At 44.6% G+C, this 144,179-nt stretch overlaps 2 protein-coding genes across 3 annotated transcripts; one reads left to right on the top strand and one right to left on the bottom strand.

Moving 5' to 3' along the window:
- Positions 1 to 72,859: 72,859 nt before the first annotated feature.
- LOC145359783 (transmembrane protease serine 5-like) lies at positions 72,860 to 109,977 on the top strand. Its single transcript, XM_080214561.1, has 12 exons — positions 72,860 to 73,310; positions 79,283 to 79,381; positions 88,214 to 88,330; positions 89,092 to 89,227; positions 92,726 to 92,839; positions 95,213 to 95,256; positions 97,410 to 97,572; positions 98,920 to 99,098; positions 103,083 to 103,181; positions 103,274 to 103,416; positions 106,089 to 106,241; positions 107,606 to 109,977. The coding sequence occupies exons 1-12, from the start codon at positions 72,860 to 72,862 to the stop codon at positions 107,627 to 107,629; spliced, it is 1,722 nt and encodes a 573-aa protein (XP_080070687.1). The 3' UTR covers positions 107,630 to 109,977.
- A 2,684-nt stretch (positions 109,978 to 112,661) lies between these two features.
- Positions 112,662 to 132,264, bottom strand: ankk1 (ankyrin repeat and kinase domain containing 1). 2 transcript variants are annotated; one of them, XM_080214606.1, is made up of 8 exons: positions 132,024 to 132,264; positions 130,672 to 130,963; positions 129,519 to 129,661; positions 127,143 to 127,192; positions 123,749 to 123,904; positions 120,852 to 120,967; positions 116,722 to 116,797; positions 112,662 to 115,561 (listed from the first exon to the last, which is right to left on the bottom strand). In XM_080214606.1, exons 1-8 carry the CDS (start codon positions 132,224 to 132,226, stop codon positions 114,267 to 114,269), a joined length of 2,331 nt encoding a protein of 776 aa, XP_080070732.1. In that variant the 5' UTR covers positions 132,227 to 132,264; the 3' UTR covers positions 112,662 to 114,266. The 2 variants fall into 2 exon arrangements, with proteins under 2 accessions (XP_080070732.1, XP_080070733.1); XM_080214607.1 differs by lacking the exon at positions 123,749 to 123,904.
- Positions 132,265 to 144,179: the final 11,915 nt, after the last annotated feature.

Below are 144,179 nucleotides of genomic sequence, written 5' to 3'. Positions count from 1 at the left end.
CTTAGTGTGCACCGGGGAGAGGGTGCCGATTACAGTATTGCAGTTACCGATAGGGTGAAGAGAAAGACCTGCTTAATGTGCAAAAGGACCATTTAAAAGGAACCATTCAAAAGGGAGACTATTAGAGAAACTTCTGAAGGAGAGCATCCATCTCCACTTAGCGAGGCAAAGCTTGACTAGGGATAGTCAGCATGGCTTCATCAGAGGGAGGTCATGCCTAACAAATGTGATTGAATTTTTTGAGTAGTTGAGCAGATGTGTCGAGGAGGGTAGTGCAGTTGGTGTAGTTTATATGGATTTCAGCAAAGCCTTTGACAAGATCCCACATGGGTGACTTGTAAAGAAAATAAACGCACATGGGATACAGGATAATTTGATGAAGTGGATTCGCTCAGTTGTAGGAGACAGAGGGTGATGACAGAATGCTGTTTTAGTGACTGGATGCTGGGGTCCAGTGGCGTACTGCAGAGATCTGTGTGGGGCTCCCTGTTATTTGTCGTTCATATGAATGATATTGCTGACTATGTGGGGGTTAGGATTAGTAAGTTTGTGGATGATACAAAGATTGGCTGGGTGGTTAACAATGGGACGGAGTTTATTGGGCTATAAGAAAATATAGGCAGAATGGTCAAATGGGCGGATAAGCGGCAGATGGAAAATAACCCTAAAAAGTGTAAGCAGATACACTTTGAAAGGAATAATTTGACAAGAAAGTATTCAATGAATGGTAGAACTCTGGGAAATTCTGTGGAACAAAGAAACCTTGGCATGTTTGCCCACAGATCTCTGAAGCTGGTGGGACATGTTAGTAGGGTGGTGAAAAAGACATGTGGCACACTTGCCTTTATCAGTCGAGGTATTGATTCCAAAAGCAGGGAAGTCATATTGGAGCTGTATTGAACTTTGGTGAGGCCACAGCTGGAGTACTGTGTGCAGTTCCACCACTTTATTATTGGAAGGATGTGGTGTTCTGGAGGAGATTGACCAGGGTGCTGCCTGGGATGGACCATTTAAGTTATAAAGAGAGGTTGCGTAGGCTTGGGTTATTTTCACTGGAGCAGAGAAGACTGAGGGGTGACCTGATCGAGATGTACAAGATTATGAGAGACATGGAGAGAGTGGAGAAGGAGCAGCTGTTCCCTTTAGTTGAAGGGTCAGTTATGAGGGATATAGATTCAAGGTGAGGGGCAGGATGTTTGGGGGGGATGTGAGGAAAAACCTTTTCACCCAGAGGGTGGTGAGGGTCTGGAATGCGCTGCTTGGGAGAGTGGTAGACACCGGTTGCCTCACATCCTTTAAAAAGTAGCTGGATGAGCACTTGGCACATCATAACATTCAGGGCTATGGGCCAAGTGCTGGCAGATGGGATTAGGTGAGAGGTCAGATGTTTCTAATGTGCAGACTTAATGGGCCAAATGGCGCCTTCTGCACTGTATAGTTCTATAATTTGATGAAGAATCTGATGGCAGCAGGGAGGAAGCTGTCCTTGAGTCAGCTGGTGCATGACCTCAGACTTTTGTATCTTTTTCCTGACCAAAGAAGATGGTAAAAAGTCTGACAACACCAGGTTTTAGTCCAACCTATTTATTTGATAATATACTCGCAAGCTTTCGAGGGGTTACCCTCTTCGTCAGGTGAATGGAGAGTTCTGGCCTCAGACAGAGCATATAAAGCACAGACAGTTTAGAGATTACTGATTAAAATGCGAATCCTTACACCTAACCTGCTGTTCAAGACCTGAAGTGGCTGATAATGTGAGTGGTAGGAGCACTGATCACAGTTTAAAGAGATGTGTATTGTCTCCAGACAGTACAGTAAGTGAGGTTTTGCAAACCCAGGCAAGTCACGGGGGTTACAGATAGTGCGACATGAACCCAAGATCCCTGTTGAGACCGTCCTCATGTGTGCGGAACTTGGCTATCAGTCTCTGCTCAGCGACTCTGCGCTGTCGTGTGTTGTGAAGGCCGCCTTGGAGAATGCTTACCCGAAGGTCAGAGGCTGAATGCCCGTGACCACTGAAGTGTTCGCCAACAGGAAGGGAACAGTCTTGCCTGGTGACTGTCGAGCGATGTTCATTCATCCGTTGTCGTAGCGGATGAATGAACATCGCTCGACAGTCACCAGGCAAGACTGTTCCCTTCCTGTTGGCGAACACTTCAGTGGTCACGGGCATTCAGCCTCTGACCTTCGGGTAAGCATTCTCCAAGGCGGCCTTCACAACACACGACAGCGCAGAGTCGCTGAGCAGAGACTGATAGCCAAGTTCCGCACACATGAGGACGGTCTCAACAGGGATCTTGGGTTCATGTCGCACTATCTGTAACCCCCGTGACTTGCCTGGGTTTGCAAAACCTCACTTACTGTACTGTCTGGAGACAATACACATCTCTTTAAACTGTGATCAGTGCTCCTACCACTCACATTATCAGCCACTTCAGGTCTTGAACAGCAGGTTAGGTGTAAGGATTCGCATTTTAATCAGTAATCTCTAAACTGTCTGTGCTTTATATGCTCTGTCTGAGGCCAGAACTCTCCATTCACCTGACGAAGAGGGTAACCCCTCGAAAGCTTGCGAGTATATTATCAAATAAATAGGTTGGACTAAAACCTGGTGTTGTCAGACTTTTTACTGTGTTTACGCCAGTCCAACGCCGGCATACCCACATCAAAGAAGATGGAACAGAGAATGTCCGGGATGCATGGAGTCCTTGATTCTGCTTTCCGAGGCAGCGGAAAGTGTAGATGGAGTCATGGGTGGGAGGCTGGTTTACATGATGGATTGGGCTACATTTACAGCTCTGTAGTTTCTTGTGGTCTTGGTCAGGAGAATCCAGGGTGGGATGAACTGCCAGGGATGAAATAAAATGAAAAGGTTTCTTGAAACTGTAGCTTGTGCCTGAATGTGCTGCCGAGAGACACATTGGGGCGTTCCACCATTGCAAATTATTTTATGCTGGCCTGCAGCTCCCTGGGACAGTTCCTCAGTGGTTATCCCCTGGGGGAGTACAAGTCTGACCACATCTTCCTTTTTCTCAGCGCTCACACTCTTCCCATACTCGCTGGCTGTGTTGAGTCTTGATTCCCACTGGCCAACGGGCAATTGGCTAGTGGTACGAAATCGTTTTCTGGGCTAATGGCAGCTGGAAGTGTGTTTCACCTTCCCTGCTGGTCCCGCTGGTGTATGCACCTGGCGGGCAAAAAATCCAGGCTGAAAAGTAGCCGCACCATGCAATTTTGAGACGACGGCAGGATTTTCCAGCCCTTCCTGCTGGCAGGATCTTCTAGTAATACTTAAAGTAGTATTGATTGGCCTTTATTTCTGCTGCTTCCTTTGTGACACAGGTTAGTGGGTAATTGATCCAACCTGTCAATCAAAGGAAGAGTGTTTATAAACATTGCGGTTCGGAACAAAGGCAATAGAGTCATAGAGGTTTACAAATGGAAATAGGCCCACTGGTCCAACTTGTCCATGCCACCCTTTTTTTATTAAACCCCTAAGCTAGTCTCAATTGCCCACATTTGGTCCATATCCCTCTATACTCATCTTACCAATGTAACTATCTAAATGCTTTTTAAAAAACAAAATTGTAACTGTCTCTACTACTGTCTCTGGCAGCTTGTTCCAGAAACTCACCACCCTCTATGTGAAAAGTTTGCCCCTCTGGACCCTTTTGTATCTCTTCCCTCTCACCTTAAACCCATTGAGATGCATTCAACCATGAAGGGAAAGAAAAACAAACAAAGCTCCTCACCAGTGAGTAAGTGATCCAACCTGTCAATCAAATCATTTCAAAGGAGCAGACACCAGATGGGACTATTTCAATGTTAAAAGGGGAACTCCCCCATGAAGTCCACTCCCTGCTGACCATCAAAACATTTGAAAGAGGTTTCCGAGCAGTTGAGCCTTATGAGAGAAAGCAAGAGGGTCTCCCCTTGACAGATCCTTTCTATTGGAGCATTTTAAAGTTCTCACTCTGAAACTTATGCCATGAATCAGGGCCAATCCCTATGGAATGGAGTGCTGCAGTGATTTGGCGGGTTTCCAGGTGAACATGGGGCATGGATATCGAAGTGAGCAGGGCACTTCAAAGCTTTTAAAAGCAGCAGTGAATATCTTTATTAGAATGGAGTCTGAAATCCTGAAAGTGAACACAACTTTTACCAGGGCAATAAGGACAAGTGCAGCCACCAGACTCCCATTCTGGGGGAGACCCCCAAGGTCAACACTTTCCCCCTAGGCTGAGCTCCCCAAACCCCATGACCCTGCAGGGACATCGTCCCCCCGTCCCCCTCCTGGCAGTGGCAGAGAGAGACAGTGGCACATTTAGAGGCTGCAGTTCATTCCTTGCCCTGCCTTGCAATCTACGGCACCAGGTCCACGCTCCTGTGGACCAAATATAGTCGGCCTCCAGCAGACCTTCTGACCTGCCGTGGGAGAGAAACACAGGAGCCTGTTGAATAAGTTTCAAACCCTCGAATCTCAATGAAATATATTGAAATGATCCGTGATCAGGTGATCAAGTTCTCGCCTGTTATGGGTGGAAACCTGATTCTCATAGCAACAGCCAGGTTGGTGAGAGGGGGAGGTGGACAGGATTGATGCCCAGCAGGAACCCCGTTTTGGCCCTCTCACCCGATTCAATGGGGCATTGGGATTTCCTATCCGGGAAAATGGGCCTGGCAAACCCAGCCATTGTGGTTCCCAGGGTTGATTCTACAATGTTTGTGCTTCAAGACAATAATTGGATTTTGAGATTGGGGAGGGGTCTGCTGAGGAGAGAAGCCTGGCCCATTTCCTCCTGGGCTATCAGTCTGCAGCGAGCAAGAGGGTGTTGGCTTGATTCATGTCCCTGCATCACTGGTCTTCACTAAGTTTCATACAAAACCTGGAGGAATAGCAGTGCGCCACCTGACTCCATCCTGCTTTCCCTGAAGCGCCCCCTCATTTGTCTCTCCCTTACCCAAGGACCATTGCTACCGTCCAGTCTTGCTCTGGATCTGTTTCATGATAGGCCAGTTTCAGATGACCCTCAGACTGACCTCTTCAGCTAATTACTGAAAAGAAAATGCTGGAAAATCTCAGCAGTTCTGGCAGCATCTGTAAGGAGAGTAAAGAGCTGACTTTTCGAGTCCTGATGACCCTTTGTCAAGGCTGATATGTACTCTTAAGGGAAAAAAAGAGACCTGCATTAATTTGGCACCTTTCATTACCACTGAACATCCCAAAACAGCCAATTACATGTTTTTGAAGTGTAATCACTGTTCCAATGTAGCAAGTGCGGTGACCAATTTGCGCACAGCAAGATCCCATAAAGAGCAATGTGATAAATGATGAGTGATGCTGTTTGAGGGATTAGTATCGACCAGAAAACTGAAGATAACTTTTCTTCTATTAGCGCCATAGGACCTTTTATGTCTGTCTAAGAGGGAAGACAGCGATGTTTTAACACCTCCTCCAAAAGATAGCACCCCTGAGAGTGCAGCACTCCCACACTACTACACTAGGAGTGCACTAGCATTCAGGTTTCTGGAGTAAGGTTTGAAATAAAGTCGAGAGTGCAATGAACTAGTGCCTTAACTATTAACATCAGGCACCAACAAATAACTTCTTCAAACATTCCATAGAATTATAGAATCCTTACAGTACAGAAGGAGGCCATTCAGCCCTTCCAGCCTGCAACGACAACAAATCCACCCTATCCCCATAACCCTGTTAATCTCCCCGAAACTAGGGACAATTTAGCATGGCCAATCAACTTAACCCACACATCTTTGGACTGTGGGAGAAAACTGGAGCACCTGGAGGAAACCCACGTAGACACTGGGAGAACATGCAAACTCCACACAGACAGTGTCCCAAGCCAGGAATCAATCCCTGGTGCTGTGATGCAGCATTGCTAACCATTGTGCCACATGTCATCCCAGCTTTCTGTTAGACATCTATCACTTGGGGAATTTTAAAAAATGTTTTAGAATGCACCATTTAATAAAGATGTCGATTTTCTAGGACAATAGATTCATAGAGGTTTACAGCATGGAAACAGGCCCTTCGGCCCAACTTGTCCATGCCACCCATTTTTTTAAAACCCTTAAGCTAATCCCAATTGCCTGCATTTGGCCCATATCCCTCTATACCCATTGCACCCATGTAACTATCTGAATGCTTTTTAAAAGATAAAATTGTACCCGCCTCTACTACTATCTCTGGCAGCTTGTTCCAGATACTCACCACCCTCTGTGTGAAAAAATTGCCCCTCTGGACGTTTTTGTATCTCTCTGCTCTCACATAAAACCTATCCCCTCTAATTTTAGATTCCCCTACTTTAGGGAAAAGATATTGACTATCTACCTTGCCTATGCCCCTTGTTATTTTGTAAGGTCACCCCTCAGCCTCCTACGCTCCAGACAAAAAAGTCACAGTCTATTCAGCCTCTCCTTATAACTCAATCCATCAATCAAATAGGGCATGGCTCACTGGGTTTACATGTGAAGGGGAATGGAGTTGTGTGTACAATTTTAAAATTGCACTCTATATTCCTGGGAGTAATTATTGTCAATGATTCATTATGATATAAATGAGAAAGGTGTTACTGCAGCTGAAGTAGTTGGGAGAAGATCAAGCAACAGAAGCTAAGAAGTGTTGCCATGTTTGGTGTTTCTGTTACTCAGATTGGAGCTAGCTGGCAAAATCCGCATGTCACCCTTTGACATTCAATGATATCTCTGGATTGACACCCTGAGGTTTACCATTGACCAGAAGCTGGACCAGCCATATAAATGCAAGGGCAGGCATGAGATTGGCAATCCTGTGGCGAGCATCTCACCTCTTGACTCCCATAAACCTGTCCACTCAAGGAGCATCTCATTGTTAGGGATATTCAGCTGAGGGAACTGATGTATCGTTGATTATCTGCTTCTGTGGGAAATAAAGTCTGTAATGAAAAAGTTGGCATTGAGATCAAAGGAGTTGAAGAGACTTGTTCATTTACTTCCAATTATCATTCTAAGTTGAGTGTCCTTGTGATGGAGAGAAATGACATTAATGTGGCTCTATCCAAACATTCAAGCTACTAATTTGTCTTTGTACTTTATTACAAATCATTACTGGCAGAGAAGAGCAGAGGAGAAATGTATTTTTGATGCGTTGAGTTGTTACGATCTGAAGAGCACAATTTGAAAGGATGGTGCAAGCAGATGGAGTGGTAAGTTTCACCAAAGTGGAATTAGATACATGCTTGTGAAGGAGAAATAAAAATCGCAGGTAACTGGGGGGCACTGGGAGGAGTGGGACTGATTGGAGTTTATGAGCCAGCACAGGCACGATGGATTGAATGGACTCTTTGACCAGAATTTCCCCCTCCCGCCCATCATGGGAATTGTAGTGGGCAGGGGGTGGACCATGCAAAGGCCTACTGATCCCGGGTGGGATTGGGTTGAGCAAGACTGGAAAATCCCTCCCTTTACGAGCTGCACAATTTTGTGACTGACTCTCAACTAACTGAGGAACACCTCAGGATAAAGGGACATTTTATAAATCACTCGTGGGACATGGGCATCATTGGCTGGCCAGCATTTATTGCCCATCCCTAGTTGTCCGAGGGCAGCTGAGAGTTAATCACATTGCTGTGGCTCTGGAGTCATCTATAGGCCAAACTGGGTAAGGACAGCAGATTTCAAAGAACAAAGAACAACACAGAACAGGAATAGGACCTTCCATTTACCTATCTAAATCCCTCTATTCCCCGTTTGTTCATAAGCCTATCAAGATAAGTCTTAAATCTGACTAACGTAGCTGCCTCAACCACCTCAACTGGCTTTTTCTTTCACAGATTAGAATCATAGCATCCCTACAGTGCAGAAAGAGGCCATTCAGCCCATTAAGCCTGCACTGACAACAATCCCACCCAGGCCGTATCTCTCTAATTCCATATATTTACCCTGCTAGTTCCCCTGACACTAAGGGACAATTTAGCATGGCCAATCCACCGAACCTGCAAGTCTTTGGGCTATGAGAGGAAACCAGGAGGAAACTCATGCAGGCACGGGGAGAACACGCAAACTCCACACAGGCAGTAACCCCGAGGCTGGAATTGAACCCAGGTCCCTGGCGCTGTGAGGCAACTGTGCTAACCACTATGCCGCCATGCTGCCGCGTTTCTCAAAGGACATCAGTGAACCAGGTGGGTTTTTCTGACAGTTGTCAATGACTTCATGGTCATCAGTGGATTCTAATTCCAGATTTTTTTTATAGATTTCAAATTCTACCTTCTGCCATGGCAGGATTCAAACCCAGGTCCCCAAAACATTAGCTAAGTTTCTGAATTAATAATTTATCAATAATACCAGTAGACCATTGCCCTGCTCTGTTAAATCACAATTGCAGCATGCACAGGAAAGTTTGAAGATAGCAGACTATCTTGTTTGCAAGCACATGACATAGAATCATAGAATCCCTACAGTTCAGAAGGAGACCATTCGGCCCATCGAATCTGCTCCAACAATAGCCCAGATCCTATCCCCGTAATTCCATATATTTACCCTGCTAAGCCTCCTGACACTAAGGGTCAATTTAGCTTGGCCAATCCACCTGTCCTGCACATCTTTGGATTGTGGGAGAAAACCGGAACACCAGGAGGAAACCCATGGGAAAACGTACAGACTCCACACAGACAGCCAACTGAGGCCGGGATGGAACCCGGGTCCTTGGCGCTGTGAAGCAGTGACAACCACTTTGCCACCATGCCCATTTACAGTTGCTTGGGCCTTTAAAGGTTATGGCGTAGAATCATAGAACCCTACAGTGCAGAAAGAGGCCCTTCAGCCCATCGAGACTACACCAAACACAATCCCACCCAGGCCCTACTCCCATATCCCAACATATTATACCCACTAATCCCTTTAACCTACGCATCCTTGGACACTAAGGACCAATTTCTTAGCATGGCCAATCAACATAACCCGCACATCTTTGGACTGTGGAAGGAAACCAGAGTACCTGGAGGAAACCCATGCAGACACAAGGAGAATGTGCAAACTCCACACAGACAGTGACCCGAGCCGAGAATCAAACCCAGGACCCTAGAACTAAGAAGCAGCAGTGCTAACCACTGTGCTACCGTGCCGCCCTCACTAAATGGCATAATTTCCATTTAGTGAGGCCTAAAGACCTGCAAAGTTTAACATTCCTGGAGTGATGATTTCAGATTCAAGCTTTGTACTGGGCATCCCTGGAGGTTTGTAATCCATTTCACTGTTTCGAAGTAACAAGTCATCCACGTTTAAAATGTGCTAAGATGATGACATATTATTCTGGTAGCTGCCGTTTAAATGATTTGCGTGCTCCAAACACAATTTAAGCATGACAAATGGATTACCTCTCCACCAACATAAAACACAATTAATGTGTTTTACATGGTGAACACTGAACCATATTCAGCTTCTAATTACAGCTGCTGTAAAATCCAGGATTACAATTGTGAGAAGCCAATAATTAGTGCAATGAAAACAAATATAGCAAGATAAACGATTGCTACCTTCGCAAAGGCTCCTGCTTTAGGAGATGGGAATCCATTAGTCCAAAGATGTGTGGGTTAGGTGAATTGAATCATAGAATCCCTACAGTGGAGAAAAGGGCCATTTGGCCCATTGAATCTGCACCGACCACAATCCCACCCAAGCCCTATTCCCGTAAACCCCACACATTTACCCTGCTAATCCCCCTGACACTAGGGTCAATTTAGCATGGCCAATCAATCTAACCCACTCATCTTTGCATTGTGGGAGAGAACCAGAGCAGCCAGAGGAAACCCACACAGACGTGGGGAGAACATGCAAACTCCACACAGTGACCCAAGGCCAGAATTGAACCAGAGTCCATGACACTGTGAGGCAGCATTGCTAACCACTCTGCCACCATGCCACCCCAGCACGTGCTGTGCTAACTTGCCCCTTAGTGTCAGAGGGACAAGCTAGGTTAAGTGCATGGGGTTATGGGGATAAAACCTGGGTGGGATTGTGGTCGGTTCAGAGTTGATGGGCCAGATGGCCTCCTTTTGCACTGTAGGGATTCTATGCACCAGGTTGACAACCAGATGCTGGTGAATGACCTTTGAAATGAGGAGCATTTCTTCTGATAGGACCTTGCAATTAACATTTCCTCCGTCTGCAATTCAACACGTTGCTATTGTTGAAAGTTTAATATTGGCCAGAACACCAGAGAGAACTTCATTTCTTCAAAGCAGTGCCAAGACGTGTTTTGTGTTCACCTGAGAAGGCAGAAGGGGGCCTTGGCTTAACATTATTCAAAATACGTCACCATGAATAGCTCTTTCACAGAGCAGGCACACACCATGAGTCAGCGTGGTAGCGTGGTCCCTTTCAGAGGGCGATCACCGAGTTCCACATGATTGGGCTGGACCCTTTGAAGTGTCGAGGTGAGAAGCCGAGCCAATCAGGGGCTGAGGGGTGTGTCCCGGGCTGGGGACGACTCTCAGTTGGAGCCGGAGAATAGACACATAATTAGTTCCATCATTGGCAATAAACCCTTTATTACTTTGAGCCACATCAAATCACCTTGAATTTATTACAGCCGTATAGTGTCATCCTGTGCAGTATGAATCTAAGTACAGGACCATATCAAGTATCAGAGACATGGCCAATTAGTGAACTCTCTTTTGAGCTCTGGACTTGAATCCAGCAAACACTGCCAGGCTTCTCCTCGTATACCGTGTCCTTCTCACGTTCAGGCACTCTCAACTTAGTTCATGATGGATGTGGATCCACAGCTTGGCATTGCTCTGGATTATTAATATGTCATCTTCTTAGCACATTTTAAATGTGTATTACTTGTTACTTCAAAACAGTGGAATGGATTACAAACCTCCAGGTATGCCCTGGACATCACTTAAATCTGAAAGCATCACTCCCGGAATGCTAAACTTTGCAGGTCGTTAGGCATCATTAAATGGAAATTATGCCATAACTTCTAAAGACCCAAACAACTGCAAGTGAGGTGGCATGGTGGCACAATGGTTCACACTGCTGCCCCACCACACTAAGGACCCAAGTTCTATTCTGGCTGTGGGTCACTGTCTGTGGGAAGTCTGCATGTTCTCCCTGTTGCTGCGTGGGTGTCCTCCGTGAGCTCCGATTTCCTCCCACAGTCCAAAGGTGTGCAATAATTACCACGAAATGCGCATGTTCACTTAGATCAACTGGGGTTTGAAAAGAAGTCATGAATTCGGGTGTCTCCTTGTGAGATATGGGTTGAAGCACATTATCGAAACAAGCCATAGAAATCTTTATATAATACGTACGAGACTTAACCCTAAATGACTTGAAGCTGATACAAAATACTTAAACTAAGTGGTGTTCTATCTCATAGTTAAAACAAACTTCAGAGGTTTACTGTTACAACCAGGTGAGTAGGAGAGAATGTGACTCCCCTTTATTCAGTCCCCTTGGTTGTTGGCGACAAAAGTTTTTCACATTTATTTTCCCCGTTAAAGCCTTTTCCAATCCAAATGCATTCATTTTTTTGATAAATCAAATCAGCTCTTGCTGAGTCAAAGAAAAAGTAAATTTATTAATTGCTAAATCCGAGAAAAATTCAGAAAAGCCATGGCAACGCAGACAGGTAGGTACCAGAAATAAGAAAAGTTAGAGTCCAAATAAAGATTGAAAGACTATCTGATTAAGTCTGGCTTGTCCTCGAAGCATAGATTGTTGCATGTTGCATCTATTTGAAGTTAGCTAGTGTCTGTATATTCAAGAAGGAATTTGATTACCATGTCTTGGGGACATTGTTGACAAAACAAGTAATCACATTTTTATGCTGGATCTCAAAAAGTTATGACACATTTCAAGATAGCAGAAACCAAATAGGAAATGAGGTTATTTCATCCTCCAAAGGTTTGTAAGTGTTTGTTGGGTCTCTGGCTGCTTCACAGTTCCCATTGTCTTGACAGCATTACAGTTAATTAAAATCTAGCACTATCTATTTTTAATGCCTTCTTTTTTAAGAGCCCCTGTTTGTAATAGACTTTGATACTTTTAGGTGTGGAATTCCATTACCAACATGTCAGCAGTGCAATCCATACCGTAACTTTCCAGAGAAGATTGACTTACAATCCCAGGCACCAGGTGACTTGTGGCAGCCATTTTTGGCAAATGCTTTTCCTTGTATTTTTTTCTTTTAAAACAAGTCCTTTTTAAACAGCTAAATAAGTTTTTGGTTAGCTGGTGAAGTTATAGGCAGATCTGACTCAGTCACAACTTCTGATCATTGTGACATTACATCCTTGACTTTCCAGTTGATGTGGTAATACAATTGTTACTTGATTCAATCCATTAGTTCTAGACTGAGGCCGAGATTGCATCCTACAGAAGGTTAGTACATTAATGGAAAATGAACAAAGCGTTCATTGAAATTCATGCCTGCTTTTAGCTGCCCAGGGCTGCCTCATATAATGATATGATAATACCTTTGCTTATTTGCTGTACAAGTCACAATGCTCCAATTGTTCATAATGGTTTGGGGAAACATGGTGTGAGTTTATTTATGAAGACTAGGCACATTAGAACATCTATGTACAAGTATAAAGCTGGAAAATACCAGAGCTGTCTTTTTTGGGTAACCAAATGAACTAAATCAACAAATTGAGGGATAAATTCAAATGCAGCCCTTTAAAGGGATATTGTACCAAAGTGCATAGAAACTCAAACTTAAAACATCAAAGCAAAATGTAATTGAAGGTGTTGCTAAAACATTCAAGTTTCCATTGGGCACAGGAATCCTCGATCATGCAGGTGAATACCTCTTTACAGAGACATCTGACAGCAAATACAGTCATGGCAGAGGAGCGGACAGTCAGGATTGTGGAATCCTTTGACTTCCTGCTGCCTGGACCTATTAATGGTCAAGTCCAGGCCCACAAGGAGGGTCTCTTCCCTCCTTTCCTCCTTCTGCACCAGTTGCCTGAAAATCAGGAGCATGCAGCTGAAGCAAAACCAAAAAGAGAGTCATTAATTGTTTAGAAAACTAAAAATGGGGTGCAGCCGGGGACAACTGACAGATGCATGGTTCACAGTCTCCATAAGGCTGCAAAATACATTAGAACATAAGAACATAAGAAATAGGAGCAGGAGTAGGCCAACTAGCCCTTCGAGCCTGCCCCGCCATTCAATAAGATCATGGCTGATCTGTCGTGGCTCAGTTCCACTTTCCCGCCCTCTCCCCGTAACCCTTAATCCCCTCTCTTACCAAAAACCCATCAACCCGCGTCTTAAAAGTATTTAGCGAGGTAGCCTCCACCACTTCAATGGGCAGAGAATTCCAGAGATTCACCACCCTTTGAGTGAAGAAGTTCCTCCTCAACTCCGTTCTAAACCGCCCCCCCTTTATCTTGAGGCTGTGCCCCCTAGTCCTACTGTCCTTTCTGAGCGGGAAGAGTCTCTCCACCTCTATCCTATCCATCCCATTCATCATCTTATACGTCTCAATGAGATCTCCCCTCATTCTTCTAAACTCTAACGAGTACAAGCTTAGTTTATTCAGCCTCTCCTCATAGCTCAACCCCCTCAACTCCGGCATCAGCCTAGTAAACCTCCTCTGCACTCCCTCCAAGGCCAAAATATCCTTGCGTAAGTACGGCGCCCAAAACTGCACACAGTACTCCAGCTGCGGCCTCACCAATGCCCTATACAGCCGCAGCAAGACCTCCCTACTTTTGTATTCAATCCCCCTCACGATGAAGGCCAGCATCCCATTTGCCTTCCTGACCACCTGCTGCACCTGCAAGCTGGGTTTTTGCGACTCATGCACAAGGACCCCGAGGTCCCTCTGCGCTGTCGCCTGCTGCAGTTTTTCTCCACGTAAGTAATAATCCTTCCCACCATTATTCCTACCAAAGTGGACCACCTCACACTTGCCAACATTAAATTCCATCTGCCATTTCCTGGCCCATTCGCCCAGCCTATCTAGATCCTTCTGCAGACTCTCCACACCCTCCGCACAATTTGCCTTTCCACCAATTTTGGTGTCATCAGCAAATTTCGACACCCTACACTCGGTTCCCTCCTCCAGATCATCTATATAAATGGTAAATAGCTGAGGCCCCAGCACCGACCTCTGGGGCACTCCACTAGTCACCATCCGCCAATCCAAATAGCACCCATTGACCCCCACTCTCTGCCTCAAGATTAGCACCTTGACAGTCCACAAACAGAGTACATGTGTGTGTGTGTGTGTGTGTTATGCGTGTGCATGAGTGTGTGTGTGTGCATGTGTGTGTGTGTGCATGTGTGCGTGTGTGTGAATGTGTGTGTGTGTGTGTGTGTGTGTGTGTGTGTGTGCGCGTGTGTTTGTGTGTGTGCATGTTTACATTAATTTAGGGAATTAATAACTTTTTATTTTATGAAAGCTTGTTGCTGAATTCCTAAATTGGAATACACCCTCCAAGGATGAGTGTAGGCAAGGCAAAACCTACTGACACTGGACGTTAAGAGGACATTCTGTTTGTGCCACTGGATGGGTTTCTCTGGCCTCCCCGCAATGTCTTTCATGTGACACGAGGTGGCACACCATCGACCAATGGCAGGATTTTCTGGTCCGGCGCGTGTGTTCTGCTCAAAGCAAAACTAAGACTTGATTAGATGACACATTCCCCTTTGAGTGATGTCACGGTAATATCCCTTCATGATATTTTACAGCAGAGGGGAACAGAGGGAAATTCTCCAGGGTCCGTTTTCTCTCATTGGCTTTAGTGTTTACCTAGGCCACCAGAGACTATATGCCTGAAAGGGTGTGGATGAAAGTATCTAAGTCAGGATGCTCCAATCATTGAGTTTGTATCAGACAGCTTTGATAGCCTAGAATGTTTTTGGTTTACCCATCAGCTGAGGGGAGGGGGTCACTCTTGCCTCTGAGTCAGAAGGTTGTGGATTCAAATCCCACTCCATAGACTCAAGGACTTAAGTCAAGGTTGAGACGCCAGTTCTGTGCTGCATCCCCTAATATTAAGACAGTCACTGTATTTCATTGGCTGTAAAGTGCTTTGGCACATCCTGAGGTTGAGCTGTATACACCCAAACCTTTCTTTTTTGCAACAGTGGGGTGGAGGGGTGACTAGCTGGAATTTTCTTGCCAGCCATTTTTATATGTTCATATTCTGAAATATTCTCTGAAGATCATAGAATCATAGAATCTGGCAGTGCAGAAGAAGGCCAGTCGACCCTTTGAGTCTGCACCGACCTCAATCCCAACCAGTCCCCATCTCCATAACCCCATGCATTTACCTTAGCTAGTTCCCCCTGAATCACTAAGGGCCAATTTAGCATGGCCAATCCACCTAACCCGCACATCTTTGGACTGTGGGATGAAACCGGAGCACCCGGAGAAAACCCGCAGAATGTGCAAACTCCACACAGACAGTGATCCAAGCCGGAAATCGAATCTGGGTCTCTGGCAGAGTGAGGCAGCAGTGCTAACCACTGTGCCTCCATGCTGCCCACTGTATACAGATGAATGTATATAGATGAATTTAGTTTTAGGCAGAACTGTAAAATGGAGTATCGTACAATCGATCTCCATTTAGAAAATGTTTTAAAATGATCAGAGTGTAAAATAAGCTGTGAATCAGTATCACCAAAGATGAATTTAAGCCCCATTAACCAATATCAGGAGGGAACCTTAAAATTCTTTAACACAATCACATGTGCTTACTCGAATGCTCCCCAGTGTTCCATTAGTAATATTCAAGTACAATGCTGATTAATTATGTTGATGGATTCGAAAAATTCAACCAGATTATGTAGCATTCTGCAGCCAAGATAGGAGATAATGGAAGCTAAGAATCAGTGCACTATTATTAGGGAAACAATCTAGTTATTGCCTTGGAACAGACTTCCATCAAAAGCAGTGGAATTATTCTCCTGCCATTTCTCAGCAAACCCATGAGGACAGCCAGCAAGCTGCCGAATTCAGATCCCGCAATTATAACGTGACATGAAGAAAATCACACCCTGGGCACCGAACTGGAAACTTCAATCATTCTCTCACCTCCGTAAGTGTGACAGCGAGCCGCGATATTAACACTCCTTCTGCATCGCAGTTTCGGTTTTTGATTTACTCTGCTTTGTGTCAGCAAAGGCCAACAGCTTAGCTCCTTCATTCCCCCACTGCTCAGACCAGGCGAACCAGTCACAACAATAAGGAGCACAGGCCATTCAGCCCACCATTGTTCCACAGTGCAGCTAGTTCACAGTTGATCTTCCATCTGAACACCACCCTGACCTGGTGGCACAGTGGTCAGCGTTTCTGCCTCACAATGCTAGGGACCGGAGTTCAGTTCCCAGCTTGGGTCATTGTCCCTGTGGAGGTTGCACGTTCTCCCCATGTCCGTGTGGGTTTCCTCCGGGTGCCCCGGTTTCCTCCCGCAGTCCAGAAGATGTGCTGGTTAGATGCATTGGCCATGTTAACTTCCCCCTTGGTGTACTCGAACAGGTGCCAGAGTGTGGCGACTCAGGGATTTTTGCAATAACTTCATTGCAGTGTTAATAAAAGCATACTTGTGACACTAATAAAGAAACTTATCCCTAATCCCTTTATTTCATTGGAATCAAGAAATCTCTCGACCTCCACTTTGAACATACTCAATGATTGAGTCTCTGAGTAAATAACCTGAAGTAATAAATGTTGGAGAGAGTTTCACCTCAATTTTAACTCTGGGGACAAATAGAAATGGGCAATAAATGCTGATCATGTCAGCAAAGCCTACGTCCTATGAATCAATAAAAAATTCCTGTTGTGTACATACATTTGTCAGCTAGAAGTATCTGTCCATCCTGAAGAAGGTACTCTTCAGTTATAGGCCATAAAATGAAACAAAAATTACTCAAATGCCTAAATCAAATAAAAAGGAAACTTCAATACTCCAACACTTGCAGCCTCACCCTGCACCATTCCAAGCTCCCCCAACAATTCCCAACAGGTTCTTATTTATACTGAGTCAGCTGATCATCACATCATTCTGTCATTGGTTACATAGTTTACTGGGTCAGCTGCCCCAGTAAACTTGTTACCATTGGTCACACTACAACAAATCCGATGTTCCCATTGGTTACATTCTAACTCTCACATCTCATTAGGGGTGCTTTATGTGCAAAAAATGGATGATTTGTTTCCTATGTTGCAACAGTGAAGCAACCATTCACCTTGGGTTGTGAAAAATATGACAGAAATGCAGGAGTTACAAGTATGAAATCCTCACATACACATTTCTTTGTTACTTAATCACTTGCTGATCATTTGGCTAATATTTTGTGAGGGATTATGTCATGTATATGTTTTATACAATATATAGACATCCTCATGGCTATTTCTAAAAGTTTAAAAACAGAACTAAGATCCTTAAAATAGCTGACTCTATGGGGGAGGGGGGGGTGGATTTGTCAGCCCTTCCCACCAGCGGGATCTTCCATTCCCACTAAAGGTGACCATCCCCCCCAACCCCACACACAGCGGGCTTCCTGATGGTGGGATGGCCAAGCTACACAAAATGCTGTGGAGTTTGGCGTGACCAGAAAATCTGGGCGATAACCAATGGTGATCAGGCTCCATTGCCAGAAAACATGCCACAAGGGGGCAATAGAAAATCCCATCCTACGCCTACCTCTGACCCCTGAACAAAAGGAGGTGCTGGCATTATCGGGGAAACTTGCAAATTGTTATATCTGGGGAACTACTAATGACGCCTGTGAGCTGCACAGGCCAAATTCAAAGGGAACTATACAAAGGCTATCTGCATTTTGTATCTGCATTTTTGAGTTTGCTCATCTGCTGAGACAAAGGGCCCAGCAACATTCCTTTCAAGTCTTAATGGTTGTGACATTTAACATCTCAAGGACCTGGATGTTGGAGTCCCATGCTTTGTCAAATACAGTGCAGAAACATGGGGGAAATTGTATACCGTCACCTATGAGATAAATTCACCTCTGCATGCCTATCCCATCACGTGAAATCAACACCACTGGAAAAGTGAATATCCTGCTTCAGTTTTCAACCCACCAACATCTGTGAAGGAATATCTCATTGGACGTTGATTCTGGATTCCGGAACCCATGTGAAAAGTATTTATTTTTTTCTGTGATTTCTGCACAGGGCAGCACGGTAGCACAGTGGTTAGCACTGCTGTTTCACAGCTCCAGGGTCCTGGGTTCAATTCCCAACTCAGGTCACTGTCTGTGTAGAGTTTGCACATTCTCCTCGTGTCTGCGTGGGATTCCTCTGGGTGCTCCGGTTTCCTCCCACAGTCCATAGATGTGCAGGTTAGGTTGATTGGCCATGCTAAGAAATTACCCCTTAGTATCTAGGGATGTGTAGGTTAGAGGGATTAGTGGGTATAATATGTAGGGATATGGGGGTAGGGCCTGGGTGAGATTCTGTTCGGTGCAGACTCGATGGGCTGAAGGGCCTCTTTCTGCACTGTAGTGTTCTATGATAAATCTTTTCCCTATCCTTCTCTTAACTGTCTGATCATAGAGGCAACATTCTGATCTCCTCTTCCCACATTTTGAGTGTGTGCAACTAAACTAACCCTATGAGCTTAGCCTATCTCAACTTTGCTCTTAGCAATAGTAAATTGAACTGTACCAAAGTTGAGGAGTTGAGGAGTATGCCACCACTTATAAACATAACATAAGAACATAAGAAATAGGAGCAGGAGTAGGCCATCCAGCCCTTCGAGCCTGCCCCGCCATTCTATAAGATCATGGCTGATCTGTCGTGGCTCAGTTCCACATTCCCGCCCTCCCCCCATAACCCTTAATCCCCTCTCTTATCAAAAACCCATCAACCCGCGTCTTAAAAATATTTAGCAAGGCACCCTCCACCACTTTAATGGGCAGAGAATTCCAGAGATTCACCGCCCTTTGAGTGAAGAAGTTCTTCCTTAACTCCGTTCTAAACCACCCCCCCTTTATCTTGAAGCTGTGCCCCCTAGTCCTACTATCCTTTCTGAGCGGGAAGAGTCTCTCCATCTCTATCCTATCCATCCCATTCATCATCTTATATGTCTCAATGAGATCTCCCCTCATTCTTCTAAACTCTAACGAGTACAAGCTTAGTTTATTCAGCCTCTCCTCATAGCTCAACCCCCTCAACTCCGGCATCAGCCTAGTAAACCTCCTCTGCACTCCCTCCAAGGCCAAAATATCCTTGCGTAAGTACGGCGCCCAAAACTGCACACAGTACTCCAGCTACGGCCTCACCAATGCCCTATATAGCTGCAGCAAGACCTCCCTACTTTTATATTCAATCCCCCTCGCTATGAAGGCCAGCATCCTATTAGCCTTCCTGACCACCTGCTGCACCTGCAAGCTGGGTTTTTGCGACTCATGCACAAGGACCCCGAGGTCCCTCTGCACCGTCGCCTGCTGCAGTTTTTCGCCACGTAAGTAATAGTCCTTCCTACCATTCTTCCTACCAAAGTGGACCACCTCACACTTGCCAACATTAAATTCCATTTGCCAGTTCCTGGCCCATTCGCCCAGCCTATCTAGATCCTTCTGCAGACTCTCCACACCCTCCGCGCAATTTGCCGTTCCACCAATCTTGGTGTCATCAGCAAATTTCGACACCATACACTCAGTTCCCTCCTCCAGATCATCTATATAAATGGTAAATAGCTGAGGCCCCAGCACCGACCCCTGGGGCACTCCACTAGTCACCAACCACCAATCCGAATAGCACCCATTGACCCCCACTCTCTGTCTCCTATTTGACAACCAATCCTCTATCCACGCTAACACCCTACCCCCAACTCCATGTCCCCTAACCTTCTGCAATAAGAGGAAAAAAAATCAAAACACCTTTCTGTTTTGTTAAGACCTAGGGCAGAGACTCAGAAATGTTTTGTGAAATTAGCCTGAACTCTAAGTTTTACATTTAATTTTGGCATAAGGTGTTCCAGGTATGATTCAAGTGACCCACTAGGAAGCTTTTACCAGAATGTTCAGATTAAAATCAACATGACATCAATTATATTGCTTCAGTAACAATAAAAGACATCAGATACAGACAACACGATGCTGACAAAATATCCTGCAGAGAAACATGAATAAAGTACATTTCTTAAAAGCACAGTATCGTCACAGTTTATGGAAGATGGTGAGAGGAGAAATTAGTGCTGTTTACATTAACTCCCTCCCTCTTATCCATATCAATTTTAGGAGCATGTGGAAATCATAGGTGATATTTTCTTTTTTATCAAGCACTAGAGAAAGACCCTTTAAGATATAAGAATAAGTCCTATTGCTTAAAAGAAATTGACAGGCTAAGATTTTCTATTGATTGTCCTTGGTGTATCACTGAATGTTTTACATGGACAGTAATAGTAGTGATGCTTAAGTGCCTAGATCACCAATAACTTGTCCTGGCCTCCCCGTGCTGACACTATAGTCAAGAAAGCCCACCAATGCCCCTACTTTCTCAGAAGACTAAGAAAATTTGGCATGTCAGTTACAACTCTAACCAACTTTTACAGATGCGCCATAGAAAACATTCTTTCTTTTTGTACCACAGCTTGGACTGACAACTGGCAAATGGAATTTAATGTTGGCAAGTGCGAGGTGGTCCACTTTGGTAGGAATAATGGTAGGAAGGATTATTACTTACGTGGCGAAAAACTGCAGCAGGCGACGGTGCAGAGGGACCTCGGGGTCCTTGTGCATGAGTCGCAAAAACCCAGCTTGCAGGTGCAGCAGGTGGTCAGGGAGGCGAATGGGATGCTGGCCTTCATCGCGAGGGGGATTGAATATAAAAGTAGGGAGGTCTTGCTGCGGCTGTATAGGGCATTGGTGAGGCCGCAGCTGGAGTACTGTGTGCAGTTTTGGGCGCCGTACTTACGCAAGGATATTTTGGCCTTGGAGGGAGTGCAGAGGAGGTTTACTAGGCTGATGCCGGAGTTGAGGGGGTTGAGCTATGAGGAGAGGCTGAATAAATTAGGCTTGTACTCGTTAGAGTTTAGAAGAATGAGGGGAGATCTCATTGAGACATATAAGATGATAAATGGGATGGATAGGATAGAGGTGGAGAGACTCTTCCCGCTCAGAAAGGATAGTAGGACTAGGGGGCACAGCTTCAAGATAAGGGGGGGGGCGCGGTTTAGAACGGAGTTGAGGAGGAACTTCTTCACTCAAAGGGTGGTGAATCTCTGGAATTCTCTGCCCGTTGAAGTGGTGGAGGCTGCCTCGCTAAATATTTTTAAGACGCGGGTTGATGGGTTTTTGATAAGAGAGGGGATTAAGGGTTATGGGGAGAGGGCGGGAATGTGGAACTGAGCCACGACAGATCAGCCATGATCTTATTGAATGGCGGGGCAGGCTCGAAGGGCTAGTTGGCCTACTCCTGCTCCTATTTCTTATGTTCTTATGTTCTTATGCTCTGCCCAGGATTGCAAGAACTACAAAAAAGTTATGAATGTAACCTAATCCAACACGCAAACCAGCTTCCCATCCATCCATTTCCCGCTGCCTTAGCAAAGTGGCCAGCATAATTAAGGACCTCATACACTCTGAACATTCTCTCTTCTACCTTCTTCCATCGGGAAAAAGATAAAAAAGTCTGAAGTCACATACCAACCAACTCAAGAACAGCTTCTTTCCTGCTGCCATCAGACTTTTGAATGAACCTACCTCACATTAAGTTGATCTTTCTCTGCACTCTAGCTATGATTGTAACACGACATTCTGCACACTCTTGTTTCCTTCTCTATGAACGGTATGTTGGGTCCGTAGAGCACCCAAGAAACCATACTTTTTTATGTGACAATAATAAATCAAATCAAATCAGAATCAGTAAAATGGGGAATCACATAGGACGTTGATCTCATGTAAGAAATCTGGGAAATCCTACATAGTAAAGGGCCCAAACTCAATGCAGGAATTCAGCTTTATATGTAGAATTCACTGCATTTCAGTTCAAAGATCTGCAGGTTAGGTTGATTGACCATGCTAAAATTGTCCCTTAGTGTCCTGAGATGTGTAGGTTAGAGGGATTAGCGGGTATGTATGTAGGGATAAGAGGGTGGGGCCTAGGCGGGATTGTGGTCGGTGCAAACTCGATGGGCCGAATGGCCTTTTTCTACACTGTAGGATTTCTATGATTCTATGATCTCTCCCAGCTAGTGCTAACTTCCATCTCATTATATACTTGCAACACTGTTAAATCCAGACTTTAAGAACATATATCACGTAATCTTCCTAGCCTCTTCAACACATTAATTTTCTTGCCCGTGTGTACAATGTGTTTTTGATTTGTCACCACAGTGCCTGAACACAGAGTATTTAATTTAGCATATGTTAACTTTTGGTCTATTTCCATTGAAAAGTTATCAGTGTTGGGTGTGATAAATAGGAGACTCATTGCTCTGCCTAAGTGATTTAATAGCTTATCTAAGCTCTAGTCTCATGGAAGTACTTCAGCAAATTAGAATTGATGGTGACCTATGCTTCTGGTTACTGGCAGTTAAAAAGTCCAAACTTACTTCCTAGTATTAAAGGGGAAGCAAGATAACCACAGGGGGCAAAGGAATATGCTGATAGGGTGAGATGAAGGCAGGTGGGAGGAGCCTTGTGTGCATATAAGCTAGTATTGGCTTGTTTGGCTGAATGGCCTCTTTCTGCACTGTAAAAGGTTATCCCAAAAAAAAATTGGACTGCTGAATCTCAAAGGCTAATATATTCTTTGCACTGTGGTGTAACTCCACAGTAAAGCTCCAGTCTAACTCTGGGGGAAATTGGCTTGTGCTGGTTTAGAACCAGAAGACCCAATCCTGGCCACCTGTCTAACAAGGCAGACTGCATAATCAAATCATATCTGGTCTGAAATGTTTCGTACCAGTGGAGCTGTGGTCACCAACCATGGATTTAGAGTTAGCTCACTGTTGCTGGTATGGAGTATGGGTTTGGGGGCAGTGGGGAAGGGGGGTAGTTGATGAACCCAAAGGTGGCCGGCTCGGAATGTCCGAGGTACAGTTGTGGTGGTGGGGAGAAGGAATCAGAAATGAGGGGAAGAGTTGTTGAGGGCTTTGATGTCAGCATTTTACTTGATCACAGCTTCATCCTCCAAGTAACCAGGCCAAGTCACAGAGATCTCTTAAACAGCTCTTTTAATTCAGCTCCCTCTCAGAGGTCACAGTCTGTAACTAGCCAGAGTTCAGAATTCACAAATAGACAGTCAATTATAATTTCAAATTTAAATACAATACCAATCATGTTTTAGGAGTTATCTCTATCCACTCAGAGTTGTTGATTGAGATTACATCATTCAGATATTAAAACCAATCACAATCACCTAATGCTTCCTTAATTATATTATCCAATCGGCATGAAGACTTAATCCATCATTGTTATGACTTATCATTATCCCAACTTGTGCCTGTGTTTGTTTCCAGTATTAGATGTCTGATTTCCTCAGACTAATTGCCTAGGTGCTTATCTGTGAAGACTTTTGTTAGAAGACCTTTTTTTTCATAGCAGCTTATGTGATTTTTAAACTTATCTGATTATTAACCCTTTCAGGAATCAGCAGCTTGCAGATTTAGTGTGGATTTCTATAGAACATTCTGCTATTTCTGATCCCACAACAGGAAAAATAAAAACAGGCTATATCTCACCTTCTGTGGCTCCTTTACGAATTGGCTGCCAAATATCTGAGCAAGATCAAGAGCAATTTGTATTGATACTGTGCCTTTAACTCGGTGATACATTTAATCATTTGGTCGTACAGATTTGAGTATTGCTGAAAAAAGAGTCAGGAAATCGGCATACCCCTAAGACAGAATGCCAAAGAGAGATTGAGTTTCTCTTGTCTCCTGTAGATGTTGGACAGGCTTCAAGATGAGTACTCAATATTTTGAGAGAGGGTGATGGTAAGGGAGGGTGGGGGGAGAAGGAGGAGGGTGAAGGTGAAGAGAGGATGGTGTAAGGATAATGTTACTGGTCCTGTAATCCAGCGGCCCAGGCTAACGCTCTAGGGATAGATTCAAATCCTACCAGGATAGCTGGTGGAATTTAAATTCAATTTAAAAAAGGAACAAGATTTGAAATGAAAGCTGGTGGTAATGATGGTGACCATAATAGAATCAACGATTATCCTAAAGACCCATCTGGTTCATTTGGTGTCCTCCAGGGAAGGAAACCTGCTGCCATTATCCAGTCTGGCCTACATGTGGCTCCAGAACCTCAGCACAACTGCCCTCTAAAATGTCCAGGAAGCCAGAGGCAATTAGGGATGGGCAACAAATACTGGCCTTGTCAGTGATGCCCACATCTCATGAAAAGGAAAAATCAGAAAAGAATTGACTTTTGATTTGGTCACATTGACTCTGTCTACACTTCCTGCTGCCTTGGAAAAGCAGTCAGCAATTATGAAGGACTCCACACATTCTGAACATTCTCACTTCCACCTTCCTCCATCAAGAAAAAGATACAGAAGTCTGCAGTTACATACCAACCGACTCAAGAACAGCTTCTTCCCTGCTGCCATCAGACTTTTGAATGGACCTATCTCACATGAAGTTGATCTTTCTCTACACCCTAGCTATGACTGTAACACTACATTCTGCACTCCCTCCTTTTTCTTCTCTATGAACGGTATGCTTTGTCTGTATAGCGCGTAAGAAACAATACTTTTCATTGTATGCTAATACATGTGACAATAGTAAATCAAATCATATCAGTGGTGAAGGGTTTCAACTCAAGAGGTACCTGTTGAAAATTGTGAGGGAGAACTTTCTGCAGCGCTGCTCAGATCGATAGCATAATAACAAATAACTCACCAGGAAGGCCAACTGAGCTGCTTCTATACTCTGCATTTAATACCTCTGCACTGTGAGGAGTCAAAGTTCATCAGGATCAGCCATCAGAAAGACTCGAGGTATTTTTTAAAAATCTTTGGTTTGCAGCTGGCCCTTCAAGGTCCATACATTGAGAATCAACAGTGCGAGGAGAGGTCTCGCATACCGTTAAACACCACATTAATATGTTTGTGGAGGAAGTCGGGATTCGACTCTGCATTATCAGGACTAAGTGCCTTTTTTTCCCTGTGTTTTGACATATTTGAATGTGTTGAGATAGGTTCAGGAGCAGTGTTGTGCTGTCCTCTGCTGGCTTAACAATGGATCAGGTATGGCTAGATGTGTTTCTGTGAGAAAACATGCATGTGCATGTGAAAGGAAAAGAATGAAGGGACTACAGCGATAGAGAAAAGTATGACTAATCAGGTCACATTTTCAGTGAGTTGGAAGAGGTATGATGGATAGAAAGTTCTCCTTTGGTGTTGAATGATTCAACTTTTGTTGAAGTCACTGTTTACGGCTTGGTCGCACGATCTTCTTCATCTTCAAGTATACACTAACAAGCGTGATTGTCCATCTTAGAAATCCACTAGTGATGGATTCTTTGGGTCTTTGTATGACCGATGAGCTCAATCCTAGAACTGCATCTTCGACCACACACTTGGCAGGTTCTTCCAGCAGGTGGAATTAGTCCTTGGACTCAATACACTGGTATTCCTTTCTCAAGTTCCTAATCAGGGCCTCCTCTTGCAATCAGGTGCCCTCAAAGAATTGGGTTCCATCAGTCAGGTAGGTTTCTTCTGAGCAAGGGTCTCCCAGGAGTTGAGGCGTATGTTGTATTTCTTGAGGTGAGCCTTCAGGGTGTCTTTGAAGTCCTTGCTTTGTCCTCCTCTTGTTCAGGAGCTTTCCTTGAGCTTGGCGAAGATTTGCTTTAGCAGTCGGGATTCTGATATCCTGAGCACATGGCCAGCCCAGCACAGTTGGTTTTGGATGATTGAGACCTTGATGCTGGTGCTCTTGGCTCCTTCAGGGATGTTGGTGTGAGTACGCCTGTCCTCCCAGCTGATGCAGAGAATCCGTCTCAGACAGCATTGGTGGCACTATCCAGAGGATTGAGGTGACGGTCATAATTTGGTGTTCAAGTATAGAAATAGGGATGTTTTATTTCAATTAACACTTTATACTGCATTGACACTTTCTACACTTCCTGCTGCCTCGGAAAAACAGCCAGTATAAATAAGGACCTCATTTTTTCTGGTTATATCACAGCTTGGTATGGTTTCTGCTCTGTCTAAGATCACAAGATACTACAAAGGATCATGTACGAAGCCCAGTCCATATCACAAACCAGCCTCCCATCCATTGGTTCTGTCTACAGTTCCCTCACAAGCATAATTAAGGACCCAGGATATTCTCTCTTCCACCTTCTTCCATTGGGAAAAAAATACAAAAGCCTGAGATCACGTACCAACCAACTCAAGAACAGCTTCTTCCCTGCTACCATCAGACTTTTAAATGGACTTATCTTGCATTAAGTTGATCTTTCTCCACACTCTAGCTATGATTGTAAGATTACATTCTGCACCTCCTCCTTTTCTTCTCTATGAATAATATGCTTTGTCTGTATAATGCGCAAGAAACAATACTTTTCACTGTATGTTAATACATATGACAATAATAAATCAAATCAAAAAAATTATGGACGGCACAGTGGCACAATGGTTAGCACTGCTGCCTCACACCTCCAGCGAGCTGGATTGAACTCCCGGCTTATATCACTGTCTGTGTGAAATTTGCACTTTCTCCCCGTGTCTGTGTGGATTTTCTCCGGGTATTCCGGTTTCCTCCCACAGTCCAAAGATGTGCAGGTTAGGTGGATTGGCCATTTTAAATTAGTTTCGGGGGACTAGCTAGAGTAAGTACACGGGATTATTGGGTAGGGCCTGGGTGGGATTATGGTCAGTGCCGACTCGATGAGTTGAATGGCTTCCTTCTTCGCTGTAGGATTCTATAAGAGTACTTGTGAGGCCACACCTGGAGTATTATGTACAGTTTTGGTGTCCTTATCTGAGGAAGGATGTTTTCGCTATAGCGGGAGTACAGCGAAGGTATATCAGGCTGTTTTCTGGGATAGCAGGCCAGTCACATGAGGAGAAACTAAATTAGTTAAGATTACATTCACTGGAGTTCAGAAGATGAGAGGGGATCTCTTGAAAACTTATAGAATTCTAACAGGATTAGACAGGGTAGATTCAGAAAGAATGTTCCCGATGGGTGGGAGAGTCCAAAACTAGGGTTCATAGTTTGAGGGTAAGGGGTAAACCTTTTAGGATTCAGGTGAGGAGAAATTTCTTTACCCAGAGATGACGAAAGGGTGGAATTTACTACCACAGAAAGTAGTTGAGTTGTGTCATTTCAAGAAGAAATTAGATATGGGTCTTGGGGCTAAAGCGATCAAGGGATATGAGGAGTAGACAGGATAAGGGTATTGAATTTGATGGTCAGCCATGATCAAAATGAATGGCAGTGCAGGTTCGAAGGGCTGAATGGCCTACCCCTATGTCTATTTTGCGTTTCTACGTTGCATAGAACTAACAGGCTAGCAAACTCAGTACAAGGTTGCTGGCGATTATAAACACAGTGGGACAAACAGGTTGCCTGGGAAATCAGAATAGACCAATAATGTCCCTTTAATAGTTGTTAATAGCTGTAGAAAGAGATGTTTTCTGGCCCAATTCTGTGAGAGCAGAGGGGATTTAATACTTTCAGATAATTTCAGTTAGCTGCCTGAAGCTTGGAGTTTTGAACTAGTTTCTATTCTCTGCACAGAAAAGGCCAAAAAAATCAGTCAATTTAAGTTGTACCCAATTTGATAGGAAATGAAAGTTCAGGCCATTCTTTCAAATCAGCGGCAGACTGCAGGGTATTCCAGCTGCTTTAGAATCCCTACAATTCACAATTTCAATTTCCATTCTGAAACACTTTTCGTTCAATTTTCTTTATTTCTCTTTCTCCTTAACTGGAGGGCTTACAGAGAGAGGAAAAAGCAGCCCAGTCATGTGATGTTTGTCTTCCAAATGAGTAATGGTCTAATTCCCATCTACCCACTGTCTTTCTAACATCCTTTAATTCCCTTTGCTAAAACCTCAGTCTGTTAAAATGTTGACCAGCTGTTCCTTTCAACTCCAGTCATGAATTCCACATTCCATGGCACAGTGGTTAGCACTGCTGCCTCATAACACCAGGGACCCAGGTTCAATTCCCAGCTTGGGTTACTATCTGTGCAGAGTTTGCACATTCTCCCTATGTCTGCATGGGTTTCCTCCGGGTGCTCCGGTTTCCTCCCACAGATATGCTGGTTAGGTGCATTGGCCATGTTAAGTTCTTCCCTCAGTGTACCAGAGCAGTCACTGAAGTGTGGTGACTAGGGAATTTTCACAGTAACTTCATTGCAGTGTTACTGTAAACCTACTTATGACACTAACAAATAAACTAATAGATAAACTTAAAACTTAACATTCTTCCAATCCTTATCTTAACAAAGATATTTATCTCATTTTCTGTCCTTTATCATAGAACGGAATCATTGATTTGATTTATTATTCTCACACATATTAACATACAGTGAAAAGTATTGTTTCTTGTTAGCTATTTGTTTCTTGTTACCCAATTGCTATACAGACAAAACATATCATTCATAGAAAAGGAAATGAGACAGTGCAGAACGTAATGTTACAGTCATAGCTAGCAGAGAAAGATCAACTTAATGCAAGGTAAGTCCATTCAAAAGTCTGTTAGCAACAGGAAAGAAGCTGGTCTTGAGTCGGTTGGTATGTGACCTAAGACTTCTGTTTCTTTTTTCCAATGGAAGATGGTGGAAGAGAGAATGTGCAGGGTGCGTGAGGTCCTTAATTATGCTGGCTGCTTTACCGAGGCAGAGGGAAGTGTAGACAGAGTCAATGGATGGGAGGCTGGTTTGCGTGATGGATTCAGCTACATTCACGATCCATTGTAGTTCCTTGCGGTTGTGCAGAAGGAGGCCATTCAACCCATCGAGCCTGCAGCAACAACAATCTCACCCTGATGCCATAACTACACGTATTTACCCTACTAATCCCACTGACACTAATTGGCAAATTAGCATGGCCAATCAATCTAAGTAAGAAGTCTCACAACACCAGGTTAAAGTCCAATAGGTTTATTTGGTAGCACAAGTTACTAGCTTTCGGAGCACTGCTCCTTCTTCAGGTAAGTGGGACTCCCACTTACTGTGATTACCCCAGTCCAATGCCAGCATCTCCACATCAACCAATCTAACCTAGACATCTTTGGAGTTTGGGAGGAAACTGGAGTATCCAGAGGAAACCCACAAAGATGCGCGGTGAATGTGCAGTCTCCGCACAAACAGCCCAGAATCAAACTCTGGCGATGTAGGGTAGCAGTGTTAACCATTGTGCCATCATTTATTTCTTGTATTGTATGCCTGTGTCCCTTTGTTCCAGATTCTTGACAATTGGAAACAGAAGATTCCAGCTACAGCAGGCAAAATGTTGGCATGAACTACAAACAATCAACAAAAATAAAACTATCTCAGGAGCACAGGCAACAAATTGTGCTCCTGCGATCGCCTCAAGTGCAGTCAACATTTCCAGAACTGTGCTCCTTCCTCAGAATCTGGCCCTCGGGGGCACATCAGAAAACTGCGGTCAGCCAGATGAAGGACATTGTGACACGAGAGGTTATTGAGAATTCATGCCTGGGGGGACATCAGAGAATCAATGGTGAATGTATGATTTTTGATGGTTTGGGGCATTTGTTCTATCTAGGGAATTGTTCCTGTCATCAACCTTAGTGCAGACTTGGACATGGTGAATTCATGAGGTTTTTCAAGGTGTTAATAAAGTTTCCACATTTCAGTCCCTCTGGGGCAGGGAACTCAATGATTCGAGAAATTAGCTTGGCTCTTTTTATTGCACTTGTTGACTCAACATTACTTTGTATCTGAGGTGTAAGATATTTAAAAACCATTCTCTGAAACAGTAACACTGCTTTCCTCCGGATAGCTGCTGCTGAACTTAGGATCTTTGATCAGGGGAACCCAGGAGTGAGTCAGTATCTGCAGGGAGATCCCTCCAGGAGTGTGCCAACACTTACAAGAAGTGAAGCGAGTCATCAGTCAAAGCTTAAATAATTTGGGGATATTGTACTGGGTAAAGAGAAGACTTCAGCTGACGTCACCGAAGATTTCCCTGATTATAAACACATTTGCCTTCATCGGTCAGCGCAGTGAGTACAGGAAGTTGGGGTGTTACGTTACAACAGTACAAGACATTGGTGAGGCCACATTTGGAGTACTGTGTACAATCCTGGTCATCCTACTGTGGGAAAGATGTTATTAAACTGTTGCAAAGAAACAATTTACAAGGAATATACAAGGACTGGAAGGTTTGAATTACAAGGAGAAACTGGATAGGTTGGGACTTCTTTCCCAAGACTGACCTTATGGAGGATTATAAAATCATGAGGGGCATAGATAAAGTGAATAGCCAAGTTCTTTTCCCCAGGGTAAGGGAGTCCAAAACAAGGGGGCATAGGTTTAAGATGGGAGGGGAAAGATTTAGAAGAGACCTGAGGGGCAACTTTTTCACACAGAGGGTGATGCATGTATGGAATGAGCTGGCAGAGGTGGGGACAATTACAACATTTATGAGACATTTGGACAGGTACATGGATGGGAAATGTTTAGAGGGATATGAATCAAATGCAAGCAGATGGGACTAGTTCAGGTTAGGAAGCCTGGCTGGCACAGTGGGCAGAAGGACTTGTTTCCATACTGTGTATCTCTATGACTCTATGGGTGGATTTTACAGCCTCCCTCAAGTGAGACCAGAAATTGCCACCCAAGGTCAATGGACATTTCCCCATTGCCCGCCCCTCACCTGCTCTGATTCCGTGGTGGACAGGATAATAGAATCCTGGCGTGTGACTCTATGGGCGGGATTCTCCAGCCATGCTTGCCCCAAAACCGGAAAATCCCACCCGAGGTCAATGGGCCACCCCTGCTCACTGTGATTCCCATGGCAAGCGGGATGGGAAAATTCCCCCCCCTCCGTGACTCTAAAGGGGAGACAGCGGAAAGGTATCCACTGTGGTGAGAGATATAAAAGCCAGGAGGCAGAAATCCAAGATAAATATTTGAAATATGAGAAGAAATCAGATGTAGTAAGTTATAAAGAAGACCATGGGAATGCACCACTTGGGGAATCCAGTACAGTGTCTCAGAGAAAACATAACAGAAAATAGTGCATATGTCAAATCTGATTTCTTGCCATGACCTCAATTTGTTGGAACCTTGTAACATTTATCTTTAGAATTATAATCCAGAAATCCGTCATTTCTCAGACATTGTCCTTCAGCCCAAGGAGGAGGGAACCACACTCTTCTGAAAGGGTTGTGAAAGGAGATTTATTTTGTGTATTTCTTGTCATTAGTCTTTCCTGGAAAGCTCTGTATTACGGGTGGCATGGGACATGAGTGATTTATGGGGGTGCATTAGATAAACTTACATTGAAATTCAATAAACCTGGTTCACGTCCTTAAAAGCCATAAAGAATTGATGCTTACTTGGGAACCACGCTGGAGACCAGTTTACTGTTTGATATTCTATTTTTGGTTCATTCAAGGCTCTGCAAGAATTCAGCCCAGGTTAATGAGGACAATTATTCTTCGCTGCTACTTAGCTCTCATCATACACGTGTCTGTACTTGATAAATCCGTCTTCTTAGTGAGCGCGAGTTAGTCAATCCCATTCAGAGGGATGACAAGGATGCCTGGTGTGTAAAGTGCGGAATTAGAATCTGAGGAAAATTGCAAAACAGAATGTAAACACACTGGAGGGGATGCAGAGAAGATTCACCAGGTTGCTGCTTGGGATGGTACATTTAGTCATGAAAAATGTTTGGGTGGACCTGGGTTGTTTTCATTGGAGCAGAGCAGACTGAGGGGCAACCTGATTGAGGTGTTCAAGATTATGAGAGGCACAGACAGTGGATAAGGAGCAGCTGTTCCCAGTAGTTGAAGGGTCAGTTACGAGGGAACACAACTTAAAAATGAGGAGTGGGAGATTTAGAAAGGATTTGAGGAAAATCCTTTTTACTCAGAGGGTGGTGACGGTCCGGAATGCATTGCCTGGGAGGGTCAGGCAGGCGGGATGCCTCACAACCTTTAAAAAGTACCTAGATGAGTACTTGGCATGCATTTCACTCATCGGTGAAGACTCGATGGGCCGAAGGACCTCTTCTGTACTGAAGTAATCTGTGATTCTGTGATCTGTGACCAATTGATCCACCAATCCTCTTTTATTCCCTCCCACGGTCTTTGCTGAAGACTTCCTTCACCCTCTCAGATCTGGGTATCACTCCCCACACTCCCTTCTGCTCACAGATTACCCCCCTAAATGCCATCTTATCCACCCCTCTCAACCTCCCCATATTCAATCCCCAAAACAGCTCCTTGCTCATTCCCCCAGCACACTCAGCATTCCCCCTCCCACAGTCTCTGCTGCTGTTTCGGAGCTAAACGTGTACCGGAGCAACACATGGAGCATGGTAACAACCAGAGGTTTTGCTCCCTGGGTGGTCACTGTCCACCAGATAGATGAGAATAATGGACTAATTTGCTGGAATTTCTAAGAACCAACGGGGAAGAATTGAGCACTGAATATAGTGAATTCAATAGTGTTCATTCAGAAGGATGTGGAGGCTATGGAGAGGGTACAGAAAAGATTTACCAGGATGTTGTCTAGTCTGGAGGGCATTAGCTATGGGGAGAGTTTGGAGAAACTCGGTTTGTTCTCACTGGAACAACAAAGGTTGAGGGGCGACCTGATAGAAGTCTACAAGATTATGAGGGGCACGGACAGAGTGGATAGTCAGAAGCTTTTTCCCAGGTGGGAGAGGGAATTACTAGGAGGCATTAGTTCAAGGGTCAAGGGGCAAGATTTAAAGGAAATGTATGATGCAAGTTTTTTTACACAGAGGGTGGTGGGTGCCTGGAGATAGTGGAAGCGGATATGATAGTGACTTTTAAGGGACGTCTTGACAAATATATGAATAGGATGGAAATGGAGAGATACGATCCCCAGACAGGTAGAGGGTTTTAGTTCAATCAGGCAGCATGGTCGGTGCAGGCTTGGAGGGCCGAAGGGCCTGTTCCTGTGCTATAATTTTCTTGGTTCTTTGTTCTTGAGTGTCCGTGCGCTGGTAAGACATCTCAGGACTTACAGAAATGATGGCAATGGGAGTTATTTTCTCCCAAACTATTAGCTCTAATTATTTTCTCAGGTCTAACCTATTGTACTCAACAACAAAAGCAGGAAATTTTGGAAATTCTCCTCAGGTTTGACAACATCTGTCGAGACAGAACAGAGCCAACATTTTGAGCCTGGATGATCATTGGTCAGAACTATTGTGCTGTTGACCTCTAAACTTTCAGAAATTTCAAAACAATATTGATTAAACCAATTTTAGTATAATCAAAATGGACCCTCTTACCCAGGGCGATTTTCCAACCTCGCCGTGATTGATGCAGGTGCTGCTGATCCTGGGACTAGAGCGTGGGCCTAAAAATTGGTTCTGCATCCATCGCCAAACAGTTTGCAATCGTCCCGGCCTTTTTTTTACTGGCGTAAACCGGATCCAATCCAGAGAGGGTATGACGCTGATAAATAGGAAACTGACTGGATCGCAATCTTATCAGTGAGCTCAGCCCGCAATTGTTTCCCTCCCGGAATGTTCCTACTGCTCCAGTGCAGCATCACATTGGCACAACTTACTCCCGATCTTCGCTAGTGGAGACCAGGCTCGATGGCCACACCCACACTGGGGAGGCTCAGAGACCATTGAAGCCTCCAGGTGGACGAAACCATGGCCAGGCCGTGCCCATCGGGCAGTGTACCACCTGGTAATGCCCACCTGGCACTCTGCCAGTGCCGATTGGACACACTGACAGTGCCAGAGGCAGTGCCAAGGGGGTGGGGCCTGAGTGGGAGCTACAATGGAGTGCCTATAATAGGGGGCCTATTTTTGGGGAGCCATTTTGAGGGAGCTATGCAGGGGGACTATGCAATCCGTCGTGCAGATGGATCATGCAGGAGGATGCAAGGGAATATGATGGGGCATTTCGGGGATCCTGATGTCGGGGGTCAGGCAGGTGGACTTAATGGGATGCCAGCATCTGGGAGTGGGTGGGGGAACATGCCGTTGATGATGTGGGGTGGGGTTCCCGATGTCTATGGAGGTAAGGAAGGATGTCTCCCAGTGCACTGTGAGATCGGGGCACCTGTGCAAAATGGCACCCTAGCATTGTGAAACCGGCACGCTTAGGTCCCCCAGCACTGGCACTCAACCCACCACACTCCCAAAAAGTGACTGAATGTAGGATGATTGCGGCATGGGGAGACCCGTGCAGATCACTCCGCTTGTCTCACCTTTGTGACAATTCCACCCATCAATAAGAAAGTCCATCACCTTCTGACTTATGTGTCTTGAATTTATGTTTTGCTCTGAAGGTGTCACTCGTTGCCATTCATTTCCTGATTTTGCATCCATCTTCATTTCCGAAGCAGCGTTTTTTGAACAATTCATTGATAATCCTGGGGCACTTTACATAATACAGTGCGTGCTTCAAGTGTTCAGGATTGTACAGCCACAGAGAGAGAAAGATAGTCTTTTGGAAGACTGAATTGTAGCAATTTCTGAGTATTGACCATTTCAGACATTCTGAGCATCATTTTCCCTGAGCAGGCAATAGAATCATAAATTGGTAAAGGCTGAAGTGTTGCTCATTGCCTGGAACAAGCTAATTAATTGCATGCTCTGTGCAAGAGTTAGTTCGCTCAAAAAATTATCCAGTAGAACTGAAAGCAAAGTGGAAAGAAATCTATTCATTCATAAGGGTGAGAGAGCAGGTGCTAAGAGAATGGAGACTAAAGGAGTGATCACAGATACTCTTGAAATGAATAGTCTATGGCAACATTTATCATTGAAATTCCCAAGCGTTGATGTGATGGCAGCATGGTGGCACAGTGGTTAGCACTGCTGCCTCATCGTGCTAAGGACCTGGGTCTGATTCCTAGCTTGGGTTACTGTCTGGGCAGAATTTGCATGTTCTTCTTGTGTCTGCCTGTGTTCCCTCCGGGTGCTCCGGTTTCTTCCCACAGTTTGAAAGATGTGCTGGTTAGGTGCATTGGCCGTGCTAAATTTCTCCTCAGTGTACCTGAACAGGCACCAGAGTGTGGACGATTTGAGGGATTTTCACAGTAACTTTCACGGTAACTTCACAGTGTTAATGTAAGTTTATTTGTGACACTAATAACTAAACTTTAAAAAAAATCACATCATTTTTAATATTCTCTACATAATATTCTGCAGGAGTCACTGGCCAGGCTAGCATTTGTTGTCTATCCCTAATTGCCCTTCTGAATGTGGTTGCGAGCTGCCTCCTTGAACTGCTGCAGTCCCTGCGGTGTAGAGGAGGTAGTGGCATAATGGCATTTTCACTGGCATAGTAATCCAGAGATCCAGGGCAAGCTATGGGGACCCGGGTTCAAATCCTGCCATGAAATTTAAATTCCATAGAAGTCTGGAATTAAAAGTTTAATGATGACCGTGAGACGATTGTCATAAAAAAGAAAGGGAAGGAAACCTGCTATCCTTACCTGGTCTTCCTACATGTGATTCCAAATCCTCAGAATTGTTAGGAATGGACAGTAAATGCTCGCCCAGCCAATGACACTCACATCCCATCATAATAAAATAACCCCACAGTGCTGTTAGGGAGAGAGTTCCAGGATTTTGACCGAGCGATAGGAAGTGATGGTGATAGCTGATCCTTGTACAGATCACGTGTGGTAACACTTTCATCTATGAATCACACGTATCTGATGCAAATCCCATGTGGAGCTCACAAATTCATCTCCAATTGAGCCCTCAAGCCTATTCCAGCATTCCATTAGGTTGTGGTTGTTCTACATTTTACCTACCTGCCTTGGTCCCAAAACTCTTAATACCTTTGATAAATGCAAAATACTGAAACCTGGAACAAAAACAGAAAAACCCTGGAAAATTTCAGCAGGTCTGACAGCATCTGTTGGGGAGAGAATAGAGTCAACCTTTCGAGTCTGGATGACTCTTTGTCATCCAGAAACATTGGCGTTACTTTCTTCGAACACCAGGTTAAAGTCCAACAGTTTTATTTGGTAGCAAAAGCCACTAGCTTTCAGAGCGCTGCTCCTTCATCAGGTGAGTGGGAGTTCTGTTCATAAACAGGGCATATAAAGACACAAACTCAATTTACAAAATAATGGTTGGAATGCAAGTTTTTACAGGTAATAATAGACAGGTAATAATAGGTAATACGAGCTAGTGGCTTGTACTACCAAATAAACCTGTTGGACTTTAGCCTGGTGTTGTGAGATTTCTTACAGTGTTTACCCCAGTCCAACGCTGGCATTTCCTCATCATGCCTACTTTCTTCCACAAATGCTGCCAGACCTGCTGAGATTTTCTAGCGTTTTTCTATTTTTGTCTCCTAATACCTTTGTCCAATATGATTTATCAATCTCAGTTCTGAATCTTTCATCCAACCCAACATCTCAACAGTTTATCCAATCATCCTTGTGTGACTAAATGCTTTCTGAAAGGCCAACCCAAATTTTATGGTTCTGCCTCTTCTTCCCATCTCCCCACACCAAAGGAGCTTCTCTGCATCTTATCCCCCCAAATCATTTAATCATTTGACAGCGCAACTACCTCATGCTGCCACACTGAAGAGAGTACAATGTGAGCAAATAAAATTCAACTTTGGAACTGCAAAACCTTAGGCCTGATTTTTAAGCCAGAGTTAAAACTGAGGAATGCACAATTTTACTGGAATTCAAGGTTTTTAAAGTTTATTTATTAGTGTCACAAATAGGCTTACATTAACAATGCAATGAAATTACTGTGAAAATCCACTAGTCGCCACACTCCGGTGCCTGTTCGGCTACACTGAGGGAGGATTTAGCATGGCCAATGCATCTAACCAGGATATCTTTCAGCCTGTGGGAGGAAACCAGAGCATCTGGAGGAAACCCATGCAGACATGGGGAGAACATGCAGACTCCATGTAGGAGGGAAATAAAACGAGTCGAGCCTTGGAGACCATGTTGAATTTCAAGAAAAGTTTTTATTCCTTGCGCATGAGGGAGAGCTAGACTTTGGCCTGAATTCTCAGGTTGTCTGTGAGTTCTCTGTGACCATCATAGATTCATACAGGTTACTATACTTTTTTGAGTCACGTTAGCATATTAATTCCATGAGTTGGATACAAGATGGTTCTTTTAATCTCATGAGGCAGACTGCATTGTTCAGTACAACTCCTTTAATCAGCTGGACAGTTCCGTTTATCCGATTATAATTTCAAAGTGTTGTGTTTGCCCAATCGATTTGCAACAACGTGTTAATCATTCACCCCCCCCACCCCCCGTCTGCTAGGTAATCATGTTTTACAGAACACCATGCCCTCCCCAGACTATATGGAGCTTGGCTGTCTTAATGCCGATTCTCCCATTCTCATGATAATTCGGACTGATCTCCTGCACATTAGAAGTTGGTAGCACGTGTTAATGGTTATCTGTCAGCAGGGCAAACCTCTAGCTGTCTGCATTAACCCTTTCCTTCCCTGTGGTGAGGCCTGGCTCTCTAGTCTACTCCATGTAGCCCTGCATGAATTTAAATAAAATATGAATGGACATATAAATTAAAATATAAAAGACACGATTGCTGATATTGCCCTGCAACACTCCACGCAGACAGTCACCCAAACCAGGAGTCGAACCCAGGTCCCTGGCTCTGTGAGGCGGCAGTCCTAACCACTGTGTCATTTTTGCCTTTATTCGTCACTGGCAAGGTAGACATGAGTTGCCCATTCCTAATTGCCCTTGAACTGAATGGCTAAGTCATTTCAGAGGGCAGTTAATGCTCAACCACAGCTGGAGTAACAGGTAAACCATACCAAATAAGGACAGTGATTCCTTCCCTAACGGGGAATCCATTTGAACCAAATGGGTTTCTATCACCACTGATGACAGTTTAATGGTCACCGTTACTGAGACTAGGGGGTGGGATTTTCCAGCCACGGAAACCCCACCCGAGGTCAGTGGGCCTTTCCATGGTCCGTCCCCCGCCTACTACGATTCCCGTGGAGGCCGGGATGGGAAAATTCCCCCCAGCTTCTCCATTCCAGAATTATTAACAGATTTTAAACTCCACCATCTACTGCAGGATGGGAATCTGATGGGATTTGAACCCATGTCCCCAGGGACATTAGCCTGGGTGTCTGGATTACTGGTCCAGTCATATTACCACTGTCTCAAAAAGAAGAGGCAATGTCATAAAATTCAACTGATCCAAAGTTTAAATTCATCTGGAAATTCATTAAGTTTCAGGTGATGTTGAACAGTTGACACAAAGAACGAGTTTTGCATTAGAATTTAATTAAAAACCATCTTTATGAGAAAAAGAAAGCTATCTTACTTGCTGTGTGTAATTAATATTAATAAATGCCCAGTCTCCAGAGAATGGCTTTTGCTGATCCAAACAGAGTACACTCAGATCATTAAAAACAATGGGGAAATTAAGCAAAAATATCACCTCCCCTGTGAACTAGCCACCTTCTGTTTTCATAACATGCAGACATTTAATAACTTGTATTCTATCACCTTCCAGGATTTGTAATTCATTCAACATATTCCTGGAAGATTTCTTTTCTTCTCTCTGAAAACCAAAGCTGACTTTGGTAATCTGTAAATTGGAAGGGGAGAACGTGAAATTGGAAGATGTTCATAGAATCATAGAATCCCTATAGTACAGAAGGAGACCACTCAGCCCATCAAGTCTGTCCTGACCACAATCCCACCCAGGTCCCATTCTCAGAATCCTCATTTATCCTAGTAATACTTCTGAGGCTAAGGGGCAATTTAGCATGGTCAATCCACCTAACCCGCACATCTTTGAACATAAGAACATAAGAACATAAGAAATAGGAGCAGGAGTAGGCCATCTAGCCCTTCGAGCCTGCCCCGCCATTCAATAAGATCATGGCTGATCTGTCGTGGCTCAGTTCCACTTTCCCGCCCTCTCCCCATAACCCTTAATCCCCTCTCTTATCAAGAACCCATCAACCCGCTTCTTAAAAATATTTAGCGAGGCAGCCTCCACCACTTCAACGGGCAGAGAATTCCAGAGATTCACCACCCTTTGAGTGAAGAAGTTCCTCCTCAACTCCGTTCTAAACCGCCTCCCCTTTATCTTGAGGCTGTGCCCCCTAGTCCTACTGTCTTTTTTGAGCGGGAAGAGTCTCTCCACCTCTATCCTATCCATCCCATTCATCATCTTATACGTCTCAATGAGATCTCCCCTCATTCTTCTAAACTCTAACGAGTACAAGCCTAGTTTATTCAGCCTCTCCTCATAGCTCAATCCCCTCAACTCCGGTATCAGCCTAGTAAACCTCCTCTGCACTCCCTCCAGGGCCAAAATATCCTTGCGCAGGTGCGGCGCCCAAAACTGCACACAGTACTCCACCTGCGGCCTCACCAATGCCCTATACAGCTGAGGGAGGAAACCGGGACACCTGGAGGGAACCCACACAGACACAGGGAGAACATGCAAACTCCACATAGACAACGACCCAAGGCTGGAATTGAACCTGGGACCCTGGCGCTGTGAGGCAGCAGTGCTAAGCACTGTGCCACCGTGCTGCCCAATCTAACTGACATTTTTACAATTTGGGGATTTTGATGAGACTTGATAGGATAGATAGGGAGAGTAGTCAGAATTTTACAACCTCACTCACTCAAGGCTCGTAAGATCTCACCCGAGGCCAACAGGGAATGCCATTCTGCGAGTCTCGCCTGCCCCGATTCTGGGGCGAGTGAGGCGGTAAAGTCCCAGCCAGAATGTTCCTGCTGGTGGTGGATACCAGGAGGAGATGGTCAGAACCCTTTAGAAAAGAGAGATTAGAAAATACATCTTCACACATAGGAAGGAGCAAATTTATAACTCTCACCCCTAATAGATTCAAGCTCAATCTTAAATCTGAGGTCAGTAGATTTTTTGTTGTAACTAAGAGCGTGGACACAAGGCAGGTAACTGGAATTAAGATATGGATTATCCATCTTCTCATTGAATGATGGAACAAAGTCAATGGGCAGAATGGACACCTGTTCCTGTGTTCTTTTGTTCTAAAATTGGGGCTTGAGGAGTTTGCACATTCTTCCCATGTCTGCATGGGTTTCCTTCAGGCGGTTTCCTGTAAAATACGTTCAGGGCAATTTTCTGGCCACGTTGCAGATCACATTGGGGTAGCACAGGCTCAGACAACTGTGGGGAAAGGGCCTGGCACATTCAGCGCTGGCACAACCCCCTCTGTTGGGATTCTCCCAGCCACCATACCCAGACATCATCCGGTTCCCACCCAAAGGACCACCTAAATGTGCTTGGTCAATTTCAAACCAAATTCTCCCTACTCCTAGGATTCTCCAACATGCAGATGCAGCAAGAATCCTGCAAGAAGCACTATTGGTTTCCAAAAATGGAGACTTGGTGCGATGGTCTTGCCTGAGGGATCAGAGGCCATTGAAGACCTTGGGTCGTTGAGGCAGTGCTCCTCTGGCATTGTCAACCGGACAACACCAGCCAGGGTGGCACTGCCAGGGTGCTGGGGGCAGTGCTAAGGGGGTGTGGCCTGATGGGGGTGGGGCCTGAGTGGGGCGGAGCATGAAGGGGGATCCATTGGGAGCGCCCTGATGCCCAGACACCAGCGATCTATTAAAAGGGCAGGAGGGAGGGTGGTATGTTTGGGGAAACATGCCTTCAATGAGGGGAGTGGGGTCCTCAATTTCACTTTATGATCAGGGCGCCCTTTGGAAATGGTGCCCGCTCTCTGTGAAGCCAAGCTTGCTGATGTATTTAGGCCTTGCTGCTCTCAGAACCTATGCAAAACCCACCCCTCCCCCAAAAAATGACTAAGTGCAGGGAGACCACGATCTGATTGATGCCTGACACCCTGGTGCAAATCACATCAGTTTTCTCATCCAAAATGAGATGTAGGGTGGAGGTTCTCCAGTCCCGCTGCAGTGAATGGAGATTTGGCTGAGTGCCAAATTCTCCATCCTTGCTCGCAGCAGTGACAGGGCGTGAACGGTCAAAGAATTCCAGCCTTGCTTGGGAAAATTCCACCCATCGTCATACAAGGAAAGGTAATCGGGCAGTGTTAAAGAACTGGAAAGCTCTTGAAGCTGGTGGACTGTTTATAGGAAGGAGTCACAATGTGAACAAAGAAAAGTACCGTACAAGAACAGGCCCCTTTGGCCTTTCAAATCTGAGCCGATCTTCTGCCCTTACTCAATCCATATCCCTCTATTCCCTCCCTATTCATGTACCCATCCCGATGTTCCTTAAATGTTGCTAATGTGCCTGCTTCCACCACCTCCTCTGGCAGCCCTATTCCAGGCACCCATCACTCTCTGCATGAAAAACTTCCCCCGCACATCTCCCTTAAACATTCCCCCTCATCTTGAACCTGTGTCTCCTTGTAACTGACACTTCCATCCTGAGAAAAAGCCTCTGACTATCCACCCTGTCTATGCCTCTCATCATTCTGTAGCCCTCTATCAGATTTCCCCTCAGCCTCCATCTTTCCAGTGAAAACAATCCTAGCTTATTCAACCTCTCCTCATAGCCTCGAGACAAGGCAACATCCTGGTGAACCTTCTTTGCGCTCTCTCCAAAGCTTCCAGATCCTTCTGGTAGGGTGGTGACCAGAACTGCACGCAGAACTGGTGGTTTATGGAAAAAGCCATGCCCGGAAAACTGTCTCAAAGCTTTGGTTTTGGTTTTGCTTTGAAGGAGCAAAGAAAGGACAAACTGCTGGTGTAGAGGCAACGACAGCTTCTCTCAGACCAGAGCCAGTCTGTAGCTGGAGGTGACTAGAAGCTACTCCTAAATTGCTCTGTGTTGGAACTGAGTTTCTGCAAGTGTTCCTCAGGTCTGACTGCAAATCAGTGCCAACTGCCTTGCAGGCCATGCATTCCTCCCATCTCCGTCGTAACACTGAGTGAATTCTGTGGAATTTAAACCCAGCATCCGCTTTCCTGTGAGGGGAGTAGGGGGCTCACTGCTGGGGGCCACAGCAATGGCCGGTTGTCACCAGTTGAAAAGGGGGTCTCTCCGACAAATCTTTCACTACCATAGAAAGTGATTTCAGGAAGAAGTTAGATATAGCTCTTGGGGCTAAAGGGATCAAGGGATATGGAGGGTGCGGAGGGGGAAGGCAAAATCAGGTTATTGAATTTGATTGTAAGAAGCCTCACAACATCAGGTTAAAATCCAACAGGTTTATTTGGGATCAGGAGATTTCGGAGCGCTGCTCCTTCATCAGGTGAATGGAGAGGTAGGGTCACAAACACGGCATGTATAGACAAAGACACAATTGCAAGATAATTACAGAATGGAATGTGAAGAATGGTTGGAACGTGAATCTTTTCAGGTAATCAAGTCTTTACAGGTACAGACAGTGTGTGTGGAGAGAGGGATGATCACAGATTAAAGAGATGTGAATTGTCTCAAGCCAGGACAGTTAGTAGGATTTTGCAAGCCCAGGCCAAATGGTGAGGGTTATTTGTAGTGTGACATGAACCCAAGACCCCGGTTGAGGCTGTCCTCATGCGTCCTCATCTCCACATCATTGACTTTGACAATCAGCTATAATAAAAATGAATGGCAGAGCAGGCTCAAAGGGCGGAATGGCCTACTCCTGCTTCTATTCTCTATGTTTCTCCCAACATTTATTGCCCAGGTTTGCCTGTGAAAGATGGAGTACACAGGACAGTCGATGTGATTATGCCCATTTTGTGCTGCCAACCATTCAGAAATTACATACATAATGGACGGGATTTTATGATCTCGCTCATCCTGACACCATTAAATCCAACCCAAAGTCAACGGACTTCCTATGGTCCATCCCTCGCCTGTTCCAATTCCCATGGTGAGCGGGCCGGTAAAATTCCGGCCATAATCTGGCACTGATCAGTACTTTCAAAAGAAGAAGGGAAAACAAGAACTTAAGCGATGAACCAAAGTGTTGAACCTTTATCTGGACTCACGGAGCTTCCTAGGACTCTCAGTTTACCAACACTGCGATTGCTGTCCAATGTCTACTATGTGGAGATGCCAGCGTTGGACTAGGGTAAACACAGTAAGAAGTCTGACAACACCTTAAACCTGGTGTTGTCAGACTTCTTACAATGTCTGCTAAGCAGTGCTGTCAGCCTGACTCTGACACTGCACTCAATAGCTGTGCTTTCTGAGCAATCCTAATTGCTTAATTAAACATTTGTCAATATTAAAATGCATTCCGCAGCCGAAAGAATTCGAGAGCCTGTGGTACTGAGTGGAGATGAGCCAAGGCAATCTGTGTGGGTAAAACCTGATAGAATCATCTGTACAAGGAGTGAAACAGCACAAGAAATTGTCTCTTCAATTACTGGCTCCACATGCTCCAGTCATCAAAAGACATTAAGCAACTGGCAATGACAGGAAGCGTAATTGTCAATGGAGGAGTAGTAAAATAAATGTTCCCGGCTGTTCTTTTCAAGATACCAAGAAAGGTGCAGGTTGGCACAGAAGACATCTGCTGTTTTTTTTCAACCTGATATCCTAGATTTTAATGGATTGAAATCAAGCTGTGGCTTTCTAACCATTGCCCGTTATTTAATGAGGGTGTTCATGTGGGTTAATTCTATTATTACAATCTCAATTGATGAATTTGATAAAAATTTCTCAATCAAAGAAAGACTAGTTTGTCTCGTTTGCCTCTCCATTGAAAGGCGGGGGAGCTGAAATGTTAACTCTGTCTCTCTCTCTGCCATCAGACTGTTTTCCTTTTGCCTTTTTAGCATCCTGCCAGTTGCACGATAATGGGGATGTTTGCTAATCACACCAATCAGTCTCAGTGACGCAATAGACCCAGGCATGAGGTGAGGAAAACCCCTCTGAGGGAGAGCCTTCCTTCTTCCCAGACATTGCCACACTCGGCACACGTCACGTCTCAAAGTTGCGGAACGCAAAATATGCAACATGTTAAACTGGTCTATTGTTAACATCACAACCCATGGTTTCACCACCAAAGAGGGTACCAAAGTGAGAATATTATGAATTCACATTCCCAGCTGGACAGCAGATCATTGAATCATAGGATCTACAGTGCAGAAGGAAGCCATTTGGCCCATCGAGCCTGCACCGAAAACAATCCTATCTCCGTAACCCCACCTAGCTATCCTTCTCGTGCCCTCAACAGTAAGGGGTAATTTATCATGGCCAATCAACCTAAGCCGCACATCTTTGGAGTGTGGGAGGAAACCCACGCAGGCACAGAGAGAACATGTAAACTCCACACAGACAGTGACCCAAGGCCAGAATTGAACCAGGGTCCCTGGCGCGGTGAGGCAGCATGGCTAACCATTCTACCACAATACCAGCCTAAATGAGGAGATCGTTCCTGACCCATGACACTGACATCTTTTGAATATTGTTTGACTTACCGTGCAATTTCAGCATAACTGGCACAAGGATATGGCACAGTTGCACAATGATTAGCACTGCTGCCTCACAGCACCAGAGACACGGGTTAAATTACGGCCTTGGGTGACTGTCTGTGTGGAATTTGCACATTCTTCCCATGTCTGAGCGGGTGTTTTCCTGGTGCTCCAGTTTCCTCCTACGCTCCAAACATGTGCAGGTTAGGTGATGCTAAGTTGTACCCTTAGTTTCCCAAGGTCTGTAGGTTAGGGAGATAAGTGAGGTAAATAAGTGGGGTTATGGAGAGGGCCTGGATGGGATGATCTGTCGGAGTCAGTGCAGGCTTGATGAACCAAGTAGGACTCCAGGAGCCATTCAGTCCATTTTGCTTGTACCGGCTCCATACCCCGACTCTCTTCCCATGGCCTTACATTCTTTCCTTTACAAGTATTTAACTAATTCTCTGCTTGAAAGTTCCAATTGAATCTGTTTCCACCGTTCATTCAGGCAGCGCCTTCCTGATCACATCTTGCTGCATAAAAAGAATCCTCCTTGTCTGGATCTCTTGTCAATTATTTAATTCTGTGTCCTTTCCTTCCTGTAAGTAGTCCCACGGCACCAGGTTAAAGTCCAACAGGTTTATCTGATAGCACGAGCTTTTGGAGTCAAGTCATGGGGGTTTCAGATAGTGTGACATGAACCCAAGATCCTAGTTGAGGCCATCCTCATGTGTGCGGAACTTGGCTACCAGTCTGTGCTCAGCGATTCTGCATTGTGTGTCTTGAAGGCTGCCTTGGAGAACACTTACTTGGAGGTTGAATGCCCGTGACCACTGAAGTGTTCCCCAACAGGAAGAGAGCACTCCTGCCTGGTGATTGTCGAGCGGTGTTCATTCATCTGTTGTCGTAGCATCTGCATGGTCTCCCCAATGTACCATGCCTCAGGACATCCTTTCCTGCAGTGTATCAGATAGATGACAATGGCTGAGTTGCAAGAGTATGTACCGTGTACCTGGTGGGTGGTGTCCTCACGTGAGATGATGGCATCTGTGTCGATGATATAGCACGTCTTGCAGAGGTTGCTGTGGCAGGGTTGTGTGGAGTCGTGGTCACTGTTCCCCGGAAGGCTGGGTAGTTTGCTACATACAATGGTCTGCTTGAGGTCGCCTGGTTGTTTGAAGGCAAGTAGTGGGGGTGTGGGGATTACTTTCGCGAGATATTCGTCTTCATCGAATTGTCTGGGTTTGCAATATCTTACTAATTGGCTAGAGACAATTCACACATCTTTAACCTGTGCTTAACCCTCTGTCCACTCACATTGTCTATACCTGTAAAGATATGATTTTCTGTTAAGACTCACATTCCAACCATTATCTTGTAATTGAGTTTGTGTCTACATATGCCCTGTTTGTGAACCCAACTCCCACTCACCTAATGAAAGAACAGCACTCAGAAAACTCGTGATTGCAATTAAACCTATTGGACTTTAACCTGGTGTTGTGAGACGTTTTACTGTGCCCACCCCAGTCCAACGCTGATATCTCCACATCATTCTTTCCTTACTGCCTCACCTGTTGGTGCAAACAGTTCCTCTTTATTTACCCTTCTGTAACAGTGAATGACTTTATTATATCAGTTCTGTACCTTCTGTACTCTGTGGAAAACAAGCCCAGCTTCTTTGGTATTTACTCGAAAGAGAGACGAAGGAACACACGGACAGGGGATACCTAAGTAGGCATTGCACACACCGGCTGATCTTTTGTTGGAGAGTGATGATTAGGGGAGGGGAAGAGGGAGAGAAAATTCCTGAAATCCTCTCAACTCACAACTAAGACAACTTGCCCCAGGGGTCAGTGTTGGGGCCTCAGCTATTTACCATTTATATAGATGATCTGGAGGAAGGAACCGAGTGTATGGTGTCGAAATTTGCTGATGACACCAAGATTGGTGGAACGGCAAATTGCGTGGAGGGTGTGGAGAGTCTGCAGAAGGATCTAGATAGGCTGGGCGAATGGGCCAGGAACTGGCAAATGGAATTTAATGTTGGCAAGTGTGAGGTGGTCCACTTTGGTAGGAATAATGGTAGGAAGGACTATTACTTACGTGGAGAAAAACTGCAGCAGGCGACGGTGCAGAGGGACCTCGGGGTCCTTGTGCATGAGTCGCAAAAACCCAGCCTGCAGGTGCAGCAGGTGGTCAGGAAGGCGAATGGGATGCTGGCCTTCATAGCGAGGGGGATTGAATATAAAAGTAGGGAGGTCTTGCTGCAGCTGTATAGGGCACTGGTGAGACCGCAGCTGGAGTGCTGTGTGCAGTTTTGGTCGCCGCACTTACGCAAGGATATTTTGGCCTTGGAGGGAGTGCAGAAGAAGTTTACTAGGCTGATGCCGGAGTTGAGGGGGTTGAGCTATGAGGAGAGGCTGAATAAACTAGGCTTGTACTCGTTAGAGTTTAGAAGAATGAGGGGAGATCTCATTGAGACATATAAGATGATGAATGGGATGGATAGGATAGAGGTGGCGAGACTCTTCCCGCTCAGAAAGGACAGTAGGACTAGGGGGCACAGCCTCAAGATAAAGGGGGGGGCGGTTTAGAATGGAGTTGAGGAGGAACTTCTTCACTCAAAGGGTGGTGAATCTCTGGAATTCTCTGCCCGTTGAAGTGGTGGAGGCTGCCTCGCTAAATATTTTTAAGACGTGGGTTGATGGGTTTTTGATAAGCGAGGGGATTAAGGGTTATGGGGAGAGGGCGGGAAAGTGGAACTGAGCCACGACAGATCAGCCATGATCTTATTGAATGGCAGGGCAGGCTCGAAGGGCTAGATGGCCTACTCCCGCTCCTATTTCTTATGTTCTTATGCTTTTTTATAGCATCTTTAATGTACTCTGATTACAATATCTTTAATGTTCTATGCTTCTGTGATACTAATGGGTTGTAGGTGCTCCTTCAGAGCAACTTTGGCACTGAGTTACATAAAAAAAATTAGGGCAGATGACTAAAAATTTGGTCAAAGTGATAGGTTTTGGTCAAAGTGATAGTGAGGCAGAGAGATTTAGGAAGGGAATTCCAGAACTTAAGGCCTCAGCCGTTGAAGGTACAGCCACCAATGGTGAGGTGATAAAAATCAGGAAGATGGGTGGCACAATGGTTAGCACTGCTGTCTCACAGTGCCAAGGACCCGGGTTTGATTCTTGGCTTGGGCCACTGTCTGAGAGGCGTTTGCATGTTCTCCCTGTGTTTGTGTGGATTTCCTCCAGGTGCTCTGATTTTCTCCCACGCTCCAAAGATGTACAGGATAGGTGGGCTGGCCATGCTAAATTGCCCCTTGGTGTCCAAAGATGTGTAGGTTAGGGGGATTAGCAGGGTAAAGAAGTGGGGTTATGGGGATAGGACAGTGTTGGGCCTGGGTGAGATGCTCTGTCAGGAAGTCAGTGCAGACTGGATGGGCTGAATGGCCTTCTTCTATGCTGTAGGAATTCTATGGATTTTAAGAGGACAAAATTGGAGGAGCACGGAGAACCCAGATGGCACAGTGGCTAGCACTGCTGCCTCACAACACCAAGGACCCGGGTTCAATTCTCAGCTTGGGTCACTGTCTGTGCGGAGTCTGCATGTTCTCTCCATGTCTGTGTGGGTTTCCTCCACGTGCTCCAGTTTCCTCCCACAGTCCAAAAGATGTGCTGGTTGGGTTAGCCGTGCTAAATTCTCCTTCAGTGTACCAGAATGTGGCGACTAGGGGATTTTCACAGTAACCTCATTCCAGTGTTAAAGTAAACCTACTTCTGACACTAATAATAAAAAAACCCAGAATGTTATGGAGTTGCAGGAGTTTACAGAAGGGATTAAGTCTGGGCTTAAGTCATCATGTTCTGAACTATAAAAGACATCACTATTAAACCTCTGCTGTGTATTTTGAAATTAAAATCATAAACGCTTTGTTTGCGAACACATTAATTTTAAATTTGATGTCGGGCCAGTTAAGAGGACAAGACAAATTCTCCTGAGCAAGAATTTTGATGCGATGCCTGTAAATGTGAATGTAATACTAATGAAGGCAGCAAAAAGACCAATTTGAAATTAAACCTGATCACAAGCACAGCTGCTAACTGTCCAAAGAATCTTAATTGTATCACATTAATCCAATATGGAACAAATGAGTGAAGTGGAAGGATGACTGTGTCACTACAGCTCTGATTAACTGCTGTCGAATTCAAATCAAATCACGTTCATTCCCATGAGACTCTGGGGTAGTATTAAAGTGTCAGTCAAGCAGGATTCCACAGTCCATGGACTATAAAAACTAGTTCATCTCTGTTCACAGCACAACTGCATTCACCTTGCAGGCAGACTTATAGAAGACTTACAGCAAAAGGAGTCACGTTACAAGTGGTTTAACCCAATGAACTTCTCAAGTACCACTTGCTATTATACTCCTCTCCCCCTCCCCCCTCTCCTCCCCCAATATACAGGCTTGAGCAGATCGATGTTAAGGAGTCAAATAGGGGGACAATGACTGTAACACCTCCAGCACACACCGTTAAAAGGCAGCGGATATGAGGTTGTCAGAGGGTCTCATTCTGGAGGACTGTGTTTGGAAGTCCATTTTTTAAAAACATTACCCCAGTTGCATGTTAATGGCTTTATAGCATTTCTAGGTGTTCAGATCACCAACAACCAGTCCTGGTCCCTCCATGCTGACACTATAGTTAAGAAACTCCACTAATGCCTTACTTGCACAGAAGGCTAAGGAAATTTGACATTTTCATTGTGACTCGCACCAATTTTTACAGATGCACCATAGGAAACATCCTTTCCAGATGTATCACAGCTTGGGATAGCTCTTGCTCTAACCAAGACCGCAAGAAACCACAAAGGATTTTGAACATAGCCCAGTCCATCACACAAACCAGCCCCATCCAAAATCAGCCAGCATTATCAAGGACCCCACACACCCGGACATAATCTCTTCCACCTTCTTCCATTGGGAAAAAGAAACAGAAGTCTGAGGTCATGTACCAACCAGCGATCAGCTTCTTCCCTACTGCCATCAGGCTTTTGAATGGACCTACCATATATTAAGCTGACTTTTCACTACACCCTAGCCATGACTGTAAAACTATATTCTGAACCCTTACCTTTCCTTCTCCCATCTGCACTCTATGAACAGTATGCTTTGTCTGTATACAAGTAATAATACTTCTCACAGGATTCCAATACGTGTAATAATAATAAATCAAATCAAATCGAGAAACACTTGTTTGAGAAGCAGTGGGGACTTAAAGTGTAAATTTGCAACACAGTATTTACTATTGACCTGCTCAAAGTCCAAAATGTGCAGTTACTATGGGATCTGTGACACACAAACCGCAGAATAAAGTTATCCTGCCCAAGTTCTACATGTTTTAGTGATAAGTGCATCAATTCAAAATACTAATCTTGATTAGCTACGTGGAGGCTGAAATGAAATATCCCCAGGTTAAATATTAAAGGGCTTAACAAAACCGATAATATCTTCAGGAAACAACTTGCAGCATTTGGAAGCAAGCTACAGGTTCTTCGCCTGAGCCAATCACAGGGATGCAATTCCCACATCTCGATAGAAATGAACCCCTCTCTCTCTCACACCCATTGCCATGAAAAGAGCGATAGCTGTAACTGTGCCTTACAGGTTACAGTACAGTGTGTGGCTGCTTGCTCAACTGTAACACTTCAAGTCAGCCCTCTGTGCCACTGCGAGTTTGTAACCATAGAACATAGAACATAGAACATTACAGCGCAGAACAGGCCCTTCGGCCCACGATGTTGCGCCGACCAGCTTTTTAAAAAAAAAACAACACTAACCCACTAATCTAAACCAATCCCATTTCGTCCATAAACCTATCCACAGATCTCTTAAACGCCCCCAAACTAGGCGCATTTACAACTGCAGCTGGCAGGGCATTCCAGTCCCTCACCACCCTCTGGGTAAAGAACCTACCCCTGACATCAGTCCTATAACTACCCCCCCTTAATTTAAAGCCGTGCCCCCTCGTGCTAGCTTTCTCCATCCTAGGAAAAAGGCTATCACTATCCACCCTGTCTAAACCTCTAATCATCTTATATGTTTCAATAAGGTCCCCTCTTAGCCGCCTTCTTTCCAGCGAAAACAACCCCAAATTTCTCAGTCTCTCCTCATAGGATCTCCCCTCCATACCAGGCAACATCCTGGTAAACCTCCTCTGCACCCTCTCCAAAGCCTCTACATCCTTCCTGTAATGTGGGGACCAGAACTGCACACAGTACTCCAAGTGCGGCCGCACCAGAGTTGTGTACAGTTGCATCATGACGCTGCGACTCCTAAATTCAATCCCCCTACCAATAAACGCCAAGACACCATATGCCTTCTTAACAACCTTATCTACCTGATTCCCAACTTTCAGGGATCTATGTACACATACACCTAGATCCCTCTGCTCCTCCACACTATTCAAAGTCCTCCCGTAACCAGGTACCACATCGTACAGAAGGGCTTTCAGAAGGGAGACAGCACAGGTCAGATTGACAGAGCAAATCATCTTTTTCTTACCTGCTGCATATTAATCGTATTTGCAAAGGAGAAATTTGCCCTTTGTTTCATGTTGTTGCAAGAACGAAGGAGCCAGGTTTGAGGCCTTTGAGTCTAATTAGCAGCAGGTTTCCATTCTCTCTTTTTAGACTTGTTCTCACATCTGCGAAGATGATCCTAGGTGAGTGCAACCAACCTGGGAGCTCCACCACAACTACTGCAACTAACGTAAAACTTTCTCTGCAGCCATTACACCTCACTCAACCTGCAATGTGGTCCTCCAAGGGCAACTAGGGAAGGGCAATAAATACTGGCCAGCCCATGTCCCACGGGTGGCATAGTGGCACAGTGGTTAGCATTGCTACCTCACAGCAGCAGGGATCTTGGATCGATTCCTGGCTTGGGTCACTGCCTGTGCAGTGTCTGCACATTCTCCCCATGTCTGCGTGGGTTTCCTCCAGGTGCTCCGGTTTCTTCCCACAGCCTGAAAGACATGCTGGGTTAGCCATGCTAAATTCTCCCTCAGTGTACCCGAACAGGTGTCAGAGTGTGATGACTAGGGGATTTTCACAGTAACTTCATTGCAGTGGTAATGTAAGCCTACTTGTGACACTAATAAATAAACTTTAAATTTTAACTGAATGAGTTAAAAAAAAACACATGTTGCTGTGCAGGTAAATGCAATTTATGTGTAGGTTAGTTGCCAGTTACCGCAGGTTACTTAGTCGACAGTGGGTTGCTTTACAATGACAATTGATAATGTTGCTTGTAAACCATGGGGATGATTTACAATCTGGCTAATAATCCCACAATATTTCACAATGGGACTTTGTCTTGTCTGGGTAGACAATATGTCTAGTGTTAATGTTGAATTTGTGTTGCAACAAAATGCAAGCTTTAAATTGTTAATTAAGCACAAATGGGAAACATTGAGAGAAATACAAGTATCCGAGTGTCCAGGGGGTGGGGGAGAGCTTCGGAGAGACTGTGTTTTTGTTTTGCTATCTCGGCAATAAATCTGTTTTAAAATACAGGCTAGATTCAGACTCATTCTACCTCAGCGTAAAATTATTGGGATTAATATTGTGCGGCAGACCATAGTTAGGCTTGGAAAAACTTAAGCGAGAACCACAGGTATAACCGTTTCCAAGGATTAGAAGGTATGAGAACTGCCCTTTCCTCCACAATGACAGGAATTGAATCCCCAGGTGTGGAATCCCATAATCAATATATTTTTGGCTTCAATACAGAATCAGAATTGAGTTCAAGACTTTGGAAAATGCATCATAACATGGCCATATTTTATAATTATCTGGGAGGGCACTGCTGCCATGTCCAGCAGTAAGTTGTCTTTCACAGTGTTGTGAGACTCCTTACTGTGACTTGCACAGCTGTAGAGAGTCATATTCTCACTGGGTATAGGAGCGAGAGGGGCAGGTGAGTCAGCAATTTCATAACTGCTTGCTGGAGTGTTGCACGATCCCACCCTGCCCAGTCATTTTCACTGGAGGCTGGATTGGGATCAGAATGGCTACCTAAGCATTGGCTAGCCGATTAAACTAGAAAACAGCCCATTTATAGCCATTGATTAGATATTGACTGGCGTTTTCCAGCCAGTCTATGGTTCCCTCGGGCATTGGTGGCACAGTCTGGAGGCAGATCAGAACACCTTGCTTCAGGTCAGATCCTCATTCTACCTCCACTCCAGCAAACGTAACACCCCCCCCCCCCCCACCCCCCCACTCCTAGCTGGGCACAACTGTGATCATGGGCTGCCAGGAGATGACTCGCTCATCCACAATGGTGGCGCTGAAGTTGTGGCCATCTTTCTTTCATATTTTTCAATGTTTCTGTCGGGGAACTTCAAGATAGCGATGCCTTATCTCAGCCTTACCTGCAAAAGAAGGATTTTATTCATGCATGGGACATAGGCATCATTGGCTGGCCAGTATTCATTACCCATCCCTTGTTGCCCGAGGATAGTTGAGAGTCAACCACATTGCTATGCCTCTGGAGTCACATGTAGGCCAGACCGGGTAAGGGCAGCAGATTTCCTTCCCTAAAACACATTAGTGAACTAGGTAGGTTTTTACAACAACTGACAATAGTTTCATGGTCACCAGTAGAATCAGGTTTTTACAATAATTGACAATGGTTTCATCGTCATCAGTCGAATCTTACTTCCAGAATTTTTTTATTGAATTCAAATTCCACCATCTGCTTTGGCGGGATTCGAACCCGGGTTCCCAGAACATCAGCTGATTTTCTGAATTAATAGCCTGGAGATAATCCATCACCTCCTCTGCTGTGACTTCCATGATGGAAGGCTTCCAATTAGCCCTCTAGCCTTGAACAACCGCATGCTATCTTTAATTATATGAAGAATGTACCATCTGGTCACTAATTAAATCAAGATCACTTTTGGGTAGTTATTCCCCACACAGTGGTGGGGTGGGGCAGGAGGTCTTGTTCCCCATTTAACCCCAGTGAATGTATCCCAACCCAAAGAAAATGAAATCTTTCCCTGAGCGTGATCCTTTTCTTAAATTTAAACCCACTATGAACATACAAGTTTTGTGCATTTTTCAGTTTTATTTTCTCTAATGAACCAATGGATAAAGCTAAAAGCAAAATACTGCAAATGCTGGAAGCTAAAACAAAAACAGAAAATGCTGGAACAGCTCTGCAGGTCTGACAGCAACTGTGGGAAGAGAACAGAGACAACATTTTGAGTTTGAGTGACCATTTGTCACTCGAAACATTGCATCTGTAAAATAATGAGGGGCATAGACAGACAATATCTTTTCCCAAAGGTAGGGGAGTCTAAAACTAGAGGGCATAGGTTTAAGGTGAGGGAGAGAGATACAAAAGTGACCAGAGGGGCAATTTTTTCATACAGAGGGTGGTGAATATTTGGAACAAGCTGCCAGAGATAGTAGTAGAGGCAGGTACAATTTTATCTATTAATAAGCATTTAGATAGTTACATAAGTGCGACGGGTATAGAGGGATTTGGGCCTAATGTGGGCAATTGGTATTAGCTTAGGGGTTTTAAAAAAAAGGGCAGCATGGACAAGTTGGGCTGAAGGGCCTGTTTCCATGCTGTAAACCTCTATGACTCTAATTGTGAAATGTTATCTCAAAGCAGTTGCAAAAGTCCAAGTAATCCTTTATCATATAGAGAACTTCAATATATTTAGCCAGTCTAAAACACCGTGAATGGTTTTAGATTCAGAGATGTGAAATGGGAACTCTCAGCCTTTTCCTTGAAATTCTCAGCACTTGTGAAATTGTATGACATATTTAATGTCCCCTTATATCTGAATAATAGTTTAATTATCGCAATATACTTTAAAATGGCAATGCCAATTGCTTTCGTAGCTCTGGGCAGAAGAGGTGAAAAGGTCAGCCACCGTGACCCCTTGTCTTTAATTAAATGCAAAATGCTGCGGATGCTGGACATCTGAAATAAAAACAGAAAACGCTGGGAAAACTCAGCAGGTCTGGCAGCAACTGTGGAGAGAGGAACAGAGCAAATGTTTCAATCCGCCTCATTCTTCTTCAGCAAGAGTTGTGAGATCTTGAGAGGTTGATTCTGTTTCTCTCCCCACTGTTGCTGACAGACCTGCTGAGTTTCCCCAGTATTTTCTGTTTTTATTACACCATGTCCTTGTCCCTCACTCCGCCCACCTCCTTTTCTCTTACCAATGCACACCCTCTTCCCAAACACTTCCCTCCCACTACTCTCACACACTTATCCCCCTCTCCCATGCACACATCTCCTTTTATTTCCTTCACATATATACCTGTCACATCTCCCTCATATCCCCTACCCTCGGCTTCACTATCCTAACTCCCCCTGCACTCTCCTCAGTCCATGCTAAGAAAGGTTATCAGGTTTAGCTGAGGGGATTTGATTTGATTGTCACATGTATTGGGATACAGTGCAAAATATTGCTTCTTACACACTATACAGGCAAAGCATACTGTTCATGAAATACATAGGGGAAAAGGAAAAGGAGAGGGTGCAGAATATAGTGTTGCAGCTACAGGTATGGTGAAGAGAAAGATCAGCTTAATATAAGGGTGGCGTGGTGGCACATTGATTTGCACTGCTGCCTCACAGCGTCAAGGACCCAGGTTCGATTCCAGCCTTGAGTGACTGTGTGGAGTTGCATGTTCTCCTTGTATCTATGTTGCTTTCTTCTGGGTGCTTCGGTTTCCTCCAGAGATGAGGAGGTTGGATGGATTGGCCATACCAACTTGCCCTTTAGCATCAGGAGGACTAGCAGGCTTAGGGTTACAGAAATAGGGCCAGAATGGGATTATTCTTGGTGCAGGCTCGATGGATCAAATGGCCTCCTTCTGCACTGTAGTGGTTCTATGATTTGATATAAACATTCAAAGGAATGGGATGAGGCTTGTGTGGAGCCAACACAAACCAACTGGGCTGAAAGACCTGAATCTGCACCATGGGTTCGATGCATCCTTAGCAATGATGAAATTGTTATCTTTGGCTGAGGTTTTGTACGTTCCTTCCCCAAAGACGTTTTGAGAAATGAGATGATGGATTCTTTTAATGGATTACCATCCGCATTGGAACACTACAGTAACTAATTAACTCTTACTTCAGAGAGAGGGCAACAGGGACTGCCTGCCGGAGGACAAGTTGTGCCAAAATAACTAATTCTGTCATGTGCCTCTGCAATTGAATGTGTCTGACAGGTGAGGCGCAATCAATTGGCCTCTACTGACTTACCGCATGTCGTTGAGTTAATCTGTCTATGTGTATCATTTCCCATATCCCCTGTGTATTTCATGGACAATATGCTTTGCCTGTATATCATGCAAGGAACAATATTTTTCACTGTATCCCAATACATGTGACAATCAAATCAAATCCTCTCATCTAACCTTTAAATACCTTTCTTGGCATGGACTGAGGAGGGGGGTTAGGGTAGTGGAGGAGGGGGAGGGAGGGTATGAGGGAGATATGTCGGGGTACAAAGCGTGTGTATCTGAGTGAGTGAGAGTAGCGGGGATGCAAGTGTTTGGGAAAAGAATGCGCTCCGGGAAAAGGAAAAAATGGAACAAAGAAACAAACTTTGGTCTTGGGGAGTGTTCGTAGGGATTTTTTGAGAGCTGCTTTACAGTTTATAATTGAGGCTGTCCCTTGAACGTGTAGCTGGACATCTTGAGAGGAATACTGATTTGTGCAAATGAGATGCAGAAAAAGTTACCAATGCACACTGGAGAACAGGCCACAAGAATAACTGGGGGCTGCAGACCGAAGATGCAAATTGATGTGGATTGAATTTAAGTACATAAACTTATTCTATAAAGTAAAAAAAAGAACAATTACAGCACTGCCCATTCAGAATATCCTTCGGGGCTTCAAAACAGTCTGGTTTATTGAATGGTCTTCCCAGATGTTTCTAAAATCTAAACTGCGCATTTAAAATTTAGTTTTAAATAAAAACCAATTTTCCCATTTGCTTCTAAGTATGATCGAGAGCTTTTGGGAATTAATACTTAAATGCAAAAGGTTTTCACAAATGCGCTAATCTCTAATCGCCTGTCTGATGATTTGGGCGCAGGGTATCCTTTCTGAGGTCTCAAACCCCAAAACTCCTTCTTTATCCCCTTTCACCTACGATTGTGTCCCTTATTCACGGGGAAAAGAAATTGTGGTTGCCCTGCAGTTTAGAAATAAACCTTGTGTACCGTGGAGTCAGCTCAGCATTGTGTCTATCACCATGGGACAAAAATCCATCACAATTAAGTATGGGCCCTAGTTAGACAGTTCAATCATCATTGCAGCTGAATGCCAACCTCTCCCATTAGGATTCAGAGGGCTTGGGATTTTGAATCTGTTTTGACGATTTGTGCTGAATCAGCAGTCAACCCTGATCGTGAAATGAAGGACTTCCAGACACAAGGAGAAACTGCCATGGTCAATGTCAGGAAGAGATGATTGTTGATTTGTTTTATTGTTGTCACATGTATTGGGATGCAGTGAAAAATATTGTTGCTTGTGTGCTATACAGATAAAGCATACCATTCATAGACAAGGAAAGGAGACAGTGCAGAATGTAGTGTTACACTCACAGCTAGGCTGGAGAGAAAGATCAACTTAATGCAAGGTAAGTCCATTCAAAAGCCTGATGGCAGCAGGGAAGAAGTTGTTCTTGAGATGGTTGGTATGTGACCTCAGACTTTTATATCTTTTTCTGACAGGAGAAGGTGGAAGAGAGAATGTCCAGGATGCGTGGGGTCCTTAATTACGCTGGCTGCTTTGCCAAGGCAGCAGGAAGTGTAGACAGAGTCAATGGATGGGAGGCTGGTTTGTGAGATGGATCAGGCTACATTCACAACCTTCTGTAGTTCCTTATGGTCTTGGGCAGAGCAGGAGCCATATCAAGCTGTGATACAACCAGAAAGAATGTTTTCTATAGTGCACCTGTGAAAGTTGGTGAGAGTCATAGCTGACATGCCAAATTTTCCTAGCCTTCTGAGAAAGGAGAGGCATTGGTGGGCTTTCTTAACTATAATGTCAGAATGGGGGGAACAAGGACAAGTTGTTGGTGACTTGAACACCTAAAAATTTGAAGCTTTTGATCATTTCTACTTCATCCCCATTGATGTAGACAGGGACATGTTCTCCACTATTCTTCCTGAAGTCGATGACTATCTCTTTCATTTTGTTGAATTGAGGGAGAGATTATTCTTGTCACACCAGTTCACCAGATTTCCTATCTCATTCCTGTACTCTGTCTTGTCATTGTTTGAGATCTGACCCAGTACGGTGGTGTCGTCAGCAAACTTGAAAATCAAGTTGGAGGGGAATTTGTTACTGGGCTAGTAATCCAGGGTAATGCTCTGGGGGCCTGGATCCAAATCCCAACACAAATGGTAAAATCCTCTCGTATATGGCCCCTCTCAAGACTCCCCTGCCTCCAATCATTGAGTGACATGACCCTCTTTCTCTCCTGCACCCAATCACAGAGGCACATTCCTTCCCCCCCCCACCCCACCCCACCCCCCATACCACCACCAGTCCCACACACCCCACATTAGCATACCTGCAAGCTTTGACTTGGCTTCCCCTCCATGACAACAAGGCAAACTGCATTAATCTCGCTGAATTGCTCTAGCGGGCATGTGGCTGACCTGCCCTGACAAGGGAGAGCTCCATAAAATCTCAAGGATGGACAGAGAGGCAGACAGTGCAGGAAGATGGCCGCAAGAGAAATGGTCCCCTAGTTCTCCGATATAGAGCTATGCTGAGTGCTGGAGGTGGCGGAGAAGAGGAGGGACTTCCTATTCTCCTCAGAGGGATGTTGCTCCAGGGGAAGGACGGCAATGCAGCCTGGGTGGCAGTGTCAATGTGAGGGCACTGGCGAGGAGAAATGGAAGTGAGTGCCTCAATAGTGTAGGAGTGAGTCAGGGTACACAAGAGGGGTGGGGGCAGTTTGGAACTTGGAACCGAGTGACACTGGTCCTCAGCTTGCCAAACTGTGTGTTGATTAGGGCCCCCCTAAGTGCCCTCACATGCCATATCTTTGCTGGGAGATATTGGTCATCATCATCGTCCTGCCCCTTCTCCTCCTCCTCAACATCCTCCTGGGTGGTCTCTCCACAGCGATGCCCAGTTGGTCACCCTCCACCTACTCCTTCTTTGGGAGGTCACCCCTGCTGCTGGTCCAGGTTGTGTAGGGCACAGCAGACCACCACAATGCGGGACACTATCAGGGGGCTATACTGGAGGGTCCCGCCAGAGCAGTCCAGGCATCTGAACCGTATTTCAAAGAGCCCAATGCACCTCTCCACGATTGATCGTGTGGCAGAGAGGGCCTCATTGTATCAGATCTCTGCCTCAGTCACAGGCCTCCACACAGACATTGCCAGCCAGGTCCAAAGTGGATACCCCATGTCTCTCACGAGCCATCCCTGCACCCGGGGTCCTCCTCAAAGACCCCTGGATCATCAGATCTCCACAAAATGAAACTGTTATGCATGCTGCTGGTGTGTCCACTGCAGACGTGCAAGATGTGCAGCTGATGGTCGCACACCAAATACACATTGATGGAATGGAACTTCTTCCTGTTCATGAAGAGGTGCAAACGAAACGCTGCTTAATCTGGAATGAGTGTTTTGGACCTTGGATGGCAAGCATGGAAGAGGTAAAAGGGCAGGTGTTGGATCTTCTGTGATTGTATGGGAAGGTGCCATGGGTAATGGGAGAGGTGTTGGGTATAGTGGAGGAGTGGACTAGGTTATCCTGGAGGGAATGGTCTCTGTGGAATGCTGACAGAGGGAATGAAGGGAGGATGTATTTGGTGGTGGCATCACGCTGGAAGTTGGCGGAAATGGCCGAGGATTATGTTTTGCATGCGGAGGCTGCTAGGGAGAAATGTGAGAGCGTGGGGGAATCTATCCTTGATCTGAGAGGGAAGGGAGAGGGCGAGAGTCATGGTGAGGGAGATGGACTGCACGCTGTTAAGGGCCCTGTTGAAAACTGTAGGTGGGAAACCATGAATGAGGGAGAAAGCGCACATATCAGAAACACCACTTTGGAAAGTGGCATCATCGGAACTAATGCAATGGAGGCAAAGTATCTGAGAAAGGGTTGGAGTCCTTACCAGATGAAGGGAGTGAAAGGTTGCAGCACAGATAGCTGTGGGAATCAGCGAGCTTGTAATGGATATTGGTAGATAGTCTATTGCCGGAAATGGAGACAGAAAAGTCAAGGCAGTCTTTGGCCTCCTGCACATTCAGCATTCCAGCAATGGCTGCAAATATTGCAGCCCGGGCTTCCTGCTGGGTCACCCACATCAGATTTAATATTCTGGACTGCCCGGGCATATTGACCATCCGTGGCTTCCCTCAGGCACTTACGTACAGAGAACAGCAAGATGCCACAAAGTTCCCTGCTGTGCAGCCGTAGTCTTCAAAGCCACTGGGACAGGGAACTCCCCCTGTGCCACCGAGGTACCAAGTCTTGTAGCACATGGCACTGGTGCCGTCATGTTTCCTTCTGTAGACGGACCTGTTGGCGGCACACCATGTCCGATAGCTGTTTGGAGGACACTTGCATTCAGAACTTTCCTTATTCTCCTGCCCCCAACCCCACTGCCCCCCCCACCAACCCCACCCGCCACCTTTTATACAGGAAGTGTTTTACTCGTTGATTGCAGCTGCCATGAGCAAGGTTGTTGAGGTAGATGAAATGGGGCGATTGCGAGTGAAACTGGTTAATGAGATTGGGGTAATGCAAAAAAAGCTAACAGATGTCCCATCCACTTTGGGTGAGTTCTCAATCCATTCATTTTTTTGCTGGTACGATGGGAATGGGCGCAAAATCGGGCACCACTCCCGCCAGTCGGCTCACTCCCTATTTTATGACCTTAACTGACCAAAAAGCGGGCACAATGAGGCCATAAAATCGTGGCCAATGTATCAATTATCTCCCTAGCCACTTCTTTTAAGACAATGAAAAGCTCACCTGCAGCTAGGTTCTTGTTGAAGTAACTTTTAAAATTATTATTTTAATGCATAATTTTTTTCCCTCCAGTTGAGATATTTAGAACTTATTGTATCCCTGATGCAACTCAAACACATAATCACTGGCTTGAAATGCCAATGCCTTATCCATTTGGCCACAGAGGTACATTAGGCTGTTTATTTATACTTCCTGGTGTGGCAAAACTATGCTTTTAAGAAATGCATTCATATCATCTTTCTCGAAGGGTATGTTTAAAATTCAGCCCTAGATTACCCTGTGCCAATCTGTCTGCTCCACACAACCCACAGGCTGAGAATGGCAAAGAATAATCGATCCTAGATATTGGGGTGATTGTTTTAATCTGAACTAATGCATTTTAGTTTATTTTGGGGTTTTCCCTTGGAGTTTCAGAGTACAATTCATCGATAACAGGCAATCATGTGGCTGGAAGGAGTTAAGCTTAGAGGGGAAAACCAGTTTAGTTTCTGCTTGAGACCACAAGGAGCAGGAGTTCACTTTCTCGCTTTCTGGAATTGGCTGTTTGGGACTTGCTAGAAAATAATTCTTTCTCTCCAGAGGTGCTCTGGAGGCTGAGGCCTAGCAGCCCTATTTTTTTTGCTTACTGATTCTGAAAAGGAGTTTAAGTCTATAAGAGAAATATTGCTTAAATCGGAACTTTAATCTCTATCTATCTAGAGATAGATCAGCAGTTAAGAATTGAATCTTGTCATGTTTAAGTATTTCAACTGGTAAAAGTTCATTTTGTCATAGTTAGATTGTATTGTTAAATAAAGTTTATTTTGCTGAAAGCTTCCTGGCCAATACTTTAAAGTTTATTAATTTATTAACCACAAGTAAGGCTTATATTAACGCTGCAATGAAGTTACTGTGAAATTCCCTAGACGCCACACTCCAGCCTGTTTGGGTACACTGAGGGAGAATTTAGCACCTAACCAGCACGTCTTTCAGAATGTAGGAGGAAACCCAGGCAGACACGGGGAGAATGTGCAAACTCCACACATACAATGACCCAAGCTGGGAATTGATAGAATCACATCTGGAGTGAAACACCTTATACTCATGCTAATGCCAAAATAAAACAAATAGTTGGGGTCTAACATAACTTCATAAGATACCTCGGGGCTTCTTATCTGGTCTTTAACGTTGGAGACTACAAGGAAGTTCTGGAGGGTTCAGATCTCCTCAGCTCCATTCTAAGAATGAATGAACAGGAAAAGAAACCACAGAATGCCATTGTCTGATACATCCTGGCAATGTGCAAGAATTCAGTTTATTTAACTCAAAGTGTATATGATGGGTTCAATGTGGAGCCGGGTCATCTCTTCTGTTGAAAGAAGGACTTGTATTGATGTAGTACCTTTCATGACCTCTGTGTTTCTCAAAGCCCTTAATAGCTAACCTAGTACTTTATTGTGAAGTATAGGCACCGTTGTAATGTAGGAAACACAGCAGCCAATTTGCACGCAGCAAACAACAAGGCAATGATACCCAGACTATCTGCTGTTGCGGCGTTGATTGAGGGATAAAATACTACTAAGACTTCAATTACGAGAATTTATTTTACCTTCACTTTTAGCAGCAGATACAGATGAATGCCACATTGATTTCCTGTGGATTTAATGTGTGGAAAATAAACTAGTACACATATTAAAGATTTAATTCAATTCATGTCTAAGTGGATTGACCCAACGGATAACCTTCCCACTCGACAACTCCACCATAGATCATGATGATTCCGGTTGGATGAGGTTGCTCTGCACTTGAGGGGACAGAATCAGCCTTTGGATTGATTGATGAAGACAACAAGCTTCAAGTTTTGTACTTCTACTGATTTCACAAGATAAACAGAAGATCACTGAACAGGCAAGAAACCAGAGGTGCAATTCTCCCGAAAAACCACGATGGGTCCAATTTTACCATTTTGATTCTAAGTGCTGAATCTGGGCACAATTCAGATCTGACTTGGAAAGCTGTTCTCAGGTGTCCCCCTATGCACTCAGCCTGAAAAAAAAATCGCGAGTCTGATTTGCGCTGCGTGCGGATCTTATCACGCCCGAAACGCTGCAGCTTCGATTGGAGCCTATAACCGCAAATGCGCAGTGAAAAAAAATTGAAAAACGTGCCCCTGTCACATTGTTCCTGGGCCACAAAAAGCAGATAAAGCAGCCCGGGAGCGATGGCTCCCACCCCATAACATAACTGTCCCCCTTACTCACCCACCTCCCACCACCCAGACCGATCGTGACCCCCTGTTACAGGAGTCTGTTACGGCAAGGGGCACCTCGATCTCAGAGTGCACTGGGAGACCCACTCCCTCCCCCCATGGACATCGGGAACCTCCTCCCCCCTCATAGGTGGCATGTTCCCTCAGCTCCTCCCTAACACCTTGCTGGCATCAGGGCATCGGAGCCCTCTCGATGGGCCCCCCTCCCATCATGCACCCCCATCATGACCCCCAACGTGTCCCATCATCGTAGGCATCATGCATAGATACCACTTGATTTGATTTGATTTGATTTATTATTGTCACGTGTATTGGTATATAGTGAAAAGTATTGTTTCTTGTGTACTATATAGACAAAATATACCGTTCATAGAGAAAGAAAGGAGAGAGTGCACAATGTAGTGTTACAGTCATAGCTAGGGTGTAGTGAAAGATCAACTTAGTGCCAGATAGGTCCGTTCAAAAGTCTGATGGCAGCAGGGAAGAACTGGTTTTGAGTCGGTTGGTACGTGACCTCAAACTTCTGTATCTTTTTCCTGACAGAAGAGGGTGGAAGAGAGAATGGCCGGGATGATTGGGTTCCTTAATTATGCTGGCTGGTTTTCCGAGACAGCGAGAAGTGTTGACAGAGTTCATGGATGGGAGGTTGCTTTGCGTGATGGACTGGGCTTCGTTCACAACACTTTGTAGTTCCTTGCGGTCCTAGGCAGAGCATACCAAGCTGTGTACAACTGGAAAGAATGTTTTCTATGGTGCATCTGCGGAAATTGGTGGGAGTTGTAACTGGCATGCCAAATTTCCTTAGTCTTCTGAGGAAGTAGAGGCATTGGTGAACTTTCTTAAATATAACGTCGGCATGCGGGGAACCAGGATATGTTGTTGGTGATCTGGCATCTAAAAACCTGAAACTCTTGGCCATTTCTACTTCATCCCCATAGATGTGGACAGGGGCATGACTTCCACTACACTTGCTGAATTTGATGACTATCTCCTTTGTTTTGTTGACATTGAGGAATAGATTATTTTGGCAGAGTCCGTGGGCTATGTCTAAGATTAGATGTTATAGACTACGCGCCCTTTTTAGTTATCTGAAAAACTTTTTATTGATGTTTTATTTGCACTTCAGCCCCACACTTCTGATCTGCAGGCAGCTGGGATGGAGGGGGACAATGAGGATTAGGACTTCCTCGTGAACCTGCTCCTGGGCCTGACTAAACTTACCATAAACAGGTCCAGTCACTGAGTGACTGAGGGGCAAGTCCGACCCGACTGTCTGCCCCTTTAATTCACGAGTGTCCCTGGAAAGGGAGTACATGGAGTCCATAGATATCAGTGAGGCATGCCTGTTGGGCACCGCAGGGGCTGGGCTATATTGTTGATCTCTTTAATCACATTTTGGTTTGATATTTTAGGTTTCCTTTCTGCTTTGCTGTTTGTTTTAGGGGATTTCCTTTTTTTGGGGGGGGGGAGCTGCCCCTTTTTGTTCTGTCCCTGGGTTTGTTTGATTTAGTTTATTAGGTTGGCATAAAAGAAGATGCTTGGCAAGCATTTTGTTAACTGTACTAGGATAAAGACATGTTAATAAACTGTTCCAGGAAAATGGGGATGAGGAGCATATCAGCCATGATCGAATGCGGAGCAGACTCGATGGGCCAAATGGCCTAATTCTGCTCCTATATCTTATGAACTTCCACTGACCTCGTGGTTCATTATTTATCTTGATGTTAGACCTCAAACATAATACATAATAAGGGCCAGCATTTCCCATCAAAAGCAGGACAGAGGTGGGATGGCTGTGCGAACATCCGCGAGGATGGATAGGGAAGCAAGGAGAAGGTTAGGGTGGTGGCGAGCAGGAAGTGAGGCTGCCTGTCTCTAAACTGGACACGGTGAGCCCATTAGCTCAGCTTCTGACAATCAAAACATTTCCTGGCGAATATCAGGAGCTTTGTAAACTGACCAGCAGTGGAGGAGAGGGGTGGCAGTTTTATTCATTGCAAAAAAGTGAAAGTTTGAGGAAGATACCACTGAACATCAATGACATTTTAATAACCAGTCTTTCCCTGTCCCATCCTGGGTTCCAGCTCTCCATTTTCCATGCTCACTTTGGAAAAAATCCTCACTTTTTAAAGACCGTACACAGATGGCAGCCACAGCGATGGCTGCCCGTTTGATCCAGAACATTACTCACTCACTTACAGTTTCGCCTCCATTCCCACCCCCAAGTAACCGAGTGACAAACCCATCTCACGGGTTGTCAAGACTCCCAGTCCCATGGAAATTGCACCTGCCAGCTGGTTGGAATCATAGAATCCCTACAATGCAGAAGGAGGCCATTCGGCCCACTTAATCTGCACTGACTACAATCCCACCCAGGCCCTATTCCCGTAACCGTAACCGATTTACCCTGCAAATACTCTGACACTAGGGTGAATTTAGCATGGCCAATCAATCTAACCCACATATCTTTGGACTGTGGGAGGAAATCAGAGCATCCAGAGGAAACCCACGCAGACATGGGGAGAATGTGCAAGCTCCACACAGACAGTGACCCGAGGCCGGATTTGAACTTGGGTCCCTGGTGCTGTGAGGCAGCAGTGCTAACAGAGGCAGGAAACAAGGTGTATGATTAGTTCTACCTTCTGATTCCCCAGTGAGGAAAACCCAGCCCCCAAGACCACCTGGCCATCACCTCCAACTCGTTGGGTGGAATTTACCAGCCGTTCACGCCAGTGGGATTTTCTGGTCCCACCGCAGTGAGGGGCAATGCTGAGGAGAGTGTGTCAAATCCAACTGTATTCATGCACGAGTACCCATTGGACACTGCAGACTGCAATCCATCACCATCTTCTCCCCTTGTGTGCACTGAAGTCAACTTACATCGTAACAGCTCCATTAATCAGTTGTAAAGAGCTTTAGGATGTAAGGAAGAGGTTAAGGAAGGATCTCTTTAACTGAAAGCCTTTTTTTCTCTCTAGTCACTGCAGGTAAGAGCAGCTGACTGAGCAAAGCCTGGGATGCAATCAGAAATACTTTGGTCTTCATATCTCAGTCTCAGTCCATTTGAACCTTGCCATTACTGCCCTTCCTAAAATAACTTTCTGAGTTGCATTTGGTTACAATCAGCAAAAATTAAGTAGTTGCCTGGCAACAGCTCAGCTTATATATGTGTAGAATTTGTCTGCTTGTGACACTGGGCGACTGGTTATACCGGCTGAATAAGTTTTGTGATTGCTCTATTAAAACAGAACTCATCCAGATTACAGCATCTGTCAGTGCGTCACAGCACTAAGTGTAAAACCACTGCCACTGCTACTGCCACTGAGCTGTGTGTGCTGAAAGCTTTCCATGATGGTAAGACTCAAAAATGAGAAATTTAAATCTGTGTTTCTGAAGTAATCATTATTATATACTTTTTAAAACTTTTCTTTATAGTAGTTTAAATAGAAAATGTTGGGTGTACTCAGTAAGACATTCTGCTTTTGAAATGGCACAAGTAAGCTCAGGTGGACACTGTCCACTCATTCTGCATCCACTGGTTTAGATAGCTGGCCTGTAACTGAAGTGTACAGTTGTTCTTTTCTCTTAAGTATTTTAATATAACTTTTCAGCACTTTCTGCAAACTGAGCACTCTCTTGCAAAGTTCTGTCTCAGATTCTTTTTGTATAATTAGGTTATTCATCTATCTCTTAACATTTGGGGCAGCACGGTGGCTCAGTGGTCAGCATTGCTGCCTCACAGCACCAGGGACCCAGGTTCAATTCTGGTCTTGGGTGTCTGTCTCTGTAGAGTTTTGGCATGAAGATGCCAGCATTGGATTGGGGTGGGCACAGTTAGAAGTCTCACAACACCAGGTTAAAGTTAAACAGGTTTATTTGGGATCACAAGCTTTCAGAGCGCTGCTCCTTAAAGTTTACTTATTAGTCACAAGTAGGGTTTACATTGACACTGCAATGAAATTCCTGTGAAATTCCCCTAGTCGCCACACTCCTGTGCCTGTTCAGGTCAATGCACCTAATCAACATGTCTTTCAGACTGTGGGAGGAAACCAGAGCACCTGGAGGAAACCCACTCAGACACGGGGAAAACATGCAAACTACACGCAGACAGTGACCCAAATCGGGAATCGAACCCAGGTCCCTGGCACTGTGAGGCAGCAGAGCTAACCATTGTGTCCGTGTGCCGCTCGCCACTCTCCTTCATCAGGTGATGAAGGAGTAGCATTCCAAAAGCTCATGATTCCAGATGAACCTGTTGGACTTTAATCTGGTGTTGTGAGACTTCTTACTGTGTGGAGTTTGTATGTTCTCCCCATATCTGTGTGTGTTTCCTCTGGGTGCTCCTCCAACAGTCCAAAGATGTGTAGGTAACGTGGATTAGCAATGGTAAATGTGGGAGGGTGGTCCGGGGTTAGGTCGGTGCAGACTCGATGGGCTGAATGGCCTCTTTCTGCACTGTAGGGGTTTTATGATTTCTGAGCAATGTGTTGCATATTTACAGAATTATATTGAAATCATGCTGAATGATAAAGCTATCTGATGTAGCTCAGCGGCTCCTGAGCACAGAATTGAAGCTGACACTTCCGTGCGGTACTGAGGGAGTGCCATGCTGTCTTTCTGTTGACATATCAAGGCTCTTCCCACCCTTTATCTGGATGTAAATTATCCCATGGACCTACTCCAAAGAGGGGAGGTTTCCAGGCTAACAATGACAGATGTACTTCAAGTGCCTTGTGAAGCCCTGAAAATTGTGAAAGGTGTAATGTAATTGGAATTTTTTTTATAGAACTTACTAAGCACAGGTTTCCGACACAATGTTCAGCATATTTATTTTACAGCTTAGTGTGTTAATGACCGGGATTCCTTGCAGATTGCCCAAGGGACTGGATCTGGTAAATCTTGTTGATACTTTCAATGCACTCCCAAAGCATCATCATCTCTTATTTTTATTTTTGGACACATTCCTTGGCTTTAGAAGTTTTTACCAAGCAATGGGTGTCTCTCTGCCACATGGCGCACTGACTAACATATCTCAGCCCAAGTTTTTACCTTGTTAGCTAATGGCTGGTGAGCAATCAATGTTAACCTGTTATTGCTCAAATTTATCATGCAATTTGTAATTGAAATGTGAAACTCGCCAGCACAAGGGTGTGGTTGAAGTGATTAGCGTAGATATATTCAGAAGGAAAAGAATAGAAAAGAGTGAGATAAAGTCAGATGGGTGGAGGCTTATGTCAAGCACAGAAAAATTGGGCTGAATGATGTGTCCCTGATATGTAGCTTTTGCAACGTGAATGTCTTAGGTAGCAAAACAAACACATATCTCTCACTGTGTTAATGGGGAGTCAGTTAGCTCAGTTTTTTTTTCATTTGTGGGATATGGGCGTTGCTGGCCAGCATTTATTGCCCATCCCTAGTTGCCTGAGGGCAGTTGAGAGTCAACTACATTGCTGTGGGACTGGAGTCACAGTAGGCCAGACCAGGTAATAACAGCAAATTTTCTTCCCTAAAGGACATTAGTGAACCAGATGGGTTTTTCCAGCAATCGACAATGGTTTTGTGGTCATCGGTAGATTCTTAATTCCAGATTTTTTTAAATTGAATTCAAATTCCACCATCTGCCGTGGCGGGATTCGAACCTGAGTCCCCAGAACATTAGCTGAGTTCCTGGAATAATAGTCTCACGATAATATCCCGAGACCATTGCCTCCCCCTCAGTTGGCCAGACGGTGAGTTTGTGATGCAGAGCGATGCCAACAGCACGGGTACAATTCCTGTATCGGCTGAAGTTATTTAGGAATGCCCCACCTTCCCAGCCTTGCTCCTCTCCTGAGGTGTGGTGATCCTCAGGTTAAATCACCACCAGTCACCTCTCCCTCTCAAAGGGCATAACAACCTTTGGTCTTCTGGGACGATGGCAACGACTTTTTAATCTTTTCTATGTTAATGGTTTAGAAATGAAGGTGACAGAAGAGGTCATTCAGACTGGGAGTGCAGGTCCACACACCCTTAAAAGTGGCAGCACAGGTGGAAAAGGTGGTGAAGAAAGCATGTAAAGTTTAATGATAAAATTTATTTATTAGTCACAAGTAAGGCTTATATTAACACTGCAATGAAGTTACTGTGAAATTCCCCTAGAAGCCACAGTCTGGCGCCTGTTTGGGTCAATGCACCTAACAAGGATGTCTTTCAGAATGTGGGAAGAAACCGGAGCACTTGGAGGAAACCCACGCAGACACGGGGAGAATGTGCAAACTCCACACAGACAGTGATCTAAGCCAGGAATTGAACCCAGGTCCCTGGCACAGTGAAGCAGCAGTGCTAACCACTATGCCACCATGCTGCCCAAGCATTTGGCATGTTTGCCTTCTTTGGACAGGGCATCGAATATGAAAATGGCAAATTGTGTTACAATTATATAAAACATTGGTTAGGCCACATTTGGAATACTGTGTCCAATTCTGCTCACCACACTACCAGAAGGATGTGGAGGCTTTGGAGAGAATACAGAAAAGGGTTACCAGGATGTTACCTGATATGGAGGGGATTAGCTATGAGAAGAGATTGAATAAGCTGGGATTGTTCTCCCTGGAAAGACGAAGGCTGAGGGGGGTGACCTGATAGAAGTTTATAAAATTATGAGGGGTATAGATAGGGTGAAGAGTTGGAAGCTTTTTCCCAGGACAGAAATGACAATTACCAGGGGGCACAAGTTCAAAATAAGGGGGGAAGAGTTCAGTGGAGATGTGTGGGGAAGAGGATGGTGGGGGCCTGGAATGCATCGGCAAGTGAGGTGGTTGAGGCAGTTACGTTAGCCACATTTAAGACTTATTGTGAGAGGCATATGAACAAACGGGGAATAGAGGGATACAAGCAATTGGTTTAGATGGGACAATGTGCAGGCTTGGAGGGCCGAAGGGCCTGTGCCTATGCTGTACTGCTCTTTGTTCTTTGTCAGACAGAATATACTTGCCATAGAGAGTGTGCAACGAAGATGCATCAGATTGCATCACCCTGAGAGGGCAGGGTTGTTGTATGAGGAGAAATTGAGGAGTCTGGGTTTGTATTGTCTTTGATGAATGAGAAGTGATTTCATTGAAACTTACAAAACTCTTACGAGGCTCCAAAGAGTAGGGGCCCAAATCTCCCAAAAAAATTCCAAGTGCTGAATTGGCAGGGAAGATGGTGTAAATTCACGATTGTTTTTGCAGTGGGAGTTCAGGCTTGAATCTCTCAAACTCTATTCACTGCAGAGGTCACAATCGTGAATCTCATTAAAAGCTTGTGGTGGGGTGGGGAGGGGGGGCAGAGCCTATTCGTGCCGGAATCTGACAGTTCTGTAACTCTGCACATGCGCAGTGGCCCTGCACTGTCAGCCTCCTGTTTGCCAGCTCGATCACTGGCCAGCCCGGGACCCCCACACATGCTGCCCCTCCCACAGCCCAACCACAGCCCCTACAACCATTTCCGGGCCAATCCCGACACAATCCCCTCCCCCGCCGTCCCAGAGCACCCCAATCTCCAGTGCTCCCCTCCCCCCACTGGCAGTGATTACCCCCCAACCGAGGAGGCAGACCCCCTCCACCAGACAAATCCCCGACCCCCCAACCAGCCCCACTATCTAGCCTCCCTCCAATCCCAATGCAGACTGAGACACCCCACCTCCCACCAATCGCCCCTAGGCTCCACCCACAATAGGCCCCACCCCCTTGACACTGTCCCATGCCTGTTGGGCAATGCCAATGTGCCCCCTGGGCATTGGCATTTTGCCCCTTGGGCAGTGCCAAGGGCACAGGCTGGCACTGCCAGGGTGCCCATGCCCAGGGTGCACCATCCCCAGCTTCCTGTCCCCCTGGGGGGCCCCAATTGCCCCCCCAACTTCACTTCAGTGAGGTCTCCCACTAGTTCCCCGAACATGGGGAGCTAATACAAACCCTACTGGAGTGAAATACTCTTGGTGGGGTAGGCGATGTTATCAGGCCTGGAGAATTCAGTCCCGGGCCCAATAATCACATTTAAATTACACGAAAAACAAATTAAAATGACTTACCTGGTCTTACCGCCGGTTTCCAGCTTGGTCTCGACCACACATGCTCTGAGGCTGTGGGTGATGTATATACTCTGGGAACGCATGCGCGAATTCCATGAAACGGCCAACATGTGCATCTCCCAACCCAACGTACAAAGAAAATGAACGCATTGCAATGGGCGAATGTTAGAAGGATGGGGAGCGGGTGGAGAGGGGGGCTCTAGAATCAGGGGACGTAGCCTCAAGATGAAGGGTAAGCCATTTAGGGCTGAGATGAGAAATTTCTTCACTCCGATGGTGATGGTTCTTTGGAAATCTCCAGCCCCGATGACCGGAGAGGCTCAGTTATTGAGCATATTCAAGATGGAAATTGATAGATTTATGGATAGTAACAATATCAAGGAATATGGGGATAGTGCAGAGAAGTAGCTTTTAGGTAAAAGATCAGCCATGATTGAGTTGAATGATAGAGCTGGCTCGTGGGGCCGAATGGTCTTCTCCTACTCCTATTTCTAATGTTACTATGTTCCTATGAGAGTGAACATGCTGAAACATTTGAATGTAAAGTTTGAGATGACAACAGGAAGATGTAAATAATAAGGAAAATATCTTGCAGGTATTCAGCATCGTTACAAAAAAATTACTCCATTCTGGAAGGGAGTTCAATGCTTGCCCTTGCTCCCCCTTCCTCCACCTCTCCCATTTTCCCCTTTCTCCTCCACCATCATTCTCTGTGACCTGTCCCTCTCTTTCTGCCTTGTCTCTCACTCCCCTGATCTCTCCCCTCCTCTTCTCACCACCCTGCTCTCACCTCTCCCTCCCTATTTTTCACCCACTCTCCCATCTCTCCAACCCTGCCTTCATCTACCAAGCCTCCTCTTTCTCCACCTCTCTCCCATCATCATCCCCTCTCCCTTTCCTTCCTCTGCTTTTCTCCATCCTCTCACATCCTCTCTGGGGTTGCACTTTGAAGCTCAGGCAGTTACATGTTTTGTGTATCTATATTTGACTGGCCTGTCCAGTTTGAGCTTTGCCTGCTAGTGGACTTGGGATGGACATTGGTGGATAAATCCAGACAAGAGTTATATCAGCAACAAAAAAAGAAAACAAATGCAGGAAAGTTTCAGCAGGTCTGACAGCGTCTGGGAGAGAATAGAGCCAAGATTTCAATTCTGGATTACCCTCCGACGAATCTCGAAATATTGGCTCTATTCTCTCTCCACAGATGCTGTCAGACCTGCTGAGATCTTCCAGCATTCTCTGTTTTTGTTTCAGATTCCAGAATCTGCAATATTTTGCCTTTATCTTAGAAGTTATATCACCAACCTGAGATATCTGATATCATTTTTGAATAACTGCACCTACTGTTCCAAAGTTGCTGGCAGAGTTTGGTCCAAAGTAAAAGAATCATTGTAATTTATATAGCACCATTCACAGCCTTAGGAGATTCCAAGTGCTTAACAGCTAAATAAGGGCTTTTAAAATGTAGTCACTGCTGTAATCTGGGAACTTCCACAACCAAATTATATACAGAAAGCTCCCACAAACAGCAATGTCTTAATGACCATGTGGAGCTGGTTAAAGATTAACTGTGGCCTGGCAAATTCCACTCTAATCATAGAAACCCTACAGTGCAAAAGGTGGCCATTTGGCCCATCGAGCCTGCACCAACAACAATCCCGTTACTCCACATATTTACCCTGGTGACCCCTCTTACCTATGCATCCCAGGACACTAAGGGGAAATTTAGCATGGCCAATGCACTTAACCTACACATCTTTGGAGTGTGGGAGGAAACCGGAGCACCTGGAGGAAACCCACACAGACACGGGAAGAATGAGCAAACTCCACCCAAGCCGGGAATCAAACCCGGGTCCTTGGTGCTGTGAGACAGTATTGCTAATCACCGTGCCATCCTACTTTTGGTTAACTGCCTTAATATGTGCATTATGACTCAATATCTGTACTTAGCCTGATAATGTAGCCCCATGTAGTGCCTTGAGATCTGCATTTGGTTACGTTGTAGATGCTTTTCAAATCCAAGCCATCATTGTCAGGTTTTAAAATGTGCACATACACTTCTACTATATTTGATATTAAGTTTCAAAATTCTGAATCAATGTTACAGAACTTGAACATTGAACTGTCTGGAACTGTGAGACCAACTGAACATCAGGGAGAGATGATACCCTGGTTAGAACCGGCAGTATCTGGAGCATCACCAACACAGTTCTCAGAGGATGCCACTCTGAGCTCCGAAGGTGCTGAGTCTCAAGAATTCAGAGTGCCCTTCTTACCGGTGACAAGATTGGAAGGTTCACCTCAGCTTTGCTCAGAAAGCCCCACCCTAGGATCTGAATTAATAGCTGTGGATTCAAAGGATGACTCTTCACAGGCTGAGCCCCAGGGGCAGGGCGCACCCTTGTTAGAAGCGCCAACGTCAGACAAGCCACCAGCTCGACCACCATTGGGCCCCTCGGAATCAGTCCGTCGCAGACGCTGGTGTAAACGATTGAGTAAGTTCGGAAAAGCATTTGATCACCTTTAAAATATCTCCTTTCAACGGCTCAATTATTGCAATGCAGAAGGAGGCCATTTGACCCAGTGAGCGAGATTTTACAGGCCCGCTTAACCCGAGACCGGAAAATCCAGCCTGAGGTCAACAGACTTTCCCATTGTCCGCCCCTCGCCCACTCGGATTCCTGTAGTGAGCAGGGCAGAAGAATTCCGGCAATCATATCTGCACCGGCTCTCCAAATGAACTTTATTAGTGTCATTCCCCTGCCTTTTCCCCATAATTCTGTGCATTGCTTCTATTCAAATAATCATCTAATACCCTCTTGAATGCCTCGATTGAACCTGTCTCCACCACACTTCCAGGCAGTGCGCTCCAGGCCCCACCCACTCGATGGGAGATAACATTTTTTTCTCACGTCACATTTGCTTCTTTTGCAAATCTCTTTAAATCTGTGTCCTCTCGTTCTTAATTCTTTTACCAGCAGGAAGTTTCTCACTATCTATTCTGTCCAGCCCCCTCATAGAACCACAGAATCTTTACGGTGCAGAAGGAGGCCATTTGGTTAAGTATGAACTGACTTTCCAATAGAGATCTTACCCACCCAATCCCAATAACCCCTCATATTTACCAAGGCCAATCCACCTAATCCACACAGCTTTGGATCATGATTTTGAACATCACTATCAAATATCCTCTTAGCCTTCTCTCCAAGGGGAACAGTTCCAACCTCTACAATCTATTCCTATACCTGAAGTTTGTCATCACTGGGACCATTCTTGTCAACCTCTTCTGCATTCTCTCCAATGTGTTCACATCCTTCCTATAGTGTGGTGTCCAGAACCATATACAATATTCCAGCTGAGGTCTAACTAGTGTCTTGTATAAGATCAGCATAGCTTCCTTGCAGATGGAGGAGGAGAAAGTGGGTTCCCGGACACGCGTCCTTTGTTTGAACAGAGGGGAGTACGGTAGGATGAGAGAAGAATTGGCGAATGTGGACTGGGGGAGCGCGTTGGAAGGTAGGTCTGCTGAGGAGCAGTGGAGGATCTTTAAGGAGATCTTTCTTGGTGCTCAGCGGAAATTTATTCCGATGGTCAAAAAGGACTGTAGGAGGAGAGGTAATAAGCCGTGGATAACGAAGGAGGTGAAGGAAAGTGTTGAATTAAAAGCGGAGGCATTTAGAGTAGCTAAGAGTAGTGGGCGAGAAGAGGATTGGGAGAGGTTTAAATGTCAACAAAGATTGACAAAGAAGTTGATAAAGGAGGGTAGGAGAAACTATGAAGCTGGGCTAGCGCTTAATATAAAAAAAGGATAGCAAGAGTTTTTATAAATATATAAAAAGGAAGAGGCTGGCTAGGGTGAACGTTGGTCCCTTAGAGGATGAGAAGGGGGACCTAGTGGTAGGGGATGGGGATATGACGGAGGTCTTGAATAACTTTTTTGTTTCGGTCTTCACGGAGGAGGACGTGAATAATTTGCCGGATGTTAGAGATGGGAAGGTGGTAGGACTGGAGGGTCTCGATGACATTATTGTTACTAGAGAGGTGGTGCTCAACAGACTGGAGGGACTGATTGTGGACAAGTCCCCAGGACCGGATGGAATGCATCCGAGGGACCTGAAAGAAATGGCGGAGGTGATAGTGGATACCTTGGTGGTTATTTTCCAGACGTCGCTGGATTCCGGGGAAGTGCCGGAAGATTGGAAAATAGCTAATGTTACGCCGTTGTTTAAGAAGGGTGCCAGGCAAAAAGCGGGGAATTATAGGCCTGTTAGTTTAACGTCTGTTGTAGGTAAAATGTTAGAATCCGTCATCAAGGAGGAAATAGCGAGGCATCTTGAGGGGAACTGCTTGATAGAGCAGACGCAGCACAGTTTCCTTAAAGGGAAGTCGTGTCTGACAAATCTACTGGAGTTCTATGAGGATGTGTCTAGGGCGGTGGATAGAGGAGAGCCGGTGGATGTGGTCTTTCTGGATTTTCAGAAGGCGTTTGACAAGGTACCTCACAAGAGGTTATTGCAGAAGGTCGAGGGACATGGAGTTGGGGGTAGGGTGTTAGCGTGGATAGAGGATTGGTTGTCAAATAGGAGGCAGAGAGTGGGGGTCAATGGGTGCTATTCGGATTGGCGGTTGGTGACTAGTGGAGTGCCCCAGGGGTTGGTGCTGGGGCCTCAGCTATTTACCATTTATATAGATGATCTGGAGGAGGGAACCGAGTGTATGGTGTCGAAATTTGATGACACCAAAATTGGTGGAAAGGCAAATTGTGCGGAGGGTGGGGAGAGTCTACAGAGGGATCTAGATAGGCTGGGCGAATGGGCCAGGAACTGGCAAATGGAATTTAATGCTGGCAAGTGCGAGGTGGTCCACTTTGGTAGGAATAATGGTAGGAAGGATTATTACTTACGTGGTGAAAAACTGCAGCAGGCGACGGTGCAGAGGGACCTCGGGGTCCTTGTGCATGAGTCGCAAAAACCCAGCCTGCAGGTGCAGCAGGTGGTCAGGAAGGCGAATGGGATGCTGGCCTTCATAGCGAGGGGGATTGAATATAAAAGTAGGGAGGTCTTGCTGCGGCTGTATAGAGCATTGGTGAGGCCGCAGCTGGAGTACTGTGTGCAGTTTTGGGCGCCGTACTTACGCAAGGATATTTTGGCCTTGGAGGGAGTGCAGAGGAGGTTTACTAGGCTGTTGCCGGAGTTGAGGGGGTTGAGCTATGAGGAGAGGCTGAATAGATTAGGCTTGTACTCATTAGAGTTTAGAAGAATGAGGGGAGATCTCATTGAGACGTATAAGATGATGAATGGGATGGATAGGATAGAGGTGGAGAGACTCTTCCCGCTCAGAAAGGATAGTAGGACTAGGGGACATAGCCTCAAGATAAAGGGGGGACGGTTTAGAACAGAGTTGAGGAGGAACTTCTTCACTCAAAGGGTGGTGAATCTCGGGAATTCTCTGCCCGTTGAAGTGGTGGAGGCTGCCTCGCTAAATATTTTTAAGACGCAGGTTGATGGGTTTTTGATGAGAGAGGGGATTAAGGGTTATGGGGAGAGGGCGGGAATGTGGAACTGAGCCACGACAGATCAGCCATGATCTTATTGAATGGCGGGGCAGGCTCAAAGGGCTAGTTGGCCTACTCCTGCTCCTATTTCTTATGTTCTTATGTTCTTGTATTTTATGCCCCTATTAATAAAGCCCAGAATGCTATATGCTTTATTAACTGCTTTCTCCAGCTGTCCTGCCATCTTCAATGATCCAAGCACTGATAAACCCTTTGCTACTGAACCAATTTGAGATTTTTATCCCTTATTTTATATTCTCTCTCCATGTTCTTCCTACCAAACTGCATCACCTCATACTTCTCCATATTGAACTTCATTTGTGATCTATTACCCACTCCATCAACTTGTCAATGTCCTCTTGAAGTCCTCCACTGCCTTTTTGACAGTTTACAATACTTCCAAGTTTTGTGCCATCCACAAAGTTTTAAATTGTTCCCTTCACACCAACATCTAGATCATTAATAAATCAGGAAAAGCAAGGGTCCCAGTACCAATCCCCGGGGAACACTGGGACAAGCCTTCTTTTCTCCAAATCAAAAAATATCCATTGAGCATTACTCTTCACTTCCTACTATTCAGCTGATTTTGTATCCATGTTGTTACTGTCTTTTTTAATTCCATGTGCTATAACTTTTCTGTTGTGTGGCACTGTGCCGTACGCCTTCTGAAAGTCCAAGTATATCACATCAACGGCATTATTGGGGCGGCACTGCTGCCTCACTGCACCGGGGCCTTGGATTCAATTCCAGCCTCGGGTCACTGTCTGTGTGGAGTTTGCACATTCTCCCTGTGTCTACGTGGGTTTCCTCCGGGTGCTCCAGTTTCTTCCCCACATTCCAAAGACGTGTGGGTTAGCTTGATTGGCCATGCCAAATTGACCCAAGTATCAGGAGGGGATTAGCAGGCTAAATATGTGGGGTTACAGGAAGAGGGCCTGGGTGGGATTCTGGTTGGTGCAGACTCGATGGGCCGAGTGGCCTCTTTCTGCGCTATAGGGATTCTATGATTCTATCTTCACAAGCCTTTCTATTACTTCCTCAGAAAATTCCAGCAACTTATTTAAACATGATTTCCCCTTTATAAAGGGGCCCTTCTTAATCAACCCAGGCAGGTAGTCTGTGTGACTAACTCCATCCTGAATAATTGTTTCAGAAACTTTCCTACACTGATGTTAAACTGACCAGCCTGTAATTGCTGGGGCTATCCTTCCAACATTTTTTGACCAAGGCATTTGCAATTCTCCGATCCTCAGGCACCTCCTTTGTGTCTGGAGAAGACGGGAAGATTATGGCCAGCACCTCTGCAATTACCATTCTCACTTCCTCCAATATCCTTTGATGCATCTCACCTGGTCCCAGCGCCTTTCAACTTTTAGAACCAACAGTCAGATCAACATTTCTGTCTTATCAATTTTGAACCCTTCCTCAGGACAGAGGTGTCTCTCCTGTCTCCGTGTCCTGGGTGAGGTCACGTCCTCCTCTTTGGTAAAGACGGATGCAAAGTGTTCATTTCATACCTCAGCCATGGCCCCAGCCTCCATGTGTAATTTCCGTTTTATGTCCCTAATTTGCCCTGTTCCTCCATTACCTCCCTAGCACGGCTGCCTCACAGTGCCAGGGACCTGGGTTCAGTTGCCGGCTGGGGTCATTGCCTGTGTGAAGTTTGCACGTTCTCCCTGTGTCTGTGTGGTTTTCCTCCAAATGCTTCTGTTTCCTCCACAATCTGAAAGACGTGCTGGTTAGGTGCGTTGGCTGTGATACATTTTCCCTCAGTGTACCCAAACAGGCACCGGAGTGTGACGACTCAGGGATTTTCACAGTAACTTCATTGCAGTGTTAATGTAAGCCTTACTTGTGACATTAATAAACAAAGTTAAACTTTTATTTTTTATGTGCCCATTGAAGACTTTGGCATTCCCCTTTATGTTAGCTGCCAGTCTTTTCTCATAATCCATCTTTACTTCTCTAAAATGCATTTTCACCTCTCCTCTCAACCTTTTCTATCTCCCCTGGGTTCTGTCATTCAGCACACTTTCTCTTACCTATCTTAATTTCAATCTCCTTTTTCATCCAGGAAACTCTAAATGGTACAAATCAATTCTAGCCTCCCAGATTGCTTAGATTCACTAGTTCATCGGACGATGAAGAACCAAGATCTATTTAGTTGCCGTTCTACCATCCTGGGTGGTATTTGATACAATGATAATAGATTTGTTAAGCTTAACAATTAATACCTGCCACTGACTCAGTCGCCACATAAGCCGTTTTAACCACTCTATTATCAGTGGTTATGCCTTAATCTTCCTAAGTACAATGTGCTGGAATTCCTTCCCCTAACCCCTCCCTCTCTTTTGTTCATAAAATCATAGAATCCTACAGTGCAGGGAAAGGCCATTCAGCCCATCAAATCTGCACCGACCACAATCCCACCCAGGCCCTATCCCCATTACCCCATGCATTTACTCTAGCTAGTCCCCCTGACACTAAGGGGAAATTTAGCATGGCCAATCCACTTAACCCGCACATTTTTGGACTGTGGGAAGAAACTGGCGCTCGTGGAGGAAACCCACGCAGACACGGGGAGAATGTGCAAGGTCCACACAGACAGTGACCCAAGCTGGGACTTGAACCTGGGCCCCTGCTGCAGTGAGGTAGCAATGCTAACCACTGTGCTGCCACCTCTTAAAATGCTCCTTAAAATTCAAGTTCCTGTCCAAGATTTTGACCCGCTATCCTAACATCTCTTTATGTGTCTAATTTCATTGCTCTGAAGCATCTTGGGATGTTTTACTATACCGATAGCAGTCTACAAGTTCAAGTTGACGTGCATCAAGCTAAAGCTGGTAACAGACAGACTTCCTGCTGTAAGTCAGGGATGGTGGTGTTAAATTCACTTGTCATCTTGTTCCTTAGGGCCTCGCAGGCGGCCACCCCGGGCAACCAAGAGGATTCTGGTGCTCCTGTGTGCAGTCACCATCTTATCCGCAATTGTAGTTGCAATATATTTCATAGGTAAGGCAACAAATGTTCCTCTGACTAAAGAACTGTGTAAGCTGGGGATTTTTAAAGGGACCATCTTAAATTTTAAACTTTTCTATATTTACTAGTGTGTCCTTACACTGTTACATTGTCAGTCCAAAGTTGTGCAGGTTAAGTTGATTGGCCATGCTAAATTTATCCTAATGTCAGGGGATTAGCAGGGTAACTATGTGGGGTTACAGGAAAAGGGCCTGGGTGGGATTGTAGTCAGTGCAGACTTGATGGGCCAAATGGTTTCCTTCTGCACTGTAAGAATACTATGATTCCATGGTCACGCAATTGCCATTTCTTTTTCCTGTAATACACTCCCAAAGGTCTGACATCCCCATATATCATTTACACTCTGCAACAGTGTCACTATATAAGTTAACAGATCAGCAGTAAACATAGCTCTATATTATGAGGCCTTGTGTTATGAAGCATCACAATTGCACAATTCTTACTGGTGTTATTTTACACCCACCACCTCCCCCTACATTCAACAGATCCTTTCAACCACCTCCAGTCTTCTCCCTCAACCTGGACCCCTCTCCCCCTCCCTCTGGCCGCACGCCTGTTCTTGACCTTTCCTTTGAGAACTGTCGACGTGGCATTGGCCATCTCAATTTCTCCACTCCCCCCACCAATTCCAACTTGTCTGCTGAACTTGTAGCACTCGGTTCTTTCAGGCCCAACCCTGACAGTTATCGAAGCTGCTGACAAAAATGGTGCCATTGTTATCCGGCACAGTGATCTCTGCCTCGCAGAGGCTGAATGTCAACTCTCAGACCCTTCCTCCTACCTGGACCATGACCCCACCACTGAACATCAAACCAGGACTTTCACTGACCTCATCTCCTCTGGAGATCTTCCCTTCACAGCCTCCAACGTCATAGTTCCCCTAATCCTCCACAGCCCACTCCTACCTCCTTCCCAAAATCCACAAACAAGCACTGTCATGTTAGACTCATCATTTCAACCTGTCACTGTCCCACTGAACTCATTTCTTCTTATCTCATCTCCAAAAGGGGCGGCACCGCTGCCTCACAGCTCCAGGGACCTGGGTTCAATTCCCGGCTTGGGTCACAGTATGTGTGGAGTTTGCACATTCTCTCCATATCTGTTTCGGGTGCTCCAGTTTCCTCCCACAGTCCAAAGATGTGCAGGTTAGGTTGATTGGTGATGCTAAATTGAGCTTTGGTGTCAGGAGGACTAGCAGGATAAATACATAGGGCTACGGGGACAGGGCCTGGGTAGGACTGAGATCGGTGCAGACTGAATGGGTCAAATGGTCTTCTTCTGCACTGATTCTATGATTCTATCCTCCCTCCTCTTGTCCAGTCTCTTCCCACCTACATTTGTGATTCCTCTGACACCCTATGACATTTTATGAACTTCCAGTTTCCTGACCCTCACTGTCTCCTCTTCACTATGGATGTCCAATTTCTCTACACCTGAGAGCTCTCAGGTTTTTCCTTGAGCAGAGGCTCAAATACTCCCCATCCACCATCACTCTCCTCCGCCTGGCTGAACTTGTCCTCTCACTGAACAATCTCACCTTTAGCTTATCTCACTTCCTGCAAATAAAATGTGCGGCTATAGGTACCCACAGGGGCCCCAATTACACCAGTCTTTTTATGGGGTATATGGAACATTTTTTGCTCCAATCTTACTCAGGCTCCCTCACACAACTCCTTTTCTGGTACATCAATGACTGTATCGGGGCTGCTTCATATTCTAATCCGGACCTGGAAAAAAAAATCAGCACTTTTGCTTCCAATTTCCATCCCTCTCTCACTTTCACATCGTTTATCCCTGACACTGCCCTTCCTTGACTCTTCTCTCTCCATTCCGGAGATAGACTGCCATTATATTCATTACAAGGCCACCGCTTGCCACAGTTACCTTGACTACACCCCACTTCTTCTGAGGAATCCATTGCACTCCTCCTGCTCCTCCACCTCCATTGCATCTGTTCCAATGGTGTTACCTTCCAAAATGGTGTTTCCTACACACCTATCTTCCTTCCTCAGCTGATGTTTCTGCCCTCCCCCCCACCCCTTCCCACTGTAGTTAACAAGGTTCTTTGCTATCTCCCACATTTTTACCCTCCCCCCTTCCCCTTCTTCCCAGACCTATGTCCACACTTTTCACAGCACCAGACTCGGCATTCAAAGGGACATGTATACTAACACTTGTGATACTGGCCTTCATAGCGAGGGGGATTGAATATAAAAGTAAGGAGGTCTTGCTGCAGCTGTATAGGGCATTGGTGAGGCCGCAGCTGGAGTACTGTGTGCAGTTTTGGGCGCCGTACCTGCGCAAAGATATTTTGGCCCTGGAGGGAGTGCAGAGGAGGTTTACTAGGCTGATACCGGAGTTGAGGGGGTTGAGCTATGAGGAGAGGCTGAATAAACTGGGCTTGTACTTGTTAGAGTTTAGAAGAATGAGGGGAGATCTCATTGAGACGTATAAGATGATGAATGGGATGGATAGGATAGAGGTGGAGAGACTCTTCCCTCTCAAAAAAGACAGTAAGACTAGGGGGCACAGCCTCAAGATAAAGGGGGGGCGGTTTAGAACGGAGTTGAGGAGGAACTTCTTCACTCAAAGGGTGGTGAATCTCTGGAATTCTCTGCCCGTTGAAGTGGTGGAGGCTGCCTCGCTAAATATTTTTAAGACGCGGGTTGATGGGTTTTTGATAAGAGAGGGGATTAAGGGTTATGGGGAGAGGGCGGGAATGTGGAACTGAGCCACGACAGATCAGCCATGATCTTATTGAATGGCGGGGCAGGCTCGAAGGGCTAGATGGCCTACTCCTGCTCCTATTTCTTATAATAATAAATCAAATCAAAAAAAAGCCATCCACTGAGTTTGCCTAGGGTAGGGTAGAAACCAATTCTAGAACATTCACCCCAGCCCCATTACACTCTTCCGAGGATTCTTTCAGTTACCTCAGAGCCTGGTGACTAATCCTCTTGGGTCTGTGGATAATATTTGTACCTCACTCGTATCACATGGAAAAGTGGACAACAGCTAGAATTGCCGTGGAACTACCAATTATATTGCTTACTGGAATTCAGGAGCAAAATACTCCGGACACTGGGAATCGGAAATGGAAACAGAGTGTTGGAAATGCTCAGCTGATCAGCAGCTTCTGTGGAGAAAGAAACAGTGTTATTGGCCCAGAACATCTGCTCTCTGCGGCAGATTGGGGGTGCTTGGGGTGGGGCTGTTGTCGTGGGGTGTAGATGGGAAACATTCTGAAGATCACTGGGAGCTCTTCCCTCGAAATCTTCAGGCAAAGACAGCACAGGAACTGCTCGGGAAGCTCGAACATCCAAATGAGTAATTACTCTGCATCTGGAACCTTTAAATACTTGAATTTAATCAGACACTTTGGATGATTCTGACTCTTCTAGCAAAAGTTACCTAGGAAAACTATAGATAATTCCTGGGTAACTATATGATTAAACACCACGAGACAACCCCACCAACCCAACCATTCCCTGCTGACTATTTCTGCACCCCCAACCACTTTCTCAGCCCCTCAACTATCCGACAACACCTCAAATACCTCACCACCCCACAATCCCCACTAACTCATGACCCCATAACCACTCCTCCAACTCCCTCCGACTATCCAACTGCATCCAGTCCCCAGCCGCCCTTCCAATTCCTTCCCCGACTACTTCCACGCCCTCCTGTCTCCAAGTGCCCATCTGAGCCTCAGGTCCATCCTGACCAATCATCCTAACCTTCTAGTGACCACTTGGGCCCACCACCCAACTGACCACCCAGACATCCCACCCCCCCCATCTGTAGGTTAAGAAACAAAAGGTGGGTCAAGAGGAAGAGTAATTGCCAGCAACATAATCATGCTCAATAACTGAAGTCCAAAAGACATGAGAACACTGATTACCATCTGAAAATTGTTGAATTTATTGAGCCAGAACCTAAACCAGATGAACAAGATTTTGGAATTTATTTGGCTTGCCTTTTAGTTTTGTTTTGCCACTTAAAGGTGTAGCTTAATGACTGCAGTCAGATGATGTACAACAAAAGGTGAGGCAAAAGTTTTAATATTCTCACTCCTGCCCAACTATCATCCAGCAAACAAGGATAAATATTCCAATCAAGGCTCCCACACCCAGTGTGGCCTTTGAAAATTCCAACAGAATTTCTTCCTCACTGTCACACTGACTCTAGCTTTTTCCAGATGAGAAAAGATAGAAGGGCCTTGAGTTTCCTCTGCATTTTCCCCACATACACCAGTTAACCAGACCCACTTCAATTACACACAGGAACGGAAAAAGAAGCCATGATTCTATGAAAGGTCTTCAATTATTCTAATTTAAAAATGCTTCTCAGGGCATTGGCAAAGGAATGCAAAGCTGCACCTTTGAGTGATGCAACATCAACAAAATTAAACAAAACTTAAATGTCACACACCCCCTTCATTAGATGACTAATGTGAAGGAGTGTTTGTACAGAGAATTATACTGCAGTATTTGACTCCTAATAAAATTCATCTGGATCAGTATTTTCCCCTAAATCCTGCCAAACCCCCCTGGAGATGCAAGAATTTTCTGGGGGCACTGCAATAAGTCCCCAGCAGTAGGAATCCCTTTATTTACAAGTCTGACAGCAGCATACAAATTGCTTTCAGTTAACTGTCTGCATTCAGAATCCCAGAAGGGCCTGGCACTCCTGGTTAAATACAAAGCAAGAGGCTCCCTGATTGGCCAATCAATTTGGCCCTTCATGAGGGAGTCCATTTTTTTTTTACAAGGAGTCAATGCTTTATTGATCATTTGATGACTGGTTGAACAGAGTTTGAGTCCATATTCAAACAGGCGTGCCTCAATTGCCTGTTTAAAGTCATTACAGGCACCTTTTCTTAAATGTATTTATTTGAGATGTGGTGATGTTAACAAGATCACCATTTATTGCCCATCTTAATTGTCCTTGTGAAGGTGAAGGTGGTGGTGGTGGTGAGGGTGGTGAGCTGCCTTCTTCAACCACCACAGTCTGTGTGCTGTTCAGGATAGAATTCTAGGATTGTGACCCAGCGATGATAAAGGAACAGTGAACCCAATTAAAAAAAAAGCAGTTTGGACCAGTATTTTTATTTCCCAGTTTTTATTGGTGTTGCATTTTGAGGTATACTGGAACAATTTGGACCAGTACTTCCTTGTTTATTTTCCCTTGTCGGGTTCCAGTCAGGATGTGTTTGACTTCCAGTTGGTGGTGTTCCCAGGCCACTATTGTCCTGTCCTTCTAGGTGATAGAAGTCTGGGGTTTGGAAAGTGCTGTTAATGGAACCCTAGTGAGTCGCAACAGTGTGTCCAGGGTTTCTAGCACACACTGCAGCCACTGTGTCAGTGCTGAAGGGAATCAATGTTTATGGTAGTGGAAAGGTTGTCAGTTAAACAATTGCTTTGTACTGAACTGTTCAATTGGCTCCCACTCAAATATCCATCCTTCAGGAAGAATATACATTGCCCAACAGAAGGTTTTTTAATTTATTTGTGGGACGTGGGTGTCGTTGGCTGGGCCAGCATTTGTTGCCCATCCCTAGTTGCCCTTGGACTGAGTGACTTGTGAGGCCATTTCAGTGGGCAGTTGAGAGTCAACCACATAGCTGTGGCTCTGGAGTCTAATGTAGGCCAGACCATATAAGGACAGTAGATATCCCTTCCCTAAAGGACATTAGTGAACCAGATGTGCTCTTCCAACAATTGACAACGGTTTCATCATCATTCTTAATTCCAGATTTTTTTTAATTCAAATTCCACCATCTGCTGTGGCGGGATTTGAACCCGGGTCCCCAGGACATCAGCTGAGTTTCTAGATCAATAGCCGAGTGATAATACCACTAGGCCAGCACCTCCCCTCTCAGCCAAAGAAGAGGAGGAACCCTGAAAGAGAAACTGAAAATGTTGGAAAAACTCAGCAGGTCTGGCAGCATCTGTGTAGAGAGAAACCAAATTAGTGTGTGGGATTATTCAGCCATTCCCGCCAATAGGGTTACCCAGCCCTACCAATAGTGACTCCCCGGCAGTGGAAATGTTAAACAACAGGAAACCCTGTTGACAGGGACAGGAGGGGAAGATTCTGCCACCAAGCAATGGCAGTCCTCCAATGTCATCGCAAAACATGCTGTGTGGGGTGGGGTGGGGTGGGGGGGGTTGAAAATCCCACCCAATACTTTCAGTCCTCCTGACTCATCTTCAGAGGAACTCTGGCTGATTTCTATCCTAGCCGTTTAGCTCAGTCATAATGCATCAATACTACCCTGACAATGCAGACCACAGAGCAACTTGATGTTCCTCAGGTTTTGTTGCCCACAGAAAGTCATCACCACCCACTGCCTGCTCCACAATGACATGCAAGCCGTCATCCTCATCAATGGAACAATCACAGGCCCAATGCAATTGCAAACCAGTGTGAAGCAGGGTCGCATCTTCGCACCAACTCTTTTGACCATTTTCCTTGCTGCAACACTCCACCCCATCACCTTGAAGCTCCCCTCCAGAGTAGGGAAGAAACTGTTCAACTTCCGATGCCCCCAGGCCAGAACCAAGACCACCCCGACCTCAGTCACCAAGCTGCAGTGTGCAGCCGATGCCCACATGTGCACACACCCAGAGGCTGAGTTACAAACTATTGTCACACAGTCACCAAGGCACATGAGCGAATGGGTCTCAGACTAAACGTCCGGAAAACAAGGATTCTCTACCAACTTCCTCCTATCATACAACAGCGCCCTCACCTCCCCTCCCAATGACCATTAAGACCCATGGTGAGCCCCTGGACAATGTAGATCTTTCCCACACTTTGGGAGGCTCCTCTCGGCACGAGCAGACATGAGTGGTGAAATCTAGCACCAGCTTCAATGCACCAGTGCAATCTGCAGATTTCTGAGGAACAGAGTGTTCGAAGACGGAGATCTCAAATCCAGCACCACACTAATAGTCCACAGCCCAGCCGTGGTCCCCGCCCCCCTGTACGCATCAGAAACAAGGACAATGTACAGCAGACACCTCAAATCCTGGGAGAGATATCACCAACACTTCCTCCACTGGCAGAATAGACGTGCCAACAAGCCCACTATCTCCCAGGCCAATATCCCCAACATCAAGGCACTGGTCACCCTAGACCATTTGAGATGGATGGACAACATTGTCCGTATGCCTGACACAAGATTCCCTAAACAAGTGCTCTACTCCAAGCTCTGCAATGGCAAACACTCTAGGAGGACAGAGGAAACATGACAAGAACACTCTGATAGCCTCCATCAATAAGTGCAACAGCAACACATAAGAGTCTTTGAGGTTTACAGCATGGAAACAGGCCCTTTGGCCCAACTTGTCCATGCCATCCAGTTTTTACCACTAAGCTAGTCCCAGTTGCCTGTGTTTGGTCCATATCCCTTTATACCCATCTTACCCATGCAACTGTCCAAATGTTTTTTAAAAGAGAAAATTGTACTCGCCTCTACTGCTACCTCTGGCAGTTTGTTCCAGATAGCCACCATCCTCATGGGATTCGCTTGCCTAGAACACACAAACTGGAGAAGAAGCATCCATGAATGTGCCAATCATCTCGATATAACGCTCCAAAGCGGAGGATTTGGAAGGCAAGCACAAAAAGTGAAAAGAGAACGCAGAATCTAGAATGTTCCACCTATCCATCACCTCTTCAAGCACCACCTCCCCCACCCGTGGCACACTCTGGAGCTCCAGGGTTGGGAGTAGATACGAGTCATCCTCGAACCTGAGGTCCCAGCAGTGGCTCGGCGGGTGGCATACTGGAGATTTGAGCACAAAATCTAAGCCCAATGTTCCAGTGCAACACTGAGAAAGAGCTGCATTATTGGAACAGTATTTGTTAGATATCATGTTAAACTAGAGCCCTGTCAGGTGGAAGTTAAAGTTCCCAAGGCCCTATTCAAAGATAAACAGTTTTGGACAATCTTTATTCACAGAATCACAGAATACCACAAGCAGAAGAGGCCCTTCAGCCCATCGAGTCTGCACCGGCGCATAAAAGGCCCTGACCTGCCCACTTAATCCCGCTTGCCAGCACTTGGCCTTGAATGTTATAATGTGCCAAGTACTCATCCATGTACTTATTAAAGGATGTGAGGCATCCTGCCACCATCACCCTGCTGGGCAACACATCCAGACTATCACCTCCCTCTGGGTAAAAAATCAAATCCCCCTAAACCTACCACCCCTTACTTTTAACTTGTGTCCCCTCGTAACTGACCTTTCAACTACGGGGCACAGCTGTTCCTTATCCATCCTGTCCATGCCCCTCATAATCTTGAACACCTCAATCAGGTCACCCCTCAAGTCTTCTTTGCTCCAAAGAAAACAATCCAAGCCTATCCAACCTTTCTTCATAACTTAAGTGTTCCATCCCAGGCAATATCCTGGTGAATCTCCTCCAGTGCATTCACGTCCTTCCGATAATGTGGCAAATGGAACTGCACACAGCGCTCCAGCTGTGGCCTCACCAAAGTTCTATACAACTCCATCATAACCTCTCCGCTTTTGTAATCTAACCTTATTCCTCAACTAACATTGAAACAGATCATCTGATCATTACCTCATTGCTGTTTGAGGGACATTGTCAGAGATATGGGGGAGAAAAAAATCCACACAACTTCTGGTAGGCCAATAAGTTAACATAGAAACATTATGATTATCCGATATATTTTGTCTTCCTCATTTTCTGATTATGGGAATGCCCATGAGGAGTGAGACATGGAGACACTATCCCAACGAGCTGTCTTTCCTTTTTTTTGTTTGACATTAGTGAGGCATTTGGAGAGACCGATTGAAAATAAAACCTCAATTCCAACTGGAGGCAACGCACCGACAACTCGCTGCAATGAAACCGATGTATACATTAACAACACAACATCAAGCACAGGTTGGCATTTTCTTATCGTTTCTGTAGTCTTAGGTTTTACTTATAAACACAAAATGAAGATTCACTGGACTGGAGATAATTTTCTATTCCTGATAACTGTCGATATTTCAGTTAATGATTTTCTTTCTACACTTGAATGACTAGAAACAGCTGATATTTAAAAAGCCTTGGAGTTACCCTGCTCTCACTGTTAGCCTGCTCCTGATGGTAATCTGATTCTGGTGTTAGTCTAATCCTGATTTAGTCTCTCCAGATGTTACTCCGCTCTTGGAGTTAGCGTGCTCCTGCATTTAGTCTGCTCCTGGTTTTATTCTGATCCTGGATATAGTCTACTCCTGCTCTTAGCTTGCTCCTGGTGCCTAAATATTCCTGGTATTAGCCTGTTCCTAGAGTAAACTTGCACCTGGTGTTAGTCTGTTCTTGGTTAGTTGATCCTAGATTTAGTCTAATCCTGAATTTAGTCTGTCCTGGTGTAAGCTTGTTCCTGGTGTTAAACTGCTCCTGGTGTTGGTCTGCTCCTGATGTAAGCTTGCACCTGGTGCCTGCCTGTCCCTGGTGTTAGTTGATCCTGGATTTAGTCTAATCCTGAATTTAGTCTGTCCTGGTGTAAGCTTGTTCCTGATGTTAATCTGCTCCTGATGTTGGCCTGTTCCTCAGAAGATACTCTCAATGTTCCTTTAGAACGTAGTGATGGATTTGAAGAGGAATCTATTGGTGGCACAGAGAGAAATCTGCTTTGACTTTCACTGATTTGTGATCAGTCTCTTTCAGAATTAACAGTGAGAATTCTTTACTGGAGATACGTCACCAGTCGTGGCAAGTATGGCTGCCTGTGTGTGAGGAGAAGTGGGACACCTCGCTGGCTACACAGATATGCAGATACATGGGACATATCAAGTAGGCTGTGATTGTTTGCTTGATACATTATTGCACAATAATTTTAAACTAGTGCTACCCCTTCCACATTCCCATTCGAGATACAACTGGGCTGATCAGGCAAACTTCCACAGATCATCAACAGATTCCTCTGAAAGTCCCAGGGATTCCCAAAGCCAGGAGGTCCCTGTCCCTATGACCAGGCCCTGTGCCACAATAAGGGTCAAACAGAGACTGGACAAAGTCAGCTTCAGTAAGGAACCCGGCTTATCAGGTTCTTAGCCTTGTTCCTCCTCCAACAAAATTACAAAGTGTGAAATAGAAGAGAATAATCTGCCACATTGTTATAGGGTGATATTCAGGCAGCAGGATGTTCGAAGCAGAATAATCAATAATTTGTAGTAAGTGATGCTTTGAAAATTATTACACAAAGGATAAATAAACAGACTCAGGAGTGTTATGTCCAGCATGGATGGGGTGTACAGAATATTGCATCATGGGAACTAATTCAACCACAAGTCCACACAATGACAAGGGATCACCTGCGCTCACCTCAACTTCACCACTGTCTCCGATCATCTGCCGCAGAATCTCTCATCTGTGCTTTTGTTTTCTCTACACTCGCCTATTCTAAAGCTGGCCTCCCTCATTCTACCCTTTGTAAGATTCTCCAAAGCTCTACTATCCATGTCCTAATCACACCAAGCCCCTTGCACCTATCAGCCCTGTGCTCCCTGATTGTACACTGGCTCCTGGTTAAACAATACCTTCATTTGAAAAAAAATCTTTCTTGTTTTAAAATGCATTCAAGGCTTTTCTTGTCGCTATCTCCTTAAGCCCCATAAGCCTCTGAGATTTCTGCAATCTCCTAATTCTGACCATTTGAACAGCCCCTCCCTCCACCCCCAATTTCAATCACTTCAACAAGTGATTGTGTCTTTGGTTGCCTGGTCCCTAAGCTCAAGAATTTCCTTCCTAATCTTTTATGCCTCAAGAACTCTCATTCATACTTTAAGACGTTCCTCAACGTCTTTAATTCCTTATAGGTGAGGTTATTCAGTTTGGAGGCAAAAAGAAGAAAGCAGATTACTACCTGAATGGCTGTAAATTGGGAGAGGAGAGTGTGCAGAGGGATCTGGGTGTCCTGGGGCATCAGTCACTGAAGGTAAGCATGCAGGTGCAGCAGGTGGTAAAGAAGGCAAATGATATGTTGACCTTCACTGCGAGAGGTTTCGAGTACAGGAGCAGGGAGGTATTGTTGCAGTTATACAGGGGCTTGGTATGGCCACACCTAGAGTATTGTGTGCAGTTTTGGTCTCCTTTTCTGAGGAAGGATGCTCTTGTTCTCGAGGCAGTGCAGTGAATGTTTACCAGGCTGATTCCAGGAATGACGGGACTATGTATGAGGAGAGATTGACTAGGTTAGAATTTGTTTTGCTTGAGTTCAGACGAATGAAGGTAGGATCTCATAGAGACTTATAAAATTCTAGCAGGACTAGACAGGGTAAATACAGGGAGGATGTTCCTGGTGGTGAGGGAGTCCAGAACCAGGGGGTCACAGTCTGAGGATTCGGGGTAGACCATTTAGGACGTAGATGAGGAGACATTTCTTCACCCAGAGAGTGGTGAGCCCATGGAATTCATTACCACAAAAAATAGTTGATGCCAAAACATTGAATGTATTAAAGAGGCAGCTGGATATAGCACTTCAGGTGATTGGGAGCAAAGGTTATGGGGTTAAAGCAGGATTAGGCTGTTGAGTTGGACAATCAGCCATGATCCTGATGAATGGTGGAGATGGCTAGAAGGGCAGAATGGCCTCCTCCTGCTCCTAGCTTCCATGTTTAACACTTGCCTACTTAACCTACTTTTTGGTCACCTGCCCTAACATAGCTTCATGAGATTCAATGTCTAATTTTGCTTCATAATGATATGATAAAGCACCTTGAGAAGTTTATATTAAAGATGCTATAGAAATATAAACTATATTTCTATCGTTTATAATGTACAGCCTGTGGTGTGTAACATGCAGAATAATGTGGCTTAATTGACATGGTACTTTAGCAAGATTCCACTGAGATCACCAAATTACAAAAGAGAAGCCACCAGTGACGAGACAGCCTGCAACACTTCAACTTCACAACTTAGCAAAGCGTGACTTTGTGGTTTATTTAGCAGCTTAGTGAGAAACTATCACAGCTGGTGCCCATCACACCCCCAATCTCATCACAGACACTTCAAATGTTAAACACGGAAAGGTCCAGAAACTTCCTTTCAAAAACTAAATAGTTAAAAAAGGTTCCAATCATAATGGAAAGTTGATTTGCCTCCGTGCAGGTGTCGCACTTTGGGTGGCACAGTGGCACAGTGGTTAGCGGTGCTGTGTCTGCGTGGGTTTCCTCCAGGTGCTTTGGTTTCCTCCCACAGTCCAAAGATGTGAGAGTTAGCTGAATTGGCCATGCTGAATTCTCTCTCAATGTACCCGAACAGGTGCTGAAGTGTGACAACTAGGGGATTTTCACAGTAACATCATAGAAGTGTGAAAGTAAGCCTACTTGTGACTAATAAATAAACTTTAACTTTACTGTTCGGGTACAACCTAATTAAAAACCCTATACACCCCAGGCATTCTCTTTTCCACCTTCTTCCATTGGGAAAAAGATACAGAAGTCTGACTCAACCGACTAAAGAACAGCTTCCCTGCTGCCATTAGACTTTTGAATGGACTTACCTTGCATTAAGTTGATCTTTCGCTACACCCTACCTGTGATTGTAACACTACATTCTGTATTCTCTCGCTTCCTTCTCTATGTACAGTACGCTTTGTCTATATAGTGTATAAGAAACAAAACTTTTCACTATATGCTAATACACGTGACAATAATAAATCAAATCAAATCACTGAGGGAGAATTTAGCATGGCCAATGCATCTAACCAGCATGTCTTTCAGACAGATGAGCCCACACAGAAACAGAGGGAACATGCAGACTCCACACAGACAGTGACCCAAGCTGGGGATCAAACCCAGGTCCCGGTGCTGTGAGGCAGCAGTGCTAACCCTTGTGCCACCTGGAGTGCTGGAGTGTGGCGACTAGGGGATTTTCACAGTAATGTCATTGCAGAGTAATATAAGCCTGCTTGTGACATGAATGAATTAGCTTTAAACTCAAATCTCAGCCAGAGGGTGAGAAACAATATTGATGGGTTGTCAGTGAATTTTGGTTGCGAATTGACTTTCTCGCCATCCTATCTATCTGTCAGTAAATGAAATCCATTGGCAATGGGGTAGCTGCGTATGGTTTATTTCTGCTGATGCGGAATAGGCCAGTCCCTGAGGGGCAGCTTTTGCCAAGGGTGTCGCAAATGAAGGAGTTATCAGGTGGCGTTGGAGGTTGTTATTTCCAGTGCTGGTGCCTGTTTCTAAAGCCACTGTGGTTACTGGCATTTTAAATGAACAGGGATTAAATAAACTCCAGAAGATGGAACATAAATCCAAAGCGTTGTGGTTTATTCTGCAGGTACCAGAATTTCAGCGTCACCACTGTCAGTGAGATTGGATCCAATTACACACAAGGATTTGTGGAATTCACTGGGAGACAGGGCAAGGATTTTGAAAAGATTTGGAGTTACAGGTTTGCATCATTCCCTCAGATGTGTATAAATTTACATATACTCATTCCTGGGATAGAGGGATTTCACTTACATGGATAGATTTTTGAGGTTGGACAGAGAGAGGACATGTCCCCTTTCCTTTGTGTTCTGCCACTTTTCTTTTAGCTGATGTCTAACCCTTGTTGCTCCCTGTGATGCCTTGCCCTTATCTTGTGGTTTGTTGCCTCCAAGGCCTTTGGAGAAGCTGGGGTTATTCTACTAAGAGATGAAAAGGCTCTCATGTGAGGAGAGCATTTTATTCATGGGGAGGTGATGGCCCGGTGGTACTATTGCTAGAGTATTAATCCAGAAACTCAGCTAATGTCCTGAAGACTTGGGTTAAAATCCCACCACCTCAGATGGTGAAATTTGAATTCAATTTTTAAAAATACCTGGAATTAAGAATCTACTGATGACCATGAAACCATTGTTGATTGTCAGAAAAATTTATCTGGTTCACTAATGTCCTTTAGGGAAAGAAATCTGCCATCCTTACCTGGTCTGGCCTATATGTGACTCCAGAGCCACAGCAATGTGGTCGACTCTCAACTGCCCTCGGGCAACTAGAGGTGGGCAATAAATCCTGGCCTAACCAGTGATGCCCACGTCTGATGAATGAATAAAAAAAAACTTGATAAAGGTCTTCATAATCATGAAAGCTCTAGACTGGGATGAACTATCCACATTGACAGAAGGGTGGAGAACCAGAGCACACATTTAAAATGATTGGCAAAAGAATGAAGGGCGTGATGGGGGAAAGTGTTTTCACACAGTGAGCGATGAGGATGAACTGCCTGAGAATGTGCTGAAGACAGATTGAATCATGGCTTTCAGAAGGGAAATTGACTGGAAGCCAATGCAATTCCTGATGGGATGATGAAGTCTGAACCAGGGGAGTAGATCAGGCAGGTCGAAGGGAGCCAGAGTGGATCCAAAACTACTACACCTCAAAGAAGCAAATTACTGATGAAGCAACATGAAGCCACGCTTCATGTAGCACATTCTCATGTCCGATGTGCTAATTAATTATTTTCAGATTGTAGCGAACATCATGCAGGCAAATTTGACAACCATTTAACATCTCATCAACAGTAAACAGCGAATTAAGCTGAGGTTCGTTTTGGTCATTGAAGGAAAGTTGGCCAGGATATTGTGATGAATCACGGTTCCTCTTCAACCAGCACTGAGAAATATTTGCCTTGTGGGAGTCCTTTGAAAATCTCTCTTTGGGGGCCCAACATTTCACGAAACAATGATCTTAAATATTCCCAATTTCTCTGGTAGAAAATCCACAGAGTGAATGATTGAAAATTGACAAAGAGATCAGCTGTTACAATCTGTTGTTCCTTCTCTAGATGTGTCTGGTGGGTGTGACTCACTTGTCAGTCCTGTGTAATTGTGCTAGTTACTCTATCACAGGCACCTTCTGTGGTTCAGGGAGTAGTGCTCTTGCCTTGGAGTCAGCTCATGACCCCCCTTCAGAGACTCAAACACAAAAACTAGGTTGAGTCTCCAGTGCTGTACAGCAGAAATGCTGCACTGTCAGAGGTACAGTCTCTCAGATGGGATGTTAAAAATAAGACAGCACCCCACCCCCCAGCCCTCCAGGCCCTTTCATTTAATATAAGATATGGCTCATGTGACGATGTGCAGGACAGCCCACCTGGCTAATATTTACCCGCATCACAAAAACACAGTCTAACAGGTAGGCAGTATGGTGGGATACTGGTTAGCATTGCTGCCTCACAGCACCAGGGACCTAGGTTCAATTCCAGCCTTGGTCACTGCTGTGTAGAGTTTGCATGTTCTCCCCGTGTCTACGTGGGTTTCCTCCGTGTGCTCCAGTTTCCTCCCACACTCCAAAGATGTGCAGGTTAGATTGATTGACCATGATAAATTGCCCCTTAATGTCAGGAGAATTAGGAGGATAAATATGTGAGGTGATGGGGATAGGATAGGACTTGGGTGGGATTGATGTTGGTGCAGGCTCGATGGGCCAAATGGCCTCCTTTTGCACTGTCGATTCTATGAACTGGAGTCTATTCTATACATTAAATTGTTGTTTGCAGGGGCTTGCTATGTACAGATTGGTTGCCACGCTGCATTCCTGACAACTGTGACTACACTCCAAAAGTTGGTTACAAAGTGCTTTAGGAAGCCCTGAGGCAGTACAAGGTGCTATGCCAATGCAAAATTTTCCATTCTTCCCAACAACACTCTTATTATCATCAGCCTGAATCAACTCTGCAGTGGGTTACAGCCTGACACTTACTTGTTAACTCCCTTTAGCAACAGGTATTTGTAATCCTCACTGCATCTTACTGAAGGTGGATTCCTCTTGTTTCTTTCTCTAGGGCCAGTTGTGCATCCGGGAAAGTAATCAAACTGAAATGTTCTGGTGAGTGCAGTTGTTCAACATAGAAAATTTCATAGACATTACTTCAGTTCATTGTTCTGAAGTGGGAAACTTGGGCCATGTCCCTCCATTCTGGCAACATTCCAATGTTCCTGTGAGTCACACACCTCACTGAATTCAACAAATATTGGCTGTTCCTTCATCACTGTTGGATTAAAATCCATCATGGTGACCTCAGTGTAACAGAGGGCAAGGTTTTCCTGTCCTGTCTGCCATGGGAATTACAGGGGACAGGGCAGAAAATTTGGTGGGCCATGCAAAAGCCCATTGCTCTCAGGTGAGGATTTCCAGTCTTGGAGTCGTAGAGGTTTATAGCATGGAATCAGGCCCTTCGGCCCAACTTGTCCATGCTACCCTTTTTTTAAAACCCTTAAGCTAGCCTAATTGCCCGTGTTTGGCCCATATCCCTCTATACTAATCTAACCCATGTAACTGTCTAAATGCTTTTTAAAGGACAAAATTGTACCCGCCTCTGCTACTACCTCTGGCAGCTTGTTCCAGACACTCACCAGCCTCTGTGTGAAAAAAATGCCCATCTGGACCCTTTTGTATTTCTCCCCTCTCACATTAAACCTATCCCCTCTAATTTTAGATTCCCCTACCTTTGGGAAAAGATATTGACTATCTAGTTTATCTGTGCCCCTCATTATTTTATAGACTTCTATAAACTCACCCCTCAGCCTCCTACACTCCAGAGAAAAATGCCCCAGTCTTTCCAGCCTCTCCTTATAACTCAAACAATCAAGTCCCAGTAGCATCCTAGTAAATCTTTTCTGCATGCTTTCTAGTTTAATAATATCCTTTCTATAATAGGGTGACCAGAACTGTACACAATATTCCAAGTGTGGCCTTACCAATGTCTTATACAACTTCAACAAGACGTCCCGTCTCCTGTATTCAATGTTCTGATCAATGAAACCAAGCATTCTGAATGCCTTCTTCACCATTCTGTCCACCTGTGACTCCACTTTCAAGGAGCGATGAACCTGGACCCCTAGATCTCTTTGTTCTGTAACTCTTCCCAATGCCCTACCATTAACTGAGTAAGTCCTGCCCTGGTTCAATCTACCAAATGCATTACCTCGCATTTATCCGCCATTCATCAGCCCACTGGCCCAATTGATCAAGATCCTGTTGCAATTTGAGATAACCTTCTTCACTGGAGGTGAACCTTCTTCTCTGCCACCAATCTTGGTGTCATCTGTAAATGTACTAACCATGCCTCCAATATTCTTATCCAAATCACTAATATAAATGATAAATAACAGTGGATCCAACACTGATCCCTAAAGCACACTGTTTGAAAAACAATTCTCTATAAACACCCTCTGGCTTATGTCATCATACCAATTTTATATCCATTTAGCTACCTCACCCTGGATCCCCTAAGATTTAACCTTATGCAACAACTACCATGCAGTGCTTGTCAAAGGCCTTGCTAAAGTCCATGTAGGCAACATCAATTGCACTGCCCTCATCTACCTTCTTGATCATCTCTTCAAAAAACCCAATCAAATTTGTGAGACACGATTTTCCCCTCACAAAGCCATGTATCCCTAATCAATCCTTGCATCTCTAAATGTCTGTAGATCCTGCCTCTCAAAATACCTTCCAACAACTTACCACCACAGATGTGAGGCTCACTGGCCTGTAGTTCTCAGGCTTGAGCCGCGTGTAGCCAAAAAAACCCGCCCAAGGACTCCCAAAGATTCAATTCTTTTTACATTTGCTTGGTTGAACCATTCTGCTGCAGCCAGACACATTTCATTTAATCATAGATCCCCACAGTGCAGAAGGAGCCAATTTGGTCCATCAAGCCTGCACCAACAACAATCTCACCCAGGCCCTATCCCTATAACCCCATGTATTTCCCCTATAGACCCCCTGACACATTTACCACAGCCAATCAACCTAACACGCACACCTTTGGTGTGTGGGAGGAAACTGGAGCACCCGGAGGATACCCACGCTTTCAGTGTGCCATGTAGTTGCTTCATTTTCTAAAATACAACAGGGACTGCACTTCAAAAGTGCTTAGTTAATCATTAAGTCCTTTGAGGTGTCATTCCGTTGCAAGAAGGCTTGTACCAAAGCACGTTTTTCTAATCTTTCCCTTGCTCTTTCTCAACTTGAAGATTGTGGGGAGAAGCACGACTTTTTCATGATTGTTGGGGGAAAGGAAGCTGAAGAGGGGAGCTGGCCCTGGCAGGTCACATTGTACAATAACTACAAGCATGTGTGTGGAGGCTCCATCATTGACCATTACTGGGTCATAACCGCAGCACACTGTGTATACAGGTACGTCAATCTTTGGTTCTGCTTGATGCATGGGCGATAAAAATTAAATAGTGTTTTGTGGAATATTTATATTTTAATGAATATTCTGGAGTGTGTTTAATGATTTAGGGTTTTGATGGCTGACATAGTGACACTACTCTTCCTGGTCATAATGGAGACAGGTAATTCTTATCACTCAGATAATACTGCTGTAAAGTTTGTTTATCAGTGTCACAAGTAGGCCTACATTAACACTACAATGAAGTTACTCTGAAAATCCTCTAGTCGCCACACTCCAATGCCCGTTCGGGTACACTGAGGGAGAATTAAGAACAGAAGAACATAAGAAATAGGAGCAGGAGTAGGCCATCTGGCCCTTCGAGCCTGCCCCGCCATTCAATAAGATCATGGCTGATCTGTCGTGGCTCAGTTCCACTTTCCGGCCCTCTCCCCATAACCCTTAATCCCCTCTCTTATCAAAAACCCATCAAGCATGGCCAATGCACCTAACCAGCACGTCTTTCAGACTGTGGGAGGAAACTGGAGCATCCGGAGGAAATCCATGCAGACCAAGGGAGAAAATGTGCAGACTCCCCACAAGCAGTGACCCAAGTTGGAAATCAAACCCAGGTCCCTATTGCTGAAGGGCACCAGTGCTAACCACTGTGCCAACACGCTGCCCCTATTGCCCCTATCAAACCAGCCGCCTACCTCATGACTCTGTCAACACTTATCGCTGTCTCGGCAAAGCAGCCAGCATAATTAAGGACCCACTGCACCCCAGACATTCTCCCTTCCATCTTTTTCCTTCAGGAAAAAGATACAAAAGTATGAGGTCATGTACCAAGCAGCTCAAGGACAGCTTCTTTCCAGCTGCTGTCAGACTTTTGAATGGACTTACCTTGTATTAAGTTGGTCTTTCTCTACACCCTAGCTATGACTGTAACACTGCATTCTGCACTCTCTTGTTTTCTTCTCTATGAACGGTATGCTTTGTCTGTATAGCGCACAAAAAACAAAACTTTTCACTGTATGTTAATAAATGTGACAATAATAAATCAAGTCAAAGTCAAATCAAATCAAATTTGGTCCATTGTTCTACCAAAGGCAGCCATGTCTTCAGCTGTCGAGGTCCTAAGCTCTAAAATTTCCTCCTTAAATTCTCTCCACCACCTTGTTTTATCAGATCAAGGATAAAAATCTACCTTTTCAACCAAGGTTTTTGTCCCATATGTTAATATTTCCATATGTGGCTTGGTATCAAATCTTGTTTGATAATCATTTCTGTGAAGAACCTTGAGGCATTTTACCAGGAGCTGCAGAAGTTTCTAGAACTACAGGACAGCTAACAGTATCTTTCTGCTGCAGGTCACCACACGCTTACAGTTGGCTCGTATATGCTGGAATTCTGGACAGACAGCTCATTCTGTTCAGCAGCGTAGCCAGCTACGCGGTTGAGAAAATCATCTACAACAGAAACTACAATGCCGACACTCACGACTACGACATCGCCCTCATGAAGCTAAAGAAACCGATTGAATTTTCAAGTATGAACATTTTGTAAAACCTCAGTCAGAATCTCGACAATGGGTTCCTTGTAAAATGCAGCAGAGCGTTTTATGAGGGACAACTTGTGAGCAAACTTCCCAGTTTTGTGTAGCAGCCAAATATAAACTGATAGGTCCCAGTCATCACGTTGCTGAAGTATTAATAACTAAAGGGGTGGCACAGTGGTTAGCACTGTTGTCTCTCAGTACCAGGGACCTGGGTTCAATTCCTGGCTTGGGTCACTATTTGTGCAGAGTCTTCACATTCTCCCCGTGTCTGCTTAGATTTATTCCGGGTGCTTTATTATTGTCACATGTATTAGTATACAGTGAAAAGTATTATTTCTTGCATTGTTTCTTGCACGCTATACAGACAAAGCATACCGTTCATGGAGAATGAAAGGAGAGAGTGCAGAATGCAGTCTTACAGTCATAGCTAGGGTGCAGAGAAAGATCAACTTAGTGCGAGATTTCCCCCCACAGTCTGATAGACGTGCTAGTTAGGGTGCATTGGCCGTGCTAAATTCTCCCTCAGTGTACCCGAACAGGCACAGGAGTGTGGCCACTAGGGGATTTTCACAGTATCTTCATTGCCATGTTACTGCAAGCTTAGTCGTGACAATAATAAATAAAGTTATAAAACTAAAGTAAAATAGTTGGTGGGTTGTGAATGCACAAAATGTGTTTATATCACCCTGAGTGTAGGATATTGAGGGTTAATCCGATGGAAGTGTTTGAAATGTTAGAACAGTTTGAAAGAATAGATATAGAGAAAGTATTTCCTCTGGTAGGGGAAATCAGAGAAATAACTTTAAAATCGGATTCAAGTTATTCATGAGTAAAATCAGGGAGTATTTTTTGAACACAAACGTTTGCAAAAATTTGGAACCCTCTCTTCCCCAGAATGCAAATGTGATGTATGTATGTATGTTTTTTTCACTGAACCAGTGGTTTGGGTCTGGAATGAACTGCCTGGAAGTGTAGTGAAGGCAGGATCAATCGAGGCATTCAAAAGGGCATTAGATGATGATTTGAATAGAATCAATGTGTAGGGATACTGGGAAAAGCAGGAGAATGGCACTAAGCCATGAGCCAGTATAGACATGATGGGCCAAATGGCCTCCTTTTGCTCTGTAACAATTTGATGACTAACAATTTGATGGATTTTGGGAGGAACATAAGAAATAGGAGCAGGAGTAGGCCATCTAGCCCCCTGAGCCTGCCCCGCAAATAAATAAACTTTTCAACGTGAGATCAATAGATTTTCATCCTGTGCGGATATCGTGGGATTGGAGCAAAAGTATTGTTGCCAATTCTGATTGGGCAGATTCCTGGAGAGGTCATTATATGACTTCCTGCCTCAGCCAGTCCTACCCTAAGTCAGTCTTTATTACCCACTCCCCCCCGCATACTCCGATATTTTTATTACTCATAATGTAAGTATTCAAATAAACTAAGGAAAAGTGGTAATTACTTCTTTAATACCAACATGATTATTCTCCAACATCACACTTAACACCTGTCCACAAGATTGATCTTTAATTCCTGGAGACTCCAGGACAACTTTCACAATCACTCCACTGCAGCGTTAATGTAAGCCTTACTTATTACTAATAAATCAACTTTAAAAAACTTCACGTTGGACAACCTTAAGTCAAGGAGTTGAGGTGCAAAACACTATGAGTTAGTCATCAAATTGTTACAGAGCAAAAGGAGGCCATTTGGCCCATCATGTCTATACTGGCTCATGGCTTAGTGCCATTCTCATGCTTTTCCCAGTATCCCTACACATTGATTCTATTCAAATCATCGTATAATGCCCTTTTGAATGCCTCGATTGATCCTGCCTTCACTACACTTCCAGGCAGTTCATTCCAGACCCAAACCACTGGTTCAGTGAAAAAAAACTCACATCACATTTGCTTGCTTTGCAAATCACTTTAAATCAGTGCCCTCTTGTTCCTGATCTTTTTACAAGCAGGAACAGTTTCTCCCTATCTACACTGTCCAGCCCCCTCATGATTGTGAACATATCTATCAAATCTCCTCTCAGCCTTCCTCCTCTCCAAGGAGAACAGTCCCAACCTCTTCAATCCATCCTCATACTTCAAGCTTCTTATCACTGGAAACATTCTTGTCAATCTCTTCTGCTATCTCTCGAATGCATTCACATCCTTCCTATCGTGTGACACCCAGAACTGTACATAGAACTATAGAAACAAAGAAGATAGGAGAGGGGGAGGCCATTCAGCCCTTTGAGTCTGCTCTGCCATTCATCACAATCATGGCTGATCATCCAACTCAGTAGTCTAACCCTGCTATGTCCCCATAACCTTTGATCCTGTTCACCCCAAGTGCTATATCCAGCCGCCTCTTAAATACATGCAATATTTTGGCATCAACTGCTTCATGTGGTAATGAATTCCACAGGCTCACCACTCTTTGGGTGAAGAAATGTCTCCCCCTCTCCGTCCTAAATGGTCTACTCTGAATCCTCAGACCCTTGATTCTAGACACTCACACCATCAGGAACATCCTCCCTGCATCTATCTTGTCTATCCCTGTTAGAATTTTATAAGCGCACAATACTGCAATTAAGGTCTAACTAGTGTGATGTATAGATACAGTATAAACTCCTTGCTTTAATATTTTATGTCTCTATTAATAAAATCCAGGATACTCTCCGCTTTATTAACTACTCTCTCCACCTGTCCTGCCACCCTCATTGATCCAAGCACTAATACATTCAGGTTCCTCTGCTCCTGCACCCCCTTATGAATTTTCCCCCTTATTTTGTATTCTCTGTCCATGTTCTTCCTACCAAAATGCATCACCTCACACTTCTCCGCTTGAGCTTCATCTGCCACTGTCTGCCCATTCCACCATCTTCTCAGTGCCCTTTTGAAGTTCTACACTATCCTCTTCACAGTTTACGATATTTCCAAGTTCTGTATCATTTGCAAACCTTGAAATTGGAAGGTCGAATGGATCTGAGGGGCCGAATGGCCCCCTGATGTTCCTATATTTCTGTGAATCATCACTTTTAATGATGTCTATCGGATCCCTCACAGCGGAATGTCCCTGCCAATACTCCTCCTTCAACTAACTCTAACAAACAGAATCTAGCAATTGTTGACTGCTATCTATGAGACAAAAAACTGCCACCAAATGTTCTTGCAGTGAGCATACTGCAAAGTCATTTATCGGGTGGGGAAACAGATCCATGAGATGCAATAAAATATCATATTGAAACAATCTTTCATAAGATTAAAACAATGAAGGAAGTGCGCGGGAGGGCTTCCAGCTTTTGTAATGAATGAAGAGAAAGGTTAATGGGCGGGATTTTCCAGCAGCACTTGCCCAAAGAACAAAGAACTGTACAGCACAGGAACAGGCCCTTCGGCCCTCCAAACACTTATATCCCTCTATTCCCTGTTTGTTCAGAAGCCTATCAAGTTAATTTTTAAATGTCGCCAATGTATCTGCCTCAACCACCTCACTTGTTAATGCACTTCAGGGCCCCACCACCCTCTGTGTAGAAAACTTCCCCCACTCAATCTTTCCCACTTTATCTTGAACTTGTGCCCCCTTGTCATCGGGAGCATAATAACCCTGGGAAAAAGCTTCCAACTGTTCACCTTATCTATACCTCACATAATTTTATAAACTTCTATCAGGTCGCCCCCTCAGCCTCCATCTTTCCAGGGAGAACAATCCCAGTTTATTCAATCTCTCCTCATAGCTAATACCCTCCATACCAAGGCTGGAAAATCCTGCCCAATGTCAATGAGCCTTTGTATAGTCCGTGTTCCGCTAACTTCAATTCCCGCGGCGGGTGGAATGGTAAAATTCCACCAAATGTTTAAGTTGCATTTCCGCCAGCAACATTTTCCTTTTACAGAGGCTGGGTTTTTTGTTTATCATCTCTTTTCATTTCAGATTCCTAACACTTGTAGTGTCTTTTCACCATCTCCTGTGTTACAGATACGGTGAGGGCAGTCTGTCTGCCAGAGTACAATCAACAGGTTACTCCAGGAAAAGAGTGTTGGATATCCGGTTGGGGTCATGCAAAAGCAAATGCCTGTAAGGATTAGAGACACCACGATGAAGATTGTTTCTACGGCAGTGAACTCTTTGGATTTGACTCATTCATTCTCAATTTTCTTTTGTTCCAGATCAGGTGGAAAATGTTTTAAAGGAAGCGTCTGTCCCTTTAATAAGCACCGAGAGGTGTAACAGCAGCTGTATGTACAATGGTGCCATCTCTTCGAGAATGTTATGTGCAGGATACAAGGAGGGTAAAGTTGATGCCTGCCAGGTGAGCTGAGATCAGAGAAAAAGAATCTGGATTGAGAATGACTTGGCTTCTCATTCCAATAAGCCAATTCTGTGTGACTTGCTGTGGTGTGGGTGTGGAGTATTCTTGCCACTGAATTAGAAGTTCTTAAGTCCCATTGCAGCACAAAATTCTGGACTTTCTTTCTTTTATTCCATCCAAAAAGCCAAATTGAAATTGAATCCAATTCATGGCCCCCAGGAGAGAGACAGGCAAGGCCCAAGCCAACAAGATGAGGCACTGCACCCCCATCCTAGGCCTGATCTGAAGCTTCATCTCAGCAACTCCACTACACTGCGCTTTCTGAGGTGATGTATTTGAGTGTGGTGAGAAGCCAGAGTCTTCTCTGCTCTTTCAGTTGGACATCAAAGATCCCATGGCAAGGTTTTGAAGAAGGCCTCTGTAGTAACAGAAACAAAAATGCCCATCCCTAAATGACATTGCACATGGAGGCCAGTCCAGCTCAGGATGGCAGATTTCCTTCCTTAAAGCACAAACCAGATGAGTTTTTACAGCTAAGATAAAGGCAAAAATATTGTCAACGCTGGAATCTGAAACAAAAACCAAACAATGCTGGAAAATCTCAGCCAGTCTGACAGCATCTGTGCAGGAAGAATAGATGTAGAGATGCTAGTGTTGGACTGGGGTAAACACAGTAAGAAATCTCACAAAACCAGGTTAGAGTCCAACCGGTTTATTTGATTGTAATCCCTTAAGCTTTCGGAAACAGTGTTCCTTCGTCAGGTGTGTAGAAGGTTCTGACACTTGACGAAGGAACACTGTTTCCAAAAGCTTGTGGGATTACTATCAAATAAACTGGTCGGACTTAAACCTGGTGTTGTGAGACTTCTTACTGAGAGAGAATAGAGCTGATGTTTCGAGTCTGAATGACCCTTCGTCAGAGCTAAGATCAATCTGATTTGATTTGATTTGATTTATTATTGTCACAAGTATTAACAGACAGTGAAAAGTATGGTTTCTTGTGCACTATATAGACAAAACATAGCATTCATAGAGAAGGAAAGGAGAACATGCAGAATGTAGTGTTACAGCCATAGCAAGAGTGTAGAGAAAGATCAACTTAATGCAAAGTAGGTCCATTCAAAAGTCTGATGGCAGCAGGGAAGAAGCTGTTCTTGAGTCAGTTCATACCTGACCTCAGACTTTCAAATCAAATCAAATCACCATCAAATCAAGTCAAACCTTGTCTCTATTCTCTCTCCACAGATGCTGTCAGACCTGCTGAGATTTCCCAGCATTTTCTGTTTTTGTTTCAGATTCCAGCATCAGCAGTATTCTGCCTTTATGTAAGGGCTGTGAAGTGTCTAGCCAATATTTATCCCTCATTTGACATCATTGGGACAGATTATCTGGCCGTTACTACATGGCTGTTTTTGGGATCTTGCTGTATGTAAATTACTCTTGCATCTCCTACATTACAACATTAGGTTCTCTTCAGAAGTAAAACACTTTGTGATGCTCTGAGTTTATGAGGTATAGAAATGTAAATTATTCTTTTTTAATATGATGTTGAAGAAAAAGGATCCCAGGATTGGGAGGTGTAACATATTTTCCACCTTAGCAGCAACATGAAGTACTTCCAGGTTAGGTATAGGGCTGATAGACACAAAGCATGATACCTAAGTGGGGGATAGAGGGTGAGTTCTCCCCCTCTGCCTGATCACTGTAGTTTTTCACCTTAGCCTGAAAAATACAGCTCCTAGCATTCCAAAATGAATTTTCCACTTCCCACACCTTGGGACAGCACTGAGGCACAGTGGTTGGCACTGCTGCCTCATAGCGCCAGGGACCCAGGTTCAATTCCTGCTTGGGTCATGTTCTCCTCATGTCTGCATGGGTTTCCTCCGGGTGCTCCGATTTCCTTCCATCGCCCACAGATGTGTAGGTTTGGTGGATTGGTCATGCTAAATTGCCTCTGAGTATCAGGGTCACTAGCTAGGGTTATGAGTATACGGCCTTGGTGGGATTGTGGTCAGTGCAAATTTGATGGGCTGAATGGCCTCCTTCCGCACTATAGGGTTCTGATTCTAGTCTCAGCTACGTGGCCTATCTGGATATTTTACCCAGCACCTTAGATCTGTGTTCTTTGGTTACTAGGCACATTGGTGAATAACAACTAGAGCAAAATAATGAACCCACCCTCCTTGACCTTTAAGTCCTGGATTCATAGAATCCCTACAGTGCAGAAGGAGGCCATTCGTTCCATCGTGTCTATACCGACCACAATCCCACCTAGGCCCTACTTCCTTAACCCCACATATTTACCCTGCTAATCCCCTGATATTAGAGTCAATTTAGCGTGGCCAATGACCCCAACCTGCACATGTTTGGACTGTGGGAGGAAACCAGAGCACCCAGAGGAAACCCACACAGACACGGGGAGAATGTGCAAATTCCATACAGACAGTCACCCAAGGCAGGAATTGAACCCAGATCCCTGGTGCTGTGAGGCAGCAGTGCTAACCACTGTGCCACTGACTAGAACCCAGAAGTTTAGGCTCAGAGGCAGGTACGCTACCCACTGCGTCACAGGATCTCCCTCTATGACCTGTTTGAGTGAGATTGACAATTTGCATCTGATAGTGGGCAGTTTTGCATGTCTATTGAACAGTGACTGTGACTGTATGTTACAGGGAGACAGCGGTGGCCCTTTGGTATGTGAGAATGTCCAAGCCTGGCATCTGATGGGAGTGGTGAGTTGGGGCATTGGATGCGCTGAAGCCAACCACCCAGGAGTTTACGCAAAAGTGTCCGAGTTCCTCGACTGGATATACAGCGTGATTGAGGTAAGCATTTCGCTGACTCCTGATGAATTAAAGAATGATACCATCAATCTTATTCTTTAGCAATAGATTCTCAGTTACGCCCAGATTATCTCTACCTGTCTATCTCTCACTCAGTTGGGCGAAGACTGAATAATGGGCAGTTTTTTAATACTGTTCCTGTGGCTTAAAACTTACACTTTAAAAGGAGCAGTGATTTTTATCAGTCATAAAGCGACATTGACTGTTACGCATTTGCAATTTCAACATTGCTATTAAATCTTAAAAGCTGTGTTTATTTCGGGCAAAAACTGCTCGGCTTATTTATTGGTTTGCTCCTTGTTAAGGTGCAGTGAATGCAAGGACAAATCTGAGTGAATAATATCTCATTAACACCGGAACTGATACTGCTGTACTTATACTCTTAGATAGAACGGGGCCTAGGTGGGATTGCGATCGGTTCAGACCCAATGGGCCAAATGACCTCCTTCTGCACTGTGGGGGATTCTTTGATTCTATCGTTTTAGATGGGGGCACAGTGGCTATGTTGCTGAGTCTTGTGATGCTGAGGCTGGAGATGTGAGTTCAAATTCCACCATGGCAGCTCAGAAATTCCATTAATCTGAAATGAAGAGTTCAGCACCAAGGGCAGTGACCAGGATTGTCATAACAGCATTTTTTTTCTAAACTTGTTTAGTGTAAATTGGATGTTAGGAACATAGGAAATTGGAATAAGACATACAGCACCTTGAGTCTTCTCTGCTATTCAGATGGATCATGGCGGATCTAACACCTCAATGCCATTCTCCAGAATTTTGCCATATCCCTTGATATCTTTGACATCTAGAAATCTATTGATCTCCAACTTTGAATAGTTGCCTTCACAGTCCTCCGCGTAGAAAATTCCAAGGATTCTCCACTTCTGAGTGAATGAATTCCAAAGATGTGCAGATTAGATTGATTGGCCGTGCTAAATTGTCTCTTAGTGTCAAAAGGATTAGCAGGGTAAATGCAATGATGTTATGGGGATGGGGCATGGATGGGATTGTTGTCAGTGCAGGCTCGATGGGCTGAATGGCCTCCTTCTGTACTATAGGAATTCTAGGTCTGGAATTTTACCGTAAAGTTCACAGAATGGAATTTTCCACTGGCCTCGGGTGGGATTTTACGAGCCTGGCCTGAAGCCTCTTCTGCAGTGTAGGGATTCAATTATTTTGTGACCAAATTGATTGGGGAGTGAATGGAACTAAGGCAGGATCATTTTTTTGTTGAGATGTAGATGGACAATGATTTGATTGAATGGCGGAGCTGACTGCATGGTGTCCTGCTGCTATTGGGTTTCTCATAGAAGAAGTCAAGAGATAATTGTGCAATTTGTTCTCTCGCAGCCTTTGGACACTCCTGCTTCTTAGAAAAGAAACTTCGAAAGACTGTGATAAATGTGACACAAGGAACAGGGACAGCCAATGACTCGGGGTGATCGGAAGGTCTCACACTCGCTGATCCCTGGCTTTAGATCTGGGAAATCTGTCTGGGTTATTTTCTCATCATGAGGAAAGTCAAATCATTATCGTTTGGACCCCAGGCTCACTGAGTGAGATCAATTATGTGTGTGTTTTTTTTTAGAAAAAAAGCCCAGTAATCTGGTTTTCTCATAATGGGATATTTTGAGTAGATGATGCAGTCAGATCTACGATAAGCTCCACTTACACAAGACTGTCTTTCACATAACTAAAACCAGCCAAGTGAATAGGGTTCGATATTCTTTAGCTGTTTGTGTCTGAGCATATTGACATTTATCTCATCAAAATGTAGAAGAGTTTTTGCACAAATCCCAATCCACTGTTTGAGGTCTGTCTCCCATTTCCAGCACAAAGTGTATGAAATATTGTGGGACGGAGGGCGTTGCTCAGGGTGGCTGCCTTAAGCAACTACTTGGGAAAGTAAAATCACACACATTGGTACTGCAGCCAATGAGTGACCTCGTTTTTTTTTGAACATCACCAATAAGAGACACTCTAATCACCGTCCCTTCACATTCAGTGGTGTTGCCATCACTGAATCCTTCACTGTTAACATCCTTGGGATTACCATTGAGCAGAAACTCACAGCATAAACACAGTGGCTACAAGAACAGGTCAGAGGCTAGGAATACTGCAGTGAGCAAGTCACCTCCTGATTTCCCAAAGCCTGTCCACCATCTACAAGGCACAAGTCAGGAGTGTGATGGAATACTCCCCACTTGCCTGGATGGGTCCAGCTCCAACAACACTCAAGAAGCTCGACACCATCCATGAAAAGCAGCCCACTTGATTGGAACCACATCTACAAACATTCAATCCCTTCACCACCGACGCTCAGTAGGAGCAGTGTAAACTATCTACAAGATGCACTGCAACAATTCACCAAAGATCCTTAGACAGCACCTTCCAAACCCAGGACCACTTCCATCTAGAAGGACAAGGGCAGCAGGTAAATGGGAACACCACCATCCACCAGTTCCCCTCCAAGTCCAAACTGATTTGGAAAAATATCACCGTTCCTTTGCAGTCACTGGGTCAAAATCCTGGAATTCCTTCCCTAATGGCATTGTGGGTCAACCCACAGAACATGGACTGCAGCGATTCAAGAAGGCAGCTCACCACCACCTTCTCAAGGGTAACTAGGGATGGGCAATAAATGCTGGCCAGTCAGCGACGCCCATGTCCCACGAATAAATAATTTAAAAAAATCTCACTTTGGTCACATGTATAGCAGTGGGCCTCAGTGTTGAAATAGGATGGGAGGGTAGTGCCAAAGCATTGGCCTTTACACACCCTGTAGGTGAGAGGCAATTTTAACCAGAGCGTGGTAGCAACACATTGAACAAAGGAACAAAGAAACTGGGAATGAAAAACTTGATGTATGAGAAGCATATGAGGACTCTGGGTCTGTACTTGATGGAGAATAGAAGGATGAGAGGGATCTATAAAACTTACTTAATACTAAAAGGCCTGAATAGAGTGGACATGGGGAAGATGTTTCCATTAATCGGAGAGACAGGGATCTGAGGGCACAGCCTCAGAGTAAAGGGATGATCCTTTAGAACTGAGATGAGGGGGGATTTTTTCAACCAGAGGGTGGTGAATTTGTGGAATTCATTGCCACAGAAGAGGGTGGAGGCTAGATCATTGAATGTGCTTTAGGCACAGATAGGTTTTTGATTGATTATGGAATAAAGACTAGGGGGGAAGCAGACTCAACGGGCCAAATGGCCTAACTCTGCTCCTATATCTTATGGTCAAAAAATGTCACCAGGCTAAAGATCTTTGGTTATCTCCAGTACCAAGAAATCACAGTTTAGTAAAATTTGAGGCAAACGTTTCTGTGAGCAGTGGGATCTGGAAATCCTAAATTTTACATTTCGATACCAAGTTTCCAATGACAGAAGAATTGGAAGGTGGAGGTGAATATTTAGTGCTGTTTTCGTCTTTACCTCCATTGAATACTGATCTCTAAAATCAAAAATTCCGAAGGGAAAATGTCATGAGGTTTACAAAAGCTGTCAAAATTTTCAAGAAAGAATTTGGTATGAACTGATCTGGAATAATCCCAAGTGTTGGACACCAGTTGTCCTAAATTCATGCTGTACTATAGAGACCTGGGGGAGGCCATGGCCTGGTGGTATTATCACTGGACTATTAATCTAGAAGCTCAGCTAATGTTCTGGGGACCCCAGTTCGAATCCCACCATGGCAGGTGGTGGTATCTGAATTCAATAAAAAAAATGGAATTAAGAATCTACCGATGACCATGAAACCATTGTCAATTGTCAGAAAAACCCATCTGGTTCATTAATGTCCTTTAGGGAAGGAAAATCTTCCATGTCTGGCCCACATGTGACTCCAGAGCCACAGCAATGTGGTTGACTCTCAATTGCCCTCTGAAATGGCTGAGGAAGCCATTCCTTCTCAAGGGCAACTAGGGACGGGCAATAAATGCTGGTCAGCCAGCAATGCCCATGTCCCACGAGTGAATTAGAAAAAAACATGATTTGATAATCTCAGCCGAGCATTGCCTACCCTGGCTGTGCCGTTCCAGTAGTTCTGTGCTCTTTTCACACTCCAGTGCAGTACTGAGGGAGTGCTGCACTGTCAGAGGTGCTGTTTTTTGGATGAGGCATCCAAGCAAGGTCCCACTGGCCCTCTCGGGTGAGTGCAAAAGATTGAATGGTGGTATTTCAAAGATGAACAGAGATTTGTCCCGTGCTGACCTGGCCAATCAATATCAGAAAAACCCGTCACTGTTAATGCAGGTTTGTGCAAGTTGGTTGTTCTGTTTGCTACATTATAACACTTCAAAAATGATTCATTGGTTGTAAGGTACTTGGGGGCTTCAGGTAGTTGTAAAAACAACATGAAATTCAAGTCTTTTCTTTCTAATACTGACCTCTTTTACATTTTTTTTATTCATTTGTGGGACATGGGCGTCGCTGGGCCAGCCCATCCCTAGTTACTTTTGGAGGGCAGTTGACAGTCAACCACATTGCTGTGGTTCTGGAGTCACATGGAGGCCAGACCAGTTAAGGACAGCAGGTTTCTTTGACTAAAGCACCTTAGTGAACCAGATGGGTTTTTTCAACAATTGACAGTGGTTTCATGAACGTCAGTAGATTCATAATTCCAGATTTTTAAAAAAATTATTGAATTCAAATTCCACCGTCTGCCGTAGCAGAATTCGAACCCAGGTCAGCTGAGTTTCTGGATTTAGGTGTGGACGAGAAAAGAATGGCTACGACATGATTTAACACAATAATGGCTTTAAAATGGCTGTCCTGCTGAGAACTAAGCATCCTGGGAGTTTTGGTCAACTTATAGATTAAAACCAGATGCAGGTGGTAATGAGGATCTGGTCTGGGAGCTGTGATCTGAAGCTTCCCGTGTTGGTCAGATCAGGGAAATTGTTTACATTAACTGAGGCAGTGTGGCTCTGATTTTTAGGGCTGCTATGTGTGAGACATGTAAAATGAGCTAAGCATCATGGTGTCGTTCAAAAGTAATTTCACTGGATGTTCGAGCCATGTGATCAGTTTCTCGTTACACAATTGCCTGGATGACAGAGAATCTTCTGGAAGCAAGTGGTGAATTGTGGATAAAAGACACGGAAGTTCTTTGTTTGGCAGCGATAGCTCAGAAGAGACCAAACATCGCAACAAAGCTTGTACCCTGAAGAATACTTCAGAGAGGAAGAAGATAGATTCTACAGCTAGAATATTTCTTGGCCAAGGTTTTCCTAAACTTGGTAGTATCTATTTTCAGTTAAATAGTTAAAGTTGATGTTCAGTTAAAGTATAGTTTAAGAGTTAAAGTTCAGCAAAGAGTTAATGAGTTGCAATTGTTGATATTTGGGTTGATACTGGAAGTGTTAAATAAAGAAATAATTGAACTGATGTCCTTGTTTGTCTCATTAAACTGGAATGCTTGGAAGGTATTTAAATTAAAGCTGTATGGTCTTATATAACAACGTTACAAAATTATCTGTTCAGTATCACATTGTTGTTTATGGGAGCTTGCTGTGCACAAATTGGCTGCCGTATTTCCTACACAGTAATTGCAGAGAAGGTTTACCAGGCTGACTTTCAGCACCCTCCAACTGGCAACCTCATCTTCAGCTCCAGAGATCCTGAAAGTCAGGATTTCTTTGCTTGCACTCGCTATCTCTTAACCATCCTTTTGGAAGCCCCTATAAACCTCTTTGCCCAAATTTGTGGTCTTCCCACCCTAATCACGCTTTCTGGATCAGTGTCAGATTTTGTCTGGTTACACTAATATGTTAAATACATTTTATCAGTGGTATATACATGTATTTATACTTGTGTTGGCCTGGAACCTGCTGTTCTATGAGGGTGCTGGAAGCAGGGTTAATTAATGAATTCCAAAGGAAGTTAGGTGAGGACTTCACAGAATCATCATAGAATCCCTACAGTGCAGAAGGAGGCCATTCAGCCCATCGAGTCTACACCTCCCACAGTCCCATCCAAGCCTTATTCCCATAACCCCACGTATTTACCCTGCTAATCCCCCTGACACTAGGGTCAATTTAGCATGGCCAATCACCATAACCCGCATATCATTGAATTGTGGGAGGAAACTGGAGGAAACCCACACAGACACAGGGAGAAGGTACAAATTCCACATAGACAGTTTCCTGAGGCTGGAATTGAACCCCCCGGTCCGTCGTGCTGTGATGCAGCAGTGCTAACCACTGTACTACTGTGTTGCCTTTGAGACAAATAAACTTGCAGGGCTTATGAAGGAACGGCACTGACTGTTTCGACCTGATAGGCCGAATGGTCTCCTTCTGGGTCACAATAACTTCACAGTTCTATATAAATGCAAGTTATTGCAGGCAGAGGGAAAACAAAGATTGTTATTAAGAAATACAAAATTTATTAATACATTCCAGTAAAAGTGCAGAATTAATATTTAAAGATATTAGTTGTAAACATACGGTTCTCCCACAAAAGTATTGAAAGGACTTCTGCCCTTATATCAAAAAAGCCCCCTTACAATCAATGTAGTTCTGTCCAGAAAGGGCAGAATTTTGCTACATCCCATTGCCCTCCCCAGGAGTGCCTCGCTGACTGGAATTGTTTATCATTTTTCTTTGGAATAAAAATAAAAGTTTATTCTAAGTAAACTTTTTTTTATTCATCTTTGCTTCATTCACATGTGTCCATTTTCCTTTTTATTCCTCTCGATCATTAATCTGGATTCACCATTCCCACATTCTTAGCACACAGGCGGGCTGGATAGGGATAGCAGGAGAATTAGTCCTGCAGGGTTACAGGAGAGAGGGAGAGAAAAATGGTGGAAGGGGGAGAAGTTGCAAGATCTTTGCTCCAACTTTTGAAGTGAGAAATGAGAGACTTTTCAAAGACAAGACTATCCCATTAACAAAATTCACAGTTTTGTGCTCAGTCTGAGAGATGGGTCTCTCTAACTTTAGTGCTACTTTCTGTGAGGTTATGAAGCCGTGCTTTATGAGCACAAAGGAAATTGAGATGTGTGGCGATAGTGTGTGGAGGCTCTCCTCCAAGTTACACACCATCCTGACCTGGCTATATTGCCATTCCTTCATTGTCACTGGGTCAAAAGCCTGGAATTCACTCCCTAACTGCACTATGGGTGCACCTATGACTGCAGTGGGTTCAAGGAGGCAGCTCACCACCACCTTCTCAAGGGCAAGTAGAAATGAACCGTAAATGCTGGTCTATCCAGCAACACCAACATCCCATCAATGAATATTTTAAAAGTACAGGATGGTGGAGTGAGAGATCATAGAATCCCTACAGTGCAGGAGGCCATTCGGCCCATTGAGCCTGCACCATCAACAATCCCACCTAAACCTATCCCCATAACCTCACATATTTATCTCTGACACTATGGGTGGGATTTTACAGGTTCGCTCATCCTGAAACCATAAAATCCCACCCAAGATCAATGAATCTTCCCATTGTTCACTCCTCATCCGCTCCAATTCCCATGGCAGGCGGACGAAGGGTGATAAAATTCTGACATAAGGGTCAATTTAGTGTGGCAAATCCACCTAACATCTTTGGACTGTGGGAGGAAACCGGAATACCCAGAGGAAACCCAGCAGACATGGGGAGAACATGCAGACTCTGCACTGACAGTCACATACGGCCAAAATTGAACCCCATTCCATGGTGCTGTGAGGCAGCACTGCTAAACATTGTGCCACTGTGCCCCCCCAAGATGATCAGATAATCTAATTGAATGGTGGAGCAAGCTTGAAGGAGCAAATGGCTGCTTCCAGCTCCCATTGCTAATGAGCAGTTTGGTTCAATGGGTGACAGGTTTATCGGGAGATCTCTAGGCTGATGTATCCCCAAAGCTTGATTCCACATAAGGTGGGGCTTCAGTAACAGTCCAACCTGAACTGAAGTCTTGGTCCCAGATCCAAACAAAACCTCAATGCATTTCTCGGTTGTTGCATTTAAGGTCATTGAGCTTAGAAATAGCCGAGTGGATAATATGTGAGTTAAAGCTATGAATCAGCCTTTGAGAACTCCACTCCTGTAAGTAGACTAACCACACTTTGTTTCTGGTGTTTCACGGCTAGCTGGAGTGGTGTGTTCTGATACACATCTTCAGCTTGCAGGCTTGCGTTGTGTCTTATCAGTGTCTTTACAATAGCAGCATTATCGTTCAGGGCTGCCAGGTGCAGTGAGGTCCATCCGAACCTATTTGCAGCATTAACATTGGCCTTGTGATCGAGTAACTTCGCCAGACAGCAGAGTCTGCCTCTGTGGGCTGCAAGGTGGAGTGGTGTCCAGCCAGACACATCGGTCACATTGGGATTAGCGCCGCTGTCCAGCAGTTCCGAGACAACGTCCTTATGGTTGTAACACGTTGCCAGGTGCAGAGGAGTCCATTCCATATCTCCAGCAACATCAAGGTAAGAGAAACTTTCAATTAGCAGGCGAACAGTTGTTATTTGCCCCTTCATGGAGGCCAGGTGCAGAGGTGTCCAATCCTGCGAGGTCTTTTGATTGATATTCGCCCCATGCTTCAGGAGGTGACGACAGATTCCCGTGTGGCCGTTCAGAGCAGACAAATGCAAAGGGGTGAAGTGGGAGTCATCCAGACAGTCAACATCAGCACCACTATTCACCAGTAACCTAGCAACTCGGAAGAAACCCCTCTCAGCGGCCAGATGGAGTGGGGTCCTGAGCCCAACCTGCGTTTCGTTTAAATTAGCTCCTTGTCCAATCAGAAGCTTGGTGATATTGTATTGGCCATGATAGGCCGCGAGATGAAGGGGAGTACGATTGTCACGCTCTTGGAGATTGACATTGGCTCGGCGGCTGAAGAGGACTCGGACCAGACTCTCATGGCCATTCTGAGATGCCAGGTGGAGAGGGGACCAGCCATCGCGCTCCTTCACGTTGACGTGAGCACCGTTGTCCAACAGCACACGGCCAATCCGATCATCCCCATTTTGAGATGCGAAATGAAGAGGAGACCAATTGTCCTCGTCCGTTAGATTCGCGTCGGCTCCTCCTTCAATTAGTAACAGGGACAAGTCCGCAAACCTGTTCTGTACGGCTACAATCAGGGGTGTTAACCCCCTGGATGTCTGGGCATTCACAGAGCCTCCGTACTCAAGTACAAGTTTGACAAACTGCACATCTCCAGTGAAAACAGCCAAGTGCAACACGGTGTAGCCCTCCACAAAGTTCAGGGCGACATGCTCCTTTTGTAACCTCTCCTTCAACTTACTGATGTCGTTTTCCAGCAGGAGCTGCAGGAGTTCTCTTCTACACTCTGTAGAGAGTTCATCTACAGTGAGAAAACATTATTAGAGTAAGTCGATGAAAGGTGCATTGTTCTTGCCATCGCTGGAATCACTCATCTGAAATTTGCACTAAATTAGCCTGCTCTTTTGTATCTGATCTTCACACTGCCTGATTATCAAAACTCAGAAATGAAAATGCAGCAAGCGGTTTTATCGGCTGGGTCCTGGCTGCTGTATTAGAGGGAAAATTATCGGAACTATTTGAGGTGGTTTTGGTTCACCATAAACTCATGTCGGTGTTTGGGATTAACACTCAGCGCAAATGTGCCACAAATCTGAATTTTCAAATCCAAACTGACTGAAAAGATTAATATATTAATAGTGGAAAGCATTGAACAGACTACAAGAGAACATAGGAACAGGAAGAGGCCATTCTACCCATCCAGCCTGTTCTGTCATTCAGTTAGATCAGTTAAGCTGGTGCATGGGCTCCATCTCAGTGCGCCACAAGATTGAAATCACCTAACCATGACCCCATGAATAAATTTAAATATATATAATACACGCCAAATATTTCATAATGAGTTATAGAAAATAGAAAATCTATCTAGAGTGTGGCGACTTGGGGATTATCACAGTAACTTCATTGCCGTCTCCGTGTTTCCTCCCACAGTCCAAAGATGTGCAGGTTAGATACATTGGCCATGCTAAATTGCCCTTAATGTCCTGGGATACTAGGTTAGAGAATTAGTGGATACATATATGGGGTTATGGGCGTAGGTGGGATTGTTGTCAGTGCAGACTTGATGGGCCAAATGACCTCCTTCTGCACTATATGATTTTGTATGATTAATGTAGAGTCATAGAGGTTTACAACATGGAAACAGGCCCTTTGGCCCAACTTGTCCATGCCGCCCAGTTTTTACCACTAAGCTAGTCCCAGTTGCCCACGTTTGGCCCATATCCCTCTATACCCATCTTACCCATGTAACTGTCCAAATGCTTTTTAAAAGATAATATTGTACCTACTTCTAAGTCTACTTGTGACTAATAAATAAATTTTAACTTATTTTCTAAGTACCAGAGATGCTAGAAATCATATTCAACATGAAGAATTAGCTGTTTCCTTCTCCACAGATGCTGCGAGACTTGATGAATATTTCCAGAAATTCTTCTATTTCAAGATTTCAACTCATATACTCACCACTGCTGTCAATCTCTGATAACAGATTCAACTTCTGCAGTTCACTATTTGCGATCTCTGCAATTATTGTTCCGTTCTGCAAGAAGGGAGAAGTAAAATATTGACCAACTGTTGGGAAATTCGCAAATTTATTATTCTGCCTAAGCAACACATAAATAAATTGCTGTTTGCCTTGTGAGTGTTCACTGCCTGAACTACCAAGGTGATTAATGTCAGTGTTGAGGAGTGTAACACTTTCCCAAGTTTAAGATATAGAATCCATACAGTGCAGAAGAGGGTCATCCAGCCCATCGTGTCTGCACCGACACAATCCCACCTACGCCCATAGCCTTTTTGAATGGGAGAGCAGGCTCAAGTGAAGGTATGAAATACTCCCACCCCTATTTCTTATGTCCTTACACTATAGGAACTGTTTTGTCATTTCTAATTGATTAAGAGTACACATATCTACTCCTGAACTCATCTTCCCAAAGGCTCCTTTTTCCGTTTCCCTCTGACAAAAGTACACCTGGGACTTTGTTTTTAGTGCACCCCTATAGGCAGGTTTTTAGATAATGCTTCTTTTTAACTGAAGTGTTCTTTCACAAAAGCATTACCATTAGACACGAGCATTACACTGTCAGATACAGCAGTGGCTGTACCCATACCCTCACCATGTGTAGCCCTCTCTCTGTTAGAAAAATAAAAGCACAAGTTCGCTCGTGGGGCAACAGAAAAATAAATCCCAGGAACAGCGGCCCTGATCTTCTGATTTCCAAATCACATTGGACACCAAATGTAAAACACAAGAAAAGTTTCAGAACTTCCCAGCTTCTGTGGGAATTACCTGGGGAATCACAGAACCCTCCAGTGCAGAAGGAGGCCATTCAACCCATTGAGTCTGCACTGACCACAATCCCACACAGGACCTTTCCCATAGCCCTCTGCATTTACCCTAGCTAGTCCCCCTGACGCTAAGGGGTAATTTAGCATGGCCGGTCCATCTAAGCCGCACATCTTTGGACTGTGGGAGAAAAAGAGAGCACCCGGAGGAAACCCATGCAGAAACGTGCAGAAAGTGCAAATTCCACACAGACAGTTACCAAGGCGGGAAATCGAACATGGGTCCCTGGTGCTGGGAGGCAGCAGTGCTAATCACTGACACACTGTGCTACCCTAAGTTTAAACTTCAGATAGGTAATACACCTGCCCTCAGGACCCTCCAACAGGGTCTCCAACTCTGAGTCAGGGTTGGAAACTTGGGTAGTTCCAACGTATCCACCTTGATAGATACCCAGGAAATGCTGGACAGAAAAATCTTCTTCTAATTCTTGGGTAACTACAGACCAGGATACACACCCACCCACACTGAAGCTCACAACTGCACCCCATAACCTTTTGATTACACACTCAAAGCCCCTGACCATCCCAAAACCAACCTGACCTGACTACCTCTCCAGACCACACTGCCCTCCTGACCACTCTACACTCACAACCTCTAGACCCAACTATCCTGAATACCTGACTGCCCCATTTACCCATGGTGCCATGATTCTGACCACCCCAGCCCACCTTCTCACTCACCTTCCTTACCCATCCTACACAGTTACCTGATCTACTCAGTCATCCGACCGTCTTAACTATTTAGCATGGCCAGTCCACCTAACCTGCACTTCTTTGGGACTGTGGGAGGTAACTGGAGCACACAGAGGAAACCCATGTAGACACGGGGAGAACATGCAGCCACCACACAGACAGTGACCCAAATTTGGAATCGAACATGGGTCCCTGGAGCTGTGAGGCAGCAGTGCTAACCACTGCGTCACTGTGCCACCCCGTGCCAGCTCTTTGAAAGAGCTGTCCATTTTAATTCCATTGCCCACATTTCTGCCTATAACTCTGCAGGTGAGTCCTCATCAAGCGGATGTCAAACTGCCTTTTGGAGATGCCATCGGAATCTATTTCTCACATCTTTTCTAGAAGATGTGCAGATTGGGTGCATTGACCATGCTAAGTTTTCCTGCAGTGTACCCGAACAGGTGCTGGAGTGTGGCGACTAGGGGATTTTCACTGTAACTTTACCACAGTGTTAATGTAAGCCCACTTGTAACTTGAATAAATAAACTCTAAACTTAAACTTAAAACTTTTCAGTAGCACATTCCAAATCTTAACAATGACATGTGAAGAATTTTCTCACTTCCCCTTTTTCAGACAGTTTATATCTGTGGCCTCTGGCTGTCATTCCTCTTCCCAGAGGAAGAAAATAGCCTACTACTTGTCTACTGAATCTGAATGAAGCTAGTTCATGAAATTACATCCAATTCACAGCACAGGAACACACTGATCTGTGCCAATCATTATGCCTCACTGCACCCTTTTCACTTTACCTTATCTGAACATCCATCTATTTCGATTTGAACAACAGGGCTCACTCCACTCAAACACAGCTCTTTCCAAAGTAACTGATAATAAGAACTTCAAACAGACCTGTGTTCGCAGCAAACGTCCCAACCTTCAGGAGAACAATGATGTGACACCACACAACCCTGCCACAGCAACCTCTACAAGATGTACTGGATCATCGACACGGATACCACCATCACACGGGAGAACACCACCCACCAGGTACATGGTACATATTCAAGCAACCCTGCCAATGTTGTCTAGCTGATACGCTGCAGGAAAGGATGTCCCGAGGCATGTTACATTGGCGAGACCATGCAGACACTACAACAACGGATGGACGGACACCGCATGACAATCACCAGGCAGGAGTGTTCCCTTCCAGTCGAGAGCATTCAGTCTCCGATCTTGGGATAAGCATTCTCCCAGGTGGTTTTCAAGACACACGACAATGTGGAATCACTGAGCTGAAACTGATAGCCAACTTCCCAACTTCCACACACATGAGGACAGCCTCAACCAGGATCTTGGGTTCATGTCACACTACATGTAACCCTTACCATTTGGCCTAGGCTTGCAAAATCCTACTAACTGTCCTGGCTTGAGACAATTCACACCTCTTTAACCTGTGTTAAATCTAATAGAGGTGTATTAGGTAATGAAGGGTACAGATAGAGTAAACAGTGGCAGGCTTTTTCCTAGATTGGAGACAAATATCACGAGGGGCCACGGGCTTAAGGTGAGGGGGGAGAGGCATAATTTGGATGTTAGGGGGAGGTTTTTCACACAGAGGGTCGTCGGGGTATGGAATGCACTGCCAAGTAAGGTGGTGGAGGCAGGCACGCTGGACTTGTTTAAGGTTTACTTAGATAGACACACGAGCGAAATAGGGATGGAGGGTTGTAGGAGACTGTTTTAAATAAGGATCAGAGCCTCAGGACGTTCCTGGAAATCAACTGTTAAATGTGTTGATGTTTTTCTGTTTTACTCCGCAGGTGCATTAGTCCACGTTGTTGTCTAACGAGGGGCGTACACGCAGTGGGTCTTGCGTGGGCTTCTCTTGGATGTTTCGAGAGTAGCCTAGCACTTCGCATCGTTTGTGTATGCTTAAAACTGGACCAGCAGATGGGCACCACGACAGCTCAGTGACTATCACAGTTTGCTGTGCAGATACGTGGATTTGGGCCAGTATCTGTGGGAGTTTGTGCATTCTCCCTGTGGTTGCGTGGGTTTCCTCCAGGTGCCCCGGTTTCCTCCCACACCCCAAAGATGTGCTCTTAGGCTGATTGGTGTAACAAATTGTCCCTAAATCATTCTCCCCTTAATCTGGTTTCCAATGGGGTTACCATAAGCATAGACACGGGTCAAGGGTGGAGGAGGAAAAAACACACTGTTAAGATGGTGGCTCGGGCTCGTTGGGCCGAAGGGCCTGTTTCCCGTGCTGTGCTGTGTTGTTCTTTGTGATTATCCCTCTCTCCACTCGCACAGTCTGTACCTGTAAAGACTTGATTACCTGGAAAGATTCTCATTCCAACGATTATCTTGTTATTGTTTCTTTGTCTATTTTTGCCGTGTTTCATATGCCGTACTTCTCCACTCACCTGATGAAGGAGCAGCGCTCTGAAAGCTCCTGATTTCAAATAAACCTGTTGGACTTTAACCTGGTGTTGTGAGACTTCTTACTGTGCCCACCCCAGTCCAATGCTAATATCTCTATGTAATGATAATAAGAGACAGAATATCATACCTGGACACTGATACCTGATGATGGAGGAGTCAACTTTGGTATTTTTGTTGAACTGCTGATTTGAATATCTGGAAATTTTAACAAGCCATACAGCATTTCAGTTTCCATAACGATTTCTGAAGAAGAAAATATTTACAAATTAGTTTTCTTTCATTTAGGATTGATGGATTCATTAGCCTGAAGTCCCTGGCAATTTTTATTATAAGAATGATGTATCTCATTGAGACCCAGAGAATACTGAAAGGCTCGGATCCAAGGCCTCAGTGTAAAGGGAATCACTCTTTAGAACCGAGATGAGGAGGAATTTCTACAGCCAGAGGGTGGTGAATCTGTGGAATTTATTGCCATAGCAGGCTGTGGAGGCCAGATCATTGAGTGTATTTAAGACAGAGGTGGATAAGTTCTTGATTGTTAAGGGGATCAAAGGCTATGGGGAAAAGGCAGGAGAATGGGATTGCGAAACATATCAGCCATGATCAAATAGCAGAGCAGACCCGATGGACCAAATGGCCTAAATCTGCTCCTATGTCTTACGGTTTTATTGGGCAAAACTGTACCATGTCTTTTCCCCAGGTAATTTTACACATAACTGACAGTTTTGCAATACAGCAAACTGACATTGCTGTATATGAATTACCTCAGTCACTTGCACTTTTCCCAAATTATGTCCTTCCAAGCTCTTTTCAACTCACAAACATTGCCCTGCACCCCCATGTGCACCCACACATAAAAGACCAGAGAGATTCCTGTGTCTGTGTCACTTCTGTATGGATGCAATCTCAAACCCAACCATATCCAAAAATCACCACTCCTGGCATTTTACAGCAAATCTTTTGCAAATTTTCTTTCATTATTGAGATCTACCTTCTGGTCTCCTTTAAGTATTCTAATGGCACCACAATCTCTTACATTACAAACAAAAACACTTTCATAATTACATCTTGATAGATAATGCGCATAAATTACAGTTCATTGATTAAAATCTTTAATTTCCAAAACTCCCGTACGAAAAAGAAGGACTGACAGAAAGGGATAATTCTTATTCTGTGCTTTCCACTGAACAAAGAAATTTTACACTCCCTGTGTAAAAACACTTGCCTTGCACATCTCCTCTAAACTCTTCTCCACGCATCTTAAACCTATGTACCCTGGTACTTAACTTTTCCAACCCAGGAAAGAACATCTGAATATCTGCTCTGTGCAAGTTGCTAACTCTGATTTCCATTTGTTTAATGCCGGGTTTGTGCTTGAATGGGGCTGCTAGGATTCCCAGGAAAGCTAATGCAGTGGAAGCTGATGTCAATTGCAGTATCGGTGTGGGTCAGATTGAGGATGGTCTGACCCAGTAATTGGGGAAGGACCATGTCGTATACCCCCTTGGGCCTGCTCCAAGATTCTATAAGATCAAGAACTATTTTCTACCTCAACTCCAGTATCTTCATATCCCTTATTGTTCATCATATTATTTTAGTGAAAATAACGTTCTTTAGGACTCTACATCGACTCCTAGTCTAGAAAGAGAATCCCTACAGTGCAGAAAGAGGCCATTTGACCTATCGAGTCTGCACTGACCACAATCCCACCCATTCCCCACCTCCATATCCCTACATATTTACCCACTAATCCCTCTAACCTACACATCCCAGAACACCAAGGGGCAATTTTTTTAGCATGACCAATCAACCCAACCCACACATCTTTGGACTGTGGGAGGAAACCAGAGCACCCGGAGAAAACTCAGCTCAGTGACTATCACTGTTTGTGTGCAGATACATGGATTTGGGCCAGTGTCTGTGGGAGTTTGCGTATTCTCCCCGTGCTTGCATGGGTTTTCTCCGGGTGCTCCGGTTTCCTCCCACACCCCAAAGATGTGCTCTTAGGCTGATTGGTGTAACAAATTGGTCTAAATTAGTCTCCCCTCAATCTGGTTTCCAATGTGGAGTGCCATAAGTGTAGACAAGGATCATGGGTGGAAGAGGGAACTCACAATTTTAAAATGGCTGCGGGGGCTCGTTAGACCAAAGGGCCTGTTTCCCATGCTGCTTTGTTCTTTGAAACCCATGTAGACACGAGGACAATGTGCAAACTCCACACAAACAGTGACCCAAGCCAGGGATCGAACCCAGGTCCCTGGAGCTGTGAAGCAGCAGTGTTAACCACTGTGCTACCGTGCCGCCTGACAATGGCTCAATTTAAAAATCCTCATCCTCATGCTCAAATCCCTCCATAGTCTCCTCCCTCTGGGACTCCCCCCACCGATCACAAGTTCCTCCAGTAAGCCAAGAACTCTGTCCTCATCCAACTCCAGTCATGTTGATCTCCCCATTCCTTTCATTCCACCATCAGCAGCTGTGCCTTCAGCAGCCTAGGACATCAATTCAGGAATTCTCTCTCTACTTCTCTATCCTTTTATCTCCTCCTTTCAGACATGCCAGAAACCCTACCGCTTTGCCCAACATTTTGATTGCCTGTCCTAACATCTCCTTCTCTGCTTGAGTGTCTCTTCAGGGACATTGGAGCAGTGTCGAACCACTTCTAAAAGCAAATTTTTTTGGCATATTCCAGGGTCGTAATGGAAGTTGATGGCCATAGATCTAAGGGCAGTGATAGAGCTACTGGGAGCAGGTACTCAATACAGAGTATCTTTGATACAGTTATTTGAAATTTGTTTAGCAACAGATGTTGAATTGTTGACTGGAATCCAAAAATATGTTGGCAGGTTATCAAAGGTTTGAATATACACTGAACTATATGTTAAGAACTTCCAACTTGGACGCATCAGATCCAAATACCCCTCTAACCCCTGACCTATATTTTGTCAGTAACCAACGTTCATTAATCTGCAAGCTCAAGACACTTTTCAAGATGCTTTGATGCATTATAAATCAATCTCATGCCTGAGAATGCAGGCCGGTGTTCTAGCTCCTGGTCCCAGCATCTCTTCATCAAGTCAACCATCTGTGCACATTCATGTGGAGAATTCTCTGGAATGAGTTTAAGGCACGGTCTCTCTCCTGCCACCACTTTAACAAACACAGCCATTACATTCATCCCTGGAATAAGAAGGAGCAATCAGAATGATTCAGATAGAAGAAAAAATCAATTTTGTCTTAAAGCAAACTAAGGCCAGAGTTGATTCTACCATTGCTTAGACACACAAGTATGGCTAAATAATTGTACATTCACACAACACCATTTCATACACAGAAACATGTCCAAACATGCACACATACATACCTGCTGTTAAATGTATCAATTGAGGTTAAGTATATAGAGATGGAGGGCATTGCTTGGATAGTTAAAGAGCTACTTACTAACACAGGAGTGGAATGGAATCAGGAAATAAATAGCTGTAAGATTTCACTCCGTGATTAAAGTAAAGGCTAGTTCTCGTTTTTCCTTTCACCAAATAGGCACCTTCAGGATTGAGTGCAGGGCCAGGAAGATGGCGTCTGCTGTGGACCTGTGTGGATGTAGTGAATGCAGGCAATCTGGCAGGCTGGAATTGATTCATAGATGCCTAGGTCACCAACAACCTATCCTGGTCCCCCCCCCCCGCCATGCCGACACTATAGTTAAGAAAGCCCACCAACCCCTCTACTTTCTCAGAAGACTCAGGAAATTTGGCATGTCAACTACGACTTTCACCAACTTTTACAGGTACGCCATAGAAAGCACTCTTTCTGGTTGTATCACAGCTTGGTATGGCTGCCCAAAACCGCAAGAAACCAGGAAAGGTCATAAATGTAGCCCAATCCATCATGCAAACCAGCCTCCCATCCACTGACTCTGTCTACACTTCTACTGCCTCGGAAAAGTAGCCACTATAGTTAAGGACCACATGCACCCCAGATATTCCTCCTTCCACCTTCTTCTGTCGGGAAAAAGACACAAAGTCTGAGAACACATACCAACCAACTCAAGAACAGCTTCTTCTCTGCTGTCACCAGACTTTTGAATGTACTTACCTTGCATTAAGTTGATCTTTTTCTACCCCCTAACTATAACTGTAACTCTACATTCTGCACTGTCTCATTTCCTTCCCTATGAATGGTATGCTTTATCTGTACTGCGCACAAGAAACAATACTTTTCACTGTATGTTAATACATGTGACAATAATAAATCAAATCGAATTCTACATGTTCAGTTGTAAATAAAAACAGACTGATAGCAAGAGCTACATTTTTTGAAAAAGATGAACTTGGATGTGCACTTGGGGTGCCTGAGTGTTCAAGGATAAAAACATACATTGGAAGGTGGGATTAGGTCAATAGCTTTTTGATTTGATTTGATTTATTATTGCCACATCTAAAAGTTAAATTGTATTTATTAGTCACAAGTAAGGTTTACATTAATGCTGCAATGAAGATACTGTGAAATTCCCCTCGTCGCCACACTCCAGCTCCTGTTCAGGTCAATGCACATCTTTCAGACCGTGGGAGGAAACCTGAGCACCCAGAGGTAACCCATGCAAACAGGGGGAGAATGTACAAACTCCACACAGCTAGTGACCCAAACTGGGTCCCTAGCACTGTGAGGCAGAAGTACTAACCACTGTGCTACCGTGCCACCAATTGTATTGGCATATACTGAAAAGTATTGTTTCTTGTGCACTATACAGACAAAGCATACCGTTCATAGAGAAAGAAAAGAGAGGGTGCAGAATGTAGTGTCACAGTCATAGTTAGGGTGTCCAAAAAGATCAGCTTGATACAAGACAGGTCTGTTCAAAAGTCTGATGGCATCAGGGAAGAAGCTGTTCAGTTGGTATGTGACCTCAGAGCTTTGCTTCTTTATGGCTTCACAGGCAGGATAGACCGAAAGACTTCCTTCTGTGTTGTAAATCTTTCTATGCCTTTTGTGATTGTGAAATGCAGTGATTAATTCTCCACAATGAATTAAAAAACCAAGGACAAGGAAATAACAACTAAGGTGCTGGCTGGAATCCAGGGATTGCTGAGCTTCCATTAACATATTTACTTTATCTTACCCATGGTGGAGGTTCCTGGTTGTGGCCTCATGCTGGCTAACGTACTTGTGTATAACTTCTTTAAATATTTCTGTAACATAGTCACTAAGCCACTTATTTCAGTGAGCATGTTAGAATTGTACATGCTCAAGGGGATTAACCAGTCCTCACAAAACTCTTGAAGGCTTATGAATCATAAAGCATCAATTGCTTTGCCACCTCCATTGATGCACAACCTCTTCAGATATCAGTGTGTACCACTGTAATGATAACACAAATCAAAGAGACCAATGTATTCCAACACATCCGCCTTCTATAACAGGATCTCATGAGCATAAGAAATAGGAGCAGGGGTAGGCCACTCATCCCCTCAAGCCTGCTCTGCTATTCGATAACATCGTGACTGCTCTGCTTGAGGTCTTGACAGCAATTTCCTGCCTGTTCCCCATACCTTGGAGTCATCAGTCAAACATCTCCCTAACTGAGCCTTGAATATGTTCAATGAGACAGCCTCCACTGCTCTCTGTGAAAGAAAACTAACAGCCTCTGAGAGAACAAATTCCTCTTCATTTCAATCTTAAAGGGGAGACCACTTATTCTTAAACTATACCCCCTAGATCGAGATTCCCCATTGAAGAAATATCCTCTCAGTGTCTCCCCTATCGCTTCCCTCAGCATCTTACACGTTTCAATAAAATAACCACTCATTCTTCTGAACTCCAATGAATATAAGTCAAACCTGCTCAACTTTTCCTCCCAAGACAACCCCTTCGTCCCAGGAATCAGTTTGAAATTAATTTATTAGTGTCAGAAGTAGGCTTAGATGAAGTTACTGTGAAAATACCCAAGTCGCCACACTCTGGCACCTGCTCGGATACAGTGAGGGAGAATTTAGCGTGGCCAATGCACCCAACCAGCACGTCTTTCAGACTGTGGGAGGAAACTGGAGACCCAGAGGAAATCCACACAGACATGGAGAGAGCATACAGACTGCTCAGATAGTGACCCGAGTCGGGAATCAAACCCAGGTCCCTGACATCGTGAGGCAGCAGTGCTAACCACTGTGCTGCCCATCTAGTGAACCTTCACTGAATTTCTTCTAATATAAGCACATCTTTCTTTAAGTAGGGAGACCAAAACTGTACACATTAAAATTTGTGGCTGTGACTAAATCATGATAATGAATGCACCCAGAATCCCATGGTGAGGGGAAAGGAAAGTTGACCTTCCTCCAGGTCTGTTAAGTATTCCAAAAAGAGATTAGCAGTTAACACATTTACTGGAGTGGTCTGGATGTATGAGTATCAGAGACAGTGCTACCTGCATAGGACTTCTGCTGTGTCAGGATCTCCCACAGGACAATGGAAAAGCTGCAAGAATAAATGTTTCCAGTAAGCTTCTTTGTGACAGAAAGGCAAGTTGTGATAATTTAAATTGAATGAACAAATGACCTTTCTTAATATTTAATCTTTCATGGGATCTGGCCATCCCTAAACGACATTGCACATGGAGGCCAGACCAGGTCAGGATGGCAGATTTCCTTCCCTAAACCACAAACCAGATGAGTTTTTACAGCTTAAATAAAGGCAAAAATATTGTGAATGCTGGAATCTGAAACTAAAACAGAAAATGCTGGAAAATCTCAGCAGGTCTGACAGCATCTATAGAGAGAGGATAGAGCCAATGTTTCAAGGCCCTTTGAAGGGTCATCCAGACTCAAATCATTGGCTCTATTCCCTCCCCACAGACCTGCTGAGATTTTCCAGCATTTTCTGGGTCTGGGTTTTTACCACAGCCAGCAATGGTTATCACCAGACATTTAATATCAGATTCCAACATCTGCCGTGGAGGGATTCAAACCCATTTTTGCAAAGTATTAGACCATAAGACCATAAGATATAGGAGGAAATTTAGGCCATTCGGCACATCGAGTCTTGTCCACCATTCAATCTTGGCTGATATGATTCTCATCTCCATTGTCCTGCCTCCCCCCCCACCACGTAACTCTTGATCCCCTTATTGATCAAGAACCTATCTATCTCTGTCTTAAAGACATTCAATGACCTGGCCTCCAGAGTCCTCTGTGGCAATGAGTTCTGGCTGAAGAAATTTCTCATCTCAGTTTTAAAGGAGTGTCCCTTCACTCTGAGGTTGTGCCCTCAAGTTCTAGTATCTCCTACTAATGGAAATATTCTCTCCATGTCCACTCTTTCTAGGCCTCTCAGTATTCTGTAAATTTCAATTAGATCTCCTCTCATCCTTCTAAACTCCGTCAAATATAGACACAGACTCCTCAACCTCATATGACAAACCCTTAATTCCTGGGATCATTCTTGTGAAACTCCTCTGGACTCCCTTCAAGGCCAGCACATCCTTCCTTAGGTATGGGACCAAAACTGATCACAATAACTCAAATACACTGGATCTCTGGATTACTAATCCAGCAATTATGTCACTGCCTCCCCTAACTTGTATCCATGCAGCGTATAAGCGTAATGCAATATTCCAGGATTCTTCCAAAGGAGTAGTTTCAAACAAGTTTGATATCAAGACAGATTAAGAGATATTGGAACAGGAAGCAATGTCTTTACCCAAGGTTTTTTAAAGATTAAAGCAGAGATATTTATGTGGAGGGGTGTAGATGGAGGATTCCAGAGATAAAGGCCCGGTCAATAATGGTGGAATGATTATAATTACACAAAAAGAACATAAGTGGAGAGGTTGAAATAACTCAGAATGTTGTTGTCTGAACCAGATTACAGAGATAGGGAGCAGTTAGAGCCATCAGGCATTTGAAAGCAGAGATGTACATTTGAAAATTGGAACATTGCTTAACTGTGAGCCTGTGTAAGTCAACAAGCACAAGGGTGGTGAATGAATGCAACTTGGTGCAAATGTAATACCTCCGCAGTATTCTGTGTTTATTACATAAAAGACAATGTAAGCTTAATCAACAAACTCCACAATAACTCTTTAAATCTCGACTGATAATTGACAGTAGCTGTAAAATACAAACGGCGAATGGTATTAATGGCTCTAGTTTCTAACTAGCATGACTAAAGAATTCAGCTGCCTGTAGGTTTCAGACTTTCATCTCTCTCTGTCTCTCTCCAAACAAATGTAGAATTAGGAGTTACCCTTCACTAGTGGTAACTAGTGGAGCTAAAGCCAAGGGAGAAATATAAAGAAAACTTACATAAACCACATAGTTAATGGAGAAATTAAGGACAGAAGGAAATAATTGCATTTGTAAAGTGCCTTTCACAACATCAAGACATTCCCAGCACTTTACACTGAATGAAATAACTTTAAAATGTAGTCACAGTTGTATTGTGGGAAATGCAACGGCCAGTAAGTGCACAGCAAGCTCCCACATACAGTTTTAAGTTAATTTATTGTTCGTCACAAATCAACTGCAATGAAGTTACTGTGAAAATCCCCAACTTGATACTGCGCAGGTAATCTGTTTCAATGTTAATTAAGAGACAAATATTTGACAGAACGTCAGCAAGAGTTCCCCTGCTCTCTGTCAAATTAGATCCTTTACATCCACTCGGAGGGCAGACAAGGTATTGGTTTAACGTCTCATTTGGAAGATGGCACCTCCAACAGTGTGGCACTCCCCCAGTACTGCACTGACATGCTCAAACCTCTGGAGTGCAACCTGAAAACATCTGTGTCTGATTGAATTTTTACCTGTAAACATCATGCTTGACTCCAGACGGTCCGTTCAGTAGTTCAGGTGGCATGTAGTTGACGGTTCCTCTGACCACAGACCTTTCAACTTGTTCCATACTGCTCAAACAACCTTCCCACTTTGATAATCCAAAATCCGCAATCTAAAAGATATAATTCCTTTAACCAAAAAGTTGAACCGAAATGTCCGCACAGCAATAAAAACCTCTCCTGGTTTCTGTTCTACTGTGGGTATGGATTGCTTCAACATCAGAAAGAGATGATGTGGAGATGCGTTGGACCGGGATGGGCACAATAAGAAGTCTCACAACATCAGGTTAAAGTCCAACAGGTTTATTTGGAATCACGAGCTTTCAGAGCATTGCTCCTTCATCAGGTGAGTCTTTTCTCTGCACTCTCTGCAATTACTGTTCAGGAAACACAACAGCCAAGTTGTGCACAGCAAGATCCCACAGACAACAATGTGATACTGAGCAGATAATTTGTTTTAATGTTTTTATATTAAAACTATTAAATAGAAACTCAGCTGACTCAGGTTCGAATCCCTCCACAGCAGATGGTGGAATTTGAATTCAATAATTTTTTAAAAATTGGAATTAAGAATCTACTGGTGAACCTGAAATGATTGTTGGAAAAATCCATCTGGTTCACTGATGTCCTTTAGAGAAGGAAATCTGCTGTCCTTACCTGGTCTGGCCTACACGTGACTCCAGAGCCACAGCAATGTGGTTGACTCCCAACTGCTCTCGGACAACTACGGATGGACAATAAATGCTGGCCAGCCAGCGATGCCCATGTCCCACAAATAAATAAAAAGAAAATGGTGTTTATTGTGGGATAAATATTATCGGGACCCTGGGAAGATCTGCCCTATTCCCCTTGAATAGTGCCATTGGATCTTTTATAGCTACCTGAGAGAAAAGATGTGTGGTTAGGTGGATTGGCCATGCTAAATGGCCCATTAGTGTCAGAGTGACCAGCAGTTATGGGGATAGGGCCTGGGTGCGATTGCTGTCGGTGCAGGTTTGATGGGCTGAATGGCCTTCCTCTGCACTGTAGGGTTTCTATGATTCTATCAGGGCCCTACTTCACACTGAGTATCTTTAAAATATCAGATATAATACACGCCATACGGAATATTTAATACGGCAACCTTGACATGAAGGTTCTCGTCCAGGAGTACGTTTCCAGGTTTCAGATCCAGATGGAGTAGAGGTGGGTCCAGACAGTGCAGGAAGTTCATTCCCATTGCCATCTCATGTATAATACGGAACTTCATCAGCCAGGTTAAAGTATACCTGACAAGCAGCTTATCCAGGGAACCGTTCTCCATGTATTCCATCACAATCCCAGCCGGCCTTGTACAAATCCCATAGATTGGCAAAATATGCTTGAACCTAATTTCCACCATCTTTGCTGCCTCCTGCGCCAGATGGCTCATGTTCCTGGAACAAGTTAACGAGGAAAGAGAGCTGTAATTGTCAATTCCCCATCGCAATCCCACCATAAACTTGCTAAAGTTATAAGAAACATGCGTGCGCAAGTTAATTATTAAATTATAATTAACGTTGTTAGCACTGCTGCCTTACAGCGCCAGACACCTGGGTTTGATTCTTGGCTTGGGCACTGTCTGTGCAGAGTCTGCACATTCTCCCCGTGTCTGCGTGAGTTTCATCTGGGTGCTCCAATTTCTTCCCACACTCCAAAGATATATGGATTAAGTTGATTGGCCATGCTAAATTGCCCCTTAGTGCCCCGGGATGTGTAGGTTAGAGGGATTAGCGGGGTAAATATGTGGGATTAAGGGTAAGGATGAGATTGTTGTCAGTGTACACTCGATGGACCGAAGGGCCTCCTTCTGCACTGTAGAGATTCTATGATTCTCCTGCGTTCTTCTTATAACCCTTGATCCCCTTATTGATCATGTAACTATCTATTTCTGTCTTAAAGACACTCAACGATCTGGCCTCCACAGCCTTCTATGGCAATGAGTTCCACAGATTCACCACCCTCTGGTTGAAGAAATTCATCCTCATCTCCGTTTTAAAGGAGCGTCCCTTTATTCTAAGGTTGTACCCTTGAGTTTTGGGCTCTCCCACTAGTGTAAACGTCCTCTCCACATCCACTCTATCTAGGCCTCTCAGTAATCTTTAAGTTTCAATTAGACTCCCCCTTCGTCCTTCTAAACTCCATCGAGTATAGATCCAGACTCCCCAACCGCTCCTCATATGACAAAAACTTCATTCATGGGACCATTCTTGAGAACCTCCTCCCTCAATCTGATAGATGTCCTGATAAGGTGCATTGACCCGAACAGGCGCTGGAATGTGGCAGCTACGGGAATTTCACAGAAACTTCATTGCAATGTTAATGTGAACTTCCTTATGACTAATAAATAAACTTAACTTTAGTTTCTTATGGTCTTCTTTTGATCATATTGCCTCGGTTTGGTTGAATATTCTATGAGCCCAGATCATACCATTAACTGTAATCGCTGGCACCTACCTCTCAAATGAAGATGATTCCTCACGTAACAAGTGGGGGCACTTCACAGCCAGGCTCAGCCTCCACAGCTTGTGTTTTGCTTTGAAGACATTTGCAAACCCTCCTGACACAATCCTGTCGAAAGGCAGAAAGTCATCCTCTGTGAAATACTTGACGTTAGCACAAGGCTGCCGGAGGGAAGGGCTCTTTGTCTCACCTGACATTGCGAGGGGAGAGAACAGCTCCGAGGGCACTTCGTTGCCAGGTGAACTTCCTGCTCTGGAGGCTGCGGGGTGGAGCATCCAGTGTAACACGAAGCATACAGCCCGTCAAACAGGAATGTCGTAACTCAAGTTCATTACTATGGTGGGAGTGGCATCATCAATGGCAGGCAACTTGCTGCCAAACTGTTCCCATTAATAAAACCCATTAGTTTACTACAATTACATAACTAGACTGCTGAGAAATTTCCCCTGCAAGAGCACGAGATGGAATAGGTCTTTCACCCTTCTTGCCTGCTCTGACGTTCTGGTTAGGGCTGATGCTCTATCTCACCTCCATTCCCTCAATGCCCAAAAATGTATTACTGTTTAAAATTAATTTATAGAAAGTAGGCATGTAGCATTTGTTTCCGTCCCAAGTTACACTTCAACTGAGTGGCTTGCTAGGCCATTTCTCGAATCAATTAAGAATCGACCACATTGCTGTGGGTCTGGAGTCACATGTAGGCCAGGCCAGGTAAGGATGGCAGATTTCCTTCCCGGAATGACATTAGTGAACCAGATGGATTTTTTCGACAATCGACAATGGTTTCATGGTCATCATTAGGATGTTCATCATAGAATCCCGAAGGAGGCCATTTGACCCATTGAGCCTGCACTGACGATAATCTCACTCATGCCCTATCCCTGTAAGCCTTTTTTCACTCTGCTAATCCCTCTGACACTAAGGGGCGATTTAGCATCGGCGATCAACCTAATCAGCACATTTTTGGAGTATGGGAGGAAACCGGAGCACCTGGAGGAAACCCACACAGACATGGAGTAAACATGCAAACTCCACACAGACAGTGACCCAAGCCGAGAATCAAACCCGAGTCCCTGGTGCTCTGAGGCAGCAGTGTTAACCACTGTGCCACCATACTAAACCCTGCTGAAAGGAGAGAGTGCAGAATGTAGTGTTACAGTCATGGCGAGGGTGTAGAGAAAGATCAGCTTAATGCAAGGTAGGTCCACTCAAAAATCTGACAGCAGCAGGGAAGAAGCTGTTCTTGAGTCTGTTGGTACGTGATCGCAGACTTTGGTATCTTTTTCCCAATGGATGAGGATGGGAGAGAGAATGTCCAGGGTGCAACCTTCTGACTCAGAACCAATAGAATTGAGCCATAGTTTTAGATCAAAGCAAACTTTAAATGCAGCAAAACAGACCTTAAAATGAATTCTCCCAAAACAAGTGTTGAGTTCGCATGAAAACTGGAGTAAATCAGAGTGCTTTTTCCAGCAAATCAAAATGAACCTCCCACACTCTGAGAGCCGGAGCGTGAATCACACTGAAGGTCAGTGGACAGGGCCTGTTCCTGCTGGAGATGCTGGCAGCATAGCGCTGAGTGGGCATTGCGTGTGCGCCGATCTGTCAGCCTCCAATCTCCCAATTGCTTGCTAGCCCCACGACCCTGCAACGCAGCCCTCCTATGCCTGGCCTCCCCCACTGGCAGCCCCAATGTCCCAATAAGGAGGCCATTTGGCCCATCAACTCTGAATCAACCACCCAGGCCCTATTCCAGTTTCCCCACATATTTACCCTATTAACCCCCTGACACTAATGTTAATTTAGCCCGGCCAATCAACCTAACCCGCACATCTTTGGACTGCGTACTTATGTCTCCTGACCCACTGCGCTGGGAGAATCGCCCCCGTTATATAATCTATGACACTGTCTCCTGCTACTAACACAATTGCTATACTGGAAAATGAAATTGTGTCGGACTGGGATCTTATCACTTGTACCTACGTTGGGGAAATGGCATCAGGTTATAATCAGACCGTATCTGACATCAGAGCTAAACATAGCGAACAACTTACTAGACCTGCATCCAATTGAAACAAACCACAAGCCTGACACCAGGGTTCAGTGCTAATCTTATAATTAATTCTCCGGGCATTCGTAGGAGCAGGAATACAAGATTGCCTTATGTAATGAGATATGAGGTGTGATCACCCCAAGAGTATTATGAATACTTAACTGCTCTGAGTGGGTGGCTGTGCCTCTAGAATAAACGTGTCCCTCACTGTAGTGTTGGCATCTGCCAACCGAGCCGATTTCCACGGGCAGCATGGTGGCTGCCTCACAGCGTGAGGAACCTGGGTTCAATCCCAACCTCGCGTGACTGTACATATGGAAAGCTAATGGCATGCTAGCCTTCATAGCAAGTGGAATTGAGTATAGGAATAGGGATATCTTGCTATACTCAAACTCTCTTACTATGAAGACCAGCATGCCATCAGCTTTCCTCACCGCCTGCTGTAGCTGCATGCCAGCCTTCAGCGACTGTTCCACCATGACACCCAGGTCACATTACACTTCCACTTTTCCCAAACTGCCACCATTCAGATAATAACATTCCTTCCTGCTTTTGCCACCAAAGTGGATAACCTCACATTTATCCACATTATTTTGTACAGGCCAAGTATTTACCCCCCACAACAAGTCTGTCCAAGTCACCCTGCAGCCTCTTAGCATCCTGTTCACAGAACACACTGCCGCCCAGTTTCGTGCGAGCCTTGATCGCGTCTGCCCCACAAACCACTGCCTTGTTCAGGTCCTCCTTCAGGGAATGGTGACCATGCCAGATATGCAAATCTCCACCCCCGACAGCCAATCAGCAGTGCCCGTTCTGCTGCCCTCTGCTGGACAGCAGAAGCGAGGAGAGGTGAGGAGAACAGTTTCCACCCAGAGGGTGGTGGGAATATGGAGCTCGCTGCCTGAAAGGGTGATAGAGGCAGGAAACCTCGCAAGATTGAAGAAGCATTTAGATGAGCACTTGAAACATGTGGACCCAAGTGCTGGAAAACGGGATTGGAATAAATAGGCGCTTGACAGCTGGAGCAAACATGATGGGCCGAAGGGCCTCTTTCCGTGCTATACCTTTTACTTGTGTGAATCTCTTTAAATCCCATTTGCACATGAATTTCCTCCCTCACGCTTGTGCCTTTCCAAGGCCTGCACTCTCTCCCTTTGTACAGAAAGTGGAAAAGCGAGTGTGAATGAGGCTCAGATTTCTTCCAGATCTACATGGTTTTTTTTTAACTAACTTGGAGGAATTTCTTTCTCCTCCCTCAGCAAACAGACTATTCTACCATGGATTGCATCACAGACAATTATCCAATGCTGGATCAGAGAAGGAGACTTGGAGAGTTTCATTGCATTATTCTTTTTTCAGCAATGTGACTGTCAGACTCTCTGGGAGTGGATTCAGTTTGGCGGAGTTCACAAGGGGAAAAAAGAAATGGATGGACATCGCCATCTGTTGGTCATACAAAGATTAACAGGCAGAGAAACTAGTTGGTAAATAGACAATCATCATGACACAGCACAAAAGGAGACCATTCGACCCATTGTCCCTGTGCCAGCTCCTTGGTAGAGCATTCCAATCAGCTCCATTCTCCTGCTCTTTGCTCATTGTCAAGATTTTAAAGTTTATTCACTAGTGTTACAAGTCGGCTCATGTTAACACTGCAATGAAGTTACGAAAATCCCCTAGTCGCCACACTCCAGTGCCTGTTCAGGAACGCTGAGGGAGAACTTAGCATGGCCAATGCACCTAACCAACACATCTTTCAGTCTGTGGGAGGAAACCAGAGCACCCAGAGGAGAAAGTGCAAACTCCACACAGACAGTGACCCGAGGCCAGAATTGAACCCGGGTCCCTGGTGCTGTCAGGCAGCAGTGTCAGGCACTGTGCCACCGTGCCACCCTTATGGGGGGAATGCGTGATCAGGATGTTGAATGTGATGATCAGCCATGATGAAAATGAATAATGGAACGGGGTTTGAAGGGCCAAATGGCCTACTCCTGTTTCTCGTCTCTATGTTTCTATATTTTCTCAAAGTATTTATTCAATTCTCATTTGGACATCGCCATGAATCTGCTTCCACCGTCCTTTCAAGCAGCACAGTCCAGATCCTAATGACCAATTACCTCACAAAATGTTTGCTCATGTACTTCCAGATTCCCTTCTCAATCACCTGTCTTGAACCTGTGTCCTCTGGTTGATGCTGTCACTGGAAGTAGCTTTTCCATATTTATTCAATCGAAACCACCAAACAGCACAACCAAATTGTCTCCTAACCTTGTCTCCTCCCAGCTTCATCAAAGAAAACAATCCCAGCCTGTTTCCTTAAAGTTAAAACTTCCAGTTCCCAGCAACACCCTCATGAATCTCCTTTGAATAAACCCAAACCATCAAATAAACTACTATAAAATCAATCTGTGCAGTCACTTGTTGAACTGGGTACCAAATTGCCAAAGAGGCATAAGAATCACAGAATCACACAATCCTACAGTGCAGAAGAGGCCCATCGAGTCTGCACTGATGCATGAAAGGCCCTGACCTGCCCACCTAACCCCACTTGCCAGCACTTGGCCCGTAGCCTTGAATGTTATGGCCTTACAGTTGCGTTCGACCCAAGACTGGAAAATCCCACCTGAAGTCTACAGACCCTTCCATGGTCCTGTCCCGCCCACTATGATTCCCGTGGTGGGAGGGATGGAAAAATGCCAACCATGAACTCTTGTTCCTCTCCATGGATGTTTCCTGCCATGAATTCATTATCTGGTTGCCTCCAAGATATCTCTTTCTTCGACCGGATAGTTAATGTTTCTCCCAGGATCCAAGAACTTAAGTTTTGGGTTTTTTGGGCATGGTTGTTGTTAATAAAGTGAGAGGAATGCAATTTACCAGGGAGATGTAAATCTGTATGATTCACTATTCCTGGAGTGTCAGCTGTAGCTGGGTGGCATGGTGGCACAGTGGTTGGCACCGCTGCCTCACAGCACCAGGGTCCCGGGTTTGATTCCAGCCTCCGGTCACTGTCTGTGTGGAGTTTGCACATTCTCCCCGTGTCTGTGTGGGTTTCCTCCAGGTGCTCTGGTTTTCCCCCCCAAAGTCCTTCTTCAGAAGGAACTCTTCAAATGCAGACAATAAAAATATAACAAAACTTACTCCAACTTATAAATCAAAGAAAGAGTTTAATAAAGAAACATCATTACTCCAAACTTGGAGCCTTGCCCTGGACCAATCCAAGCTCCCCACAATTCCCAACAGGTTCTTATTTACAGTGAGTCAGCTGATTAGCTGACCATCACATCATTTTGTAATTGGTTCCATGGTTTACTGATCAACTGACACAGCTTGTTGCCTTTGGTTATATTACATCTGATACAAAGTTGCCACTGGTTACAAAAGGATGTGAGGGTTAGGTGGGTTGGCTACGCTAAATTATTATTTAGTGGCCCGAGATGTGTGGGTTATGAAGATTAGCGGGGCAAATGTGTGGGTTACAGGGATAGAACCTAAGTAGGAAGCTTCGTTGGAAGGTCAGTGCAGACTTGATGGGGCAAATGGCCTCCATCAGCACCATAGGGATTCTATGATTAACATCACATTTTTTGTCAGTTCCTCTCAAATTGGAATGTGTAATTCCTTGAACAGACATGGCCCCATTTGATTCCTCTGTGGTATTGCTTGGTTTTGGAGAAATAAGTCTACTGTGCATAAGAAAACTTAGAAGTTTTGTTAGTTTACATCTAACTGGGATAACACTGCATTTATAGGAGTGTTTTCCTTTGGTGTTGATTAGGTCAGGGTGTTAGGATTCTTGAAAGGTGTTGTATCAGTTTATGAAGCTACAGCACATATAGACACACATGGAGAATGGACAAATGTTTTTCTATGAATTTTATGAATAGTTATTTAGTACTTAAGCAACCAAGGGGATTTACTGTTTGACATCATCGTCATGTCTTGTGCTTTTATCTTCATTCTCTTTTGGTGTAAACTCTGTAATTTACTCTTGACCTTGCTGGAAATGCAGTTGTTTGGAGGTCACTCGAGCCACTTCTGTTTTCCTTAGCACAGCAGGTACTTGGCAAAGTGCACTCAGAACCCATTTTGCCTCCATTACCCCTTCAGCCTTATTCCACTTAAAAGTGTTTGGGCTGTACAGTGCTGTCCATGCTGCGTTTAGCTCTGTTACACTCCAGGGCTCATTAAGTGATAAATAAGAAGCTGTTGGAAGTTGAAATGCATCATTTGGTGTTAAAGAGGACAGCCATGATAGTTTAAAGCTTATTTATTAGTATTAGAAGTGAGGCTTACATTAAACTGCAACGAAGCTACTGTGAAATTCGCTACACTCCGGCACCTGTTCAGGTCAATGCATCTAACCAGCATAACTTTCGTACTGTGGGAAGAAACCAGAGCACCCGGAGGAAACCCACGCAGACACGAGGAAAATGTACAAACTCCATACAGACAGTGACCCAAACCAGGAATTAAACCCAGGCCCCTGGCGCTGTGAGGCAGCAGTGCTAACCATTGAGCATGGTGTTGCTCCCGGTAGTATTGAATGTTTCACATGTTGCAGCATTTTCACAGGCATCCGTCCTTGGACAGTGACATCGGTTATTTTACAGTGTGGTAAATGAATGCTGATTTTTATTCATTCATTTTTACGGGATATGGGCGCCACTGGCTGGCCAGCGTTTAGTGCCCATCCCTACCTTCCCTCCATTTCAGAGGGCATTGAGAGTCAACCACATTGCTGTGGTTGTCTTCATTCTCCAAAGCTGCCTTCGTGACACACAACAATGCAGAATTGCTGAGCAGAGACTGATAGCCAAGTTCTGCACACATGAGGACGGCCTCAACCGGGATCTTGGGTTCATGTCACACTATCTGTAACCCCCACGACTTGCCTGGGCTTGCAAAATCTCACTAACCGTCCTGGCTGGAGACAGTACACATCTCTTTAACCTTGCTTAACCCTCTCTCCACTCATATTGTCTGTATCTTTGAGACTTGATTATCTGTAAAGACTCGCATTCCAACCATTATCTTGTAAAGTGAGTTTGTGTCTATATATGCCCTGTTAGTGAGCACAACTGCTCACTCACCTGAAAAAGGAATGACACTCCAAAAGCTTGTGCTACCAAATAAACCTGTTGGACTTTAACCTGGTATTGTGAAACTTCTTACTGTGCTTACCCCAGGCCAATGCCGGCATCTCCACATCATGGCAAAAGATGGTGCCATATTTATCTATAAGAATCTACATCTTATAAGAGTCTCTCAGCCTTCTTCCAAAACTCCAGGTCTACCTGTAAAGAATTTGGACGTAGTGGTACAGATATTGTAAGTGCCAAGTTTCGCGACCAACTGAACATTCATATCTTTGAGGGAATCTTACAATAATCCCTATATTCAACTTCAGCTACTTAAACCCATCAGAACTCCAATTCATGAGCACAAAAAGACTCTTTTTTCCATTGGGCCTTCATCAACTGTTCTCCTTCCATCGGCCCAAAACGTAAACCGTGAATTATTCTATTATTCTGCTTATTTACAATTTGTAAAAGAATACTGTTTTCTTTGACTGTACCCTTATTGTGTACTTGGGAGTGATTGACATGGCGTTTAGCATTTCAAGTTGAACGTGTAAATAAATAACCCTTTTATTTAAACCCAAAAGCACTTGTTTCTGTTACTTTTAAATTGACCACACACGTTGGGGGTTAAAAATCACATGTATGTTCCTTTCCAAAACTACACTGATTACAGAGAGTAAGGAAAACGGTACAAGGTTTTCAATTTATCCACCACCAGCACCGCCCCCCCCACCCCCCCCACTCCCCACTTCACCCCCCCACCCCCCCCCCCCGCCCCACCCACCCTTGTCCATAAAGGACAAGCGTGGCACAATGGTCAGCACTGCTACCTCACAGTGCTAGGGACCCGGGTTCAATTCTGGCTTGGGTGCTATTCACACTTTAACACCAATCTTTAGCAAATATTTTGAATTAGTAAGTGGAGCTCTTCAGATGTATCATTACAAAAATTACATAATGTTGACTGTATGGAGCCAAGCAGCATGGTGGCACAGTGGTTAGCACTGCTGCCTTAGCGCCAGGGACTGGAGTTCAATTCCAGCCTCGGGTGACTGTCTGTGTGGAGTTTGCACATTCTTCCCTTGTTTGCTAGGTTTACTCCAGATGTTCTGACTTCCTCCCACAGTCCAAAGATGTGCGGGTTAGGTTGATAGGCCATGCTAGATTGCTCCTTAATATCAGGAAGACCAGCTAGGATAAATGCATGGGGTTATAAGGATAGGGCCTGGGTGGAATTGTGATCAGTGCAGACTCGATGGGCTGAATGGCCTCCTTCAACACTGTAGAATTCTATGATACTGCCATTGAAAATAAGTCCTTTCCTGTTTATAAATGTGCTGAAGTTATTTTCAGATGGTTTGTTTTATCTGTATAATTGCTGGAGATCCTTTCTGAGATGTTCCAGCACTGTGAAAATAATTTATTGCAACAAATGTTGTGAAGCTAAGTGGCTATTATTCTCCAATTCCGAAATAATGAAATTGTGCACTGTGACAGCGAGGGGAAGGAATTGGAGGATATACATGTATTTTATATCTGGAATTATATTTTGTAGCACTGCTCATAATAGCTGAGCTAGTGCAAAATGTCTCTCGGGCCAATCCTGATAAAAAAACCTTTGCTTTGTTCTTTTTAAAATGGCATTGTCAGAAGTTGAAGATGTTTTCAATGAGTTTGCTGATGCTTGTTGGGGTGGAACAGTGATAGTGACTGTGCCGTACTTGCAGCCTGTACTTTAGGATATGATTTGCGATTCAGGAGGCACTGTCATAGTACTTCTCAAAAGCTGCAAGATAAAGATTTAAAAACATTTTGGGATGAGCTAAGTTAATTCATGGAGGGGGGGGATCTCATACAGACTTACAAAATTCTAACAGAACTAGAAAGGGTAGATGCAGGGAAGATGTTCCCGATAGTGGCGGAGAACAGAACCAGGGGTCACAGTCTGAGGATTCAGGGTAGACCATTTAGGACGGAGGTAAGGAGACATTTCTTCACCCAAAGCGTGGTGGGCTTGTGGAATTCATTACCACAGGAAGTAGTTGAAACCAAAATGTTGAATGTATTCAAGAGGCGGCTGGATATAGCACTTGGGGTGGATGGAATCAAAGGTTATGGGGAGAAAGCAGGATTACATTATTGATTTGAAAGACTGTGTTGAATGGCGGAGCAGGCTCGAAGGGCCGAATGGCCTCTTCCTGCTCCTACCTTCTATGTTTCTATGGCAGTTGGCACAGTGTTCTTCATTGACTTGTCTGTAGCTCCAATACTAATCGGTGTCAACTTCTCACTTCCATTTTTGGTTGGCCTTGAATATATTGATGGCAATTTTAAACTTCCAGACACTGTGGACCACCCCCCTTCCCCCACCGCCCAACACCCCCACTCCCACATCCTCATTCCCCTACCACTCCCACAACTTCTTTCCTACCAGAAGTAAAGATATTGGATAAGTAGCTATTAGCCCTAGTAAGGCAATGTTTCCTCCCAGCTCCAAGAAGTTCCCTTTTTTGTGTATGTTTATCACTTGACCCCACCGATTCACTGCTTTTGAACACCAGCACTGCCATCACTTGATTCACTGTCTGGTCCTTCATCCACCCACTGGTATGTTTACCCACAGCCTGGTTTGATTTTATTTGATTTATTATTGTCACATGTATTAGCATACAGTGAAAAGTGTTGTTTCTGGTGCACTATACAGACAGAGCATACTGGTCATAGAGAAGGAAATGAGAGAGTGTAGAATCTAGTGTTACAGTCATAGCTAGGGTGTAGAGCAAGATCAACTTAGTGCGAGATAGGTCAATTCAAAAGTCTGATGGCATTAGAGAAGAAGCTGTCCTTGAGTCAGTTGTATGTAACCTCAGATATTTGTGTCTTTTTCCAGAGAGAAGAAGGTGGAAGAGAGAATGTCTGGGGTGCGTGGGGTCCTTAATTATGCTGGCTGCTTTGCTGAGACAGCAGGAAGTGTAGACAGAGTCAATGGATGGGAGGCTGGTTTGTGTGATGGATTGGGCTACATTCACAACTTTTTGTCATTTCTTGCAGTCTTGGGCAGATCATGAGCCATACCAAGCTGTGATATAACCAGAAAGAATGCTTTGTATGATGCATCTGTAAACGTTAGTGAGAATCATAGCTAACATGCCAAATTTCCTTAGTCTTCTGAGAAAGTAGAGGCATTGGTGAGCTTTTTTAATTATAGTGCCGGGATGGGGAGACCAGGGCAGTTTGTTGGTGATCTGGGCACCTAAGAACTTGAAGCTCTCAACCTTTCCACAACATGCCCGTTGATGTAGACAGGAGCATGTTTTCCACTACGCTTCCTGAAGTTGATGACAATCTCCTTCATTTTGTTGACACTAAAGGAGAGATTATTGTTGCCGCACCAGTTCACCAGATTCTCTATCTCTATCTACTGTCTATCTCATTTCTGTAGTCTGTACTCCTGTGATGGTTGTAAAGTCTCACTTTGGCTGGGGCTCTTCAGAAATTATGTGAAATACCTGTTTTTACTGAACATCTCCACTTCAATGTCAAAATCTTTATTTGCAGGAATTAATCTGTTCCATTTAGAGGATTCCTGTGATTGCTATCTACAGTTGGACTCATTACGAAGGATCCAGCCCCCTGATTAGGTAAGCTTATGAAACTCCCTTGTATCTGTCTGACAGAACGTCTCCTTTCTCAGTCACAGAGGTGTCTGTAAACAGTGAATGAAGTTGCTTTGCAATTCGGCAAAGTCCTTTAGCATCTTAAGGGCCCGTTGCTCCTTCTGACAGTTGAAAGTTCCATTAAGGGATTAACAAGAGGGCAACAATAATGAAGAGTCCATGTGCCACTGAATAGACATGTAGTTTTGGGCTTTATAAGGCTAATTAAGCCAGCCTTTCTCTCAAAATGCTGTTATTTTGGAACTGCTCAACACCGATTGATTTCTTTTAAAACTGTAAGTATTTATCAGTGCTGAAGGGAATGTTCTAGGCACAGAGGTATTATGCTTTGCATTTCCTTCTACACTGTCCAAGTACAAAACAGAGAAGGAATTACTTGTGTCTTGTTTGCTCACTGCACAGTAACCCTCCTGTTGATCTCAACCTGTATGATCAAAATCTGTCTAAGATAGTTTTAGATCAGGAACAATTTAAGAAGGGAGCATGCTGGGGGACAGCACAGTAGCCCAGTGGTTAGCACTGCTGCCCCACAGTGCCAGGGACCTGGGTTCAATTCCTGGCTTGAGTCACTGTGTAGAGTTTGCACATTCTCCCCGTGTCTGTGTGGGTTTCCTCTGGATGCTCTGGTTTCTTCTCACAGCTCAAAGATGTGCATATTAGATGCATTGGCCACGCTAAATTCTCCCTCGGCGTACCTGAACAGGTGCTGGAGTGTAGTGACTAGGGGATTTTCACAGTAATTTCATTGCAGTGTTAATGTAAGGCTACTTGCGACTAACAAATAAACAAACTTTTTTTAAACAGTGGCTGTGATCCCAACAAACAAGGTACTAGCTAAAGTAGTCTAAACTCTTACTTTCTCTAGCTCAGCTGTGCTTGCAAGATTCAAGGCCAAATAATGTCACTCTTTCATCTTGGATTTCTCCCAGTGATTGATTGGAAAAGCAGACTTGTGTTGTACACCTACCTCCTCCCTGAGATTTCCCAGCATTTTGTTTTTGTTTGTCATGGATTTTCTCCAAAGGAGTATGGACACAGATGCCAGAATTTTTCTGCCTTGCCCACCCCATGTTCGTAAAATCCCACCCAAGACGAACAGTCAATGCTGTTCTGCGAGCCTCACCCACCCCATGTAGAAATCATAGAAACCCTACAGTACAGAAAGAGGCCATTCTGCCCATCAATTCTGCACCAACCACAATCCCACCCAGGCCCTACCCCTATATCCCTACATATTTTACCCACTAATCCTCTAACCTATGCATTTACGGTCAATCTAGCATGGCCAATCAACCTAACCTGCACATCTTTGGACGTGTGACGTAAAATATATAAA

Source organism: Carcharhinus amblyrhynchos, chromosome 29 (assembly GCF_965287045.1).
Source record: "Carcharhinus amblyrhynchos chromosome 29, sCarAmb.v2.hapA, whole genome shotgun sequence".
NCBI classification, from domain to species: domain Eukaryota; kingdom Metazoa; phylum Chordata; class Chondrichthyes; order Carcharhiniformes; family Carcharhinidae; genus Carcharhinus; species Carcharhinus amblyrhynchos.
Note: the sequence above shows the minus strand (reverse complement) of the source record. Positions and strands in the feature narration are given on the sequence as shown.

Coding starts and splice junctions, on each gene's coding strand:
- LOC145359783 (XM_080214561.1), top strand. CDS start 72,860: ATGTGCACATACACTTCTACTATATTTGATATTAAGTTTCAAAATTCT. Junction 73,311..79,282: donor ACGCTGGTGTAAACGATTGA/GTAAGTTCGGAA, acceptor CTTGTTCCTTAG/GGCCTCGCAGGCGGCCACCC. Junction 103,417..106,088: donor GTAAAGTTGATGCCTGCCAG/GTGAGCTGAGAT, acceptor TGTATGTTACAG/GGAGACAGCGGTGGCCCTTT.
- ankk1 (XM_080214606.1), bottom strand. CDS start 132,226: ATGTCAGGTGAGACAAAGAGCCCTTCCCTCCGGCAGCCTTGTGCTAAC. Junction 129,662..130,671: donor ACGAGAACCTTCATGTCAAG/GTTGCCGTATTA, acceptor TATATCTTTTAG/ATTGCGGATTTTGGATTATC. Junction 123,905..127,142: donor ACAGCAGAAGTCCTATGCAG/GTAGCACTGTCT, acceptor TTCTTATTCCAG/GGATGAATGTAATGGCTGTG.